Source organism: Salmo trutta, chromosome 14 (assembly GCF_901001165.1).
Source record: "Salmo trutta chromosome 14, fSalTru1.1, whole genome shotgun sequence".
In the NCBI taxonomy this organism is placed as follows: Eukaryota; Metazoa; Chordata; class Actinopteri; order Salmoniformes; family Salmonidae; genus Salmo; species Salmo trutta.
In genome coordinates this window covers 16230066-16374244 of record NC_042970.1, presented here as the reverse complement: position 1 = coordinate 16374244, position 144179 = coordinate 16230066, and the positions used below count along the sequence as shown (strand labels likewise).

Sequence of the window (144179 nt, the reverse complement as noted above, 5' to 3'; positions counted from 1 at the left end):
GCTCCAGAGTGCTCTGGACCTCAGACTGGGGTGAAGGTTCACCTTCCAACAGGACAACGACCCTAAGCACAAAGCCAAGATAACGCAGAAGTGACTTAGGGACAAGTCTCTCAATGTCCTTGAGTGGCCCAGCCAGAGCCCGGACTTGAACCCGATCGAACATCTCTGGAGAGACCTGAAAATAGCTGTAAAGTGATGCTCCCAATCCAACCTGACAGAGCTTAAGAGGATCTGCAGAGAATAATAGGAGTAACTCCCCAAATACAGGTGCGCTAAGCCTGTAGCGACATACCCAAGAAGACTTGAGGCTGTAATCGCTGCCAAAGGTGCTTCAACAAAGTACTGAGTAAAGGGTCTGAATACTTATGTTAGTGTGATATTTCAGTTATTGTATTTTTAATACATTAGAAAAAAATTCTATAAACCTGTTTTTGCTTTGTCATTATGGGGTATTGTGTATACATTTAATCAGTTTTAGCATCAGGCTGTAACGTAACAAAATCTGGAAAAAGTCAAGGGGGCTGAATATTTTCCCGAAGGCACTGTATACATAAGAATTCAGAATACTTTCCGAATGCACTGCAGGAAGCTTGGCCCCAATGATGTACTGGGCCATACGCACTACCCTCTGTAGCGCCTTATGATCGGATGCCTAGTAGTTGCCACTCCAGGCGGTGATGCAACCAGTCAGGATGCTCTTGATGGTGCAGCTGTAGAACTTTTTGAAGGTCTGAGGACCCATGCCTAATTTTTTCAGTCTCCTGTGGAGGAAAAGGCGTTGTCGTGCCATCTTCACAACTTTCTTGCTGTGTTTGGACCATGACAGTTTGTTAGTGATGTGGACACCAAGGAACTTAACTCTCGACCCGCTCCACCACAGCCCCATCAATGTGAATGGGGGTGTGTTCGGCCCTCCTTTTCCTGTAGTCCACAATCATCTCCTTTGTCTTGATCACATTGAGAGAGAGGTTGTTGTCCTGGCACCACACTGCCAGGTCTCTGACCTCCTCCCTATAGGCGGTCTTATCGTTGTCAGTAATCAGGCCTACCACTGTTGTGTCGTCAGCACACTTAATGATGGTGTATTAGTCATGAACAGGGTGTGCAGGAGGGGACTAAGCATGAACCCTTGAGGGGCCCCCGTGTTGAGGATCAGTGTGTTGCCTACCTTTACCACCTGGGGGCGGTCCATCAGGAAGTCCAGGATCCATTTGCAGAGGGAGGTGTTTAGTCCCAGGGTCCTTAGCTTAGTGATGAGCTTTATGGGCACTATGGTGTTGAATACTGAGCTGTAGTTTATGGACAGCATTCTCACATCGGTGTTCCTTTTGTCCAGGTGGGAAAGGGCAGTGTGGAGTGCAATTGAGATTGCATCATCTGTGGATCTGTTGGGGTGATATTCAAATTGGAGTGGGTCTAGGGCTTCAGGTATGATGGTGTTGATGTGAGCCATGACCACCCTTTCAAAGCACTTCATGGCTTCCGACGTGAGTGAGTGCTATGGGGCTGTAGTAATTTAGGCAGGTTACCTTCGCTTTCTTGGACACAGGAACTATGGTGGTCTGCTTAAAACATGTAGGTTTTACAGACTCGGTCAGGGACAGTTTGAAAATGTCAGTGAAGACACTTGCCAGTTGGTCCACGTATGCTCTGAGTACACGTCCTGGTAATTCGTCTGGCCCACGGCCTTGTGAATGTTGACCTGTTTAAATTTCTTGCTCACATCGGCTACGGAGAGCGTGATCACAAAGTTGTCAGGAACAGCTGGTGCTCTTATGCATGCTTCAATGCTGCTTGCCTCAAAGCAAGCATAAAAGTAATTTAGCCTGTCTGCTAAGGTTGCATCACTGGGTAGCTCGCGGCTGGGTTTCCCTTTGTAGTCCATAATAGTTTTCAAGCCATGCCACATCCGACGAGCGTCAGAGCCGGTGTAGTAGGATTCAATCGTAGTCCTGTATTGACGTTTTGCTTGTTTTATGGTTCCTCTGAGGGCATAGCGGGATTTCTTATAAGCGTCCGGAATAGTGTCCCGCTCCTTGAAAGCGGCAGCTGTGGCCTTTAGCTCAGTGCGGATGTTGCCTGTAATCCATGGCTAATGGTTGGGGTATGTACGTACGGTCACTGTGGGGATGACGTCGTCGATGCACTTATCTATGAAGCCAATGACTGAGGTGGTATACTCCTCAATGCCATTGGATGAATCCCGGAACATATTTCAGTCTGTGCTAACAAAACAGTCCTGTAGCGTAGCATCCGCGTCATCTGACCACTTCCGTATTGAGTGAGTCACTGGTACTTCCTGCTTTAGTTTTTGCTTCTAAGCAGAAATCAGGAGGATAGAGTTAGGGTCAGATTTGCCAAATGGAGGGCGAGGGAGAGCTTTGTACGCGTGTGTGGAGTAAAAGTGGTCTAGCGTTTTTTTACCCATGTGACATGCTGGTAGAAATTAGGTTAAACGGAGTTAAGTTTGCCTGCATTAAAGTCACTGGCCACTAGTAGCGCCGCTTCTGGATGAGCATTTTCTTGTTTGCTTATGGCCATATAGAGCTCGTTGAGTGTGGTCTTACTGCCAGCGTCAGTTTGTGGTGGTAAATAGAAGGCTACGAAAAATATAGATAGTGTGGTTTACAGCTTATCATGAGGTACTCTACCTCAGGCGAGCAATACCTCGAGACTACCTTAATATTAGACATCACGCACCAGCTGTTATTGACAAATAGACACCCCCCCACCCCTCGTCTTACCGGATGTAGCTGTTCTGTCCTGCCGATGCACGGAAATCCCAGCCAACTGTAATGCGATGCTACTGGCGGCAGAGAAGTCAGGCGCAGGAGAGCGGAAACTGATTTACAATGGTTGTGTTTAATAACCATAAACCACCGTCAACAGAATAATACAATAAATGGGTCAAACAAAACCCAGTAACTACCAGCATACCGTGCACAAGCACTACAACAAACAATTACGGACAAGGACATGGGGGGGGGAACAGAGGGTTAAATACACAACATGTTAATGGAATTGGAACCAGGTGTGATGGAAGACAAGACAAAACCAATGGAAAATGGATCGGCGATGGCTTTTGCATGAGTTTTGCTACCACATTCCCCAGCTCTGTTCCTCACTGCTGCATTGATTGTTGTTTGTCATTGTGTATCTGTGGGCTGATGCTGTTTCTGTCTTGCTCTTTGTCTGTTCCTAATTAAATGTAAACTCCCCTACCTACTTCTCGTCTCCAGGGTCGGTCCGTACAGAATGCAGCAGCCATTATACGAAGCATCGGGGAGTGCTGACGTCCCGGTTGGGGGATGACGTCGGGTCCGGGGCCCGACACTAATGAAACCGGGGGTACCTAAGCCCGCTTGTCGGGCTGTCACACCCTAGCTGGCTCGAGACGTTTCTTCACCCGGTTGGCTCGGAAGGCGCCCATCCCACGTCAGACCTCAACCGGATCGTCAGGTTTTTACACCTCCGCCAGATCATCGGGCTCCCACGCCTCAGTGGGATCGACAGGCCTTCATGCCTCAGCCGGATCGTTGGGCTCCTATGCCTCAGCCGGCACGCCAGGCTCTCACGCCTCTGCCGGTTTGTCGGGGTTTCACGCCCAGCCGGCTTGTCCAACGCCCGTTAGGCTCGCCCAGGTGGGATGCCGGGTGGTGCCCCTAGGGGGGGGTACTGTCACGCCTGCTTCCGCACTTCCCCCTGGCGCTCGAGGGCGCCAGGCTCCCCAGCATTGCGCACTCCTGCCACTATCATTACGCACACCTGCCTTCCCCCCGTCATGCGCATCAGCGATTATTGGACTCAAATGGACTCAGTCACCTGTTTATTACCTCCCATATACTTGTCAGTTCCCTAGCTCTGTTCCTCACTGCTGCATTGATTGTCGTTTGTCATTGTGTATCCGTGGGCTGACGGTGTTTCTGTCTTGCTCTTTGTCTGTTCCTAATTAAATGTCAACTCCCCGTACCTGCTTCTCGTCTCCGGCGTCGGTCCTTACACATATACTGTTAGAGAAAAACATGATTCAACTTTCCAGTGTAAGGGTTCTTTGTTGATATTTTGAGAAACTTAAATGATGGACTAAATTAAACTGCTTTTCCCCCTTCCTGTTTTATCATGTGCATTTTCTCTCTGTAAACAAGAAGCAATTGATTGGTTACAGATTATTAGTAATACATACTGGTACCCTGTGTATACAGCCAAGTTATCGTTATTCATTGTGTATTTATTTGTCAGTAACTATATTATGATTTATATGGAATTATTAGAGTTGCCTACACAGGAAAAATAATGTTGATTGACGCTCCAAGGAAATCCCTGTCCTCTCCCCACTGATGTTCAACCAAATCGCTTGAACGTTTGCTACGTTGAGGAACGGTTTGTATTGAACGACACCTTTCCCCAAAACGTTCTTGTACTTTCTTGAACAGACTTTGCTCCCGTTTGGTGGGTGTGCCGGGGTGGGGTTGAAGCAATGAGTGACGTATTTAAAGGACAGCTGTGCATTTTGAACCCACAACCCAACCCCACCCCGTTTTTCAATTTGTTGTCCAATAGAGCACCATTTCCGTCCAATTGAACATTACCTAAAGTTTTTATGTACTGCACGCAGCCCAGCAGAATCAACTTTGATAGTTTCCGGTTAAAAATCATCATCAAAAAAGCTTTCTAACCAACCAAGTACAGTCAAGATCACAATTCTTTCTATATGCAATCATATAGATAACAACATAACATGGTAAACATTTAAAACATTTGTTTGGCATTTGAATCGCACATAGGTTGAATGTATAAAGATAGATAGAACAAAAGGACTCATCTTTGTATCTGTGCTATTATAGCGTCTGTGACAGCCTGGGCAGCCCCATTGAGGTAATCTCCATTTTGAAGTAGTACATTTTATTTTTCACGATCATCTGATCCCTCCTGATGACCTGGTTGGACATGACTCCGCCAGGTTCACCAGAAGGGATCTGGCAATGAACTTGGAAGTGGTGGAAGCCCTCAATGGCACTGTCCATGCTAATACGGCCTTTTAGTCACTAGAGGCCTCTATCATTCTCTATGGTTGCATCTATGGTTCTGTACCTCCTACAGAAAACAATTTAGTGCTAAGGTGCGTTCAGAGCGCTTGAACGTTTGCTACATTGCGGAACGGTTTGTACTGAATGATACCTTTTCCCTGAAACCTTCTTGTACATTCTTGAACAGACTTTGAGCTGCATTTTCTCCCGTTTGGTGGGTGTGGCTTGAAGCAATGAGTGACGTATTTAAAGGGTAGTGGCCATGCCGACAATGAGGAAGTTCTATTACGCTGGCGCAGGTTGAACTGGGCAATGGCCCGTCATGTCATCAGGCAAAAGCGGGGAGGGGGGAGCTCCTTCCTCAAATAAAACAGTAATTATGTTGTCAACAAGGCAGCATGGTGCATCGTCCAAAAATATATCTCTTTTCCATAAAATGTTTCAAACTAGTTTTAATTGGGAAGGATAAAGCTTTTTTTATTAAAAGCTTTCACTAGTTCATGTGAAAACACAGAATCTGTCACGACAAGAAGTCGGTCCCTCTCCTTGTTCGGCAGTGTTTGGCGGTCGACGTCACCGACCTTCTAGCCATCACTGATCCATTTTTAATTTTCCATTGGTTTTGTCTTGTCTTCCTTCACACCTGGTTTCAATCCCATCAATTACATGTTGTGTATTTAACCCTCTGTTTCCCCTCATGTCCTTGTTGGAGATTGTTTGATTTATTATTTTGTAATTTTGGTTTTGGAGTTTTGTGAAGCACTGATTAAACAACTCCATTTATACCAAGTTCGATTCTCCTGCGCCTGACTTCCCTGCCACCAACACGCACCCAGAATCCTCCTAACTCCACGTGCTTATTTACGTCACTTTTGTTTTGAGCCAACTTGGTTGTCGACCAGGCCGGGGGCACCTGGCTCACACTTCGGAGGCAGCCCGGTTCCAAAATGAACATAATTTATTACATTTTTACATTTTTATTTCACCTTTATTTAACCAGGTAAGCTAGTTGAGAACAAGTTCTCATTTACAACTGCGACTTGGCCAAGATAAAGCAAAGCAGTGCGACACAAACAACAGCACAGAGTTACACATGGAATAAACAAGCGTACTGTCAATAACACAACAGAAAAAAAGAAAGTCTATATACAGTGTGTGCAAATGGCGTGAGGAGGTAAGACAATAAATAGGCCATAATAATGAAGCAATTACACCTTAGCAAATTAACACTGGAGTGATATATTGTGCAGATGATGATGTGCAAGCAGAAACACTGCTGTGCAAAAGAGCAGAAAAGTAAATAAAAACAAAATGGGGATAAGGTAGGTAGATTAGATGGGCTATTTACAGATGGGCAATGTACAGATGCAGCGATTGGCTAGCTGCTCAGATAGCTGATGTTTAAAGTTAGTGAGGGAAATATAAGTCTCCAGCTACAGCGATTTCTGCAATTCGTTCCAGTCATTGGCAGCAGAGAACTGGAAGGAAAGGCGGCCAAAGGAGGTGTTGGCTTTGAGATATACCTGCTGGAGCGCGTGCTACGGGTGGGTGTTGTTATCGTGACCAGTGAGCTGAGATAAGGCGGAGCTTTGACTAGCATAGACTTATAGATGACCTGGAGCCAGTGGGTCTGGCGATGAATAGGTAGCGAGGGCCAGCCGACGAGAGCATATAGGTCGCAGTGGTGGGTGGCATATGGGGCTTTGGTGACAAAAAGGATGGCACTGTGATAGACTGCATCCAGTTTGCTAAGTAGAGTGTTGGAGGCTATTTTGTAAATGACATCGCCAAAGTCGAGGATCAGTAGGATAGTCAGTTTTACGAGGGTATGTTTAGCGGCATGAGTTAAGGAGGCTCTGGAAGGAGAGTTTACAGTCTAGCCAGACACCTAGGTATTTGTAGTTGTCTACATATTCTAAGTCAGAACCGTCCAGAGTAGTGATGCTAGTTGGGCGGGCGGGTGCGGGCAGCGAACGGTTGAAAAGCATGCATTTGGTTTTACTAGCATTTAAGAGCAGTTGGAGGCCACAGAAGGAGTGTTGTATGGCATTGAAGCTCGTTTGGAGGTTTGTTAACACAGTGTCCAAAGAAGGGCCAGATGTATACAGAATGGTGTCGTCTGAGTAGAGGTGGATCAGGGAATCTCCCTCAGCAAGAGCGACATCGTTGATATATACAGAGAAAAGAGTCGGCCCGAGAATTTAACCTTGTGGTACCCCCATAGAGACTGTCAGAGACAATAGGCCCTCTGATTTGACACACTGAACTCTGTCTGAGAAGTAGTTGGTGAACCAGGCGAGGCAGTCATTTGAGAAACCAAGGCTGTTGAGTCTGCCGATAAGAATACGGTGATTGACACAGTCGAAAGCCATGGCCAGGTCGATGAAGATGGCTGCGCAGTACTGTCTTTTATTGATGGTGGTTATGATATCGTTTAGTACCTTGAGCATGGCTGAGGTGCACCCGTGACTAGCTCGGAAACCGGATTGCACAGCGGAGAAGTTACGATGGGATTCGAAATGGTCAGTGATCTGTTTATTAACTTGGCTTTCGAAGACTTTAGAAGGGCAGGGCAGGATGGATATAGGTCTATAACAGTTTGGGTCTAGAGTGTCACCCCCTTTGAAGAGGGGGATGACCGCGGCAGCTTTCCAATCTTTAGGGATCTCGGATGATACGAAAGAGAGGTTGAACAGACTGGTAATAGGGGTTGCAACAATGGCGGCGGATCATTTTAGAAAGAGAAGGTTCAGGTTGTCTATCCCAGCTGATTTGTACGGGTCCAGGTTTTGCAGCTCTTTCAGAACATCTGCTATCTGGATTTGGGTGAAGGAAAAACTGGGGAGGCTTGGGCAAATAGCTGCAGGGGGTGCGGAGCTGTTGGCGTGAGTTGGGGTAGCCAGGAGGAAAGCATGGCCAGCCGTAGAGAAATGCTTATTGAAATTCTCGATTATCGTGGATTTATCGGTGGTGACAGTGTTTCTTAGCCTCAGTGCAGTGGGCAGCTGGGAGGAGGTGCTCTTATTCTCCATGGACTTTACAGTGTCCCAAAACCTTTTGGAGTTAGAGGTACAGGATGCAAATTTCTGTTTGAAAAAGCTAGCCTTTGCTTTCCTGACTGACTGCATGTATTGGTTCCTGACTTCCCTGAACAGTTGCATATCGCGGGGACTATTCGATGCTAGTGCAGTCCGCCACAGGATGTTTTTGTGCTGGTTGAGGGCAGTCAGGTCTGGAGTGAATTAGTTCTACATTTTTTGAATGGGGCATGCTTATTTAAGATGGTGAGGAAATTACTTTTAAAGAACGACCAGGCATCCTCGACTGACGGGATGAGGTCAATATCCTTCCAGGATACCTGGCCCAGGTTGATTAGAAAGGCCTGCTCGCAGAAGTGTTTTAGGGAGCGTTAGACAGTGATGAGGGGTGATCGTTTGACCGCGGACCCATAGCGGATGCAGGCAGTGATCGCTGAGATCCTGATTGAAAACAGCAGAGGTGTATTTGGAGGGCAAGTTGGTCAGGATAATATCTATGAGGGTGCCCATGTTTACGGGTTTAGGGTTGTACCTGGTGGTTTCCTTGATAATTTGTGTGAGATTGAAGGCATCTAGCTTAGATTGTAGGACTGCTGGGGTGTTAAGCATATCCCAGTTTAGGTCACCTAACATAACAAAATCTGATGATAGATGGGGGGCAATCAATTCACATATGGTGTCCAGGGCACAGCTGGGAGCTGAGGGAGGTCTATGACAGGCGGCAACAGTGAGAGACTTATTTCTGGAGAGATTCATTTTTTAGATTAGAAGCTTGAACTGTTTGGGCATAGACCTGGAAAGTATGACAGAACTTTGCAGGATATCTCTGCAGTAGATTGCCACTCCTCCCCCTTGACGGAAAATGTTGTAGTTGGGGATGGAAATCTCTAAATTTTTGGCGGCCTTCCTAAGCCAGGATTCAGACACGGCAAGGACATCAGGGTTGGCGGAATGTGCTAAAGCAGTGAGTAAAACAAACTTAGGGAGGAGGCTTCTGATGTTAACATGCATGAAACCAAGGCTTTTTCGGTTACAGAAGTCAACAAATGAGAGTGCCTGGGGACACGCAGGGCCTGGGTTAACTTCCACATCACCCGATGAACAGAGGAGGAGTTGGATGAGGGTACGGCTAAAGGCTATCAAAACTGGTTGTCTAGTGCGTTGGGGAAAGTTATTGTTGTTGTTGTTGTCTTACCCGTTGTTGTCTTAGCTAGCTCTTCCAATCAACACCTGTGATTGACATTTGAGAGAGACATAAAGCGAGGCAGAAAGCAATCACAGGTGTTGATTGGTAGAGCTAGCTAAGACAACAACGGGTAAGACAACAACAGCTAATCAGCTAAGGAGCAGATTTCTGGGCGTGGTAGAATAGATTCAGGGCATAATGTACAGACAGGGGTATGGTGGGGTGCGTTTACAGTGGAGGAAAACCCAGTCACTGGGTTGACTATGATATATGATGAACAGAGAGTAGCAGTGGCGTAAAAGCGGGGTTGGCGGGTGGTGGGTGGCGGGACACAATGCAGATAGTCCGGCTAGCCAATGTGCGGGAGCACTGGTTGGTCAGCCCAATTGAGGTAGTATGTACATGAATGTATAGTTAAAGTGACTATGCATATGTGATAAACAGAGAGTAGCAGCAGCGTAAAAAGAGGGGTTGGGGGGTTGAGGGGGGCACACAATGCAAATAGTTCGGGTAGCCATTTGATTACCTGTTCAGGAGTCTTATGGCTTGTGGGTTGAGAAGACTTTTTGTCCTAGACTTGGTACTCCGGTACCGCTTGCCATGCGGTAGTAGAGAGAACAGTCTATGACTGGGGTGGCTGGGGTCTTTGACAATTAGGGCCCTCCTCTGACACCGCCTGGTGTAGAGGCCCTAGATGGCAGGCAACTTAGCCCCAGTGATGTACTGGTCCGTACGCACTACCCTCTGTAGTGCCTTGCGGTCAGAGGCCGAGCAATTGCCGTACTAGGCAGTGATGCAACCAGTCAGGATGCTCTCAATGTTGCAGCTGTAGAACCTTTTGAGGATCTGAGGACCCATGCCAAATCTTTTTAGTTTCCTGAGGGGGAATAGGCTTTGTCGTGCCCTCTTCACGACTGTCTTGGTGTGTTTGGACCATTCTAGTTTGTTGTTGATGTGGACACCAAGGAACTTGAAGCTCTCAACCTACTCCACTACAGCCCCGTTGATGAGAATGGGGGTGTGCTCGGTCCTCCTTTTCCTGTAGTCCACAATCATCTCCTTATTCTTGGTTACGTTGAGGGATAGGTTGTTATTCTGGCACCACCCGGCCAGGTCTCTGACCTCCTCCCTATAGGCTGTCTCGTCATTGTCGGTGATCAGGCCTACCACTGTTGTGTCGTCTGCAAACTTAAGGATGGTGCTGGAGTCGTGCCTGGCCATGCAGTCGTGGGTGAACAGGGAGTACAGGAGGGGACTGAGCACGCACCCCTGAGGAGCTCCAGTGTTGAGGATCAGCGTGGCAGATGTGTTGCTACCTACCCTCACCACCTGGGGGCGGCCCGTCAGGAAGTCCAGGATCCAGTTGCAGAGGGAGGTGTTTAGTCCCAGGATCCTTAGCTTAGTGATGAGCTTTGAGGGTACTATGGTGTTGAACGCTGAGCTGTAGTCAATGAATAGCATTCTCACTTGAATAGCATTCTCACCTTTTGTCCAGGTGGGAAAGGGCAGTTAGGAGTGCATTAGAGATTGCATCATCTGTGGATCTGTTTGGGCGATATGCAAATTGGAGTGGGTCTAGGGTTTCTGGAATAATGGTGTTGATGTGAGCCATTACCAACCTTTCAAAGCACTTCATGGCTACGGACGTGAGTGCTAAGAGTCTGTAGTCATTTAGGCAGGTTGCCTTTGTGTTCTTGGGCACAGGGACTATGGTGGTCTGCTTGAAACATGTTGGTATTACAGACTCAATCAGGGACATGTTGAAAATGTCAGTGAAGACACCTGCCAGTTGGTCAGCACATGCCCGGAGCACACGTCCTGGTAATCTGTCTGGCCCCGCAGCCTTGTGTATGTTGACCTGTTTGAAAGTCTTACTCACGTCGGCTATGGAGAGCGTGATCACACAGTCTTCCGGAACAGCTGATGCTCTCATGCATGCCTCAGTGTTGCTTTCCTCGAAGCGAGCATAGAAGTGATTTAGCTCGTCTGGTAGGCTCGTGTCACTGGGCAGTTCGCAGCTGTGCTTCCCTTTGTTGTCTGTAATAGTTTGCAAGCCCTGCCACATAAGATGAGCGTCGGTGCCGGTGTAGTATGATTCAATCTTAGTCCTGTGTTGAAGCTTTGCCTGTTTGTTGGTTCGTCGCAGGGCATAGCAGGATTTCTTGTAAGATTCTGGGTTAGAGTCTCGCACCTTGAAAGCGGGAGCTCTACCCTTTAGCTCAGTGCGAATGTTGCCTGTAATCCATGGCTTCTGGTTGGGGTATGTACATACAGTAACTGTGGGGACGACGTCCTCGATACACTTATTGATGAAGCCAGTGACTGATGTGGTGTACTCCTCAATGCCATCGGAAGAATCCCGGAACATGTTCCAGTCTGTGATAGCAAAACAGTCCTGTAGTTTAGCATCTGCTTCATCTGACCACTGTTTTATAGACCGAGTCACTGGTGCTCCCTGCTTTAATTTCTTCTTGTAAGCAGGAATCAGGAGGATAGAGTTGTGGTCGGATTTACCAAATGGAGGGCGAGGGAGAGCTTTGTATGCGTCTCTGTGTGTGGAGTACAGGTGATATAGAATTTTCTTCCCTCTGGTTGCACATTTAACATGTTGATAGAAATTTGGTAGGACTGATTTAAGTTTCCCTGCATTAAAGTCACTGGCCGCTAGGAGCGCCGCATCAGGGTGAGTGGTTTCCCGTTTGCTTATTTCTTTATACAGCTGACTGAGTGCGGTTTTAGTTGCCAGCATCTGTCTGTGATGGTAAATAAACAGTCACGAAAAGTATAGCTGAAAACTCTCTAGGCAAGTAGTGTTGCCTGCAATTTATCACAATATAGTCTACTTTAGGCGAGCAAAGTCTAGAGACTTCCTTAGATTTCGTGCACCAGCTGTTGTTTACAAGTATGCACAGACCGCCCCCCTCCCCCCGTCTTACCGGAGTGTGATGTTCTATCTTGCCAGTGCAGCGTATATCCCGCTAGCTGAATATCCATGTCGTCATTCAGCCACGATTCTGTGAAACATAGGATATTACAGGATATTTCATGTGTGCATTCCTGCATCTGCTGGAACACCCCCCCCCCCGAACATTCCATTGGTTCCTGTGTGGTGATACTGATGGTTTGCCGGGACTGATGGTTTGTTGACAACTGTAACGTTTTTGCTAAGACTAACCCAGCTACAGACAGAAGTGACTTCACGTAGCAGGTTAGAAAAAACTAATACAGTAGGTTAGGAGAATTAACATAGCAGGTTAGAAGCCTGAGGTTAATGTTAGAAAAAGAGCTAAAATGCTACAGGTGTCAACAACTGTTATTCCTGACACGACAACTGGATGGAGATGTGGGGGAAGTAAGTAGAAAAACTGCGGGTGCAAGATGGCGGATGTTTTGTTTGAAACTGTTGGCGCATCGAGTGGAGATGAGTGAGGATTGGACTGCAATGGCGAACAAGAAGGAACATAAGTAAAGTGGTCATGGAATCTGGCAAACGCCAAGCCTTGCTATTACTTTTTGTTGTTGGAGTGAGGTTTTTAGACCGATGGCAATATCTGGGAGATCCGTTTGACGTCCCGATGAATATCATAGATGTGTTGGATAAGGTTGCGTCAGTGAAGATAAGTGGGCTTATTTATTTATTTTTTGTGTTTACGAGGAGCAGAGGGAGAGTGCAATGCAACCGAAAAGGATATCGGATTGGAATGTGTTGCGTGTGGATCTGCGTAGCAAAGCGCCTATCAAGGTGGTTGTCTTTGGAGTTCCGCTAAGTGAGTGCAAAGGATGTAACTGAAGAAGTATGATGAACAAAAATATAAACGCAACATGTAAAGTGCTGGTCCCATGTTTCATGAGCACGAAAAGCTTATTTCTCTCAAATTTTGTGCAAAAATTTGTTTACATCTCTGTTAGTGAGCATTTTATCATTTGTCAAGACAATCCAGCCACCTGACAGGTGTGGCATATCAAGAAGCTGATTAAACATCATGATCATTACACAGGTGCACCTTGTGCTAGGGACAATGAAAGGCCACTCTAAAGTGTGCTGTTTTGTCATGGTGCCTGTAACGGCTGTTGGGTGAGAGAGTAGACCAAGGCGCAGCGGAGTTAGTGTTCATCATGATTTTAATTTAATAAAGAACACTACACAAAACGAGAAAACTGACAGCCAAACAGTCCTGTCAGGTGCAAAACACTCAACAGAAACAATTACCCACAAAACCCAAAGGAAAAACATGCTCCTTATGTGTGACTCCCAATCAGCAACAACGAACTTCAGCTGTGCCTGATTGGGAGCCACACACGGCCCAAAACAAAGAAATACAAAAACAGAAAAAGGAACATGGTTAGGCCCACCCAATGTAACACCCTGGCCTAACCAAAATAAAGAACAAAAACCCCTCTCTATGGCCAGGGCGTTACAGTACCCCCCCCCCCCCCCCAAGGTGCGGACTCTGACTCTGAAGGGGAGGGTCCGGGTGGGCCTTCTTACGGCGGCGGCTCAGGTGCGGGACGTGGCCTCTGCTCCACCCTCGGCGTCGTCTCTTAGGTGGTGCACCTGGCTGCGCCGAAGGTCTGGTAGGCAACCCTGGTTGCGCCCGGCTGGCGGGCGGTGATGGTTGCGCCCAGCTGGCGGGCGACCCTGGTTGCGCCCGGCTGGCGGGCGGCGAGGGTTGCGCCCGGCTGGCGGGCGGCGATGGCTCGACGCACCGGGCTCTCCACGCGTACCGGGGACACCGTGCGCTTTACTGCATAACACGGTGCCTGACCATTACTACATTGCCTCCTGTAAGCACGGGGAGCTGGCTCAGGTCTCCAACCTGACTCTGCCACACTCCCCGTGTGCCCCCCCAACATTTTTTTGGGGGGGCTGCCTCTCGGGCTCTACCTGCCTCCCAGACAGGTTGTCACAGTGGTCCAGCAATTGCTCCCATGTCCAGTCAATCCTTGACTCCAACACCTCCAGCGACCAGGATGCCATCTCCTCCCGAGCGCGCTGCTTCCTATAGTCCTCCTTGACTTCCATCTGCCCTCTTCTCCGCTGCTTGGTCTTTTTGTGCTGGGTAATTCTGTAACGGCTGTCGGGAGAGAGAGTAGACCAAGGCGCAGCGGAGTTAGTGTTCATCATGATTTTAATTTAATAAAGAACACTACACAAAACAAAACGAGAAAACTGACAGCCAAACAGTCCTGTCAGGTGCAAAACACTCAACAGAAACAATTACCCACAAAACATGCTCCTTATGTGTGACTCCCAATCAGCAACAACAAACTTCAGCTGTGCCTGATTGGGAGCCACACACGGCCCAAAACAAAGAAATACAAAAACATAGAAAAAGGAACATAGAACGCCCACCCAATGTAACACCCTGGCCTAACCAAAATAAAGAACAAAAACCCCTTTCTATGGCCAGGGCGTTACAGTGCCAAAGATGTGTCAAGTTTTGAGGGAGCGTGCAATTGACATGCTGACTGCAGGAATGTCCACCAGAGGTGTTGCCAGAGAAATGAATGTTAATTTTTCTACCATAAGCCACCTCCAACCTCATTTTAGAGAATTTGTCAGTACATCCAACCGGCCTCACAACTGCAGACCACTTGTAGCCATGCAGGCCAAGGACCTCCACATCCAGCTTCTTCACCTGCGGGATCGTCTGAGACCAGCCACCCGGAAGGCTGATGAAACTGTGGGTTTGCACAACCAAAGAATTTCTGCACAAACTTTCAGAAACCGTCTCAGGGAATCTCATCTGTGCGCTCGTCGTCCTCACCAGGGTCTTGACCTTCGATTGCCACTGGCACACTGGATAAGTGTGCTCTTTACGGATCAATCCCGGTTTCAACTGTACTGGTCAGATGGCAGAAAGCATGTATGGTGTTGTGTGGACGAGCAGTTTGCTGATGTCAACGTTGTGAACAGAGTGCCCCATGGTGGCAGTGGGGTTATGGTATGGGCAGGCATAAGCTATGGACAAAAAACACAATTGCATTTTATAGATGGCAATTTGAATGCACAGAGATGCCATGATGAGATCCTGAGGCCCATTGTCGTGCCATTCATCCACTGCCATCACCTCATGTTTCAGCATGATAACGCACAACCCCATGTCTCAAGAAGCTGTATACAATTCCTGGAAGCTGAAAATGTTCTTCCATGGCCTTCATGGCCTCCATGGCCTTCATACTCACCAGACATGTCCCCCATTGAGCATGTTTGGGATGCTCTGGATCGATGTGTACGACAGCGTGTTCCAGTTCCCGCCAATATCCAGCAACTTCGCACAACCATTGAAGAGCAGTGGGACAACAATCCACAGGCCACAATCAACAGCCTGATCAACGAAGGAGATGTGTTGCGCTGTGTGATGCAAATGGTGGTCAGATACTGACTGGTTTTCTGATCCACGCCCCTACCTTTTTTTTAAGGTATCTGTGACCAACAGATGCATATCTGTATTCCCAGTCATGTGAAATCCATAGTTTAGGGCCTAATGCATTTATTTCAATTGACTGATTCCTTATATGAACTGTAACTCTTTGAAATTGTTTCATGTTGTGTTTTTATTTTTGTTCAGTGTAGCTAGCTAGCTAGCTAGCACACAGTGTCCTTCACTCCCGCCTGTTGAACACCGGCCTTCGCCGCAATTAACAAAACTGTGGGAAAGCAGTGCTCGACAAGAGGGGGCGAAGGACAGTCTACTAGCTAGCTAGGTAGCTACCAATCCCGCCTGCTGTGTACCGGAGTCCTTGCTAGCTAGCACCTAGTGTCTTTTGCTAATACCTGCCGAACACCTGCCCTTCTTCTTCTGTGGGGTTTATCGGCAATTGGCATCCTACGTTATAGTGCATCCTATGCGGCCCAACCTCCTGGCTGTGTACATTTACATTTACATTTAAGTCATTTAGCAGACGCTCTTATCCAGAGCGACTTACAAATTGGTGCATTCACCTTATGATATCCAGTGGAACAACCACTTTACAATAGTGCATCTAAATCTTTTAAGGGGGGGGGGTTAGAAGGATTACTTTATGCTATCCTAGGTATTCCGTAAAGAGGTGGGGTTTCAGGTGTCTCCGGAAGGTGGTGATTGACTCCGCTGTCCTGGCGTCGTGAGGGAGCTTGTTCCAACATTGGGGTGCCAGAGCAGCGAACAGTTTTGACTGGGCTGAGCGGGAACTGTGCTTCCTCAGAGGTAGGGAGGCGAGCAGGCCAGAGGTGGATGAACGCAGTGCCCTCGTTTGGGTGTAGGGCCTGATCAGAGCCTGAAGGTACGGAGGTGCCGTTCCCCTCACAGCTCCGTAGGCAAGCACCATGGTCTTGTAGCGGATGCGATCTTCAACTGGAAGCCAGTGGAGAGAGCGGAGGAGCGGGGTGACGTGAGAGAACTTGGGAAGGTTGAACACCAGACGGGCTGCGGCGTTCTGGATGAGTTGTAGGGGTTTAATGGCACAGGCAGGGAGCCCAGCCAACAGCGAGTTGCAGTAATCCAGGCGGGAGATGACAAGTGCCTGGATTAGGACCTGCGCCACTTCCTGTGTGAGGCAGGGTCGTACTCTGCGAATGTTGTAGAGCATGAACCTACAGGATCGGGTCACCTCCTTGATGTTAGTGGAGAACGACAGGGTGTTGTCCAGGGTCACGCCAAGGTTCTTAGCACTCTGGGAGGAGGACACAATGGAGTTGTGTACCGGAGTCGTAGCTTAAAAATGTACCAATAGAAGTATAAAGACGGGTTCCTTTGTGCCGCAATTGCACCCTTCTCTGCTGACAGCAACCCACACCCTTAGCAGTGTTTGAAAAAAGCGGATGTTTCTGGTTTACACCGATACAGTATTTTAAACCTAACTTCCGTTTTCCCCTGAAAAACGGAAGTCGGGACTCCCCTTAGGCATCTTTCTACTCCGCTAGGGAAACACTCTTTTCACGCCACTTTGATACCGAAGTGACTTTTTCATAGCAGGTTAGGAGAATTAATGTAGCATGGTTGGGAGACTGAAGTTAAGGATAGGAAAAGAGTTAGGGTTAGCGAAAATGCTCTGCTAACCTTTCTTGATATCAAGTAAAAACCTATTAATGCTCGCCAGTGGTCCGTAGCCATTTATTTTGCATCGGGGACAACAGTTGTTGACAACTGTAGCATTGTAGTTAAGCCTAACCCTTTCCCTAACCTTAACCTCAGTCTCTTAACCTGCCACACTAATTCACCTAACCTGCCACGCTAATTCACCTAACTTTCTACGTTAATTATTCTAACCTGCCACAATAGTTATTCTAACCTGCTATGTAAACAAGTAATCTGTGTCGAGAGACCCTCAGTCTCATAACACCGGAACTGACCAATGGCAGGTAACAATGGCTGTTCCCTGATAACAGTGATGGGAGAAAAGTGAGGATGGGTCAACAACATTGTAGCTAATTCGACAGAGTGAAAAGACTGTACAGAATAAAAAATATTCCAAAACATCCATCCTGTTTGCATAAGGCAGTAAAGTAGAACTGCAAAATATATGGCCAATAAATTAACTCTTTGTCCTGAATACAAAGCGTTGTTTGGGGAAAATCCAACACAACACATCACTAAGTACCACTCTTCATATTTTCAAGCATGGGGGTGACTGCATCATGTTATGGGTATGCTTGTCATCAGCAAGGACTAGGGAGTTTTTAGAATACAAAAATTGGATAGAGCTAAGCACATGCAAAATCCTAGAGGAAAGCCTGGTTCAGACACTGGGAGACAAATTCATCTTTCAGCAGGACAATAGCCAAAAAACAAGGCCAAATATACACTGGAGTTGCTTACCAAGGCGACATTGAATGTTCCTGAGTGGCCTAGTTACAGTTTTGACTCAAATCAGCTTGAAAATCTATAGCAAGACTTGAAAATGGCTGCCTAGCAATGATCAACAACCAATTTGACAGAGGTTGAAGAATTTTTTAAAGAATAATGTGCAAATATTGTTCAATCCAGGTGTGCAAAACTCTTGGAGACTTAACCAGAAAGACTCACATTTGTAATCTCTGCCAAAGGTGCTTCTATAAAGTATTGACTCGGGGGTGTGAATACTTATGTTAAATTAGATATTTCTGTATTTTATTTTCAATAAATAAAAAATGTCAAAAAACATGTTTTCACTTTGTCATTATGTGTTAAAAAATATATTCAATCCATTTTGAATTAAGGCAACAAAAAAATGTGGAATAAGTCAGGGGGCGTGAATACTTTCTGAAGACACAAACATTAGTTTGGGTTAGGTTGCTTGCTACCTAGCAAGCTTGCTAGCTAGCTAACTGTCTATGTGTTGAGTGCCTTATACAGTGACTGTTAGCTAGCTAGAGCTGTCTAGCTAACATTAGGGATTACATTACCTTCAATAATGCCTGGGTATAAAAGTAATGTTTAACCAGACTAAAAATTAAATGGTCCAGCTAACGTTACCTAGCTAGCTAACTTGCACGATATTGAGGACAGTTTTGAAGTAGGCTAACATTATGTGGTGCAGTGAGTTTGTCCTTGGGAAAATTGTAGGTTGGAAATTAACGTTAATTACTAAGAGGCACAAAACATTAGCTGCTAGCTAACCTGTAGGTACACATTTTAATTAAGCCAGATGCAGATTTATGTAACATTATAGGGACCAAAGATAACAAAATTAGTAGCTAATACATAAAAGACAATAAATACAAATGCATGCATTATGGCCCGGGGGATAACGCTCCACAAGGAGCCAACTAGTGACTGGCTATGACTTGGCCTCAATCGAATCCCAGAGCTGACAAGGTAAAAATCTGTTGTTCTGCCCCTGAACAAGGCAGTTAACCCACTGTTCCTAGGCAGTCATTGAAAATAAGAATTTGTTCTTAACTGACTTGCCTAGTTAAATAAAGGTAAAAAATAAACCTTTTTTAAAATGTATTATTAATGTAAAAAATGACTGGCCTGAAAGATTATGGTCTTGTTTAGTTTGAACCTGATAGTTTTGTGGATTTTGTTGTTACTCTATGTCATTTGGCGATGTGGTGCTTCCTGAGTTTGGAGTAGATGTCGGTGGTGAGTGTGATGATTAGTGTGTAATGGTGGTTGTCAATGCCAAGTTGTGTTTCAGTAATGTGTTGCTTTAACATAAAGATGATGGGAGCGGCAAGTAGCTTAGCGCTTAGAGCATTGGGCAAGTAATCAAAAGTTCACTGGTTCGAATCCCCGAGCTGACTAGGGGATAAATCTGCTGATGTGCCCTTGAACAAGGCACCTATTAGCGCGTTCATCTGTGGTGGTGGCGACAGTGACCAGGCCACGCTCGTTGGTAAAGGGAGACTCTACTTCCTTGTCCCGAGCGGCTGGTGTCATTGCTCTATCGGAGGCCACACGGACGAAGTCCGTGGAGTCCTGGCCGACTACATTGTCTGTTATCTTTGCCTTCACCACACCTTGCGAGAAGGCGGTGGAATGCAGCCTGGAACTGCCCTGTGTTCGGGTTGTTTTTCCAGCCTCCTGTAAAGACAGATGGTGGTGTCACCCTGAGACAAGCCAAGGTAGTTCAAAACTTACCGGATCTCCTCACTGCATTGAAGAACAGCTCCAGATGGTCTTGGCTGAATGTATATGTGAGGACATACTTCTGTAGTTGCAGGAGAGCAGGGAGGAGCCTGATGAGGGAATCTATGTGGACCACCCATTCGGTGACTGCAGTGTGTCTGGGAAAAATTGTAACGAAACTGTGGAATTTTAGTTCAAGGTTAAATACAGTTGTAGTTTGGATTCTGTGGTATGGGTCTGCACTTCATTCATAAAGAAATAACTAGGTTTTTGTTTCTAACCCTATCTGATAACAGGACTTCAGAGGAGGCATCAATGGACGCATGCTGAGAAACAGCTTCAGGTATTGTGCATTTTAAGTCATGATTTTGTTGTGCATTAAACAATAATATCAGATCACCCTTTTCCTGCCGTATAGAGTCTTGTACCCTGTGTTTTAAGTTGAGCAGGTACCTCCATGCTTCTATCAGGATGCAACAGTTTGATGCAGATTGTCAGCCTTTGAGCCGAGGCCTCTGGAGCTCCTTGTGTTGAAGACGTCAAACAGCTTGTCTATGATCTGTAACATAACAAGAAATAGCTTGGTTTGCATTTCAGATGTCATTCCCTGAGATAAATGTGTGAGATAAGATATACGAATGTGAAATTATTACCTCACAGATGTGTACAGTAGAGTGTGTCTATGGAGTGCTTACAGGGTATGCATTTCCTGTGGAAGTTGATGGTATGGGAGTTGGAATAGGGTTTTGCAGGTCAAGGGTAGGATCTTGCAAGTCGAACAAAACAAACAAAAAGAGACCTATAAGCAGTTGTTACAACAACAATAAAATAGTTTCAAGTGTTTTGCCCAAATACTCGTGGATTCTACTAATAAATGAATGAACGACCTGACCAGAGAGGTCCAGGACCTGAAGAACAGTTTGCGGTTCTCCCAGGGGCAGCTCAACGAGTTGAAACAGGAGAACGGCAAGATGACAGCATTCTGTAAGTCATTGAGAGAGGACATCAGTTCTGTGTGTGAATCCATGATAACAATGACAGATTAATCAGACTATCTCGAGGGACAATCAAGGTGAAACAACATGGTTGTGGACGGAATTGCAGGATCTCCGCATGAGACCTGGATGGAGTCTGAGGACAAAGTGAGGGAAATGATCTCTGAGAAATTGAAGTTGGACCACAGGAAGATTGAGGTGGAGTGGCCCACAGGCTTGAAAACCCCACCACCGGCCCAGGTGACAGGCCCAGGCCGATAGTGGTCAAGTTCTATTGATTAATGGACTGCTGAATGTATATTTTTTTCTCTTGCTTTGTCTGCTCTTTTCAATATTATGTCTAGCTCTGATAATCTACCCAGGAAAGGGCTGAAAATAGCCCATATTAATGTATGTAGCCTTAGAAATAAGGTTCACGAAATCAATAACTTGCTAACATCAGATAGAATTCATATATTAGCCATTTCTGAGACTCGCTTAGATAATTCATTTGATGATACATCAGTAGCAATACAAGGATATAGCATTTATAGAAGAGACAGAAATGCTTATGGGGGAGGTATGGCTGTATATATTCAGAGCCATATCCCTGTAATGCTTAGAGAAGATCTTATGTCAAGTGTTATTGAAGTGTTGTGGTTGCAGGTTCACTTGGCACATCTAAAGCCTTTTCTTTTGGGGTGTTGCTATAGGCCACCAAGTGCTAACAGTCAGAATCTAAATAATATGTGTGAAATGCTTTATAGTGTATGTGATGTAAACAGAGAGGTCTACTTTCTTGGGGACCTGAATATTGACTGGTTTTCATCAAGCTGCCTCAAGAAGAAGCTTCTCACTGTAACCGTGCCTGTAATCTGGTTCAGGTTATTAATCAACCTACCAGGGTGTTTACAAACGCTACAGGAACTATATCATCCACATGTATCGATCACATGTTTACTAATGCTGTCAAACTTTGTTCTAAAGCTATATCCATACCCATTGGATGCAGTGATCAAAATATAGTGGCTATATCCCGGAAAGCCAAAGTTCCAACAGCTGGGCCTAAAATAGTGTATAAGAGATCATACAAAAGATTTTGCTGTGACTCTTATGTGGATGATGTTAAAAATATTTGTTGGTCTGATGTGATTAATGAGGAGCATCCAGATGCTGCACTTGATGAATTTATGAAATTGCTTTTTCCTATTATTGATAAACATGCACCTGTTAAGAAACTGACTGTTAGAACTGTTAAGGCTTCATGGATTGATGAGGAATTGAAAAACTGTATGGTTGAAAGAGATGGGGCAAAAGGAGTGGCTAATAAGTCTGGCTGCACATCTGACTGTCTGACTTACTGCAAATTGAGAAATGATGTGACTAAACTCAACAAAAAGAAGAAGAAACTTTATTATGAAGCCAAGATAAATGACATAAAGAATGACGGAAAAAAACTTGAGTACTTTAAATGAAATGATGGGCAGAAAGACAAATTCAACTCCATCTTTCATCGAATCAGATGGCTTATTCATCACAAAATCATTTGATTTCGCTAATTATTTTAATGATTATTCCATTGGCAAAGTGGGCAAACTTAGGCAGGAAATGCCCATGACAAACAGTGAGCAATTATATGAATATATAAAAATACAAATAATGAAAGAAAAGCAGTGCAAGTTTGAATTTTGTAAAGTTAGTGTGGGAGAGGTGGAAAAATGATTGTTAACAATCAATAATGACAAACCTCCTGGCATTGACAACTTAGATGGAAAGCTACTGAGGATGGTAGCTGACTCCATAGCCACTCCTATCTGTCATATCTTTAATCTGAGCCTAGATGTCCTCCGGCCAGGAGGGAAGCCAAGGTAATTCCGCTACCCAAGAGTGGTAAAGCGGCCTTTACTGGTTCTAACAGCAGACCTATCAGCTTGCTGCCAGCTCTTAGCAAACTGTTGGAAAAAATTGTGTGTGACCAAATACAATGCTATTTCTCTGTAAACAAATTAACAACAGACTTTCAGGATGCTTATAGAGAAGGGCACTCAACATGTACTGCACTGACACAAATAACTGATGATTGGTTGAAATAAATTGATAAGAAGAAGATTGTGGGAGCTGTACTGTTAGATTTCAGTGCAGCCTTTGATATTAATGACCATATCCTGTTGTTGAAAAAACAGTGCTATGGCTTATCAACCTCTGCCATATCGTAGATTCAGAGCTATCTTTCTAATAGTTTCATGCATGTTAACATCAGAAGCCTCCTCCCTAAGTTTGTTTTACTCACTGCTTTAGCACACTCCGCCAACCCTGATGTCCTTGCCGTGTCTGAATCCTGGTTTAGGAAGGCCACCAAAAATTCAGAGATTTCCATACCCAACTACAACATTTTCCGTCAAGATAGAACTGCCAAAGGGGGAGGAGTTGCAATCTACTGCAGAGATAGCCTGCAAAGTTCTGTCATACTTTCCAGGTCTATACCCAAACAGTTTGAACTTCTAATTTTAAAAATGAATCTCTCCAGAAATAAGTCTCTCACTGTTGCCGCCTGTTATAAACCCCCCTCAGCTCCCAGCTCTGCCCTGGACACCATATGTGAATTGATTGCCCCCCATCTATCATCAGAGTTTGTTATGTTAGGTGACCTAAACTGGGATATGCTTAACACCCCAGCAGTCCTACAATATAAGCTAGATGCCCTCAATCTCACACAAATTATCAAGGAAACCACCAGGTACAACCCTAAACCCGTAAACATGGGCACCCTCATAGATATTATCCTGACCAACTTGCCCTCCAAATACACCTCTGCTGTTTTCAATCAGGATCTCAGCGATCACTGCCTCATTGCCTGCATCCGCTATGGGTCCGCGGTCAAACGACCACCCCTCATCACTGTCAAACGCTCCCTAAAACACTTCTGCGAGCAAAACAGATAAAGCAACACCTCGCGGCACAACGCCTCTCGCCTTTTTGAACTAGATAGTTTGTGTGAATGCATTGATATGTAGGCTACGTGTGCCTTTTTAAAAACTGTATGTAGTTCTGTCCTTGAGCTGTTCTTGTCTAATGATGTACTGTGTTATGTCATTCTGTGTAACATTTGAAGCCGGAAGTTAACATACACTTAGGTTGGAGTCATTAAAACTCATTTTTCAACCACTCCACAAATTTCTTGTTAACAATCTATAGTTTTGGAAAGTCAGTTAAGACATCTACTTTGTGCATGACACAAGCAATTTTTCCAACAATTGTTTACAGACAGATTATTTCACTAATAATTCACTGTATCATAATTCCAGTGGGTCAGAAATTTACATACACTAAGTTGACTGTGCCTTTAAACAGCTTGGAAAATTTCTGAAAATTATGTCATGGCTTTAGAAGCTTCTGATAGGCTAATTGACAAAATGTGAGTCAATTGGAGGTGTACCTATGGATGTATTTCAAGCCCTACCTTCAAACTCAGTGCCTCTTTGCTTGACATTATGGGAAAATCAATAGAAATCAGCAAAGACCTCGACAAAAAATTGTTGACCTCCACAAGTCTGGTTCATCCTTGGAGCAATTTCCAAACGCCTGAAGGTACCACGTTCATCCATACAAACAATAGTACGCAAGTATAAACACCATGGGACCACACAGCCATCATACCGCTCAGGAAGGAGACGCGTTCTGTCTCCTAGAGATGAACGTACTTTGGTGCGAATGGTGCAAATCAATCCCAGAACAACAGCAAAGGACCTTGTGAAGATGCTGGAGGAAACAGGTGCAAAAGTATCTATATCCACAGTAAAACGAGTCCTATATCGACATAACCTGAGAGGCCGCTCAGCAAGGAAGAAACCACTGCTCCAAAACCACCATAAAAAAGCCAGACTACGGTTTACAACTGCACATGTAACAGTACTCTTCTTGCATTGTGTACAATCAATCATCGACACGAACTCCAACTTGTAACACCAGTCATGGAGATTTATTCTGATAGGAACAGCACAAAATTGCACGTCATGCAATGCACGGCTCACCATCCAACTCTGCACTCAGGCACTGTACAAAATATACAACCCCCCCCCACCAGACACAGTAAGTAGCTAGCTAATATTAGCTGGAATTCTCTACAACAAAATGCACAACCAATATTCACCAAAAACCGCTGCATCTTATGTGTGATGTTCGAACAACATTTCCAAACAAATTGATATAAATTGTACATTTATATTATCACTTGGGAGTATAAAAATCACTCTTGACGTACAGTGCGTTGCAACCAACAACTTAACGCTGGTTTGGTGCTTGTTCACTGGGAAGATTCTAACTGAAACATCCTCCCTCGTAAGCAAGCTACGCAAACCAGCCAATAAGTGTCACGTCCTGACCAGTAATAGGGGTTATTTGTTATTATAGTTTGGTCAGGACGTGGCAGGGGGTGTTTGTTTCATGTTGTTTGGGCTATGTATTTAGGTAGAGGGGTGTTTGGTTTATGTGGTCCGGGGTTTGTTAGTCTATGTTCTATGTTAGTATTTTTCTATGTTCTATCTAGTCTATTGTAGTTCTTTGTTTAGTTAATTGGGGTTGGACCTTCAATTGGAGGCAGCTGGTTATTGTTGCCTCTGATTGAGGGTCCTATAATTAGGAGTTTGTTTTCATGGTTTTTTTTGTGGGAGATTGTGCTGTGTATAGCTTTGTGCCTTACCGGCCTGTTATTTGTCGTTGTGTTTTGTATACGTTTTTTTTTTCCCTTCTTTGTCTGTAATAAAGAAGATGAGTGTACATATTCCCGCTGCGTTTTGGTCTTTACCCTACGACAACCGTGACAATAAGATGCCATGTTGAGTAGGTGAAGGCAAGACAAAAATAAAACCAAAACCCCATTGGCTTAACAATAAAGTGGTAAGGGGAATCACCAATATAACCCTGTTACACACATGGGGACAAATATCATACTTTTTGGAGAAATGTCCTCTGGTCTGATGAAACAAAAATAGAACTGTTTGGCCATAATGACCATCATTATGTTTGGAGGAAAAAGGGGGAGGCTTGCAAGCCGAAGAACACCATCCCAACCTTGAAGCACAGGGGTGGCAGCATCATGTTGTGGGGGTGCTTTGTGTGGCTATATTGAAGGAACATCTCAAGACATCAGTCAGGAAGTTAAAGCTTGGTCGCAAATGTGTCTTCCAAATGGACAATGACCCCAAGCAAACTTCCAAACTTATTGTGGGAAGCTTGTGGAAGGCTACCTGAAACGTTTTACCCAAGTTCAACAATTTAAAGGTAATGCTACCAAACACTAATTGAGTGTATGTAAACTTCTGACCCACTGGGAATGTAATGAAAGAAATAAAAGCTGAAATAAATCATTCTCTCTACTATTATTCTGACATTTCACATTCTTAAAATAAATTGGTGGTCCTAACTGACCTAAGACAGGGAATTTTTACTAGGATTAAATGTCAGGAGTTGTGAAAAACTGAGTTTAAATGTATTTGGCTAAGGTGTATGTAAACTTCCGACTTCAACTGTATGTTTCATGTTTTGTGTGGACCACAGGAAGAGTAGATGCTGCTTTTGCAACAGCTAATGGTGATCCTAATAAAATACCAAATAAGTAGTGACACTGCCTTGGAATATAAGTCAAAGCTGTTCTCCATTTCTCATTACAGGTGGGATCCTTTGGGAACCTAAAACATCTTTCATAATAGACACATTTCATTTGAATGCGCCTTCAGTTTTGATTAGGAATGTATGTGTTACTCATATAAATAGAATTTCGTTGCGTTTCTTCACCCTTTATTATTACTATCCTCATGAAGAAATCATTGTTATATATAGATTAATAGTTATTAGATAATGAATTGCATGCATCTGGCATACATCGCCTATAATCAATGCCATATTTTACCAATAAAGAGCGCTCTAATACAACCAGTTCCAAACTTGATTTCTTTTTTTTACTCTACATGAAAAACACAGACAGACTTTTTGTCCTGTCACTGTCCGAAAGATTTACAAAAATGCAGAAGACTGACGAAAATATCCTTTAGCAAGTTTAGCTAGTTAATGTTAACATTGTCAAGGTAAGTAAATATTTACAGATTGCATGGTAATGATTTATTTAACCATGCTGGCTATCTTACCTACTCAGCTAGCTATGTTTTTAGCATTTAGCTTGGTAATTCAATGTTAGCTAGCTACAGTATCTTCATAGTCTAACCAAAGATATTTATAACTAACCCCAAGATAATGAATCTGTGTTGTTTACAGTGGGAGTAAGAAATAGGGGTAGGGTTGTAGAGAATCGAAGGACCATGAAAGTAATAAGAAACCTTAGGTGCTGACTTAAGGCCGGTAACAACCATTACAGAATGCCCGGTCAGAACAAGGATGAGGCGGATGTCCAGGTTAAGGGGAGTTTAAAACCTCTCTGGGCTAGGTGGGACGCTTACGTCCCACCTACTCAACAGCCAGTTGAATCCCGTGGCGCGTTATTCAAATACCTTAGAAATGCTATTACTTCAATTTCTCAAACATATGACTATTTTACAGCATTTTAAAGACAAGACTCTCGTTAATCTAACCACACTGTCCGATTTCAAAAAGGCTTTACAACGAAAGCAAAACATTAGATTATGTCAGCAGAGTACCCAGCCAGAAATAATCAGACACCCATTTTTCAAGCTAGCATATAATGTCACATAAACCCAAACCACAGCTAAATGCAGCACTAACCTTTGATGATCTTCATCAGATGACAATCTTAGGACATTATGTTATACAATACATGCATGTCTGTTCAATCAAGTTCAAAAAAATGTGACAAAAAAATGTTAAATATTCCATTACCGTACAACGAAGCATGTCAACCGCTGTTTAAAATCAATTTTTATGCCACTTTTCTCGTAAAAAAGCGATAATATTCCGACTGGCAAAGCCTGTTCACATTCAACGAGAGAAAAAGTAAAAGCATGCTATCCCCTCATGCACGAGCCTCGTCTAATGGCCGTCTGATAGAGCACATGCCAAACGCGTTAGTGTGTTTCAGCCTGGGCATTGAATTACGTCATTCAGCTTTTTCCCGGGTTCTGAGAGCCTATGGGAGCCGTAGGAAGTGTCACGTTACAGCAAAGATCCTCAGTCTTCAATAAACAGAGGCAAGAAGAACAACCACTTGTCAGACAGGCCACTTCCTGGTTAGAATCTTCTCAGGTTTTTGCCTGCCATATGAGTTCTGTTATACTCACAGACACCATTCAAACAGTTTTAGAAACTTTAGGGTGTTTTCTATCCAAAGCCAATAATTATATGCATATTCTAGTTACTGGGCAGGAGTAGTAACCAGATTAAATCAGGTACGTTTTTTATCCGGCCGTGTAAATACTGCCCCTTATCCCCAACAGGTTTTAATGGAAGAAGATGTTCACATGCACACACACATCTGACCACTCATGTTTCAGATAACTGAGAATCATGTCCAGTGAGAACTGACAATAACTATGTTGTCATTTAGATGAACGCACATTTAAACATTATACAGGGATTCAGTCCACAGGAGGAAAAGTTCAGCAGGAGGGCAGTGCACGTGTGCACAAACTCAATTCGACCTTGCACTCCTTCTAAACAACAATTTTTTGTTTTACTTTTTCAAAGCATCAAGTCTATAGAACTTAGTGCGTTGTATTTGTAACTTATTCTAGTTTTGGGAACAGAAACATTTATTGAGATCAGATGTTTCATCGATAAGAACATTAGCAGAATGTCGGCCCAGTTTCATCCTCTCCCACTACATGCGACTAGACTTTCTCTCACTACCATATTTGGTGGTGAGAAAACGTTCTAGACGGATGCTTCAGCTTTATAGCCTCTGTGATGTGTCTGGCTTAACCCTTCTGTCTGTTGTCTAACGGTCGTATTTTTATGAAATTCGGTGGTCTTCAATTTATGTTGAAGTGCAACTATTCTCCAGCAAAATTAGCCACCAAACTGTCCAAATTTCATGAACAAGCCCCTTTAGCCTGGAAACTATGTTATGTCCACAATTTCTCCCCACACAAAACACTTCTGTGGAACAACAGAGATGTTGTTAAAAACAAGTCTTCATTCTTCCCTAAGAAATTTGAAAGAAATATTATATTTGTGCTAGATTTATTAGATAAGGAAATATACTCTCCTATAGAAAGTTATTCTAAACATATAACTTCCCAATACATTAGAATAATTTAATTATATTGGCAAAGCAATACCTTCAGACTTAAAATCTCATTTGTGTTTTGGAGAGCATGTCAAGACAGATGCACAATCTATGTTAGAAGGTTGCCCCCTGCTGGATAAGAAATGTAATAATACATTCTTAAGATATCTCTTTCACTCTAAGAACAAGATCTCCCTTAGAGGGAAATTATGTATATATACTGCTCAAAAAAATTAAGGGAACACTTAAACAACACATCCTAGATCTGAATGAAAGAAATAATCTTATTAAATACTTTTTTCCTAACATAGTTGAATGTGCTGACAACAAAATCACACAAAAATAATCAATGGAAATCCAATTTATCAACCCATGGAGGTCTGGATTTGGAGTCACACTCAAAATTAAAGTGGAAAACCACACTACAGGCTGATCCAACTTTGATGTAATGTCCTTAAAACAAGTCAAAATGAGGCTCAGTAGTGTGTGTGGCCTCCACGTGCCTGTATGACCTCCCTACAACGCCTGGGCATGATCCTGATGAGGTGGCAGATGGTCTCCTGAGGGATCTCCTCCCAGACCTGGACTAAAACATCCGCCAACTCCTGGACAGTCTGTGGTGCAACGTGGCGTTGGTGGATGGAGTGAGACATGATGTCCCAGATGTGCTCAATTGGATTCAGGTCTGGGGAACGGGCGGGCCAGTCCATAGCATCAATGCCTTCCTCTTGCAGGAACTGCTGACACACTCCAGCCACATGAGGTCTAGCATTCTCTTGCATTAGGAGGAACCCAGGGCCAACCGCCCTAGCATATGGTCTCACAAGGGGTCTGAGGATCTCATCTCGGTACCTAATGGCAGTCAGGCTCCCTCTGGCGAGCACATGGAGGGCTGTGCGGCCCCCCAAAGAAATGCCACCCCACACCATGACTGACCCACCGCCAAACCGGTCATGCTGGAGGATGTTGCAGGCAGCAGAACGTTCTCCACGGCGTCTCCAGACTGTGTCACGTCTGTCACGTGCTCAGTGTGAACCTGCTTTCATCTGTGAAGAGCACAGGGCGCCAGTGGCGAATTTGCCAATCTTGGTGTTCTCTGGCAAATGCCAAATGTCCTGCACGGTGTTGGGCTGTAAGCACAACCCCCACCTGTGGACGTCGAACTCTCATACCACCCTCATGGAGTCTGTTTCTGACCGTTTGAGCAGACACATGCACATTTGTGGCCTGCTGGAGGTCATTTTGCAGGGCTCTGGCAGTGCTTCTCCTGCTCCTCCTTGCACAAAGGCGGAGGTAGCGGTCCTGCTGCTGGGTTGTTGCCCTCCTACGGCCTCCTCCATGTCTCCTGATGTACTGGCCTGTCTCCTGGTAGCGCCTCCATGCTCTGGACACTACGCTGACAGACACAGCAAACCTTCTTGCCACAGTTCGCATTGATGTGCCATCCTGGATGAGCTGCACTACCTGAGCCACTTGTGTGGGTTGTAGACTCCGTCTCATGCTACCACTAGAGTGAAAGCACCGCCAGCATTCAAATGTGACCAAAACATCAACCAGGAAGCATAGGAACTGAGAAGTGGTCTGTGGTCCCCACCTGCAGAACCACTCCTTTATTGGGGGTGTCTTGCTAATTGCCTATAATTTCCATCTGTTGTCTATTCTATTTGCACATCATGTGAAATGTATTGTCAATCAGTGTTGCTTCCTAAGTGGACAGTTTGATTTCACAGAAGTGTGATTGACTTGGAGTTACATTGTGTTGTTTAAGTGTTCCCTTTATTTTTTTGAGCAGTGTATATATATTACTGAAAGATATTACACAAATGTTTTATATAAAATAAAGTAAAAGAAATTCACTTTAAAAACTATGCACAAAATATACCCCTTGCAATATCTTGTTGGACTGAGAGGACATATGCCTTTTCTGGGATAAATAAGGGGAAGCTATTATACACATTTTTTTAAGTGTGACTCTGAGAAGTTATTTTGGAGTGAGTTAAGTAATTACATTTAGAATTTAATTAATAAGACCCATCTATTTACAATGAAAGATGCAATATGTTATTTTCTAAACAAAAACAAAACTAATGAATTAGTCGTTAATTTCTTAATTCTCTCTGGTAAATTGTATATACACAAAAACAAATATTTGAAATCTGTCCCCAAATGCAATATATATTCTACATGAAAACCAATATTTAATTAAATCTTTAGAATTTGTCAATAACAAAATAGAAAATATACATGTAGTGATGTCCTATGTTTTTTGTTGTTATTGTATTCTAATTTGAGTCTAACTGTCGTCTGGTGCCAAACTGAGCATGTGCAGGCCGTCAAATCAAAGGCACTCCTTCAGTATAAAGTTGTTTTTGACAAAAAATGAGTCAGTCACTTTCACAGAGTAATTGTAGTAATAAAATGTTGACATTGGCTCTTCTTCAATGAGGTTTAATGGCGGTTGGCATCCAATAAATGTTGCATTTCCGCCACCTACTAGACTGGAGTATAAATCCCTTATACTTTGCAAAAAAAAAAAAGAATAATAATATCCTACCATCTAACACTAAACTCTCAAAAAGTAAATAAAATACCCTACTCCACTATTTAAATATATTTAGTCCTACTTCAGGCCAACAGCCTGAAAGGATGGAACACCACCACTTAACACACCCTGTAACTCTTCTGACGTCAAGTCTCACACACTCAAATACCTCTGCAGCTGCCACCACAACCTCAATTTCTGCGACTTAAGTTCCATCCCTGCAGTACAGTTGATAACCATTGCTATATATGCTAAAAATCCAATCTTACTGAAACATATATCACTTGTTGGTTTATCCTTCTGTACTGGTGCAGAGCTACTACTCACACACACCACTCCTCTCAGGATCCCTCCCCCTTGGCCCATCTTCCACTACTTTATTCACTGCTTCAGCATATGACAACTTCTGCACTACTCTAACACTGGAAACCTCAACCTGCCTCTCTCGCACGGGACATTTCTGATCCCCAGCCCCCTGGGCTCCCCTACAATTAACACATATCACTACTTTCCCCAATGCTACACATTCCTTTGTGTCATGACTGTCTGCACACTTCTCACACCTAGGAACCTCCCCCCTATACACTGCTGCCAAATGCCCATAAGTTTGACACCTGTAACAACGTAATCTATTCGGCACAAAAGCTTGTACAGGATAACTTATATATCCTAACATCACTTTGTTCGGCAAAGACTTAACATCAAAACTCAAAAGAACAGACAACGACTCTTCTGTTTCACCACTCATGCCACCCTGTCTGTGTCACACCAAACGACGAGCATCACAAACACCAGGAATCTTTCCCTTCAGTTGGTCCACTTATACATTTAGTGCTACCCCAGTAATCACTCATTTCAATGGCGCCCTTTTCTTGAGAGTAAAACAATTCACATTTCTTGCCCCCCATTCTTTTAACGTGGAGCGCCTGCTCGCTCTGACTAGCAGAAACACAAACAATTATCACAAGATCACTTCTGGTTACCCTCACCAATTCCACAGCACCAAACTCTGTTTTCCCTCACCATGAAACCACAAATGGATCAGCCAAAAAGCAAGGCTCCACTTTTTCCAAAAACTTCACTCCTACTGTCACAGACTCATCTTTATCCTGACCCTCGGTCCAAGCCTCAGGCTCAGAGAACTTCACCACACCTACCACCTCTGATACTTTGCCCTCATTCACTTCAATTTCTCCTCCTGTCTTCAGCTCACTCTGCTTACACTTTCTAGCATTCTTCTTTAACAAACCATCTCCCTTTTTCCGCCATTTTTAACCGACTCAAGCTCACTCAAGCTCACTCTGTGCCAAATACAACAGGTGTACACCTTACAGTGAAATGCTTACTTACAAGCCCTTAACCAACAATGCAGTTTTAAGAAAAATATGTGTTAAGTAATAAATAGATAAGTGAAAAATAAAAAATAAAAATAAGTAAAGAGCAGCAGTAAAATAACAGTAGCGAGGATATATACAGGGGGTACGGATACATGTGCGGGGGCACAGGTTAGTCGAGGTAATTGAGGTAATATGTACATGTAGGTAGAATTAAAGTGATAATAAACAGAGAGTACCGGCAGCTTAAGGGGGGGGGGGGGGGGCAATGCAAAGAGTCTGGGTAGCCATTTGATTAGCTGTTCAGGAGTCTTATGGCTTGGGGGTAGAAGCTGTTAAGAAGCCTTTTGGACTTAGACTTGGCGCTCCGGTACCGCTTGCCGTGCAGTAGCAGAGAGAAAAGTCTATGACTAGGTTGGCTGGAGTCTTTGACAATTTTTAGGGCCTTCCTCTGACACCACCTGGTATAGAGGTCCTGGATGGCAGAAAGCTTGGCCCCAGTGATGTACTGGGCCATACGCACTGTCCTCTGTAGTGCTTTGCGGTCGGAGGCCGAGCAGTTGCCGTACCAGGCAGTGATACAACCAGTCAGGATGCTCTCAATGGTGCAGCTGTATAACTTTTTGAGGATCTGAGGACCCATGCCAAATCTTTTTAGTCTTCCTCCCTCTCTCTCTTAGACCTCCTCTGCCTTTGTTTTCCCCTCCATTCCTCCTCCCTATTCCAAGTATACATCTCCTTATGAATATGTTGCACTTCTCATGACATACATCTTGTTCTTGCATTCTCCAGGGACACCATTTAACTGGCTGTCACAATCAAAGTACAATCAGCACAAACCCCTCGGCAGACATTGGCTCGAATCTAGGATGTGCCTTTAGATTTCTAGAAAATGAAGCACTAAGGAAGAATCGTTCATTTCTCTCATTGCCTTCTCAAACCCCAGCCTTGTCTGCTTGGTCTGTTTCGTAAGCGTTCCCGGAAGTCTCGCAATGTTGCGCCTCTGCGTTTAGAAACTCTGTGACTTTACTGTCTTTGACGTTAGTGCTGCTGCGCTAGCGGAACTAATCTTTGTCTTTCAGCTGAGCGCGTGGAAGTTTGCGCGATTCCATTCGTTTATAGGGGTACAACATTTATCTCCAGTAGTAGCCAATGTTTTTCCTCCGTCTATGTACTTGTATGTACGTAATCATTTATGAGTTTTACATTTTAACTCGAGCAAATAACATGTGTATGTGAATCCGCAACCACAGATTGAACGAAGAGTTGTGATGTGTCAGTGTCACACCCATAGTTCGCGCAGGTGGAGGCGTTGGTTTGTTTCTATTGCAGTGTATCGTTCCTTTCTGAAGGAGAGTGAGATCGACTGAGCAGCAGTGGATGTCAGTTTGGGTGCCGTGAATGCGTGTGAGTGAGGTTGTCTGAAATTATTAACGTGATCTGGTGCGGTTTTCTTTGATTATTTTGGAAAATATCAGACAGGGTTGCGTTTAAAGCACAATCATTTAAAGTAACATTATTTAAGGAGATTTGCTATGGTAAGTTGATCACCTTCTCTTTCCTATGGAGGAGGCAGATAGCTATGTTTAAGTCCAGCTGGCCAGCAAGGCAACTAACGTTAGCTAGCTATCGAATTAGACAGCTAACGTTGTCAGTTTTGCAATTGAAAATATTAGCTGACAAGCGAAACAAAATGCAGAAATAGACAGGTAACAAACGTGAGTTAAATATTTTGTATGGCAAATGAAGGGAGCTTGTTATCTCACTTATTTTTTAATATATTTTTTTATAGATGTCGATTCTTAGCCGGGGGGTCATTATTGGACATATAAGTTAGCTAACTACAAAGCGTAGCTAGCTAACGTGCTAGCTTATGACATTAATTCGGCCAGTGTCCAAAGGAGGACAGGTCAAAATACCGCAGTTGCTGTGTTGAGCGACTCCATCGTCGTAGAAGACAATGAGAATGTAACCATGCTGTTAAAAAAACAAAGCTCAATCTTTTTGCTTTACCACGTATGCTATTCAAAAGCCATAGAATTGACGGTGGTTCAAATTTCCTAGCTAACAAGTGGTAAAATCATAACTTCCAGCGACCACAGCCTATACTTGCTGGCTATTGTTTACCAAGAGATGAATGCCAAAGATGGCTGGTTTACTGCTTAAACCCTTTATCAGATTTACTTTGATGTATATATTTTTGCATAACGTTACCCACGTGTGAATTTCTGCTTTCTGTGTATTAGATTGCTCCACAGTGGCTATGTCTGTGTTTTGTATTGCAGAAAGATCAAAGAATACTCGCCAAGATTCTGAAGTGGGTGTCATTGAACTGACAGTCAAGAACCAAACCCGGACGTGATCTCTCAGGCCAGAACACTGTATTGAAAAATATAACCAGGTGCATTCTGCTCCCAAGCAGTGTGCAGTCAGATGCATCTCAACCTCTATGTTTGCAAATGGCTTGCTGTCTGAAGGACGAGCTTTTGTGTTCCATTTGCCTGAGTATCTACCAGGACCCTGTCAGTTTTGGCTGTGAGCACTATTTCTGCCGTAAGTGTATAACTGAGCACTGGAGCAGGCAGGAGCCCCACGGTGCCCGAGACTGTCCTGAGTGTAGGAGGACCTTCGCAGACCCTCTTCTCTCCCCAAGCCTCAAGCTGTCCAACATCGTGGAGCGCTACTCAGCCTTCCCGCTGGACGCCATCCTCAACGCGCAGAGGAGCTCCTATCCCTGCAAGGACCATGAGAAGGTCAAGCTCTTCTGCCTTAGCGACAAGAGCCTGGTATGCTTCTTCTGTGACGAGCCAGCCTTACACGAGCAACACCAGGTCACCACTATTGACGAGGCCTACGAGGAGATACAGGTCAGTTCCACTGGACGTCCTTTCTCCTCGTCTAGTACCCTGGGGTGTCCAGAATTTTAAGTGTTAGCCATAGCCAGGGCTCGGGTTGAATTAGGGGGGAATGAAAGCCTTTTGAAACTGAGCTCCATTTTTAAATTTTTTTATATACTTTCATCTTTATTTAACCAGGTAAGCCAGTTGAGAACAAGTTCTCATTTACAACTGTGACCTGGCCAAGATAAAGCAAAGCAGTGCGACACAAACAACACAGTTACACATGGAATAAACAGACACGCAGTCAATAATACAATAGAGAAAGTCTATATACAGTGTGTGCAAATGAGGTAGGATAAGGGGGGTGAGGCAATAAATAGGCCATAGTGGCAATTATTACAGTATGGCAAATTAAACACTGGGGTGATAGATGTGCAGAAGATGAGTGTGCAAGTAGAGATACTGGGGTGCAAAGGAGCAAAATAAATAACAATATGGTGATGAGGTTTGTTCCAGTCATTGGCAGCAGAGAACTGGAAGGAAAGGCGGCCAAAGGAGGAATTGGCTTTGGGGGTGACCAGTGAAATATACCTGCTGGTGCGTGTGCTACAGGTGGGTGCTGCTATGGTGACCAGTGAGCTGAGATAAGGCGGGGCTTTACCTAGCAATGACTTCTAGATGACCTGGAGCCAGAGGGTTTGGCGACGGATATGAAGCGAGGGCCAGCCAACGAGAGCATACAGGTCGCAGTGGTGGGTAGTATATGGGGCTTTGGTGACAAAACAGATGGCACTGTGATAGACTGCATCCAATTTGCTGAGTAGAGTGTTGGAGGCTACTTTGTAAATGACATCGCTGAAGTCAAGGATCGGTAGGATAGTCGGTTAACAACCTGACTATTGATCTCTGTTCCCTTTTCTGAGAGGGGATCTTGTTGATGTATTGTCCTTGATGTTTACCTCAAAAGATTAACAACACCAGAGGAACGCTATTGTCAGTCAAGACAATTTTTTTGAACTATAATTTAGGCTAAACAAACGTCTTCTGCCAAGGGGTGGAGGACCAACCGTTGAGTCGCAAATTAACATCTTCTTTGCCCCTCTGGCAGAGTAAACAGAGGTTGAATAAGCACATATGAGGTTTTTATACGTGGTGGTTTATTTTCTATCAATGTTGTATCAGGCACTATGAAATCCGATCAAGCTGTTTCCCCCACCCTTTTGGGCTGACTTTCCCCCACCCTTTTGGGCTGACTTTCCCCCACCCTTTTGGGCTGACTTTCCCCCACCCTTTTGGGCTGACTTTCCCCCGCCCTTTTGGGCTGACTTTCCCCCACCCTTTTGGGCTGACTTTCCCCCACCCTTTTGGGCTGACTTTCCCCCACCCTTTTGGGCTGACTTTCCCCCACCCTTTTGGGCTGACTTTCCCCCACCCTTTTGGGCTGACTTTCCCCCACCCTTTTGGGCTGACTTTCCCCACCCTTTTGGGCTGACTTTCCCCCCCCCTTTTGGGCTGACTTTCCCCCACCCTTTTGGGCTGACTTTCCCCCACCCTTTTGGGCTGACTTTCCCCCACCCTTTTGGGCTGACTTTCCCCCACCCTTTTGGGCTGACTTTCCCCCACCCTTTTGGGCTGACTTTCCCCCACCCTTTTGGGCTGACTTTCCCCCACCCTTTTGGGCTGACTTTCCCCTACCCTTTTGGGCTGACTTTCCCCTACCCTTTTGGGCTGACTTTCCCCTACCCTTTTGGGCTGACTTTCCCCTACCCTTTTGGGCTGACTTTCCCCTACCCTTTTGGGCTGACTTTCCCCTACCCTTTTGGGCTGACTTTCCCCTACCCTTTTGGGCTGACTTTCCCCTACCCTTTTGGGCTGACTTTCCCCTACCCTTTTGGGCTGACTTTCCCCTACCCTTTTGGGCTGACTTTCCCCTACCCTTTTGGGCTGACTTTCCCCTACCCTTTTGGGCTGACTTTTTCCCCTACCCTTATGGGCTGACTTTTTCCCCTACCCTTATGGGCTGACTTTTTCCCCTACCCTTATGGGCTGACTTTTTCCCCTACCCTTATGGGCTGACTTTTTCCCCTACCCTTATGGGCTGACTTTTTCCCCTACCCTTATGGGCTGACTTTTTCCCCTACCCTTATGGGCTGACTTTTTCCCCTACCCTTATGGGCTGACTTTTTTCCCTACCCTTATGGGCTGACTTTTTTGCCCTACCCTTATGGGCTGACTTTTTTGCCCTACCCTTATGGGCTGACTTTTTTGCCCTACCCTTATGGGCTGACTTTTTTGCCCTACCCTTATGGGCTGACTTTTTTGCCCTACCCTTATGGGCTGACTTTTTTGCCCTACCCTTATGGGCTGACTTTTTTGCCCTACCCTTATGGGCTGACTTTTTTGCCCTACCCTTATGGGCTGACTTTTTTGCCCTACCCTTATGGGCTGACTTTTTTTCCCTACCCTTATGGGCTGACTTTTTTGCCCTACCCTTATGGGCTGACTTTTTTGCCCTACCCTTATGGGCTGACTTTTTTGCCCTACCCTTATGGGCTGACTTTTTTGCCCTACCCTTATGGGCTGACTTTTTTGCCCTACCCTTATGGGCTGACTTTTTCCCCTACCCTTATGGGCTGACTTTTTTGCCCTACCCTTATGGGCTGACTTTTTTGCCCTACCCTTATGGGCTGACTTTTTTGCCCTACCCTTATGGGCTGACTTTTTTGCCCTACCCTTATGGGCTGACTTTTTTGCCCTACCCTTATGGGCTGACTTTTTTCCCCTACCCTTATGGGCTGACTTTTTTCCCCTACCCTTATGGGCTGACTTTTTCCCCTACCCTTATGGGCTGACTTTCCCCCCACCCTTATGGGCTGACTTTCCATGACATTTCCATCGCTACAATTGTCCTTCATTTGGACTCACAAAGAATAACGATTCAGCTGATTTAGTTACATCATGGCATTACACATGTAGTCTGAAATAATGAATAGCATCTCTGTATAGACTAATGCTAGAGTATGTAGAGCAACAATCGAATTCAATATATTTCCCTTTGATATTCCCAATATTACCACAAACTCAGTCAATGAATATCGTTAGCCTTTTCTTCCATACTTTGATTAGTCCTACAGAGACACAATCCCATAACTCTGGCATTGTAGCTAATCCTGTTCTCTTCTCTTTGCACTCCATTGTTACAGTATGTGTAACAGTCCAATCCCATTTGTTTTGTGTATTAAACCCTTAAATCCGTCAACACTCAAGGCAGCTATAGATGCACTCTCTGTCCCGAGCCACTGTTGGACCAGAGGTGTGATACTGGAGCACTTGTTTAACGCTGTGGTTGGTCAACACCAGGGAGGGAGCTCTGAAAAAGGCCAGACTTGTGCCCTTTGAAATTATTTCCTCAATCCCTCTTCTGTCCAACAGGCATTAGGCTAGGCTGTCTGTGGGATGGCTGCAGGCTCTGAATGTTCCTTATGTTATCCCCTCATTGCATACTGAACTTATGTTTTCCTTGACTCAGGAGGAGAGAGAACCTCTCTTTTAATGTTTTAAAGTACCTGACAATCAAAGGCTTAGTAGACTATTTCACATGTCCTTCCCTCCAGTTCAATTGGGTCTACTTGATGCTGAGCTCTAGGAGCCTTGAAACTGTCTGTCTTGGTGCATCTAGACTGCCTTGGAGCATTCAAAGGTCAGGGCAGTGTAATCTCAATAGATAATTCATTAGTACAACATGCTGTTCTTCTTGGACAGTTTCTCTCTCTCTCTCTCCTTGGAGCCTTTTCCAATGGGATCTGTTGTGACATTTTAGTATTAACTTTACAGCAGGAGGTTAAACAGCTGCGCCGATCTACAGGACCCCGAGAGAAGAGACGGAAACAAACATGTCCCCTATAAGTGTGACTTCAAATACAAGTCATTGTATTTTCTGAGAGTCGTCATTTTAAGTCATTTCTTGTTTAGCTCAGTGAAATGATGGGAACAGAAATGTTGCTCTTTGAGGATGTTATTGGCCAACATGTTGGGTCTTTCAGTTCCATAAAATAAATGTTAAATGCTTTTAGCAGACAAACACCAGGTGGGCGGTTTAAAGAAATGTATTGTGCGTAGAAGTTCCCTTTGAACAGCATGCCCTGGTAATGCTGAGTTAAGTGTCATGGTGTGATGAACAAAGGTGTCTAAAAGCAATGTTCAACTCAGAAGACCGTGTTCAGAGGGCACTCGTGGTGCCAGGTGGGACGTCTCTGTTGAATGGGATCATCTTGGGTTTTGTCAGGTGAGACTGAGGGGTATTTGTTGCTGGGTGGGATGGAATTTGGTGGACACACACATCTTTCTCCCTTTTGTTCTCGCTCTGGCTGTAATGACACTGCAGCTCCCCAAGGAGGTTCTCAGTCAGACGGAGGAGGAGGAGAAAATGTCTCTAGGCTGACTGACTCCTCCACCAGGTCTACTGCCCTGGGTTAAAACATTGCTTTTCAATTCACATCTCAATGCAGTAGTTTGTCCAAGGAAGCTTGCTTTTCGGTTACAGCATACTGTAGCTGTATTGCCCATTCACCTAATGGAAGACTGGGGAGATGGAGCAAAATGTCTCTGGTCACCTTGCTGTTTACGAATAAACAGTTTGCTTTTGTATTGAGTGCCTTATAGATGATGATAATTCCCTGGCTGTTGCCACATGTTGAGCAGGATAAGGGATGTGGTTGACAGTGTTGACCTGGCTCTGCCCACAGATGAACCCAGCGAGGGCTTTAGTTGTCGTGTGGCTGCCAGGCAGGACAGGAGCTACTCTTTGGGCTGAGAGTGAGAGAAGGTGTAATCTCCTTAGCTTGGCATGTCACTCCTCTGCTCTGACCACAGGCATGCAGGTTGTTGATGTCAGGGGCTTTTGCTCCTGCCGACTGTCATCCTTACCCCTGTGGATCCATGCTGCAGTCAAATCTATAATGCGCTAGCTAGCATGTCCTCCACTTCAGCTCAGTGACACGCTGCTGTCCGCACGTACACACACCGTCTGCGCACATGCTTATCAATGTGAAGGATATTAAGGTGGTATAGGGAAAGATTTGTTGGCAGCTCTGCCATTTGCTTGAGGAAACAGAGATTCAGAGGGAAAAAGGCTCCTGCACTCTGCCTAGGAGGGCTGTATGCCTCTGTTCATAAAGGCTGGCATGGACAGCACAACCCCTGTACACAAATGGAAATAATGTTTAGTTGGTTATTGGTTTAGCCTTATTTAAACATTAATTTGATTTGCTTGCCTATTAGTCTGAAGTGTTATGGGTAAATGGACAGCTTTGTTTGATGCAATAATGGTGACCTCTCTGGTTTTGTTTTCCATGTTGTCATCTTAAAACAGGCTGGGAGATTGCTGTTTCAACGGCATCTTTCACCACACAGCTTATCAGACCTGTACGGACGCTGTGAATGTGTGCTTTATTCTCAGCATATTTAGCTTTGCTCCATATAGACAAATTGGAGTCACTAAGGCCAGTCCCTTAATTGTAATGTGGTCTGTCAGTGTGCAGAGCAGCATGGGGACTGGGACAGGAGTATATGGGGTTAGAGAGAGCCTTTGCCTGCTTTCCAGTGGCCCCAGGGACATGTACCTCTTTCTGCTCTGCTTGTCATCAGACAGCAGTGATGGGAAACCCAGACAAGAGGAGAAGGGTTCTGTAGCCCTGGTTATCCATGCATACAGGGATTTGGGGACTGAGCTTCAGATACTTTGTTTAGAGGGATAGGCTGGAGGCTGTGGTAGGGGTGCAGCACATCTGTTTGCTTTAGCAAAGTCTCCAACGGCCCCCCGATTTGCTCTACTGCTATGAGGTCTATGGGAGCACTGTAGTGTTGAACCTCTCCAAGGTCTTTCAGTTAAAGGAAGCTCCTTTACACCATTCTCCATAAGACCTCCCCAGTTATTATTTCATCCTTATCTGGTCCAGAACACAGAGGTTAAGGATGAGGTGTTAACATTTTCCCCTTACCTGCTCCACTGTAACACTGGTATTTGAAGCAGGGGAAAGAGAGGAGCGTATGGGCCTTTGAAGTGTCCCTTCAGGGGTTAACCAGGGCTCTCTCTCACCTTCGCTCACTCTCTCACACTCACACAGCTCTCTCTGAGCCCCCCTTCCACATGCATGGCCATTGCTGCAGTAATGAGTCAGGCAATTTCAAGGGCACCCATGGCTCTCTCCTGAGGCCTGTCCCAGTCTGCTCCAGCTCCCCCTCTCTCTTCTCACTCTCGTTTACTTTCTTGTTCTCTCTATCCGTCCTTAATCTTCCTCCTCATTCCTTATTCTTCTGAGAGAGGTGGTTCCCAGAACCTGGCAGAGTGAAAAAATAGTTAAATTACTTGCTAATGTTTGAACAGTTCAGCGGTCAGTCAGGGTGGCATTGCAGAGAGAAAGAGAGACAGCGTTTGCATTCGTGCAGAAACCGAGTCATGGGGAAAGTCAGAACAGGCATGTTCTGTTAGACGTGTCCAGACATAATGTCCTCAGACATGAAGATGCATTAGCTACTTCACTTGTTACTGCGGCTACCACTGAAGCTGCTTGCCGCTGCGGCCACCACTGAAGCTGCTTGCCGCTGCGGCCACCACTGAAGCTGCTTGCCGCTGCGGCCACCACTGACGCTGCTTGCCGCTGCGGCCACCACTGAAGCTGCTTGCCGCTGCGGCCACCACTGAAGCTGCTTGCCGCTGCGGCCACCACTGACGCTGCTTGCCGCTGCGGCCACCACTGACGCTGCTTGCCGCTGCGGCCACCACTGACGCTGCTTGCCGCTGCGGCCACCACTGACGCTGCTTGCCGCTGCGGCCACCACTGACGCTGCTTGCCGCTGCGGCCACCACTGACGCTGCTTGCCGCTGCGGCCACCACTGACGCTGCTTGCCGCTGCGGCCACCACTGACGCTGCTTGCCGCTGCGGCCACCACTGACGCTGCTTGCTGAGCAGTGAGACAATGCGTTTTTTAAACAGACATTTTAAAAACCTACGTCGAAAGTGCAAGTGTTACAACCTTGTTATGGGTTTATTATCTGACAAATCAGATAAGCACAAGACCTCAGACTGTAGTTACCCACACACCCCCTACATCTGCTGCCCTGTATTGTTTGAATAGAGGAGTTTCTGTATGTTTACAATGGGCAAGTCGGATGTTGTGAATTAGACTTCTCGGTTCCCATGGGAATATGCCAAGCTCACCCTCATCCTCTCAATCTTCATTTTACTGCATGTTTGTCTTTTTTACCACTGTCATTGAAGAACTGAACAGGAAAAAAAAAAAAAATGTATGAAATTGTATGAAATGTATGCATTCCCTACTGTAAGTCGCTCTGGATAAGAGCGTCTGCTAAATGACTAAATGTAAATCTAAATGTAGAATACATCGACTGTTGTTGCTGGTTTTGCATTCTCTTGGTCAGAGACTATAATTTATTACACTGAAGGACTGGTCGCTCCACTGTTCAGATTTGGATTAGTCTCCACTGTTTATCGATGGATTGACCAGCATTCCGTTTATCTTGAGGCCAGTCTTTGGTCTCCACATCTGTTTTATTACAGTCCCAACTCTCTGTAGAAAAGGGTTCTACAGCTGGTGATCCCTGAAACACAAAGCGCTGAACAATCAGCAGATGAATGCTATATCCACATTCGGTGCGATAGGTGCGAGGCTTGAGAAATAGGCCAGCGTAATTGGGTTTATATAGGCCCATTTCTGCTAGTTCACCTAGTTGATACTGTAGAACAGATCAGCATGGAAATCTTTTACATGGATATCATTTTGTCCTTGCGACAACCTCATCTGAGTATTAAAAGTTCATATTAAATGGTAGTCTAGTGGGGTATGTAGACTGTAGTAGCCCATACACCACCCTCCTTTAGTTCTCCTTAGAGCAGAATGTCCGCATTGTAATTATTGTGCTGTGTGGACGACAGCCTCAGACCCCGTGCCAAGCCCTAAGGCTCTGAGCTGTGCGCTCCTGATTATCTTTGGATTTAGCATCCCAGATTACAGGCTATTGTTTAGGGGCCAGGGCTAGTGTGGGCCATAATCTCCTGTGATTCCTTCCCTGTGTCTGATTTAGCTCCAGATGATTTAATTAGGTGTACTGTTGATGGGAGTCCTCATTACTGCTCCATCAGTGATCCTCACAGCACAACCCCTCCACACCTCACAGCCCAACCCCTTCACTCTAATGGTGCTCCAGGAGTGGGGAAGCCTGTCTGGTTGACGTCGTTTACCCTTCCTGTGTTTCCTCTGTGTTATGAATGTAGGTTAGGCCTATCTCTGTTTATCCAGTTACTCTGTCGTCTCCCCCTTCTCAGTCAAGGTGCAATGGGATGAGAGATGGAAATTCCATGGTAACAGAATGATGCTGAGACTCTGATTTTTCACTTTTGAAACGGATGCCAAACAAAAACCAGTGGGAATTGTTAAAAGTAGTCCTAACTTTGCAATCAAATTTTATTAGTCACATGCAATTAGTCTGGGTAGCCGTTTGAGTAGATGTTCAGGAGTCTTGTGGCTTGGCGGTAGAAGCTGTTTTGAAGCCTCTTGGACCTAGACTTGGCGCTCCTCTACCGCTTTCCGTGCGGTAACAGAGAGAACAGTGTATCACTAGGGTGGCTGGAGTCTTTGATAATTCTTAGGGCCTTCCTCTGACACCGCCTGGTATATAGGTCCTGGATGGCAGGAAGCTTGGCCCCAGTGATGTACTGGGCTGTTTGCACTACCCTCTGTCGCGCCTTGCAGTCAGAAGCCGAGCAGTTGTCATACCAGGCAGTGATGCAACCAGTCAGGATGCTCTCGATGGTGCAGCTGTAGAACCTTTTGAGGATCTGAGGACCCATGCCAAATCTTTTCAGTCTCCTTTCTGACCTCCTCCCTATAGGCTGTCTCGTCGTTTGTCGGTGATCAGGCCTACCACTGTTGTGTCATCAGCAAATTTAATGATGGTGTTGGAGTCGTGCCTGACTGTGCAGTCATGCGTGAACAGGGAGTACAGGATGGGGCTGAGCACGCACCCCTGTGTTGAGGATCAGCGTGGCGGATGTGTTAACTACAGTTGAAGTCAGAAGTTTACATACACCTTAGCCAAATACATTTAAATTCCTAACATTTAATCCTAGTAAAAATTCCCTGCCTTAGGTCAGTTAGGATCACCAATTTATTTTAAGAATGTGAAATGTCAGAATGATTTATTTCAGCTTGTATTTCTTTCATCACATTCCCAGTGGGTCAGAAGTTTACATCAATCAATCAATCAATCAATCAAATGTATTTATAAAGCCCTTCTTACATCAGCTGATGTCAAAGTGCTGTAAAGAAACCCAGCCTAAAACCCCAAACAGCAAGCAATGCAGGTGTAGAAGCACAGTGGCTAGGAAAAACTCCCTAGAAAGGCCAGAACCTAGGAAGAAACCTAGAGAGGAACCAGGCTATGAGGGGTGGCCAATCCTCTTCTGGCTGTGCCGGGTGGAGATTATAACAGAACATGGCCAAGATGTTCATAGATGACCAGCAGGGTCAAATAATAATCACTGGTTGCAACAGGTCAGCACCTCAGGAGTAAATGTCAGTTGGCTTTTCATAGCCGATCATTCAGAGTATCTCTACCGCTCCTGCTGTCTCTAGAGAGTTGAAAACAACAGGTCTGGGACAGGTAGCACGTCCGGTGAACAGGTCAGGGTTCCATAGACGCAGGCAGAACAGTTGAAACTGGAGCAGCAGCACAGCCAGGTGGACTGGGGACCGCAAGGAGTCATCATGCCAGGTAGTCCTGAGGCATGTCGTAGGGCTCAGGTCCTCCGAGAGAGCGAGAAACAGAGAGAGAATTAGAGAGAGCGTACTTAAATTCACACAGGACACCGGATAAGACAGGATAAATACTATAGATTAGAGGTCGACGAATTATGATTTTTCAACGGCGATACCGGTTTTTGGAGGATCAAAAAAAGCCGATACCGATTAATCAGCCGATTTATTTGTTTATTTATTTTTTTGACTTTTTTTGTATATATATTTGTAATAATGACAATTGCAACAATACTGAATGAAGACTTATTTTAACTTAATACATCAATAAAATCTATTTGGTCTCAAATAAATGTTAAATTTGATTTAAATAATGCAAAAACAAAGTGTTGGAGGAGAAAGTAAAAGTGCAATATTTGCCATGTAAAAAAGCTAACGTTTAAGTTCATTGCTCAGAACATGAGAACATATAAAAGCTGGTTATTCCTTTTAACATGAGTCTTCAATATTCCCAGGTAAGAAGTTTTAGGTTGTAGTTATTATAGGAATTATAGGACTATTTCTCTCTATACCATTTGTTTCATATACCTTTGACTATTGGATGTTCTTATAGGCACTATCGTATTGCCAGCCTAATCTCGGGAGTTGATAGGCTTGAAGTCATGGACAGCGCAATGCTTGAAGCACAGCGAAGAGATGCTGGCAAATGCAGGAAAGTGCTGTTTGAATGAATGCTTACGAGCCTGCTGGTGCCTACCACCACTCAGTCAGACTGCTCTATTAAATATCAAATCATAGACTTAATTATAATATAACACAGAAATACGAGCCTTAGTTTCCAGAGTTTACCATATTAATGACCTATCATTTCGAAAACAAAACGTTTATTCTTTCAGTGAAATACGGAACCTTTCCGTATTTTATCTAAGTCTAAATATTGCTGTTACATTGCACAACCTTCAACGTTATGTCATAATTATGTACAATTCCGGCAAATTAATTACGGTCTTTGTTAGGAAGAAATGGTCTTCACACACTTCGCTACGAGCCAGGCAGCCCAAACTGCTGCATATACCCTGACTCTGCTTCTACAGAACGCAAGAGAAGTGACACAATTTCCCTAGTTAAAAGAAATTCATGTTAGCTGGCAATATTAACTAAATATGCAGGTTTAAAAATATATACATGCGTATTGATTTTAAGAAAGGCATTGATGTTTATGGTTAGGTACACATTGGTGCAATGACATCACTCGTTTTGCATGCAATGACAGGATGTTCTCCATGGAGATTTGTGTGTCTTACACATTCTGCATGCATCTACTTTTTTTTTTACTTAACACTTATTTTTGCTTGACTTCTTAAAGCATTGTTGGTTAAGGGCTTGTAAGAACCTCAGCTTGTCCTCTTCATAAATCAAATTTTATTGGTCACATACACATTATGCATTTGTTTTGTGTAATTCTTTTTGCGTGGGTGGGTGGAACAGAACACACATTTATCTGAGTCACTATTAGTAACTGATTTATGAGCACCACTTATGCATTTCAGTTATGTCATGTCTAAAGTACAAAGCTAATTTGCGCTACACTATATAGTTTTTTTTTCTCTGCCTTTATCAGCGCAAGAGATGATATATTGGCCAATGTCAAATCAATCCCCAGCCCGAGATGTCTTGATGCCCCCTCCCCCGCACCTCTCTGATTCAGAGGGGTTGGGTGAAATGCGGAAGACACATTTCGGTTCAATGCATTCAGTTGTGAAACTGACTAGGTATCCCTTTTCCCATTCTTGTAGATCTGTAAGACCTGTTTAGGTATGATAACAGAAGTCTCACTAGCTGAGTCTGTGGAACAACTGACTAGAATGTGGATATGGGTAAAGGTGGCGACTGAGGGAACACAGCAGTGGTCAGTTGTAAATAGCCGGTGGGGTGTTGTCTGCTGACGTACAGAACATTGGTCCACAGACACACAGTATGTAGGTTACAGTACATCAGGGTAAGTAATGGCTTCTACACATGGCCTGGATAACACAGGGACAATTGACGCAGTCCACCCCACCAGCTAGCTAGCAGGCTGGAATTGACGCAGTCCACCCCACCAGCTAGCTAGCAGGCTGGAATTGACGCAGTCCACCCCACCAGCTAGCTAGCAGGCTGGAATTGACGCAGTCCACCCCACCAGCTAGCTAGCAGGCTGGAATTGACGCAGTCCACCCCACCAGCTAGCTAGCAGGCTGGAATTGACGCAGTCCACCCCACCAGCTAGCTAGCAGGCTGGAATTGACGCAGTCCACCCACCAGCTAGCTAGCAGGCTGGAATTGACGCAGTCCACCCCACCAGCTAGCTAGCAGGCTGGAATTGACGCAGTCCACCCCACCAGCTAGCTAGCAGGCTGGAATTGACGCAGTCCACCCCACCAGCTAGCTAGCAGGCTGGAATTGACGCAGTCCACCCCACCAGCTAGCTAGCAGGCTGGAATTGACGCAGTCCACCCCACCAGCTAGCTAGCAGGCTGGAATTGACGCAGTCCACTCCACCAGCTAGCTAGCAGGCTGGAATTGACGCAGTCCACCCCACCAGCTAGCTAGCAGGCTGGAATTGACGCAGTCCACCCCACCAGCTAGCTAGCAGGCTGGAATTGACGCAGTCCACCCCACCAGCTAGCTAGCAGGCTGGAATTGACGCAGTCCACCCCACCAGCTAGCTAGCAGGCTGGAATTGACGCAGTCCACCCCACCAGCTAGCTAGCAGGCTGGAATTGACGCAGTCCACCCCACCAGCTAGCTAGCAGGCTGGAATTGCCATGTCTTCATGGAGCACGACCCTTCTACTGATCCCAACACAAGCACAAATAGGGCTGTGATGATGTTTTTAACATTTTTCCATGACTAAAATTAAAACACAAAGCAGACCATACTTTTTGGTCATTTTAAAACCTGCTGTACTTACAATATTGTGTGCTATAGTTTGGAGAATGAATGAATATGACCCTGGATGACATAATGTTTGTTAGGGTTGTTTTCCTAAAGAAGATAAATCCACTTTGTGTTTTGTTTCCTTGCCACGATACTAATGAGTATTGCGATACTGGTATCGTCCTGGCCCCAATGACAAAGGAAGCCCAGCCCTGACAAGACTTGAGGAGGAGACCATTCCATCAGTTTCACAACCAGTCAGTCACATTCTTGTGATATGAGCTCCATTTTTCCATGACTCTAAGGAAAGGAATGCTTTTTTATTTTCTTAATTCATGAATGATTATTTTAAGTAACAGTCAAGGAGGCTAGCTGCATGCAGTCCAATCCTCCACACTGATTGGAATGCAGTCCAGTCAGTGTGGGGGGGAAACATTTTAATAACAAGCTAGCCAAACCAATAACAAGCTAGCCAAACCAATACTAATAAAAATAGTAAATCTAATACCAGGAAACAATAGTGGTGTTAATCAACTACACTGATCTTAGCAGCCTCATGCCAACAGTGCCTTGGTTGTGTGTCTGTCTGGCTGCTGCTAATACACTGCCACTGGGGTAAGCAGCATCTCAAACAACTCTCAGCAACAGAAATGCTGCGTCAGACCACAGCGTTTTTCACAAACATCCAAATGTGCTCAAGCTGTACCTTAAATCCCAGCTACTCATTTTCGACTCACCTCAGCAGAGCCTGCATCCTCTCTGGGGGAGGCCCTGTCCCTGCAGTGTGAACAGCACCAGCAGGCTACAGCAGCCAGCAGACTGTGCAGACCAAGGAGACAGCCTGGAGGTAACATCCACCCCATGTAACCTACTCTTTGATGAACATACAGCCAGCCGTGTCTGTCATTGTATACGACTGTGACTAGGCAATGCTGTGATGGCGATAGCGACTGTATCACACACGCAGACACTGGACATTCCTCCTCCCCTCTGACCTCATCCTCACAGACGGTACAAAGAAGGTGGGGGGCCCAGTGAGTGGTCTGACAATTGCTAGCAGACCGATGGGAGATTGGAGAGAGAGCCAGGCTGACTGTGTCTGAGGAGTCATTCTGTGGCTGCTGTGACAGGCTGCCTGGCCCTGGTTGCCCAGCTCTTGTTACTAGATTATAGGCCCTCTAACGAGATTACCACCAGACAATGGAGCTCCAACACAAGTGGCTTGCCGAACAACACACACACACACCTGCCTACCCGACCTTGGCCAATTACACAAAAGCTGGTCTAACTCCTTGGGAACTTTGGGTGTTTTCACATATGAAATTTGGTACTCTGGTTCGGTTTCCTGGAGCATTTTGTGAGGATTGTAGAAAATGCGTTTTGCATTCACAAGACCTGGAAATAAGAGTTTCAGGGTGCGATTAGCAAGACGTGCATTCTACATGACGTTAGCTTGTTTATAATGGGCAGAAAAAGTTCCGCGCGACTCACCGTGTCCCATTACCTGGTACTCTGGTCCTGGATCTTGGACCATGAACTCACGCAGGTCCAGGATTCATTTCAGCCAGGGTTCCTTTGCGTATCACACATGCTTTATAGGGTGGATCAGGGTACCAAACGTTTCCGGATCAAAAGGGAATATGTGAAAGCACCCTTTTGAAAGTTGTGGCTATGTAGAGTTAAAAGGAAAAGAGGAAGCTGTGATACTTGCTTTCTCCAGTGGTTAGAATGTAGGTCAAGTCATGTGAATGATGAATGTTCCCAGCCTGCTCTACTTGAGTGAGCTGAGACCGAGGAGAGCATGCACATCTATCCTACCTCCTCCAACTAGAAGAAACACATGAGGGTAGTTTAGAACCTTACCAGGGATTCGCACAAGATTTCCGTTTTCAGAAACTAACTCATAATTCTGAATTGGCTAATGTACATCTTGATGGAAAGAGAACAGTGTTGAAAGGCTTATTGTTTGAACAGGGGAGGAGTTCAGAGATGCAGTGTGAGGACAGTGAAGTTTAAAGAGGGCTATTAGTGAGGTCTCCAGGAATCAGTGTTATAGAGCTGTATATTAATGATCACAGAGTGTGACATGGTAGGGCAAGGCAGTGGGGAACCGGTCTTCTTGGCAGAGGGCTGGAGAATAGATCTGGGGTGTTGGCAAACCTTGAGTGGCCTGCTGCTTCAGCAGAGAGCTGCCAGACAGTCCAGCCAGCCGTGTCAATGATATACAGCCTCTTTCCCCAACAACGGGCTAAAACTTACTGCCTAAACTGATCAAAACGATAGTTTAAACTATCAATGTAGACTCTATTCAAATGCAATCAAATCAGGGTTATGATCCTACAACGGCAGTGTACAAAAATTGTCATTTTTCTGTCACTTAGATTGTGGCATCATTTCCAGAGGTGTGAGACGAGGTGCAGAAATCAATCGTTTTCAGTCTGACACACTTTCTGTCTTCCTGTGTACAAACCCTCTTTCACGGTGGAAGCAGCCATCTTCCTTTTTGGAAGATCTAAGCTGATAACCCATGACTCGTTTGTCATCACCCCTGTGACTCACCTGTTCTAGGTATCTATATACAGTGCCTTCAGAAAGTATTCATACCCCTTGGCATATTCCACATTTTGTTGTGTTACAGCCTGAATTCAAGTTTGGGCTTTGGTTAGGCAAAGCCTAAACTTGAATTCTGTGCAAGACTTGAAGATTCCCTGTCTAACTTAACAGAGCTTGAGAAAAAATATTTCAGGAAGAAAAGGAGAGAATCCCCAAAGCTGTTATGGACATACCCAAGACGACTCAAAGCTGTAATCGCTGCCAAAGGTGCTTCTACAAAGTATTGACACGGGAGTGAATACTTATGTAAATGAGATATTTCTGCGTTTCATTTTCAATACATTTGCAAACATTTCTAAAAACATGTTTTCACTTTGATTATATTTAATCCATTTTGAATTCTGGCTGTAACACAACAAAATGTGGAATAAGTCAAGGGGTGTGAATAATTCCTGAGGCACTGTATGTGTCTGCCTGTGTAACTGGGTCTGAGAGCAGACTCGGTGTAGACTAGGCGGCAGGTTTGTGTTCTTGTTCACACTGATTTACACACCACGGCCCATGCCGTAGACCGCTGTACCGGCTACCAGTTCAGAGCAGTGTGTTCAGCCTTCATGTCTGCTGCCTGACAGAATTAGGACCCAGGCTTGAGCAAGTTTTTTTTGGCTTTGCTTTAGTGAATGTGAATGGAATCAGAACAAACCAGCTTTTAGTTTTCTTTAGTGTATGGAATCAGAAGTGTGTGTATAAAAATATGTGTGTATGAATATATATGTGTATATACGTGTATGTGTGTATATGTATATAAAAATGTGTGTGTATGAACATATACATACAGTCGTGGCCAAAAGTTTTGAGAATGACACAAATATGAATTTTCACAAAGTTTGCTGCTTCAGTGTCTTTAGATATTTTTGATGGCAGCCCATTCATGCATAATCAATGCTTGGAGTTTGTCAGAATTTGTGGGTTTTTGTTTGTCCACCCGCCTCTTGAGGATTAACCACAAGTTCTCAATGGGATTAAGGTCTGGGGAGTTTCCTGGCCATGGACCCAAAATATTGATGTTTTGTTCCCCGAGCCACTTAGTTATCACTTTCGCCTTATGGCAAGGTGCTCCATCATGCTGGAAAAGGCATTGTTCGTCACCAAACTGTTCCTGGATGGTTGGGAGAAGTTGCTCTCGGAGGATGTGTTGGTACCATTCATTATTCATGGCTGTGTTCTTAGGCAAAATTGTGAGTGAGCCCACACCCTTGGCTGAGAAGCAACCCCACACATGAATGGTCTCAGGATGCTTTACTGTTGGCATGACACAGGACTGATGGTAGCGCTCACCTTGTTTTCTCCGGACAAGCTTTTTTCCGGATGCCCCAAACAATCGGAAAGGGGATTCATCAGAGAAAATGACTTTACCCCAGTCCTCATTAGTCCAATCCCTGTACCTTTTGCAGAATATCAGTCTGTCCCTGATGTTTTTCCTGGAGAGAAGTGGCTTCTTTGCTGCCCTTCTTGACACCAGGCCATCCTCAAAGTCTTCGCCTCACTGTGCGTGCAGATGCACTCACACCTGCCTGCTACCATTCCTGAGCAAGCTCTGTACTGGTGGTGCTCCGATCCCGCAGCTGAATCAACTTTAGGAGACGGCCCTGGCGCTTCCTGGGCTTTCTTGGGCGCCCTGAAGCCTTCTTCACAACAATTGAACCGCTCTCCTTGAAGTTAGCTTTTTTTTCCCTTAATAAATAAATTCATCACTTAACTGCATTTTGTGTTAACCCAAGTAATATTTTTATTTGTTTGATCTGAAATATTTAAGTGTGACATATGTGCAAAAAAATAAGATATCAGGAAGGGGCAAATACTTTTTCACAGCACTGTATATACGTGTGTGTGTGTGTGTGTGTGTGTGTGTGTGTGTGTGTGTGTGTATATATATATATATATATATATATATATATATATATATATATATATATATATATATATATATATATATATATATATATATATACGTTTGTGTGTATACAGTTGAAGTTGGAAGTTTACATACACTTAGGTTGGAGTTATTAAAACTTATTTTTCAAACGCTCCACAAATTTCTTGTTAACAAACTATAGTTTTGGCAAGTCTGTTAGGACATCTACTTTGTGCAGACAGATTATTTAACTTATAATTCACTGTATCACAATTCCAGTGGGTCAGAGGTTTACATACACTAAGTTGACTGTGCCTTAAACAGCTTGGAAAATTCCAGAAAATGATGTCATGGCTTTAGAAGCTTCTGATAGGCTAATTGAGTCAATTAGAGGTGTACCTGTGGATGTATTTCAAGGCCTACCTTCAAACTCAGTGCCTCTTTGCTTGACATCATGGGAAAATCAAAAGAAATCAGCCAAGACCTCAGAAAAACAATTGTAGACCTCCACAAGTCCGGTTCATCATTGGGAGCAATTTCCAAATGCCTGAAGGTACCACGTTCATCTGTACAAACAATAGTACGCAAGTATAAACACCATTGGACCACGTAGCCGTCATACCGCTCAGGAAGGAGATGCGTTCTGTCTCCTAGAGATGAACGTACTTTGGATGCGAAAAGTGCAAATCAATCCCAGAACAACAGCAAAGGACCTTGTGAAGATGCTTGAGGAAACCGGTACAAAAGTATCTATATCCACAGTAAAACGAGTCCTATATCGGCATAACCTGAAAGGCCGGTCAGCAAGGAAGAAGCCACTGCTCCAAAACCGCCATTAAAAAAAGCCAGACTACGGTTTGCAACTGCACATGGGGACAAAGATTGTACTTTTTGGAGAAATGTCCTCTGGTCTGATGAAACAATAATATAACTGTTTGGCCATAATGACCATCATTATGTTTGGAGGAAAAAGGGGGAGGCTTGCAAGACGAAGAAAACCATCCCAACCGTGAAGAACGGGGGTGGCAGCATCATGTAGTGGACGTGCTTTGCTGCAGGAGGGACTGGTGCACTTCACAAAATAGATCTCATCATGAGGAAGAAAAATTATGTGGATATATTGAAGCAACATGTCAGGAAGTTACAGCTTGGTTGCAAATGGGTCTTCCAAATGGACAATGACCCCAAGCAAACTTCCAAAGTTGAGGCAAAATGGCTTAAGGACAACAAATTCAAGGCATTGGGAGTGGCCATCACAAAGCCCTGACCTCAATCCCAGAGGAAATTTTTGGGCAGAACTGAAAAGGCGTGTGCGAGCAAGGAGGCCTTCAAACCTGACTCAGTTACACCAGCTCTGTCAGGAGGAAGGGGCCACAATTCACCCAACTTATTGTGGGAAGCTTTTGGAAGGCTACACGAAACGTTTGACTGAAGTTTAACAATTTAACGGCAATGCTACCAAATACTAATTGAGTGTATGTAAACTTCTGACCCACTGGGAATGTGGTGAAATAAATAAAAGCTGAAATAAATCCTTCTCTCTACTATTATTCTGACATTTCACATTCTTAAAATAAAGTGGTGATCCTAACTGACCTAAGACAGGGAATTTTTACTAGGACTGAATGTCAGGAATTGTGAAAAACTGAGTGTAAATCTATTTAGCTAAGGTGTATGTAAACTTTCGACTTCAACTGTACGTATGCATGCAAAACCCAGACAAAATATAAGTATATATATATATATATATATATATATATATATATATATATATATATATATATATATTGAGCACCTGTTCAACTCCAGACATCCTGTGTGATGCTCATTCACGCTGGGACTGGGGCTGTTTTGTTCCTGTCTTCCTCAGAGCAGGCAGCCTGTTTGAAGCCAGTAACCCTCTTTAGCTCCTAAGCAAGTTGCTGTATTAGTAAGGCCTGCAGCTGGCAGGAACGTTTGGGGAAAATATTAGGCCCCTGTGCGTGTTTAGGAAATATGAGGCAGTGATCTCATTTTCTAAGATATAGCCTGGAGCTGTTAATGTGAGAGAAAAGGAGGAGGTGTGTGAGAAATTAGTTAGGTTTATAATCAGCCAACCAACCGTGACCCTGTTCCCTGCCGCTCGGCATCCTGGGGGAAATATCATATCAGACTTTGGTCCGCCTGCTGAGATGGTCAGGGGGAGGAGTCTAGGACTGCCTTTTTAGCTTTGTTTTCATTAGAGTGCTTTTTATTCCGTTTTTATTGTTATTCTTTTTTTTATCCCCTTATGTTTTGTTTTGTAGTAAATATTGAAGTTTTATGTGAAGCACATTGTGTTGCATTCTGTCTGAAATGTGCTGTATAAATACAGCTTGATTTGATTTGACTCCATAAAGCAGACAGACTGAAGTTTCAAATGGCATGGGGCAGTGTTGCCACTCTCTCGGTTAGAATCTTGGATCAAGATTATTCTTAATTTTTCGATGCTATAGGGCAATACAATGATCTGCTTACTATTGCATACAACAACCAGTCAGACAACAGAGTGAGGTCCCTGGCAGTGCAGAGGCCCTTGTAAACGGCGCTCCTCTCTTCGGATTGGTCCATAGCCTGTAAGAGGAGAGTGCCCTTTGACCTATTGCAGGCTGGAGCTGGCCCTGAGAGAAATAGAACCCGCTGATCCTACTGCAGTCTTCCTATCATTAAAATGTAAAGCCACGTTCCATCTCAGCACTGGGAGATTGTTTTACTTAGTCCATGTCCTTGAAAAGGCTCATTCAAAGCTGTATAGAAAGAAACTCCCCACATGTGTCTTTTCCACATCTATTTTGTAGCCAATATTATAACCAATGAAATGGGCTTCTTCCGTCAGCACATCGTAAACCAAAGTACATTGAACGTCTGCCTGGCCTTTTTCTGTGCCAAAGAGCTGAATTTGAAGACTGTTGGCTTGAATATTTGATAGTCAACAGGAAGAAATGTTCTATTGCTGCATTGATATTCCTCTCAGTACTTTCCGCAGCAGCTAAATGACTGACCGCTGTTGTAATGACCCCTTCTGTCCTTCTTTACTGACAGTCCCATTTAGACTTCTGTTATCCCTCTGGACTATTGGAACTGGAGGAGAGCTTAGCAATGATCTTCGCTGGCAGCATGACATTGAACACATTCTCAAGCCCTGCACCTGCAGTTCCCCTGCTCCACTTCTGACACTTAGAGGCACAGGCTCATATGACTGGAAATGCTAAGAGGATTATGTTGCTTTTAGAATTCAAGTCACTGTGTGTGCAGCACATTGGGCTCGGGGGACCTCTGTCTAGACTGGGCCCGGGGGACCTCTGTTGGTGACAGCAGCACAGAGACCCACTTTCTCTCTGATGGAACCCTCTCTGGAAACCTCCGTTCCTCAGACCCAGTACCCAGTCCATTTTGGCTCTCTTTTGCGCTCGCTCGCTAATATATTGTCTGATATGTTCTGTTGCAGAGGGAGATGAAGGAGCAGCTGGCCACTCTGCAGGACAGTGAGAAGGGACACACAGAGGCCCTGCAGCTACTGCAGAGACTACTCACTGAGACCAAGGTAGCACACTAAGCACTACTCACTGAGACCAAGGTAGCACACTAAGCACTACTCACTGAGACCAAGGTAGCACACTAAGCACTACTCACTGAGACCAAGGTAGCACACTAAGCACTACTCACTGAGAACAAGGTAGCACACTAAGCACTACTCACTGAGACCAAGGTAGGACACTAAGCACTACTCACTGAGACCAAGGTAGAACACTAAGCACTACTCACTGAGACCAAGGTAACACACTAAGCACTACTCACTGAGACCAAGGTAGCACACTAAGCACTACTCACTGAGACCAAGGTAGGACACTAAGCACTACTCACTTAGACCAAGGTAACTTAGAGAGCCTTTTTACCCATTAGAGACCAAGTTAATGGTCGAGTGGTTTCTGTCTGTCTCTCATCCTATCTCTGTCACCCTCCACCTGTCTGTACTGAACTGATTGGTTTATTGAGCATCTCTTTAATCTATACACCTTGTTTTAATCAGAGGAGTAAGAGCAGCCACTCAATACAACAGATATTCCTCAGTCACCTTTTCTGTCTCATCTCTTCCCCCTTTGATGACTTCACAAAGGCAGGGCTGTCTGACAGAGAGTGGAAGGGTGTCGTTCTTTCTGCTGTTTACATGCTGGCTGTTCCCTGGCACGCCAGCCCAGCCAGCACCCTCCCGTCTTCCTGTCCTGTCCGCAGGACTTTACTTTAACCTGGCTCTGGCCCAGAGAGGCAGACCTGCCATCACTTTCAGCTGACTGCCTGTTGGAGCTCTTCTAGCCCCTCCATTAGAAATCAGCCCATCTCATTAGGTTTGCATCCATTTGTCCGAAGAGATGTGCGTTGCCTGGAAAAGGCCCATAGGGGAACTAAATCGATCTCCCTGCCTCTCCAATACATTTAGGTTGATGACAATGAAATGCTCTGTTTTCTTGCTCTTCCTGTTTGACCACACACAGAAACCAAAGAAGAATTGATTTGTAGGATCTGATCAAAGCACCCACAAATGATGTTATGTAATCCTGAAACGCGAGACTGCCCACCTCAAACACCCATAATCCTCTCTACCCCTCTCTCCCAGGCAACATGAAGGTGTTGAAACTGAAACTTTGAGCAGGGTGGTGTGAGGCTGCCATTACCCTTGTTTTGGTATGACTTAAATGTCCCCTAACACTGCTGTTTGTCACTTAATTGGTTTATATTGGTTCTGGTGCTCTAGTTTAGTTCCAGTCCTGGGCCCATGTGTTTAGGGGCATCCCCTTCCCTGTCTGAAGAGCAGACATGGTGTCTGATTCTCTGGCCATGGGGGTTTGTCTGATTTAACGTGCTGCTTCTCTGAGACCCAGCCTCCTCTTCCTGTAGGCTTTAAATATCCACCTTGCCATAGCCATAACACCCTGCTGGAGAAGACTGGCACATGGTTACTGCATTGCTGCAGGCCTCATCAGTCCTGTCCTCCTCTCACTGTCACACTCACATCCCACTCCTGCCCTGCTCTGTATTGGAGATAAATGATCTTAATAGGCTTAAAGTTCCCAGCAGCGCAGAGAGAATGCTACGAGGTTCCTACAGGAACAGGCATGCTGCTGGAGGGAAATTGATTTATGGCAGGCAGTAGCAATAAAACCCAGATTCTGATGCTGCTACCCCTGCTTCCTGGTGCTCCCTGGTGTTCCCCTGTGATGGAGAGGAGTAGAAACTACTAGAACAGAGTGAATGTTTCCTTTGTACAGACAGACAGAAGCCCAGCGTGAGAAGCTGCTCCCTCCAGTTGTTACTGGACTGAGCCTCTTGGATCTCCTCTTTGTTCTGTGTCTCTGCTGCTACTGTTGCTGTTAGCATTGGAGATGATTCATTTCCTCTTCAAGTCCAGCGCCCTCCTTGATTTCCCCACGACTACAAATCAATTCACCCCACTCTCTCCTCTCCTCAGCTTCCGCTCCTTTTCCCCTCATCAACAGCACTGCTCTTCCCATAATAGCATCCTTTTCACTGACTATCTGCTGGCCTTGTAAATGTTGCCTTCTGTCCCCAGCCGACCCCACAGCATCAGCCTTTTAAACATGCTCTCTATCTCACAAGCAGTACCACTATTAAAACAGCACAATGTGACTAACTGTGCTCTAGGGCCTCTTCCACTGTCCCAACCTTCCAGTGAGGCTGAGCTTTGCCCTATTCTACTCCTAATGCTCTCTATATAGGCCGTTCTTATGATAGCACATTTTGTATTGATTTAATGTTGGATGATCTATAACAGCAGATGGGGATTGTCCCTAGAAGCCCTGCCTTTGACTGTTAGACAGATTTTTTTCAGTCAATGAATTTACATAGTGGTTAGGTGCTAAAAAGGTTTTTATAAACCAAGTGGTTCGAGCCCTGAATGCTAATTGGCTGAAGGCTGTGGTATATCAGACTGTATACCACAGGTATGACAAAAAAAATGTTTTACTGTTCTAATTACCATGGTTACCAGTTTATAATAACAATAAGGCACCTCAGGGGTTTCTAGTGTATGACCAATATACAACGGCTAAGGGCTGTATCCAGGTACTCTGCGTTGCGTCGTACTTAAGAACAGTCCACAGCCGTGGTATATTAGCCATATACCACCCCTTCTTGTGCCTTATTGTTTAAGTAAGCCATGGGGTGACTGACTCTTGTCAAGTGGCAGGCAGTAGCTTAAGAGTGCAGAGGCAGAGTGACAGAGGCACTTGATTAGACATACGTTTTCTATTTAAGCAATAAGGCCCGAGGGGGTGTGGTATATGGCCAATAAACCACATCTAAGGGCTGTTCTTCAGCACGACGCAACGTGGAGTGCCTGGATACAGCCCTTAGCTGTAGTATATTGGCCATATACCACCAACCCCCGAGGTGCCTTATTGATATTATAAACTGGTTACCAATGTAATTAGAGCAGTAATAATAAATACAAATATACCACAGCTGTCAGCCAATCAGCATTCAGGGCTCAAACCCCCCCAGTTAAGATGGCGCCAAAGATGATGGCTGCCGTTGTACATGCACGTAACCAGTTGTGCAATTTCTTTTTTTCCTTTTTTTAAAAACCTATTTTGTACATAATGTTGCTGCTACCGTCTCTTATGACCGAAAATAACTTCTGGACATCAGAACTGGGATTACTCACCACAAACTGGAAGACGCTTTTCCTTTAACGAGTCCGATGAGAAAGATATACTGCTCTCCCGGGAACAGGCCCAGATCCACGTCATTTGCGTGAAGAAAAGACGGAGGAAAAGAGGACGCAGATCAGGCTGCCTTTTGAGAATCCGTAGGAGAGACAGTAAACTCCCATTGCCATCAATTCTACTTGCTAACATGCAATCATTGAAAAATAAAATTGGTCAAGGCTCACATCAACAGCATCCTCCCGGACACCCTAGACCCACTCCAATTTGCATACTGCCCCAACAGATCCACAGATGACGCAGTCTCTATTGCACTCCACACTGCCCTTTCCCACCTGGACAAAATGATCACCTATGTGAGAATGCTGTTCATTGACTACAGCTCAGTGTTCAACACCATAGTGCCCACGAAGCTCATCACTAAGCTAAGGACCCTGGGACTAAACAACTCCCTCTGCAACTGGATCCTAGACTTCCTGACAGGCTGCCCCAGGTGGTAAGGGTAGGCAACAACACGTCTTCCATGTTGATCCTAAACACTGGGGCCCCTCAAGGGTGTGTACTTAGTTCCCTCTTGTACTCGCTGTTCACCCACGACTGTGTGGCCAAACACGACTCCAACACCATTAAGTTTGCTGACGACACAACAGTCTGATCACCGACAACGATTTGACAGCCTATAAGGAGGAGGTCAGAGAACTGGCAGTGTGGTGCCAGGAAACCACCTCTCCCTCAATGTGAGCAAGACAAAGGAGTTGATCGTGGACTACAGGAAAAGGCGGGCCAAACAGGCCCCCATTAACATCAACGGGGCTGTAGTTGAACAGGTCGAGAGTTTCAAGTTTCTTGGTGTCCACGTCACCAACAATCTATCGTGGTCCAAACACACCAAGGCAGTCGTGAAGAGGGCACGACAAAACCTTTTCCCTCAGAAGACTGAAAAGATTTGGCAAGGGTCCCCAGTTCCTAAAAAGGTTCTACAGCTGCATCATCGAGAGCATCCTGATCGATTGCATCACCGCGTGGTATGGCAACTGCTCGGTATCTGACCGTAAGGCGCGACAGAGGGTAGTGCGAACGGCCCAGTACATCACTGGGGCCAAGCTTCCTGCCATCCAGGACCTATATAATAGGCCGTGTCAGAGGAAAGCCCAGTCACACAAGACTCCAGTCACACAAGTCATAGACTGTTTTTTCTGCTACCGCATGGCAAGTGGTACCAGAGCGCCAAGTCTACGACCAAAAGGCTCATTAAAAGCTTCTACCCCCCCCCAAGCCATAAGACTGCTGAACAATGAATGGCCACCGGACTTTTACATTGACCCCCCCCCCCCCCCCCACATTTGTTTTGTACACTGCTGCTACTTGCTGTTTATTATCTATGCATAGTCACTTCACCCCGACCTACATGTACAAATGACCTCTAACCTGTATCCCCGCACACTGACTCGGTACTGGTACCCCTGTATATAGCCTTGTTATTGTGTTTTATTATTTTTACTTTTGTTTATTTGGTAAATATTTTCTTAACCAACACTTCAAGAAGAGTTAAGGGCTTGTAAGTAAGCATTTCACGGTGAGGTCTACACTTTTATTCGGCGCATGTGACAAATAGTTAGATTTGATTTTTGATTTGCTAATGTTTAATGGTTGTAGCATAACCTGCACTTTCATTGTAAATAAATAACCTCTCATCCCCCTCTTCTCTTTCTCATCTCTCTCTTGTCCCCGTCTCCTCTCGCCCTCTCTCTCTCGTTCCAGTCGTCGGCCAAGGGCCTTCGTGCGACCATCGGCGAGGTGTTTGAGCATCTGCAGCGGTTTCTGCGCGAGCGCCAGAAGGCCATGTTGGAGGAGCTGGAGACTGACACGGCGCGCACGCTCTCCGACATCGAGCACAAGATCCAGCGCTTCAGCCAGCAGCTGCGTGACGTCAAGGAGGGCATCGGCATCCTGCAGGAGCGCCTAAACGAGCCGGGACACCATGACTTCCTGGAGGGCGTTGCCCTCACCTCCGAGAGGTGCTCTGCTTACTGTCTGACTGACCATGGATCAGCTGTTCTTCCAAACAGCCACAGTCCTAAACTTTTGTAAGATAGTACGCTGTCTGAGGTTATGTTATACTACCCTCCTAACATAACACCATCCCCTGAATGTAATCCATTCTGCTCATCGTCAGGATAGTGATATTGATATCTTGGAGTGAAAGTGCAGAGTTAGGCAATGAGGCTTATCCCGGGTCAGGCCAGATATACAGGGCTCATTATTTGAAATCTGTGAAAGAGTGGGCTCCGGGGATAGAGTTGAAGTATTTAAGATCTTAGAGGGATTGATAAGGTGGACTGAGGAAGTTGTTGCATCAGTAGGCGTTCTAACAACCAGTCCAGAGGGCATTGACAGGAATGAGTGAAGAATGAACTGATGTACAGGTTCGCCATCTCACATTTTCCAATACTTCTTTGTGAGAACAGGATTGACAAGGTTGTGGTTTCTCCTCAGGCTAACAGTCACTTAAATGCACAGCAGGTGAATGGTTAGCCTTGCCTCACCGAACACCCTGTTCTTTTTTTTTCTTTTTTCAATGTTCCTCAAGATGATCAGTGTTTAGCTGTGCAGCCCTAGCTTTCCCAGGCAGGGTTGAGAAGGGCTTCAAAGTGGTGAAAATAGGAAGGTAAAGATTCACAGATGCACTTGTATCTTAAACATGTGTATCCGTCCGCGGACCCCAATCCAAATTTAGTATGCGTCAGTCAGAAAATCTACAGTTGAAGTCGGAAGTTTACATAAACTTAGGTTGGAGTTATTAAAACTCGTTTTTCAACCACTCCACAAATTTCTTGTTAACAAACTATAGTTTTGGCAAGTTGGTTAGGACATCTACTTTGTGCATGACACAAGTAATTTTTCCAACAATTGTTTAGACAGATTATTTCACTAATAATTCACTGTATCACAATTCCAGTGGGTCAGAAGTTTACATACACTAAGTTGACTGTGCTTTTAAAAAGCTTGGAAAAGAAAATTCCATAAAATGATGTCATGGCTTTAGAAGCTTCTGATAGGCTAATTTACATAATTTGAGTCAATTGGAGGTGTACCTGTGGATGTATTTCAAGGCCTACCTTCAAACTCAGTGCGTCTTTGCTTCACATTACGGAAAAATCAAAAGAAATCAGCCAAGACCAATTGTAGACCTCCACAAGTCTGGTTCATCCTTGGGAGCAATTTCCAAACGCCTGAAGGTACCACGTTCATCTGTACAAACAATAGTACGCAAGTATAAACACCATGGGACCACCCAGCTGTCATACCGCTCAGGAAGGAGATGCGTTTTGTCTCTTAGAGATTAATGTACTTTGGTGCGAAAAGTGCAAATCAATCCCAGAACAACAGCAAAGGACCTTGTGAAGATGCTGGAGGAAACCGGTACAAAAGTATCTATATCCACAGTAAAACGAGTCCTATATCGACATAGCCTGAAAGACCGCTCAGCAAGGAAGATGCCAAACTGCCATAAAAAAGCCAGACTACGGTTTGCAACTGCACATGGGGACAAAGATTGTACTTTTTGGAGAAATGTCCTCTGGTCTGATGAAACAAAAATAGAACTGTTAGGCCATAATGACCATCGTTATGTTTGGAGGAAAAATGGGAATGCTTGCAAGCCAAAGAATACCATCCCAACCGTGAAGCACGGGGGTGGCAGCATCATGTTGTGGGGGTGCTTTGCTGCAGGAGGGACTGGTGCACTTCGCAAAATAGACGGCATCATGAGGAAGAAAAAGTATGTGGATATATTGAAGCGACATCTCAAGACATCAGTCAGGAAGTTAAAGCTTGGTCGCAAATGGGTCTTCCAAATGGACAATGACCCCAAGCATACTTCCAAAGTTGTGGCAAAATGGCTCAAGGACAACAAAGTCAAGGTATTGGAGTGGCCATCACAAAGCCCTGACCTCAATCCCATAGACAATTTGTGGGCAGAACTGAAAAGTGTATGCAAGCAAGGAGGCCTACAAACCTGACTCAGTTACACCAGTTCTGTCAGGAGGAATGGGCCACAATTCACCCAACTTATTGTGGGAAGCTTGTGGAAGGCTACCCGAAACGTTTGACCCAGATTAACAATTTAAAGGCAATGCTACCAAATACTAATTGAGTGACCCACTGGGAATGTGGTGAAATAAATAAAAGCTGAAATAAATCCTTCTTTCTACTATTATTCTGACATTTCACATTCTTAAAATAAAGTGGTGATCCTAACTGACCTAAAACAGGGATTTTCACTGAGATTAAATGTCAGGAATTGTGAAAAACTGAGTTTAAATGTATTTGGCTAAGGTGTATTTAAACTTCCGACTTCAACTGTATATAGTACACAGTACATACATACACACACGTCAGCTCCTACAGATCCAGTTCAGGGAAAACCAGCTCATGAGCTCCATCAGCAGCAGATTTTAATTTACAATGGAAAATTGTGTTAATGCAACATATGTTAGTGCTTTGAATCACATTGAACTGAATCGCATTGATTCGTAATCTAATCAGACTGAAAGCTATTGTTCCTGTATCGGAGCCCAGGCATCTAGATGCATATCGAATCTTATTGAAAGGGAATGATGCACATCCCTAGTGGGAAAACCACCTCTTCCTGCCTGAGGCCAAGGTTACATGTGGGAGTGATGAGAATGACTAATGTGGGGGTTGACACAGTAATAGCATTACAGCTGACCCCCCCCACCCATGTCAATCTACACTGCTGTAGAACATTAAGCGTTGGGGAATCCAGAGTCTGACGGATACTTTTAACAGAGAAAATGGTGCAGTTACTAGAGACGTCTCAGAGGGCGCATAGACGGTTACTGGAGACGTCTCACAGAGGGCGCATAGACGCTTACTGGAGACGTCTCACAGAGGGCGCATAGACGCTTACTGGAGACGTCTCACAGAGGGCGCATAGACGGTTACTGGAGACGTCTCACAGAGGGCGCATAGACGCTTACTGGAGACGTCTCACAGAGGGCGCATAGACGCTTACTGGAGACGTCTCACAGAGGGCGCATAGACGCTTACTGGAGACGTCTCACAGAGGGCGCATAGACGCTTACTGGAGACGTCTCACAGAGGGCGCATAGACGGTTACTGGAGACGTCTCACAGAGGGCGCATAGACGGTTACTGGAGACGTCTCACAGAGGGCGCATAGACGGTTACTGGAGACGTCTCAGAGGGCGCATAGACGCTTACTGGAGACGTCTCACAGAGGGCGCATAGACGCTTACTGGAGACGTCTCACAGAGGGCGCATAGACGCTTACTGGAGACGTCTCACAGAGGGCGCATAGACGCTTACTGGAGACGTCTCACAGAGGGCGCATAGACGCTTACTGGAGACGTCTCACAGAGGGCGCATAGACGCTTACTGGAGACGTCTCACAGAGGGCGCATAGACGCTTACTGGAGACGTCTCACAGAGGGCGCATAGACGCTTACTGGAGACGTCTCACAGAGGGCGCATAGACGCTTACTGGAGACGTCTCACAGAGGGCGCATAGACGCTTACTGGAGACGTCTCACAGAGGGCGCAAAGACGCTTACTGGAGACGTCTCACAGAGGGCGCAAAGACGCTTACTGGAGACGTCTCACAGAGGGCGCATAGACGCTTACTGGAGACGTCTCACAGAGGGCGCATAGACGCTTACTGGAGACGTCTCACAGAGGGCGCAAAGAGATGTGAATGTCAGAGTAGATTATTGACAATGACATTGATCGTCCTTCTCCCCCCACAGGATAAAAGGAAAGATACATGAGACCAATTTAACATATGAAGATTTCCCGACCTCCAAGTACATGGGGCCCCTGCAGTACACAATATGGAAGTCTCTATTTCAGGATATTTCACCAGGTATGCACCACCTATGGTTACCGTTAACCCTCACCCAATTCAACTGTGTAACAGCATGGGCTTCAACAGGAGCCTCTTATGAATTGTTAGATACTCCCGAATACCTCAACACGTCAATCAGTAATGATACAAATTGTTGTCGTCCACCATGGAAGGGTAGCATAGATTGAGGTTTAAATTGGGCTTTAAATTGATGCCTTATACGGAACAAGGAAATAATAGTAACCTTGGGAACAGACTCACACAGTGGGAGCTAATCCTGCATTAAAATAGATGGAATGTTTGAGCTTTAGGAACTGCGTGATGAGAAAATGGTGGCTGGAGGGTTGAGATGCCCTTCTCTGTTAGGAGAGCTGATGATGAGCTATTCTCTCTTCTCTTCTCCCACTCTCCTCATATTCTCCCTAAGCCCCCAGCCATCACTCACTCTTAGAGAAGGTTATTTAAAATAATGCACCAAGGAATATTTCACTCCTTCAATAGATTCACCCATTTTGGCCTGTAGCTGGTGAGAAGGCAGGGTGGTTTCTTGGCCTCCCTTGACTGCGTGCCAAATGGAACAATCGGTTCCAATCCATCACCACTGGCTGCCACAGTGACAGCACAACGCCTTTCGATCCCATCAGATGATAGTTTAGGGGAATAATAAGTCTCTCTTCTCTCAAACCCGTGCCTTTTTTAAATCGATGTTCCCAATTAGAAAATAGCATGTGTGTGTCTGAGTGTGTGAGAGAGGGGGTATGAATGCATTTGTTTGTATGTGTGCAAGAGAGAGTGGCATTGTAATGGATTGATTGAAACACACTGCCTGACAATGTCATTGTGTAGTAAAGACATTGTCCTGCCTGCTGGCTACTGGCCAGACCTCCTGTTTATACTGTAAGATATAACTACTGAGGAACAAGGGGGAGATTTGGCAAATTCCCCTCTGTCTGTTTTATTCTAAACCACCTCTATGTATGGGAGTGAGTGAGGAGAACAAGCCGCCATTGTTCCTCTAGTTCAGTTTTCCATAATGACTGAACAAAAAAACTCAAGGTGGTGGAGCAGGCAGGAGTGGAGTGCTACAACCAAACTCCCTCCGTAACCCACAGTTAACCCACAGTTAACCCACAGTTAACCCACAGTTAACCCACAGTTAACCCACAGTTAACCCACAGAACTACATGTAGCTGGCAGCCTCCAGCCATGCCAGGCCAACACAGAGTTGTAGACTCTAAGGTCTATCTGTATGACCACCTCCCACCACAGCTCTATTTCCATACCTTTGCATGACACTGAGTATAGCATCAAACAGTGGTGGCCAAGGTACTTTGAATGTAGGTTAACATGGGGTAAGACCCTCCCCCCCATTAAGATAAATGTCTAACTGCTGACACAGAAAAGCTGAGCTTGGAGAACATTTTTTTAGGTGGATGATGGCCATGCTTATGGTAACAAACTTTAAAGGAAAATAAATGGCTACAGTTTACCTTTTTTTTTAAATTTTTTATTTAATGTGTTTTTTAGGAAAGGGGCATTTTGATTTTGGAACCTCGAACAACCTTTTTCAGTGGCGCCACAGCTTTCTCCAGTGTCACTGGGTTTTCCAGTGTCACCGGGCGGGTTTTCCAGTGTCACCGGTCGGGTTTTCCAGTGTCACCGGGCAGGTTTTCCAGTGTCAGGTTTTTTTTCTCCCTTTGCTTTCTTCCTTCTCTCTTAGTTTTTTGACTTGTCCTCCAGGACTGTAGCCGACTCAGCCTTTCTTTGCCTAGGCCTCGCCTCCTGTATCCTTGGCCTGGGGGACGACTCCAATATGACCTTTGCTGCAGTTTGTTGTTGTAGAACTAGTACTTTAAACAAAAACAAACAAACAACTCATGAGTATTGGTTCAGTCAACACTTATTTCTAATCTCACTATATGCTACTTTATATTTCCTAAAATCGGTGCTGACGTTCAGAGCAAGGTCACTGGAGACCTGTGGGTGCTGGGTAGGCTTTGTGGTGGTGGATGTGACAGAGGTTGATGTTGTGGGATACGGATGGATAATTCTGTGTGCTGCTTCATGAAACCATAAAACCAGTCTATGCCTGCCAGTCTAACCCTGGCCCTTATTCTAACTTTGACCCCTAATCCTGCTAACTGGGGGTTAGCAGACATTGGCTTATGCTAACGAGCTGCTAAGCGTTTATTTCACCTCAGACTTTCGGCTAGTGAGGTTGCTAGTTAGCTAACTGGGCTAGCCAGTGCCTAAATTACAGCTAGAAACAAATGATCAATCATAAAGGGACGAGATGCCCATCTCCCCCCAACATACTAACATATTACTACTTTACTCAAAAACAATCAATATTTTTCTCTCTAAACAAGTGGATGATTTATCTTAAGGTTTCCCTTCATGTATATAAAATAAAAAAAATTATTGGATCTAAATCACCAACAAAACGTATGAAACAGGAAATTTGTAGTTGATCAAGACTTGTGGCAGCCAGAGGAATTGTTGAGAAATTTGTGACATCTTGTGGTTTTTGTGAGAATTACAGGGGGATTTTCACTTTTTAGCATTGTCAGTGTGTGTGAACCAACAGTCCCAAACATGGCTGATGTAAATACTTTTTCATGATTTCTTCATTTCCTGAAATATGATAACAGTAGATGTAGGGTGTATTACAACCATGTCATCCCAACACCAATGAGTAAGTCGCTCTGGATAAGAGCGTCTGCTAAATGACTTAAATGTAAATGTAAAAATGGCAGTCCCTTATTCTGTTCCTGATAGGGTCCTTCAGCTGCATCAGCTCATTTTTGCTAGAGCAGAAACGGCAGCTTGAAGCTACAGTGACCACTGCAGACAGACTGCCATTGACACAGCTCAGCTCCTCCTTCCAAACGAAATGTCCTTGGTCCTCTCCCATCCATCTGGTGTATAACTTTTTAAATAGAACGTTTTGGAGATCAATTTGTATCCACTTGACGTCAGGACCCCTCTCCAGTTCAGGGACTGGCTGAAATGGGATGCCAGGATATTTTCACTGCCTCAGCATAGAACTCACAGTACAGTGTTGATGGTGAAAATGGAGTGCACCAAATGACACAGCAGTTCTGGAGTGTCTGTCAGAGAGGGAGCGTCCTCATAACATATTTTATACGTGTTTCTCTCTTGGCAAACAGTATTTCAAGAAGATGTCTATCTGTAACTGTCTTTATCTGGGCTAGCCCTGTCTGCTTGTCTCTGGTGTCTCCACGTTAACCCTGTATCTCCATACATAATGTGTCCCTTCTCTCTCTCCGTAGTGCCAGCAGCTTTGACCTTGGACCCCGTCACAGCGCACCAGAGACTCATCCTATCAGATGACTGCACCATCGTAGCCTATGGTAACCTGCACCCCCAGCCGCTGCAGGACTCCCCGCGGCGCTTCGACGTGGAGGTGTCTGTGCTGGGGGCCGAGGGCTTCGGCTCCGGGGTGCACTATTGGGAGGTGATGGTGTCAGAGAAGACACAGTGGATGATCGGCGTGGCCAACGAGACAGTCAGCCGCAAGGGCAGCATCCAGATCCAGCCCAGCCGTGGCTTCTACTGCGTCGTCATGCACGACGGCAACCAGTACAGCGCCTGCACCGAGCCCTGGACCCGCCTCAACGTCAAGAGCAAACTGGAGAAGGTGGGCGTGTACCTGGACTACCCCAAGGGCCTGCTGGTGTTCTACAATGCTGACGACATGTCCTGGCTGTACACCTACAGGGAGAAGACGTTCCCGGCTAAGCTCTGCCCCTACTTTAGCCCCGGGCAGAGCCACGCCAACGGCAAGAATGTCCAGCCGCTGAGAATCAACACCGTGCGTCTATAAGAGCTACACAGTGTCACTAGACAGATCACTCACCTCAACCCTAACCTGACAATAGGATGATGATGATGATGATATAACTAAGATCCTAAAAACAGCTAGTTTTAAAATGACGGAATATGAGAAAAAGAACAGGGTGTATGACTATGGAATGTTTATTTCTGTCTGGTTTGCGCGTCCTGCTCTTTTTGCCTGTCGGTGTGGGTCCTCACTATTCTCACCTGGGAAAGACTATTGGAACGCTGCTCCAACTGGAGCCCTGGTTCGCTTCTTCACTGGTGTAAGGAGAGACTGTCTGCATAGATGTCATACCACAATGCTTTAGTGGGGGGGGATCTGTGTGCTGTTGCTGTCTGAGGACCACCTTGCACAAGCCCAAGGGCTCTGCTCTCTTTACAAGTACCCAGACTGACAGATGGCTGCTCTCTCTCTCAGCAGCCAGACATTTGACTCTGGTCACTTTTCTTCCTCTGTGCAGTTGGCTTAACTGTGTTTGTGGAATGTGTCTGACACCCCTATGGTCCTTTTTTCTTTGGCATAGTTAGCAGTTGTGAGTGAACGCCCGTCGTGGTGGCAGTGAGTACTGTTCCATGTACCCTTTACTGATGAAAATGATGTCGCAGCTCTTGATTATTTTCCCTCAGGTCACGTGCACTTTTCCATCGTTGACTCAGTCAGTCAGTCCAAGACGTGTTGGAACGGCAGAATCATGGTCTGTGTGGTCTAGTGATGGTCACTGTAGTAGTGTTTGCTGTCCTCACCGCTCCCTCCTTTCCCCACCGAGTCATGCTTTGTTGGTTTATTCACCTCCAGCACGCTAGCGCTCTACTCTAGCTGTCCTGTACCTGTGGTTATTTATTCACTTAGTGTTAGCACTCGTACATTCCTGATTCCATCTCCCTGCCTCCTCCCTCCCATGGCATCTCATCATTGCATTGTAGGTATCAGAGGTCAATCTAAATAAATGAATCTTGACATCTGCTGATTTACACTTGGCCTATGGGGCAGAGACCACTTACGACTCGAGCAGCATGACGCTGCAATTAATGAGCTCTAGAATGTTTTTAATCAGTCATTCTGTCTCATTTTCTTCTTCAAATATGTTGAAACTAGTAAATGCTATGGACACAATGTTTTTTAATATATTTATAGATTGTCTAAATACTTTAAGGATATACAAATGGCCAAGGAGAACAATATTACAGTACATTATTATACTGCCCTGGCCTGTTGGCATTCTTCTAACATCCATTTAGTTCCATAAGGCTGTTGCAGCATGAACAGAATACACTGATATGTTCTGAGGCTCAGTTCATGTTAGCTCCTGCCCCAAATGAATCAAGTGCTCTTGTGATCCCCTTGTTTAAGGCCAGTCCTCCAGATTGTATAATAAAAAGCTCTTGTCCCTTAACCAAGTCCAGCACGGAGAGCGCCAGGAGTGTGTGTGTGTGTGTGTGTGTGTGTGTGTGTGTGTGTGTGTGTGTGTGTTTACGTCTGTATGTTAGTGTGTGCGCATGTTGGTGGTAAATCTATGTTCTGGCCTCCTCGTCTGTGAGGTGAAGTGATAAAATATCACATCTGTACCCCCTAAATCCCTGCCGTGTGTGTGTGTGTGTGTGTGTGTGTCTTCACTTTGAAGAGCTGGGGCAGTTCCCTACTTTGTTGGTATGTTCTGAAGAGTGCAGTATGATGCAGAACCCTGTGGGGTGTATTTGAAGCAAGACTGCTGTCCTGTGATATGGACACCAAGCAGGAGCTGATTATTGTGGGGTGGTGGTGGGTAACTGGTGGGGGTCATCATAAGGACCATTATGTGAACACTTTTTAATGAGGATTGTGTCTTTTGGATGATGGCCGCTGTGCACCCATCATTGTGCAAACATACTCTGGTGTGCTTCTGCTGCTAGAGGTCCATAACAAAGGTTTTCATGTACAATTAAAGATGGGTAAAACCAACGTCTCATTGACTTTGTCCTTTTAGAAACACACTGACACATACTGGTACATTAACAAGAAGCTCTAATACATTTGTTGAGTCCTTTGACAATATGCAAGTGAAATGCTTACACAGAATGTCTAACAGAACTCCAGGAGAGAGCAGCTACAAGATATCAGTATGAGAGAAATTGCCTGTGCAAGCCAATGCTTGTTAGCATACATTGTGTGAAGGTGCATATTTCAGCTGAGATGTGCCAACTCCCAGCCCTGTGAAAGCCTCGCCGGCACGGCAAGCCAGAGACGTTGTTCTCTGTTCCTCTCGTTCACATGCTGAGGCATTTCTCAACTAGATGAATAGAAATCTGTGAGTAACCCCGTGATGGATCACACTGTCTAATCTGAACACAATACAACCTCACCGCACGGAAGAGCCTTACTGTTGTCTGCCGGGAATTATCCCTCCCGCACTGTCTCGCCGTCTGTCCCCTGTATCTGGGGAGAACGCCTGGAGATCTCAGAATGCCTTCTAAAAAAAGGGAGATTTGATTTATAATTTTGATGAAACTGTTTAAAGTGAACATCGGAAGTAAGACGCAACAGCTAGCCAGATATTTGACATCAATGCTGTTGTTGGAGGCCACTTTATCATGGCAGAGCTGCTTGTAGTTTGACAGCCTCATGCATAATTATTCATGCTATTTTGGGGCAGATTGATACCAGTCACATTATTACAGGGGAACTGTGGACCTGGCCACAGAGCAGTCAACAACAGAGCAGGCAACAGAGCAGTCAACAACAGAGAGCCTTTGTTCGTGTCAGTCAGTCAGACCACCAGGACATCTCAGTAGCATTTTCTTCTACGTTTCTGTTTTCTACCTTCAGTTACACTCCTGTAATGAATCTAACTTCACCTCAGGGGAAGTTGTCCATTTAAACTGAAAGATCTTTGCCCAGGGGGAGATCCTCGTTAGGAAACCCTCACCATATAGGTAACGTGGCTCAGGTGGGAGTGTTGTGTGAGTTGTCTTCACTGTCCCCTACTAAGGAATGGGGAGCTAATGGTAAAGTTGGGCTGTTCTCTCACAGGTACCATAACTAGTTACTCTGAGCTGGAGAGAGCACCTTCACTCAAAATCAAATTATGCCATAGACATTATTAGTAGACCAGATAGTGTTGACCAGAGTTTAGATCAGGGAGTATATGAATACAAGTAAACACAGTGACCTTGAGAAAGATGACAAATGGAACTCTGCTCACAAGGATAATGTTTTGTTGAGCATAATCAGCATGCTCTTATAGTTTGAACAAAGGCCCGGTCTGAACAGAAGCTAATTATTCAGATGATTATTGGAATAAACGTAGCCTCTGAAGGGCATTTTCAGTCCTTTTGCAGCAGCAATGTTTGTGAGATGTTTTCCGTGGGAGTGATTCTGCCTTGGAGGGGAACATTTGAGAAGGCAGTGTATTGAGGATGAACCACCCAGAGAAGTATATGTCAATAACATCCCTAATAGCAGTGTTGTGCATTTCCACATTATCATGGAAGTTGGCGTACTGTCAAATGAAAGCTGCATTTCCCACCTGTAATACCTTACTTCATTCTGTGAACTTCATTGTCCATATAAGCTTTTTGATTTGACATTCCTTTCAATACGTAATTTATGACACAGTATTGATATTCTGTTCGGCTAGTGTAGAAAGGAAAATAATCACTGAATTCTTGAGTCAAACTGCCCTGTGTTAACAGTAGCTCCTCTGTTCTTCACAGTATGTCAGAGCCACACACAAGTACATTATACAGTATAATATTTATGTATTATATTACACACACAGTAGCAGTCAAAAGTTTGGACACACCTACTCATTCAAGGGTTTTTCTTTATTTTTACTATTTTCTACATTGTAGATTCTTCAAAGTAGCCACCCTTTGCCTTCACAGCTTTGCACACTCTTGGCATTCTCTCAACCAGCTTCATGAGGTAGTCACCTGGAATACATTTCAATTAACAGGTGTGCCTTGTTAAAAGTTCATTTGTTGAATTTCTTTCCTTAATGTGTTTGAGCCAATCAGTTGTGTTGTGACAAGGTAGGGTTGGTATACAGAAGATGGTATTTTACCAAATAGGGCTAAGTCCATATTATGGCAAGAACAGCTCAAATAAGCAAAGATAAACCACAGTCCATCATTACTTTAAGACATGAAGGTCAGTCAATCCAAAACTATGAAATAATGTTTGGAATACTCTGTGTATATTCAGTCAGTGTATATAATATTGAGTTGCCATTCCCAAGCCACACCTCAGTATCTAACACTATCACCATCCAGGTTTATTGTCCAGTACACTGACTTTCTGCCGGTGTTACGTTGACTGAGAGACCCCTCTGTTTGGCTTCTTTGGGTGCAGCCAGTTCAATCGAGGACAGGCTAACTGAATGAACAACAGAGACAAAGTGCAATATGAAAATGTGTTAAAATAGTTTTGGGGATAGTCTCGCCAGATGATATGATGGCAGGTTGTCAGCCCTGTGGGGGAGCAACTGGCATCGAGACCCTCCTGCTGGGAGAAAATAGTTTGAAAATAGCTACCAACTATCCCATAGAGAAGAAACAATATGATATATTATGCTTAGTGGATGATGATAAAGTAAGCAAGCCTTTCAGACCTCCTTAATGATTGAATTTACATTATCAACTACATTAAGATCTTCAAACTCCACTCCAGCATTGTCTCTGTGTGCCTGATTAGTAGGATGTTCACACTGAGGTTTATAGGTAACACACAGACAGTGAGCAGACACATTAACCCTGTCATTATATTCACCCCCAGGCAGGGAAATCGCCCGAGCCCATGCTGGCTCCTGTCTGTGTGTTCCTCCACAATACCAGTGAGAGGTATGTCTCCTAGTCCTTTTTTCTCTTTGTGTCCCTCTAGTCTGTCTGCTGACAAAAACTCCAGGGATAAGAGGACAGCATTTCCATGGTGACCCAGTGACAGCTGCATGTTGTTCCCAGAACATGGGCTGTAAACGGAGCATCTGGACCATGTTGTCTCTGTGTCAACAAACCGTGGGGCTGACGCCACTGACATCACAGGTTTCATAGCCTTGCGTGGTGCAGGGAGTGTTTGAACGGGCAGTTGAATGTCAGTACCATGTTCCTCCTTGTGTGGTTGTGGGTGTGTGTGTGGGTCCGTCTCTGTGTGGGCCAGGGGTCGTCTGAGAAAGCCCCAGCCCACCGTCAGCACCAGCAGGAGAGCCAAGGTCACAGTGGCCAGGCCCCAGCTGGGCTCACCCAGAGCAAGCAGGACGGTGTTGGGGAGGCTAGGGAGACACAGAGTGAGGGAGCTGGTCCTCTCCAGGCAGACCTCGACCCACAGCACCTCCAGTCTCCAGCCCTGACCCCCACAGATGCCACAGACGGCCCACACCAGCAGACAGCAGAAGAAGCCAAGGATATGGGACAGACAACTTCCCTGGTCCTGGTCCCATCTCCCTTCTCTCTGGGTGTCTGTGTCCCTGCTCTGCCAGTTCTCTACCTCCAGTGTCACACCGCCGTGAGCTGCAGGATTGTCCATGTCTCCGTCCACTACTCCGCCACCACAGACTTGAGGCAAATGCAACCTAATGGCGGTCTCCACAGCAATCAGAGGTGTGGTCATCAGCAGCACTGCCCAGTAGATGTAGCTGAGGAAGAGCAGGAAGCGCAGGGCGATGACATCAGTGGACATGGAAAATGGAGGTAGCCAGGGCTCTGTAAACCAGAGGACAACCACGAAGGCTGGGGGACAACAAAGACCAATCAATCAAATGGAGAAATGTGGAGGATGGGACTGGCAGCATTAGGACACTGAAATAGCCTATAGATATTTTACATTTAAGTAATTTAGCAGACACTCTTACCCTGAGCACCTTACAGTAGTGAGTGCATACATTTTCATATGTTTTCGTACTGATCCCCTGTGGGAAGTGAACCCACGACCCTGGCGTTGCAAGCACCATGCTCTACCAACTGAGTCACACAGGACACTATAGGAGTGTAATGGGGAAATGTAAGATCAAAAGTTCATATTTAGTTTAGAGTGATTAACAGAATGTTTAGCATGTTAATATATTTGCCCTTTCTGTAATACATGACTTCCAGTGTTTGTGACACTCAAGGTGCTGGTTGTGGGCCACTAGACTTCATCCTGAATCTTATGGATTCATATCTGTTGATAGCAGTTGACCCCAGGCTGGATGTACAAGGACCGAGGACACTGATTATTCACTGTTGAATTGATGACATCCTGTGAACACTGTGATTCTGTAACAACTGACAAGGTCACTCACTGCCTTTTGTTTTCACTTCCTACAAAGGGCCTATTTCCAATGGCATTTTCTCTGCTTCTGTGCTGGGTACGCAGGGTGCTTCTGTGCTGGGTACGCAGGGTGCTTCTGTGCTGGGTACGCAGGGTGCTTCTGTGCTGGGTACGCAGGGTGCTTCTGTGCCCTGTTGCAACTTGTAATATACCAGCTTGGTGCCATTTAAGTAACAGGGTTGAGGTTTTCATCTTAAATCAGCCATCAATCCCCTTGACAGGGAGAATTGAAGCTTGTTGTGTGCAACAGATGGAGAAATTGAATGCAAGCTTCACCCCAAAAAATGATTGTTAAAATATTTCTAGCCTGTCTATCTATGGATAACAGGGTTGACGTGTTATGGTCGACCCACTCAGTTTTCCACCAGAAAAGAGCCAAAAAGACAAGAACCAGCTCACCTGCTTTTACACTATCTGATCAATGTTTCTTTAAAAACGATATTTTCAAAAGGAACAACTTCACCATATTAAAACGAGAGTTGACGTTAGAATGAGGGACATAAATGTATCACTTCTCACATAAATTAAATAATGATCTTTAGAAATGACTTTGTAAAAGCAATAACATAACTAGGGCTTTACAATGATAGTGAAAACTTTGACATTTTGGGGTTAAGTGGGTTAAAACCTTTCTAGAAGTCAGAAAAACATGAGGGGCATGTCAAAATACTGATTCTAGCAAGTTTTTATTGATATTTAATCTGATTTATTGAATGTTCCATGTGGTCTATATTAAAGGGCACCTCATTTAATATAACAGGCTTTTAAAATGCAATATTGGTGCACAATTTCTACTTAAAATATCAAAGGGACACAAAATGTACTCTTCATGGACGACCTATTGATTTTTGATTGACACAAAGTCTGCTCTCCTTCAACTGGAAATTCAAGGATTAACAGGTAGTTGTAGCTCTGATGTACACAGCAAAAATAGGGTTAGAGATGGACACTTACTTGTGACTACGAGGTCTGTGAAGAGCAGCAGGCAGTTGCAGCAGAAGCTGACTGCACTGAGAGAAGCAGTGACCATGGGCAGGAAGAGAAGACTGCAGGCCAGTTTACACACACACACACACACCACAGCTGCTCCCTCTAACACACCATCCATGGCTAAGACAAAACAACACAGACAGAGGACTATATTACAAACCATTATTGGATTATGAATGGATTATTACTCTGACTCTTGGAACATACAGTTGAAGTCAGAAGTTTACATACACCTTAGCCAAATACATTTAAACTCAGTTTTTCACAATTCCTGACATTTAATCCTAGTAAAAATTCCCTGTCTTAGGTCAGTTAGGATCACCACTTTATTTTAAGAATGTGAAATGTCAGAATAATAGTAGAGAGTGATTTATTTCAGCTTTTATTTCTTTCATCACATTCCCAGTGGGTCAGAAGTTTACATACACTTGGGTCAAACGTTTCGGGTAGCCTTCCACAAGCTTCCCACAATAAGTTGGGGGAAATTTTGGCCCATTCCTCCTGACAGAGCTGGTGTAACTGAGTCAGGTTTGTAGGCCTTGCTCGCATATGCTTTTTCAGTTCTGCCCACAAATTTTCTATGGGATTGAGGTCAGGGCTTTGTGATGGCCACTCCAATACCTTGACTTTGTTGTCCTTAAGCCATTTTGCCAATATGTTGGAAGTATGCTTGGGGGCATTGTCCATTTGGAAGACCCATTTGCGACCAAGCTTTCTGACTGATTGCAGCTGTTTTTATCGCAATATTAAATCATATCTGGGTAACAATTTAGTACTTAAGTTAGTTTTCCATTAAAATGGTCAAAAATAAACAAAACATTTTTTTTGCAAAAAACTATTTCTCAAGCAAGAATTTAGACAGGTGCAATTTTCCCTCAAAATGTTTATAACTGGGCAAATTTTGAGTTCTGCTGAGCGCAAACTTGAACATTTAAGTTACAGTTTTAACAGTGGCCATGTAGGCTACTGTGGCTATTTGATCATAATGTAGTAGGCATACCATCAATAACAATTGACAAAATACATCCCATAACATTTTAACATGGACATACAGCGGCTGTTCTATCATTCAGCCTACAGTAGCAGCCAATGTGTAGTGTTCAATGTATGCCTCCTGTACATTCCATGAGACTTTTGAGAGAAAAAAAACACACGCAGGGCTTGACATTAACCTGTTTATCCACTTGACTGAAAATGTGACTGAAAATGTTGTTGTTTGATGCAAGAAACCACTTTACAAAATTAAATCCATTGTTACTGAGAATCAGACAAATTATGCTACCCTCTGCCTGTTGGCTATTTAGATTATTCAAGCCTGTCTCAAAATATAACACTGCCCCTTTAAGACAAAAAAAGCTTTTCACCTGACTCGCTTTTAAAAGATGTCTAGAAGTGTACACATGTTGTGCTCTTGTAGGAAGCAATTACTCCCCTATTGCTGGCTACAAATTATCTATAACTGGTCTAATAACTCACTAACTAGCAAAAGATATGAACAAAATGTGCTCACGTGACTACATGCAGCTCTCGCTTTGATCTCAAAACAAGCGCATCTACTCATGACCGCTCATACTGTAAAAAAAAAAAGTCAAGTTCAAAGTAAATGTCACAGATCCATATATGGCAATAGTTTATTTGCATATAAGCCTACTGCAGCTCTGATTGGTTATGCCGCACCAGTTTGTCTAGAGTATGGGCTGATTAGTGTGTCAATCACAGGAGGTTGGTGGCACCTTAATTGGGGAGGATGGGCTCGTGGTAATGGCTGGAGCAGTACTTGTGGAATGGTATCAAATACATCAAACCCTTGTTTGATGCAAATTCCATTTGCTACGTTCCAGCCATTATTATGAGCCGTCCTCCCCTCAGCAGCCTCCACTGGTGTCAATGCAATAGAATCATACTCCGATGCGTTCTTCCTACAACAACATCTCTTGAATAGTTTGTTTTGTTTCGGTATGTTGCCTGCTACGTTACTGCAGGCACAGTCGTCTGAGCAATGCGATTGGCCATCCGTAACCCTATAGTGCACTTGATTTGCTCTCTGGGCCCGCCGGGAAGGCATTTTTGTAACTTCAGACACATGAAACGGTTCAAAATAGCAACAGTTCGTCTACCCGGCGCGCACCGCAACTGAATCGGGTGCACCTACCACCAACAGCCCGAAACGAATACAAATAAATAGGAACACAATGCTTTATCGCTGAGTTTTTTACAGAAATGTTTGAGGATCGACTAGGAATGCCTTCGAGATCACCAGTGATCGACCGGTTGGTGACCACTCCTCTAGAAAGTTGAGTGAAGTTCAATCTCGAGCTTCTCTCTGTGGGCTAATATTTCTGAGCCACAGTCCCGGAGAGGCTGCGCGGCAGTATCGAGGGGAGGGGAGAGGAAAACTGAAAACTAGCTTTCATTGGCAGAGGTTTGGAACTTTCTTTGTTATTGGTCTATTAAAACTCATACTACCTGGTGATGCAACCAGGCAAGCCAAAACTCCACCCATGCAAAACCTGCTGATTAGTAGATTGTATTTTTCAACGAGCAACTATCAGAAAATAATACTAATCCATTTTTTCACACTTTTACAGTGTTAGTTTCATCAGCTGTTGTACTACAATATGATACAAAACACAGGAAATTTGAATTTTGACTGCAATGGGCCTTTAAACTAACTCAAGGCCCATCATATGAAATACTGTAGCAGATATGCTGTATTATGCAAGCAATACTTTTAAAATAGTAATATATCTAAATGATGTTTATCAATCTCTTTGTGTACATTAGCATTGGACCATGGCATTCTCACTGGAATGTCAATAGAGAGAAATTAGATCAGTGTATGATTTTTGGCGTATTTTGTTAGCCTTTCAACTTTTGAGAAACATAAACTTAAAGCATTATCATCCACCATGCAAATGTCATGACAACTCTTGCACACCAACTGGCGCTCCTCTCTCATGTCTGACTTGTTTGGAGTTATGCTTCACTGCCAGTTTCTGTCTTCATGCAAACTAACACTCAAGCCTCCACCGCCCTACTGTAAATCCTGATAACAACAGAACAGATCTAATTTACAGCCCACGGCATTGCATAGAGGTGGTTGGTCAATGAGACCATTTCAATCAAGGAGTGAGTTTATGTTAAAAAGTTGTGAAGTTTGAGGTTTGAGTTAGCGTCTTACCTGTGCACACAAGAGCCTCCAGCAGTACAGCACGTCAGTGTGAGCCAAACAGCTCTCATCCTTCCTGTACACCTCCCCGCCCCCTCCCCCCATGGGATGTTTTCAGGCACTCTCTCCTCATCTGGCCTGGGTAAGTTTGGGGGCATGTGTGCATTTAGATAGAGGGTGTGGCAATGTTTGCACAGACAACAGGGAGGGGGGGGGTCTTTATTTCTGTGCATCTGTGTGTGTTTGTGTCTCTGTATCTGTTTGTCTAGTGTCAACTGGCATCCTTTATAGATGGATGTGTTCTGTTTGGAAATGACAACTTGTTGTTGGGCAACATTGCCATTGATAGTAGGCTACTGTCTGTATCAGAAGTTCATCACTCAGATACTCTTATCTAATAGTGCAGTGCTGCCATCTCTTACTGAAGCATGCACAGAGGATTCAGGTTACCCTACATCTCTATAGCCCCCAGTGTTAGTTGGAAAATATAGTTTTAAGAGTTAGTCTACCATATCTTGTGCTTGACCAGCTTTAGGGAGTTTATGGAATGAAAAATGGCTAAATGTATGGTTGACCAGAAAAAGTGATTACAGCACAGAAATTAATAGTAATATCATGGTATAATACTTATATTATATATTTAGGCCTGTTCAACATTTTAAAAATACATTATCATGGTATAATTATTATTGTTTCAGGGTAAAACACTAAATAGGCTACTCTGTGCTATAGGGGTAATATGAACAGTATAACAGAGACCCCATTTTCAACCCTTATCCTCAAATCCTTTACATTTGACAAGTAGCCTATTGATGAGAGATAAAAAAAAAACACTGTGAGCGTCAAGCAATGAGGATGTTTGCTACCTGAAACCTCCAATGACTGATTTTGATTTCCAGTCACAAAGACCAATACGATATGCGAACCCCCTGACGCGTGCCTTCAAAGAGCGGACCTGTACAATTTACAATGTATACATCTGCGAGAATTCAGAGCATGATGGGCATTGTTTGTTGAGAATTATTTAATTGTATCCATTAAATGCCGCTTCTTTCTTTCCACTCCTGATCACATACTGTAAATCTGTGCCTTGAAATTATGGTACAGACAGTTGACTTCCTGCCACACCAAAGGCTTGTCAATTATGTCACTACAATTACGCATAATCTGCTGAACCACTTTTATATCGCGTAAATATTCAAAATTAACATATCTATATTTGTACTTTTGTAGGCCTATTTCTGAAAATCTGCTTAAAACGGACCGCTTCAGTGAAAGCAATTCCTAGCTTGCAGCACCCAGAAGTGAACAGATGACGACCCGGAAGGTCTGAAGTAACTCCGACTGAAGGCAAGCAAAAATAACCTTTTATCAAATATAATAAAATCTACAATCGAGGTGTCAGGTTTGTATACATTTGTTTCCCGATTATATTCTGCGTGGCATTCTAAAAACGTTCGGCTGCCTCAATGCTGTTTTGAAAGCAGTTATTGCTACCATTTGAGTCGTCAAAAAGTTACAAAAATAAATAATACTAGTGTATTACCAATCCATTTTTGAAAATGGCAACATTCTGGTTCAATTGTGAATGTAGCACAAATGCGACAGATGAAATGCAGTTATGCTTGTTACTTCGGGAATAAATAGTGGATTTGGATAGGGAGCAGTTACCATAACGCATTGCATTTTGCAATGCATGCTTTGTGGGAAGTGTCTTATTTTTTTTATTCCTCGAGCCGGGCTTTTCAAACCTGTACATCTAAGTAAACAATCATTCGAACACTTAATACAAATAAACGGATGACAAATTTGCATGCATCGAGACTCGTCTCGTTTTTAAATGTGGGATCTGTAAATGTGGGATCTGTAAATGTGGGATCTGCAGAATATGGCGTCCCGACCTTACAAAAATAAGACAGGCTGCCATTTTTGTTTTCCTTTTGTCTGAAATGTTTTAATAAAACTGTCTGAGAATGTGGGAGAGGCATTGGAGCGAGGCACCAGCTAGGGGGGATTGGAGTTGCTCTGCAGTCATTGGAGCGAGGCACCAGCTAGGGGGGATTGGAGTTGCTCTGCAGTCATTGGAGCGAGGCACCAGCTAGGGGGGATTGGAGTTGCTCTGCAGTCATTGGAGCGAGGCACCAGCTAGGGGGGATTGGAGTTGCTCTGCAGTCATTGGAGCGAGGCACCAGCTAGGGGGGATTGGAGTTGCTCTGCAGTCATTGGAGCGAGGCACCAGCTAGGGGGGATTGGAGTTGCTCTGCAGGCATTGGAGCGAGGCACCAGCTAGGGGGGATTGGAGTTGCTCTGCAGGCATTGGAGCGAGGCACCAGCTAGGGGGGATTGGAGTTGCTCTGCAGGCATTGGAGCGAGGCACCAGCTAGGGGGGATTGGAGTTGCTCTGCAGTCATTGGAGCGAGGCACCAGCTAGGGGGGATTGGAGTTGCTCTGCAGTCATTGGAGCGAGGCACCAGCTAGGGGGGATTGGAGTTGCTCTGCAGGCATTGGAGCGAGGCACCAGCTAGGGGGGATTGGAGTTGCTCTGCAGTCATTGGAGCGAGGCACCAGCTAGGGGGGATTGGAGTTGCTCTGCAGTCATTGGAGCGAGGCACCAGCTAGGGGGGATTGGAGTTGCTCTGCAGTCATTGGAGCGAGGCACCAGCTAGGGGGGATTGGAGTTGCTCTGCAGTCATTGGAGCGAGGCACCAGCTAGGGGGGATTGGAGTTGCTCTGCAGGCATTGGAGCGAGGCACCAGCTAGGGGGGATTGGAGTTGCTCTGCAGTCATTGGAGCGAGGCACCAGCTAGGGGGGATTGGAGTTGCTCTGCAGGCATTGGAGCGAGGCACCAGCTAGGGGGGATTGGAGTTGCTCTGCAGTCATTGGAGCGAGGCACCAGCTAGGGGGGATTGGAGTTGCTCTGCAGGCATTGGAGCGAGGCACCAGCTAGGGGGGATTGGAGTTGCTCTGCAGTCATTGGAGCGAGGCACCAGCTAGGGGGGATTGGAGTTGCTCTGCAGGCATTGGAGCGAGGCACCAGCTAGGGGGGATTGGAGTTGCTCTGCAGTCATTGGAGCGAGGCACCAGCTAGGGGGGATTGGAGTTGCTCTGCAGTCATTGGAGCGAGGCACCAGCTAGGGGGGATTGGAGTTGCTCTGCAGTCATTGGAGCGAGGCACCAGCTAGGGGGGATTGGAGTTGCTCTGCAGTCATTGGAGCGAGGCACCAGCTAGGGGGGATTGGAGTTGCTCTGCAGGCATTGGAGCGAGGCACCAGCTAGGGGGGATTGGAGTTGCTCTGCAGTCATTGGAGCGAGGCACCAGCTAGGGGGGATTGGAGTTGCTCTGCAGTCATTGGAGCGAGGCACCAGCTAGGGGGGATTGGAGTTGCTCTGCAGTCATTGGAGCGAGGCACCAGCTAGGGGGGATTGGAGTTGCTCTGCAGTCATTGGAGCGAGGCACCAGCTAGGGGGGATTGGAGTTGCTCTGCAGTCATTGGAGCGAGGCACCAGCTAGGGGGGATTGGAGTTGCTCTGCAGTCATTGGAGCGAGGCACCAGCTAGGGGGGATTGGAGTTGCTCTGCAGTCATTGGAGCGAGGCACCAGCTAGGGGGGATTGGAGTTGCTCTGCAGTCATTGGAGCGAGGCACCAGCTAGGGGGGATTGGAGTTGCTCTGCAGGCATTGGAGCGAGGCACCAGCTAGGGGGGATTGGAGTTGCTCTGCAGTCATTGGAGCGAGGCACCAGCTAGGGGGGATTGGAGTTGCTCTGCAGTCATTGGAGCGAGGCACCAGCTAGGGGGGATTGGAGTTGCTCTGCAGGCATTGGAGCGAGGCACCAGCTAGGGGGGATTGGAGTTGCTCTGCAGTCATTGGAGCGAGGCACCAGCTAGGGGGGATTGGAGTTGCTCTGCAGGCATTGGAGCGAGGCACCAGCTAGGGGGGATTGGAGTTGCTCTGCAGTCATTGGAGCGAGGCACCAGCTAGGGGGGATTGGAGTTGCTCTGCAGGCATTGGAGCGAGGCACCAGCTAGGGGGGATTGGAGTTGCTCTGCAGTCATTGGAGCGAGGCACCAGCTAGGGGGGATTGGAGTTGCTCTGCAGGCATTGGAGCGAGGCACCAGCTAGGGGGGATCGGAGTTGCTCTGCAGTCATTGGAGCGAGGCACAAGCTAGGGGGGATCGGAGTTGCTCTGCAGGCATTGGAGCGAGGCACCAGCTAGGGGGGATCGGAGTTGCTCTGCAGTCATTGGAGCGAGGCACCAGCTAGGGGGGATCGGAGTTGCTCTGCAGTCATTGGAGCGAGGCACCAGCTAGGGGGGATTGGAGTTGCTCTGCAGTCATTGGAGCGAGGCACCAGCTAGGGGGGATTGGAGTTGCTCTGCAGTCATTGGAGCGAGGCACCAGCTAGGGGGGATTGGAGTTGCTCTGCAGTCATTGGAGCGAGGCACCAGCTAGGGGGGATTGGAGTTGCTCTGCAGTCATTGGAGCGAGGCACCAGCTAGGGGGGATTGGAGTTGCTCTGCAGGCATTGGAGCGAGGCACCAGCTAGGGGGGATTGGAGTTGCTCTGCAGTCATTGGAGCGAGGCACCAGCTAGGGGGGATTGGAGTTGCTCTGCAGGCATTGGAGCGAGGCACCAGCTAGGGGGGATTGGAGTTGCTCTGCAGGCATTGGAGCGAGGCACCAGCTAGGGGGGATTGGAGTTGCTCTGCAGGCATTGGAGCGAGGCACCAGCTAGGGGGGATTGGAGTTGCTCTGCAGGCATTGGAGCGAGGCACCAGCTAGGGGGGATTGGAGTTGCTCTGCAGGCATTGGAGCGAGGCACCAGCTAGGGGGGATTGGAGTTGCTCTGCAGGCATTGGAGCGAGGCACCAGCTAGGGGGGATTGGAGTTGCTCTGCAGGCATTGGAGCGAGGCACCAGCTAGGGGGGATTGGAGTTGCTCTGCAGGCATTGGAGCGAGGCACCAGCTAGGGGGGATTGGAGTTGCTCTGCAGGCATTGGAGCGAGGCACCAGCTAGGGGGGATTGGAGTTGCTCTGCAGGCATTGGAGCGAGGCACCAGCTAGGGGGGATTGGAGTTGCTCTGCAGGCATTGGAGCGAGGCACCAGCTAGGGGGGATTGGAGTTGCTCTGCAGGCATTGGAGCGAGGCACCAGCTAGGGGGGATTGGAGTTGCTCTGCAGGCATTGGAGCGAGGCACCAGCTAGGGGGGATTGGAGTTGCTCTGCAGGCATTGGAGCGAGGCACCAGCTAGGGGGGATTGGAGTTGCTCTGCAGTCATTGGAGCGAGGCACCAGCTAGGGGGGATTGGAGTTGCTCTGCAGGCATTGGAGCGAGGCACCAGCTAGGGGGGATTGGAGTTGCTCTGCAGTCATTGGAGCGAGGCACCAGCTAGGGGGGATTGGAGTTGCTCTGCAGGCATTGGAGCGAGGCACCAGCTAGGGGGCATTGGAGTTGCTCTGCAGTCATTGGAGCGAGGCACCAGCTAGGGGGGATTGGAGTTGCTCTGCAGGCATTGGAGCGAGGCACCAGCTAGGGGGGATTGGAGTTGCTCTGCAGTCATTGGAGCGAGGCACCAGCTAGGGGGGATTGGAGTTGCTCTGCAGGCATTGGAGCGAGGCACCAGCTAGGGGGGATTGGAGTTGCTCTGCAGTCATTGGAGCGAGGCACCAGCTAGGGGGGATTGGAGTTGCTCTGCAGTCATTGGAGCGAGGCACCAGCTAGGGGGGATTGGAGTTGCTCTGCAGGCATTGGAGCGAGGCACCAGCTAGGGGGGATTGGAGTTGCTCTGCAGTCATTGGAGCGAGGCACCAGCTAGGGGGGATTGGAGTTGCTCTGCAGGCATTGGAGCGAGGCACCAGCTAGGGGGGATTGGAGTTGCTCTGCAGTCATTGGAGCGAGGCACCAGCTAAGGGGGATTGGAGTTGCTCTGCAGTCATTGGAGCGAGGCACCAGCTAGGGGGGATTGGAGTTGCTCTGCAGTCATTGGAGCGAGGCACCAGCTAGGGGGGATTGGAGTTGCTCTGCAGTCATTGGAGCGAGGCACCAGCTAGGGGGGATCGGAGTTGCTCTGCAGTCATTGGAGCGAGGCACCAGCTAGGGGGGATCGGAGTTGCTCTGCAGTCATTGGAGCGAGGCACCAGCTAGGGGGGATCGGAGTTGCTCTGCAGTCATTGGAGCGAGGCACCAGCTAGGGGGGATCGGAGTTGCTCTGCAGTCATTGGAGCGAGGCACCAGCTAGGGGGGATCGGAGTTGCTCTGCAGTCATTGGAGCGAGGCACCAGCTAGGGGGGATCGGAGTTGCTCTGCAGTCATTGGAGCGAGGCACCAGCTAGGGGGGATCGGAGTTGCTCTGCAGTCATTGGAGCGAGGCACCAGCTAGGGGGGATCGGAGTTGCTCTGCAGTCATTGGAGCGAGGCACCAGCTAGGGGGGATCGGAGTTGCTCTGCAGTCATTGGAGCGAGGCACCAGCTAGGGGGGATTGGAGTTGCTCTGCAGTCATTGGAGCGAGGCACCAGCTAGGGGGGATTGGAGTTGCTCTGCAGTCATTGGAGCGAGGCACCAGCTAGGGGGGATTGGAGTTGCTCTGCAGTCAAAATGCACCTTATTGGATGTTTTTATGTGTTTGCATCTTAGGTTCTAAAGGTATTTTTTTTATCTGGAAATAAACGCTGATTTACCGATAGAATAAAGGACAAGTTAAGTAACTTTTGTTTTAGTCTACAAGTCTGGACCATCCTCAAGTGATTTGTCATCCCTTGTTATATCCTAATAATAGATCACTTTGTTTTTGAGAAAATTATTTATAGAGCAAATAATAGCCTATATTATTTTACTGCAAATGTGACGTTGGGCTAATGTTGCACGATTTATTTACTAATTTGCCGCTAATTGCCTTAAGATTAATAGCCTGCAGCCTATTCTTTTTAATGTCCTTAAAAACACGACCAGCCCTATACGTTTATATAGGCTACAGTGGTCGAATTGTTTTCTTAGTTCATCTGACTGTCTAGACAGCAATAGACAAAATGTTGAGTGCGAAACAGGAGTATTTGCGGTTTTACTGCGTCACACAACGATACATTCAGATTGATTTCATCAGTGTTGCGGGTTTATTATAGACACATTTATTTGACGGCGTTTTTCAATCTCACCAGATGTTTTCAGCATGCAGCCATTTCTGCTATGACTAATAGTTTATAAACTGATCCACCGTGGCTATTTCACCTATGCAAAATGTTGTAATGTTTCAATGGAAGACATTGCTTCCTCAATACAATTGAAATGTTTCAACATTGCATACTGTAAAAATGTTTTTTGAACCACGGTCTGTATGATTAGTTAGACTTAGAACAAAAGAAAAAGTACTATTGCTCTATTTTAATGGCAATTTAAGCACTACTTATACATAATAGAAATCAAGTGATATTTGCATGTGAGAAGGTTATGGGATACATTTGCTCCATTGTTGTTAACATTTTGTTGTTCCACACCTTGATGATAGGCATATCTTCAAGTGGCTCAGTCAATAACAGGAGTGAAGTGTGTTTAATTTCCCAACATTGATCCTGGGTTCCCACAGTATGGGGCTATGTTGGATTTTACTCCAGCTGAGTATCAATTAGAAGCATAGTATATCAGATTGGCAACCTACCATCTGAAAAACACTCGTAATCACCTCTCTGCAGGTTTAGTTACCTGGAATAGTTAAGATAATCAATTGGATGAAATCTTACTGTCTTGCTAATGGTAATTGGTTTGAACTTTAGATTGCATACACAGTAGGTCCCCAGGACATTCTAGGGACTGACTACTTTTTATAGATCTTGCATCTGGATTAGATTCAGGGCTCAGTTCTCCACCATGTCCCTGTTATCCCTGAAATCACCTCAGAAAGTCAGTTTAGTGTGCAATGACAGGATCAACCATCATACTGTACATAAGAGGAACTGATATAGACAAAGTCAAGTTACAATATGTTGGTAATACCATGATAATACAGTATACAGTCTTCAAGGGGTAGCAATGGCAAAGACCGATTTTTTTCCAGTCTGATCAGATAGTTGAATATAGCAGTTATGCCTGTTGTAGGCTGGATGTCCATTGAGCCAATGGTTTACAAAAGAATGGCTGAGAAGAATCCCAATACAGTCACCATCAGGCAGGATGCTCTACACTTTGTGTATTTGAAATGGACAAAGGACTCTCTACTTTAATATAGTTTGACACTACTCTCTGTCGCCGAAGAAGATGGCTGGTTGTCATCACCAACGTCAAACATGGCATATCAAAGACTGAGCTGTCATATGGTGGAGATAATCAACTCAAGTTTATATTCAGCTGATGCCCAGGAGACTCAGAGTAACTCCAGGAAGTGAAATGGACACCCATCGGCATCATTAGGGAAATATTTTCTTGGTTTAGGTTCATACGCTTGGACATATCATTTGTTTCTTTTGGCTCATGCAAAAGAACTGTGCAACGCTGCTGCTAAGTCAAACAGACATCAGAATGGTGGTCTGTGCCAAAGCACGCAATATGTGATGAAAGAATTCATAAGGCTTGAAAAAAGAAGCAATGGAAAGAAAGACCTCCACAGATCTCAGACAGCTATGAGTGAGCAGCAGGCTCTACCATTGGACAAAGAGAAGGAATGCTCTTTCCCCCAAATAGTTCCAAATTGGACTTTTGCATATACAGTGGGGAGAACAAGTATTTGATACACTGCCGATTTTGCAGGTTTTCCTACTTACAAAGCATGTGGAGGTCTGTAATTTTTATCATAGGTAAACTTCAACTGTGAGAGACGGAATCTAAAACAAAAATCCAGAAAATCACATTGTATGATTTTTAAGTAATTAATATGCATTTTATTGCATGACATAAGTATTTGATCACCTACCAACCAGTAAGAATTCCGGCTCTCACAGACCTGTTAGTTTTTCTTTAAGAAGCCCTCCTGTTCTCCACTCATTACCTGTATTAACTGCACCTGTTTGAACTCGTTACCTGTATAAAAGACACCTGTCCACACACTCAATCAAACAGACTCCAACCTCTCCACAATGGCCAAGACCAGAGAGCTGTGTAAGGACATCAGGGATAAAATTGTAGACCTGCACAAGGCTGGGATGAGCTACAGGACAATAGGCAAGCAGCTTGGTGAGAAGGCAACAACTGTTGGCGCAATTATTAGAAAATGGAAGAAGTTCAAGATGACGATCAATCACCCTCGGTCTGGAGCTCCATGCAAGATCTCACCTCGTGGGGCATCAATGATCATGAGGAAGGTGAGGGATCAGCCCAGAACTACACGGCAGGACCTGGTCAATGACCTGAAGAGAGCTGGGACCACAGTCTCAAAGAAAACCATTAGTAACACACTACGCCGTCATGGATTAAAATCCTGCAGCGCACGCAAGGTCCCCCTGCTCAAGCCAGCGCATGTCCAGGCCCATCTGAAGTTTGCCAATGACCATCTGGATGATCCAGAGGAGGAATGGGAGAAGGTCATGTGGTCTGATGAGACAAAAATAGAGCTTTTTGGTCTAAACTCCACTCGGCGTGTTTGGAGGAAGAAGAAGGATGAGTACAACCCCAAGAACACCATCCCAACCGTGAAGCACGGAGGTGGAAACATCATTCTTTGGGGATGCTTTTCTGCAAAGGGGACAGGACGACTGCACCGTATTGAGGGGAGGATGGGGCCATGTATCGCGAGATCTTGGCCAACAACCTCCTTCCCTCAGTAAGAGCATTGAAGATGGGTTGTGGCTGGGTCTTCTAGCATGACAACGACCCGAAACACACAGCCAGGGCAACTAAGGAGTGGCTCCGTAAGAAGCATCTCAAGGTCCTGGAGTGGCCTAGCCAGTCTCCAGACCTGAACCCAATAGAAAATCTTTGGAGGGAGCTGAAAGTCCGTATTGCCCAGCGACAGCCCCGAAACCTGAAGGATCTGGAGAAGGTCTGTATGGAGGAGTGGGCCAAAATCCCTGCTGCAGTGTGTGCAAACCTGGTCAAGAACTACAGGAAATGTATGATCTCTGTAATTGCAAACAAAGGTTTCTGTACCAAATATTAAGTTCTGCTTTTCTGATGTATTAAATACTTATGTATTACTTAAAAATCATACAATGTGATTTTCTGGATTTTTATTTTAGATTCCGTCTCTCATAGTTGAAGTGTACCTATGATAAAAATTACAGACCTCTACATGCTTTGTAAGTAGGAAAACCTGCAAAATCAGCAGTGTATCAAATACTTGTTCTCCCCACTGTAGAGATATTGGAATGAAAATCAATGACAGACTCTAAATGGAACATCAGGAAGCGGGGATGGGGGATATTTTGCCCCCTGTGAAAATATCGACATTCTCATAGACACTAGGCTACAGAAAGACCATATCTTTTTCAAACACCTCAACTATTTATGCAATTCTATCTTCAATCACAAAATGTTATAGGAAACTGCCAATATGCCTCTATATAGTTTTTGGACTAGCTCATATAAGACTGTATGAAAAACATATTATGCAACCTGTCTGACTCCATCTAGACTCGGGCCTCCCATCACGTATGCTGGCTGTCATAAAGCAAACTCATTTCTTTGGCTGACCTGTCATCATTTCAGATATCATTCATGTCCTGTTCGTGATGTATTTGGAGGAGAGAGACAAAGTGCTTATCCTGTTCCCCATGAGCTAGCTGATGACCCATGGTTGGGTTGACAGAGGTGGATGGACAGTAGAAGTTCAGCTCTGAGCTGCTTACTGTCTCTGTATTTTAATAAACATTTCTGCTTTCTCAGATAGCAGCTTTCAAGTGTTCCTTAACAAGCTATAGCCTATCTTGTTATGTGATTGTGTTTTCTTTGGGGAGATGCTCATCATTCAGTGTGGTGGTTAAAGACCCTGCTGACGAGCTGACAGAGGGAGAATAAAGGCCTCCTGGGTATTTCCATTCCTAGGAGACGATCCCTGTGACTCACAAGCTTTCTCTTTGAATAATTTCTTGCTGAATTGAATCCTCTGCAACTTTTCAGCTGTCTGTGGGCAACTTTAGAAAGTTGTGACTCAGAACAGTGTGAGGAGGAAGTTCTATACTTAGCTACAGTGCATGTGGAAACAAACTTTTGTCATGGATATGGTGAAGGAAGAGAATGGGAGGAAGTTAGAAAGTAGTTCCATTTACTTTGAAATCGTGAGGCTAGAATACAATACAATTACAAACATAAGCTCAGTATTTGGCATGTGGCTAAATGGCAAGCATTAACTATAAATCTATTGGAGATTTATAAACTATTTATAAACTCATAAATGCTGAAAACATTTGCATTAATTGTATGATGCTGAATAAACTATGTTGTTGCAGAGTGGCAGGTAGCTTGGCGGCAGGTAGCTTAGCGGCAGGCTAGCGGCAAGTAGCCCAGTGGCAGGTAGCTTAGCGGCAGGCTAGCGGCAGGTATCCTAGCGGCAAGCTAGTGGCAGGTAGTCTAGTGGCAGGTAGCTTAGCGGCAGGCTAGCGGCAGGTATCCTAGCGGCAGGCTAGTGGCAGGTAGTCTAGTGGCAGGAAGCTTAGCGGCAGGTAGCCTTGCGGTTAGAGCGTTGGGCCAATAAACGAAAGGTCGCTGGTTTGAATACCCGAGCGGACAAATTGAAAAATCTGTCGGTGCCCTTGAGCAAGGCACTTAGCCCTAATTTGCTCTAGGGGCGCCGTACTACTACGACTGACCTTGTAAAACCACACATTTCACTGCACAATAAAAACATTTCATGTTTTTGTGCAGAATATAATTTTTTATTTGGTTTGTTTTTCATAGAATGGCTGAACCTCGTTTTAATAATCCCTACTTCTGGCCTCCACCCCCCACCATGCCTGGGCAGGTGAGTACTTACTGTAGACTTTACCCTCTAACATTCAACAACAGGATTGTTAGTATACAAGAGGATGAAGAAGATGACAGTGGGCAGTAGATTGGGAAGATTTTAAATTATTATTCTAGGCAGTGTAACATTGAGACCCATGAGCAATGAGAGGTATTTTGCCTGCTTGATTGTCATGCACATTTCCATGTAAAGTACACACTATTTTTACAGATCACCAGAAGAGAGTACATAAATTATTGTAAATGTACTTAGGTTACATTGTTTGAGTTATTTCCCTTTGAGTCCATTGGAGGGAGCCAAAGCAGCACAATTGTAAGCCCACTCAAAGATGTTAGAGGAACTGAACCGAAAAACCAACTTCTCTGGTTGTGAACGGCCTTTGTGGCCGTAGCAGTCATAAACATCAATTATAGTCCCAAAATTGACTGGCAAGCATAAGTAGGATAACTTTGGTCACAGTCAGTATTTTCCAAAATGAGAATGTCTGAGATTTAACTGACTGTCCTCTTGTCTCTGTGTTGTCTACCTGCTGTCAGATGGATAATATTGTGTTGATCAACAAGATCAAGGAACAGCTGATGGCTGAGAAGATCAGACCACCCCACCTGCCACCTTCCACAGTTCCCTCCCAACGGCAACTACTGGGGAATCCTACCCAGACAGGTGGGCAGCAAGTCCAGATGTCAGTTCAGAAACTGCAGCAGATGCAACAATGTCTCCATGTCCACAGCTCGTCCCAGCCAGACATTGCCCTGCACACCCGGACGGCCTCCAGCTCAGTCGCAGGTACCCTGACTGCACCAACCTCTCCAGGCCAGACTCCATTGTCATTGACCACCATTGACTACCACCTCTCACTCAGTTAGAGATGTGCAAGAAATTCACCCATTCTCAGAGGTGGTTCACATCAGAATGCATCTCTACTGCATGTCATGCGATCACTCTCCCTCCCATCCTCCTCAGTCTCATCAAATGATTGGCACACATCCCGTCACTTTTTGTAAATTGTCTCTTGTAATACTTATATTTTTCTATCCTCGATGGATCGATTGATAAGGAAAATTGTTATTGAGTCTTATGAGCCAAGGCTTTATATTTCCTGTAAAAGCATTTCTGGTAAATTCTGTGCATTTTCTGCACATCTCTAACAGGACGTATTCTTGGTGATGAAAATGTGAATCTGGACGATAAGACGGCTCTAAAAGCAAGAGGATTGTGGGAAGACTGGCATTTGCGTCAAATCATTGACCAACCCTCTAGAACGAATCACCTATCAGGTAATGACATTGTTTTGACATTTGTGCTTCCTGGCACATACACGGAAAGAGAGGCAGACTTCCACAGCCTTTTTCCAGAATCCTGTACTGTTGGCCTGTAGACTAATCCAGGCCTCTCAAAATGTGACATGACTTTTGGCATATCGGTGTGATTTCAAACTACTTCAGCCAAGGAGTAGGCACAAAGAGTAGTCCTATGTTGAGCGACTAACTAAAAGGGAACATGTCAATAAATAATTTTCAGCATTGTCTCTGAAAAAGTCTGTGTAATTAAAAAGGTATTTGGACACCTGCTGGTCGAACGTTCTAGAATCATGGGCATTAATATGGAGTTGGTCCCCCTTTGCTGCTATAAAACAGCCTCCACTCCTCTGGGAAGGCTTTCCAAATTATGTTGGAACATTTCTGCGGGGACTTCTTTCCATTCAGCCAAAAGAGCATTAGTGAGGTTGGGCACTGATGTTGGGTGATTAGGCCTGGCTCGCAGCCAGTGTTCCAATTCATCCTAAAGGTGTTCGATGGGGTTGAGGTCAGGACTCTGTGCAGGTCAGTCAGTTTTTCCCACACCGATCTCGACAAACCATTTCTGTATGGGCCGCACTTTGTGCACGGGGGCATTGACATGCTGAAACACGAAAGAGCCTTCCCCAAACTGTTGCCACAAAGTTGGAAGCACAGAATCATCTACTATGTCATTGTTATTTATTTAACCAGGTAGGCCAGTTGAGAACAAGTTCTCATTTACAACTGCGACCTGGCCAAGATAAAGCAAAGCTGTGCAACAAAACACAGAGTTACACGTGGGATAAACAAAAGTACAGTCTATAACACAATATAAAACTCTATATACAGTGTGTGCAAATGGAGTAAAGAGGTAAGGCAATAAATAGGCCATAGTAGCAAAGTAATTACAATTTAGCAAATGAACACTGGAGTGATAGATGTGCAAGTGGAAATACTGGTGTGCAAAAATAGTAAAAAACAATATGGGGATGAGGTAGGTAGTTGGGTGGGCTATTTACAGATGCAGCAATTGGTAAGCTGCTCAGATAGCTGATGCTTAAAGTTAGTGAGGGAGATATAAGTCTCCAACTTCAGCGATTTTTGCAATTCGTTCCAGTCATTGGCAGCAGAGAACTGGAAGGAAAGGCAGCCAAAGTGGGTGTTGGCTTTGGGGATGGCCAGTGCGATATACCTGCTGGAGCTTGTGCTACGGGTGGGTGTTGTTATGGTGACCAGTGAGCTGAGATAAAGGTGGAGCTTTACCTAGCAGAGACTTGTAGATAACCTGAAGCCAGTGGGTTTGGCGACAAGTATGAAGCGAGGGCCAGCCGACGAAAGCATACAGGTCGCAGTGGTGGGTGATATATGGGGCTTTGGTGACAAAACGGATGGCACTGTGATAAACTGCATCCAGTTTGCTGAGTAGAGTGTTGGAGGCTATTTTGTAAATGATATCGCCGAAGTCGAGGATCGGTAGGATAGTCTCTTTTACGAGGTTATGTTTGGCAGCATGAGTGAAGGAGGCTTTGTTGCGAAATAGGAAGCCGATTCTAGATTTCATTTTGGATTGGAGATGCTTAATGAGTTTGGAAGGAGAGTTTACAGTCTAGCCAGACACCTAGGCATTTTTAGTTGTCCACATATTCTAAGTCAGAACCATCCAGAGTAGTGATGCTGGACAGGCGGGCGGGTGCGGGCAGCGATCGGTTGAAGAGCATGCATTTAGTTTTACTAGCATTTAAGAGCAGTTGGAGGCCACAGAAGGAGTGTTGTATGGCATTGAAGCTCGTTTGGAGGTTTGTTAACAGTGTCCAAAGAAGGGCCAGATGTATACAGAATGGTGTCGTCTGCGTAGAGTTGGATCAAGGAATCACCCGCAGCAAGAGCGACATCGTTGATATATACAGAGAAATGAGTCGGCCCGAGAATTAAACTCTGTGGTACCCCCGTAGAGACTGCCAGAGGTCCGGACAACAGGCCCTCCGATTTGACACACTAAACTCTGAGAAGTAGTTGGTGAACCAGGCGAGGCAGTCATTTGAGAAACCAAGGCTGTTGAGTCTGCCGATAAGAATGCAGTGATTGACAGAGTCGAAAGCCTTGGCCAACCAGGTCGATGAAGACGGCTGCACAATACTGTCTTTTATCGATGGCGGTTATGATATCGTTTAGTACCTTGAGTGTGGCTGATGTGCACCCGTGACCAGCTCGGAAACCGGATTGCACAGCGGAGAAGGTATGGTGGGATTCAAAATGGTCAGTGATCTGTTTGTTAACTTGGCCATTGTATGCTGTAGCATTAAGATTTCCCTTCACTGGAACTAAGGGGCCTAGCCCAAACCATGAAAACAGCCCCAGACCATTATTGCTCCTCCACCAAACTTTACAGTTGGCACTTTGCATTGGGGCAGGTAGCGTACTCCTGGCATCCGCCAAACCCAGATTCGTCCGTCCGACTGCCAGATGGTGAAGCGTGATTCATCACTCCAGAGAATGCATTTACACTGCTCCAGAGTCCAATGGCGGCGAGCATAACACCACTCCAGCCGACGCTTGGCATTGCGCATTGTTGATCTTAGGCTTGTGTGCAGCTGCTCTGCCATGGAAACCCATTACATGAAGCTCCCAACGAACAGTTCTTGTGCTGACATTGCTTCCAGAGGCAGTTTGGAACTCGGTAGTGAGTGTTGGAACCGAGGACAGACAATTGATATGCACTTCAGCACTCGGCAGTTCCCTTCTGTGAGCTTGTGTAGCTTACCACTTCGCGGCTGAGCTGTTGTTGCTGTTAGACGTTTCCACTTCACAATAACAGCACTTACAGTTGATAGAGGCAGCTCTAGCAGGGCAGAAATTTGACAAACTGACTTGTTGGAAAGGTGGCATCCTATGACGGTGCCCCATTGAAAGTCACTGAGCTCTTCAGTAAGGCCAACATACTTCCAATGTTTGTCCATGGAGATAGCATGGCTGTGTGCTCAATTTTATATACCTGTCAGCAACTGGTGTGGCTGAAATAGCTGAATATACTAATATGAAGGGGTGTCCGCATACCTTTGTGTATATATAGTTTATATATTCAGTCTTGCATTACAGTTCTGTTAAATCTAGTTTGTAAGTCATTTTCACCTCTTGACTTGCCAGGTCTGGCACTTTCCTCTCGAACTGGCAACCATAACACCTCCGTCACTCTGACCACACCCACCTCCAACAGCCAGAGCCGGCTAGGCGGAGCCCTCTCGTCTCATCATGTCCTCTCCAGCTTGGCCAGTGGCCCTGGGATGGAGCAAATCAAAAGTAACGGGGGCCTTGCTGGACTGCTGGGGCGAGGGCGTAAGAAGATAAAAGCCGAGAACAGTGGTGGCCCTCTGTTGGTGGTGCCTTACCCAATCCTCGCTTCAGGCAACAACCAATCCTGCCACACCATCATCCCCAAAGAGGGAAAATGCTACAGGCATGAGCACACATTACACTTTTATAGACTGCTACATGTTGATTTCACTCCAAATGTCTTACTGTCATATTGATTGCTTACCGTGTCTTTTGTGTGTGTTTGCACAGGTGTAAATTGTGCCCACTGACCTTCTTCTCCAAGTCAGACATGCAGATCCACTCCAAGTCCCACACAGAGGTCAAGCCACATAAGTGTCCCCACTGCTCCAAATCTTTCGCCAACGCATCCTACCTGGGCCAGCACCTCCGCATACACCTGGGCATCAAACCTTATCACTGCTCTTACTGCGAGAAATGCTTCCGCCAGCTCTCCCACCTGCAGCAGCACACCAGGTCAAATCTATGGACTTATTTGATCACAAGTTTGATAGTGTTTTCATGTACCCTATAAAGATCTTTATAGGTGCTCTACCAGGAACACCAAAAAGGAAAATAAGTCGTATAGTGTGGTGATGTATCTTTCCCAGAACCCTAACGCTTGAATGGATAGATTCTATCTACCTGCAGTTGTTTTGGCGGTGTCGGAGGTGGAACTGTGTTAGAGCTGTCATGCACTGAGTCGCATGAAGATAAATCCTATGCAGTCTTGATTATAAGATGGCACAGGAATGTGAGTTGTAATCTACACCTATAAGGCTGATAGAAACCATAATTGTTTTCTTTAATGATTTTCAATTGGAACATCATTATTTCTATATTGCCTACTATTTCTCATTCTGAACAAACGTGAGTGGGACTCACCGATTTGACAGCTCCGACACTGTTACACCTCCGACACGCCAAATCATCAGCTATGGCCGGTTAATGGCTTGATCTGATTGAATCTAGTCCTACGTTTATTTACCCTAGTGTTATTTGCCTTTATAGATTATATCAAAAAGGAAGTGATGTATCTGTTATGTATTTACCCTGGTGTTAATGACTTACCTTTATAGATGATGCCTTTTTTCTATATTTCTTGAGAGAGAGAGAGATTCAAATCCGGCCTACTGCCCTATGTCGACATGTGTGCCGGATGCTGCAGCCTCATTTACTATATATACACACACACTATATCTTTTACAGAATTCACACTGGGGATCGGCCCTATAAATGTGCCCATCCAGGTTGTGAAAAAGCCTTCACCCAGCTCTCCAATCTGCAGGTATTTTCAGTTAAACTCATGCTCAGGTTCTAGTTTTGAAGCATTGATGCTGGGTTCTTTACCGCTGTGGTTGGCATAAAATGTCTCCTATAGTACAAGTTTCAACTTTGTCACAATTGGTTTAACAGTAGAGGAGCACATAACATATCAAATCCACAGTCAAAGACAACAATGCTATTCATTCCTCATATTTCACACACATGCTATTATACCTGAAATTATTGACAACCTTTGTAAATAATTGTATTTTTACTGTAGTATGTTTTAGATTTTGAACATTACATATTCAGCACGATTTTCCTCCATTTTGGTCAGATGATGGCCTGGTTTGACAGGAAGTGTTTCCCCACCCTGAATGTCTAGACAAATACAGTACCAGTCAAACGTTTGGATACCTACTCATTCCAGGGTTTTTCTTTATTTTGACTATTTTATACATTGTAGAATACTAGTGAAGATGTCAAAACTATGAAATAACACGTAGTATGTAGTAACCAAAAAAGTGTTAAACAAATCAAAATCTATTTTATATTTATAATTGCTCAGGTTAAGACACAGATGCAGACAAGAGGCAGATAGTACTAGTCTCAGAACTTATTATAAACTCAGCAAAAAAAGAAACATCCCTTTTTCCAGGACCCTGTCTTTTAAAGATAATTCGTAAAAATCCCAAAAACTTCGCAGATCTCAATTGTAAAGGGTTTAAACACTGTTTCCTATGCTTGTTCAATGAACAGTTAATGAACATGCACCTGTGGAGCGGTCGTTAAGACACAAACAGCTTACAGACGGTAGGCAATTAAGGTCACAGTTATGAAAACTTAGGACACAAAGAGGCCTTTCTACTGACTCTGAAAAACACCAAAAGAAAGATTCCCAGCATCCCTGCTCATCTGCGTGAACATGCCTTAGGCATGCTGCAAGGAGGCATGAGGACTGTAGATGTGACCAAGGCAATAAATTGCCATGTCCGTACTGTGAGATGCCTAAGACAACGCTACAGGGAGACAGGACGGACAGCCGATCGTCCTCGCAGTGGCAGACCACATGTAACAACACCTGCACAGGATCGGTACATTCGAACATCACACCTGCGGGACAGGTACAGGATGGCAACAACAACTGCCCGAGTTACATCAGGAATGCACAATCCCTCCATCAGTGCTCAGACTGTCTGCAATAGGCTGAGAGAGGCTGGACTGAGGGCTTGTAGGCCTGTTGTAAGGCAGGTCCTCACCAGACATCACCGGCAACAACGTCGCCTATGGGCACAAACCCACCGTCGCTGGACCAGACAGGACTGGCAAAAAGTGCTCTTCACTGACGAGTCGCGGTTTTGTCTCACCAGGGGTGTTGGCCGGATTCGTGTTTATCGTCGAAGGAATGAGTGTTACACCGAGGCCTGTACTCTGGAGTGGGATCGATTTGGAGATGGAGGGTCCGTCGTGGTCTGGGGCAGTGTGTCACAGCATCATCGGACGGAGCTTGGCGCCATTGCAGGCAATCTGAATGCTGTGCGTTACAGGGAAGACATCCTCCTCCCTCATGTGATACCCTTCCTGCAGGCTCATCCTGACATGACCCTCCAGCATGACAATGCCACCAGCCATACTGCTCATTCTGTGCGTGATTTCCTGCAAGACAGGAATGTCAGTGTTCTGCCATGGCCAGCGAAGAGCCTGGATCTCAATCCCATTGAGCACGTCTGGGACCTGTTGGATCGGAGGGGGAGGGCTAGGGCCATTCCCCCTAGAAATGTCCGGGAACTTGCAGGTGTCTTGGTGGAAGAGTGGAGTAACATCTCACAGCAAGAACTCGCAAATCTGGTGCAGTCCATGAGGAGGAGATGCACTGCAGTATTTAATGCAGCTGGTGGCCACACCAGATACTGACTGTTACTTTTGATTTTGACCCCCCACCCCTTGTTCAGGGACACATTATTCCATTTCTGTTCGTCACATGTCTGTGCAACTTGTTCAGTTCATGTCTCAGTTGTTGAATCTTGTTATGTTCATACAAATATTTACACATGTTAAGGTTGCTGAAAATAAACGCAGTTGACAGTGCGAGGACGTTTCTTGTTTTGCTGAGTTTAGTTCAAGGTGCATGCAAAAGGTAAGTCAAGGCAGGCAAAGGGTCGTAATACAAATCAGAGTCAGGCAGGTACAGGACGGTGGGCAAGATCAGGGTCAGGACAGGCAGAAAGGTCAGAACTGGGAAGACTAAGAAAAACTAGAGCACAGGAAACATGGGAACACGCTGGTAGGACTTGACGGGACAAGATGAATTGGCAACAGACAAAACAGAAAATGCAGGTATAAATACACAGGTGATAATGAGGGGAGATGGGAGACATCTGGTGCGGCGTGGAGACGAGCACAAAGACAGGTGAAACAGATCAGGGTGTGACAATATGAGATTCTTCAAAGTAGCCATTCTTTGCCTTGATGACAGCTTTGCACACTCTTGGCATTCTCTCAACCAGCTTCATGAAGTAGTCACCTGGAATGCATTTCAATTAACAGGTATGCCTTGTTAAAAGTACATTTGTGGAATTCTTTCCTTAATGCGTTTGAGCCAATCAGTTATGCTGTGACAAGGTAGGGGTGGTGTGCAGAAGATAGCCCTATTTGGTAAAAGACCCAAGTTCATATTATGGCACTTTGAAGAAGCTAAAATCTAAAATATATTTTGATTTGTTCAACACTTTTTTGGTTACTACATGATTATTTCATAGTTATTTCATAGTTTTGATGTCTTCATTATTATTCTACAGTGTAGAAAATAGTAAAAAATAAAGAAAACCCCTTGAATGGACACACCTACTCAAACTTTTGACTGGTACTGTAGGTCTGTGAATAATTGTATAAGGTAATCTCTGTGTCCGTCTCTTTCCCTGCCCCAGTCTCACCAGAGACAGCACAACAAAGACAAGCCCTACAAGTGTCCAAACTGCTACCGTGCCTACTCGGACTCAGCCTCATTGCAGATTCACTTGTCTGTGCATGCCATCAAAAACGCCAAGGCCTACTGCTGCAGCATGTGTGGCAGAGCCTACACCTCAGTGAGTAGGCTATAGTGCAGCATGTGTGGCAGAGCCTACACCTCAGTGAGTAGGCTATAGTGCAGCATGTGTGGCAGAGCCTACACCTCAGTGAGTAGGCTATAGTGCAGCATGTGTGGCAGAGCCTACACCTCAGTGAGTAGGCTATAGTGCAGCATGTGTGGCAGAGCCTACACCTCAGTGAGTAGGCTATAGTGCAGCATGTGTGGCAGAGCCTACACCTCAGTGAGTAGGCTATAGTGCAGCATGTGTGGCAGAGCCTACACCTCAGTGAGTAGGCTATAGTGCAGCATGTGTGGCAGAGCCTACACCTCAGTGAGTCGGCTATAGTGCAGCATGTGTGGCAGAGCCTACACCTCAGTGAGTCGGCTATAGTGCAGCATGTGTGGCAGAGCCTACACCTCAGTGAGTAGGCTATAGTGCAGCATGTGCGGCAGAGCCTACACCTCAGTGAGTAGCCTATAGTGCAGCATGTGTGGCAGAGCCTACACCTCAGTGAGTCGGCTATAGTGCAGCATGAGCTGATGTTTTCACAGGATGTGAGAAACCATGCAACGCTGTTTGCAATTGACCGTTTTTTTGTTTCCTCGTTCTCAGGCAATAAGAACAAATGTTGTCAGATCATCACTCACGTGTCACTTTAGTGAAGCATGTATACCTCTTTGTCTACTGAGCCTCGGTGTTGACTGAACCCTTCTTTGTTTGTCTTCAGGAGACCTACCTTATGAAGCACATGTCTAAACACACGGTGGTGGAACACCTGGTGAGCCATCACTCTCCACAGAGGACAGAGTCTCCCAATGTCCCCATACAGATCTCCCTCATCTGAGCACTTTCAGGCCTCATGGTGGAGTAAAAACCTTTTTGGCCTATGCTAAGACAATAAAAAGCATTGCTCCAGGCAGCTAAAAACATTTACCCTAGGTGTTATAAAGCATTAAATGACCATTTTTATATTGTTATTCTCCTTTTACTCTTAGCAAAAGTATATTTGCAATGAGAACTTTGTCTTCCTTTTAGTTAGGCCAAGAAGATGAATAGCTAAATCATTTATTCAAGCATTTCTTGTACCACTCCTAATGTCAATGTTTGCATCATTTTGTTACTTAAAAAGAAAATGTTCTCAAGTTAGCTTTATCACATTTAAGTATGTCTTTTAGACAACAATGCACATAAAATACTTTCCAATTGGAGGGTCAATACCTATGTTTTATTGTTGTAGTTGTATTTTTTTATCTTGTTATTGTCCATGGTATTAAAAAGTAAACTGTTCAAGGCTATCCTGAAGAGCACTAAAATATATTTTCAATCTGATGCTGGTATTTGTATTAACTTCAATATTTTGGTTTGCTGAATTAATAAGCACTGCCATGTATTGAAGAAATGAAATAGTCCACTATGGAACTGACACAGTGTATTCAGACCCCCTCCCCTTTTCCACATTTTGTTACATTACAGCCTTTTCTAAAATGGATTAAATAAAATCTACACACAATACCCCATAATGACAAAGCGGAAAAAGGCTTTTAGAAATTTTAGCAACTGTATAACAAATAAAAATTATTCAGACTCTTTGCTATGAGACTCGAAATTGAGCTCAGGTGCATCCTGTTTCCATTGATCATCCTTGATGTTTCTACAACTTGATTGGAGTCCACCTGTGGTAAATTCAATTGATTGGACATGATTTGGAAAGGCACACACACCTGTCTATATAAGGTCACACAGTTGACATTGCATGTTAGAGCAATAACCAAGCCATGAGGTCGAAGGAATTGTCCATAGAGCGTCGAGACAGGATTGTGTTGAGGCACAGATCTGGAAAAGAGTACCAAAAAATGTCTGCAGCATTGAAGATCCCCAAGAACCAAGTTGCCTTCATCATTGTTAAATGGACGGAGTTTGGAACCACCAAGACTCTTCCTAGAGCTGGCTGCCCAGCCAAACTGAGCAATCGGGGGATAAGGGCCTTGTTCAGGGAGGTGAACAAGAACCCGATGGTCAATCTGACAGAGCTCCAGAGTTCCTCTGTGGAAATGGGAGAACCTTCCAGAAGGACAACCATCTCTGCAGCACTTCACCAATCAGGCCTTCATGGTAGAGTCGCCAGACAGAAGCCACTCCTCAGTAAAAGGCACATGACAGCCCGCTTAGAGTTAGACTCAGACCATGAGAAACAAGATTCTCTGGTCTAATGAAACCAAGATTTAACTATTTGGCCTGAATGCCAAGCGTCACGTCTGGAGGAAACCAGGCACCATCCCTACAGTGAAGCATGGTGGTGGCAGCATCATGCTGTTGGGATGTTTTTCAGCAGCATGGATTGGGAGACTAGTCAGGATCAAGAGAAAGATGAACAGCGCAAAGTACAGAAACATCCTTGATGAAAACCTGCTCCAGAGTGCTCAGGACCTCAGACTGGGGTGAAGGTTCACCTTCCAACAGGACAACGACCCTAAACACACATTCAAGACAACGCAGGACTGGCTTCTGAATGTCCTTCAGTGGCCCAGCCAGTGCCCGGACTTGAACCCGATTGAACATCTCTGGAGAGACCTGAAAATAGCTGTGCAGCAACGCTTCCATCCAACCTGACAAAGCTTGAGAGGCTCTGCAGAGAAGAATGGGAGAAACTCCCCAAGTACAGGTGTGCCAAGCTTGCAGCGCCATACCCAAGAAGACTTGAGGCTGTAATCGCTGCCAAAGGTGCTTCAACAAAGTACTGAGTAAAGAGTGAATTCTTATGTAAATGTAATATTTCAGTTTTATTTTTTATTACATTTGCACACATTTCTAAACGTTTAACTTTGTCATTATGGGGTATTGTGTGTAGATTGATGAGGGGAAAAAAATACTTCATCAATTTTAGAATAAGGCTGAAACGTAACAAAATGTGGTAAAAAAAATCATGGGCTCTAAATACTTTCCGAATGCACTGAACATATTTGTTGGTTCAAGCCATTCCAGTAACTGAGAGACTTTTAACAAGATTTTAAATGAAGCAGACAAACTCATTTTAAAAATGGAAATTTACAAAATATCTTCTATCACACATTCCATTATATGCAACATTTCAACCTCTTTACCATTTGGAATGCTGTGGTAAAGTACATGCATGAGCTCTTCCTGTGTGCTACATAGATTTGTTTACTTACATTGATGAGGGAAGGGGTATCCTCATATTCCCTTCTATCTTACCTATGAAGTAGAGATGAAAAGGCCAAATCCAAGAATGCACAGGTTTGCAACCAAATAATTGTAATCCTTAACTGTTTGAATTAGAATATTTTTTCACTGTCTTCTAGTGATGGATATGGTATGCTATCTGGTTGAAAATGGCAGAGAAATAGCAAGGCACATTACAAAATGTGATACCTCCTGGCCTTTCATAGGTTTACAACTGTGAAACTCTGCCAAGAGCAACATGTGCTGCCTCCTCACTAGCTACTGTGTTGTTGCACCTCAAAAAGCACAAGAGAGGATTTTGACACCGACCATCTGAGATTGTTCTGAAATTGTTTCTGTAATTAGTAACAGATAGGATTATCATTCCTGAAACATTATTTTGTTTAAATATCATTTAATCTCTGAGAAATGTAGCTAATTGATTGCACTCCAACTGGACATTTTAATTTGTAGGATTCAGATATTCAATAAATATAGTACCCAACATCCAATTTGGACCAAACTTCTTCCTACCAATGAGTAAGACATGAGGAATCCCCCCCAAAATGGTAAAAAGCCACCCACAGATCCCCATACCAATCCCACCCCAACAACCAGTATACAGTATCATTTTCTTTGTTTGACAGTAGTATGAAGCTGTGGCTTGGAGTATTGCTTCTCCATACTATCTAATGTATACCTTGTGACTCTGGTTATGTTTTTTTCTCCCTGCTCAGAGAAATGTGTAATTGAAGTCGCATTATTTACCCAAAAGTACTGTGAAAGTACCATGTTTTGACCGCTAGATGCCGCTGCCGCACACATCTATTTTGCTGTTCTCTTGTGTTTATTAAATAGATTGCAACTTTGGGTTCTTTACCAATAGATTTTATCAAAATAAATTCCTCCATAAAAGCAATTCAGTTTGTCCTTCTCTTAGTAACCTAATGCTTCAACTAAACTCTCCTTGAATAGTCCAACAAGTGGCCACTCTCTGAGAGGTCTATCCTTATGCAATTCTTATATGAAGACTTTTCCTACAAGCCCAAATCTTTGATGGAGAAATGGGCTAGGGACTAAAATGTTGTGACAACCCTAATAATATAATGAATTGCATGGCAGTCTTATGTTTTTCAATAACATTATCAGGAAACAGCTCTGTATGTATTCTGATATTTACCATTAAACTCAACACAACCAACACCAATTGCAAAACACTACACAGTTTGTATGTGGGACTTTGAAGACCATTAGAGACCATAACATTGAAACCATTAGAATTGCTGTAGCCTAATAATTTGATTGTTAACCAGAAATGGTCTAACAGTAACTAATCCATATATTTTTGAACGTAATGAACAACACAAAGAGGCCATTTCCTGGACACAGATTAAGAGTAAAAGAAGGACAAACTGATTTGTTTTCCTGGAGGACTTTTCCTTGAATTGTGAGGATGACCAATTTATTTTCATCCTGAGCCAAATAGCAATTTTGGGTAGAAAACCAATCTAAGGAAATGTTGTGATCTATTTAATAGACACAAGAGACCAGCAACATTGATAAGAGTGTGGAGGTGTAGTAAGAACAGCAGCCTCTAGTAGTCAAAACCTGGTACTTTCACTCTACTTTATTGTAAATAATGCAAGCAACTTCCATCACTAATTTCTCTAACATTTCACTAACATTCACAGATAATAAATGACATTGTCACAGCTTCATACTACTTGCCGAATAAAGAACTGATACTGTTTGTTGGGGTGGGATTGGCATGGGGTTTCTGTGGGTGACTTTAGATTTTGTATTCCTCATGTCTTACTCATTGGTAGGAAGAAGTTTGGTCCAAATTGGATGTTGGGTACTATATTTACTGAAATTAAAATGGCCAATTTGGATGCCATCAATTGGCTTAACTTCTCTAAGATTAAATTAAATCAAGAAAATAATGCTTCAGGAATGCCAATAGTATCTGTTTCTAACTACAGAAACAATTTCAAAACAATCTGAGATGGTGGGTGTCATTTCTTGCTGAAATGACATGGAACAGATTTTCTACTGAGTGATTATTTTGTACATTTATTTTGCAGCTATGTCCTGCAGGATATTATATACCCTTTAATGTATACATAGAAAATGAGTAAATTCCTGTTTTGGGTGTCCACATGAAATATGTGTAGATTTCCTTATGTACAGAAATACCTCCTTGTATCTTGTAATCCTTTTGTTCTCATGTCTAAATATTAATGATTAACATTTTGTTAAAACGCATTTAAGCCTTAACTTTATTGTAATTGTATCATCACATTGTATTTGTCCCATATTGATGCTTCTCTTATGCATTTGATTTTATAGCATGGAATAATATACTGTAAACTATATTAACCGTTAACCCCTTTTCTATAGTAAATTATTATATAGGTCTGGCTATTACTACAACAACAATAAATTCCTTTGTCCTGCAATGACTTCCCTAGTTAAATATTTTTTTAAATTGTGGTACCATATACAAGGTTACATTGGCTGAATTACACACAGTCAAGACTAAGAGAGAATGGACTGTGTAAGAATGAGCAAAAAGTATGAAAATGTTCCAATAGTTTTGGATTATTTTTATTGGCCAATAGGTGCTTACATAATAATGTATAAATCGCCATCACACTGCACACTGCCCTATCCCATCTGGACAAAAGGAATACCTATGTAAGAATGCTCTTCATTAACTAAAGCTCAGCATTCAACACCATAGTACCCTCCATGCTCATCATCAAGCTGGAGGCCCTGGGTCTCAACCCCACCCTGTGTAATTGGGTCCTGGACTTTCTGACGGGCCACCCCCAGGTGGTGAAGGTAGGAAACAAGATCTCCACATCGCTGACCCTCAACACTGGGGCCCCACAAGGGTGCGTGCTCAGCCCCCTCCTGTACTCCCTGTTCACCCACGACTGCGTGGCCATGCACGCATCCAACTCAATCATCAAGTTTGCAGACAACACAACAGTAGTGGGCTTGATTACCAACAACGACGAGACAGCATACAGGGATGAGGTGAGGGCCCTCGGAGTGTGGTGTCAGGAAAACAACCTCTCACTCAACATCAACAAAACAAAGGATGATCATGGACTCCAGGAAACAGCAGAGGGAGCACCCCCCTATCCATATCAAAGGGACAGCAGTAGAGAAGGTGGAAAGTTTTAAGTTCCTCGGCGAACATATCACAGACAAACTAAAATGGTCCACTCACACAGACGAAGGCGGCGCAACAGTGCCTCTTCAACTGCAGGAGCATGAAGAAATTTAGCTTGTCACCCAAAACCCTAACGAACCTTTACAGATGCACAATTGAGAGCATCCTGTCGGGCTGTATCACAGACTTGTACGGCAACTGCACCGCCCTCAACTGCAAGGCTCTCCAAACTACCTGCCCTCCATGACACCTACAGCACCCGATGTCACATGAAGGCCAAAAACATCATCAAGGACATCAACCACCCGAGCCACTGCCTGTTCACACCGCTACCATCCAGAAGGAGAGAGCTGGGACAGAGAGACTGAAAAACAGCTTCTATCTCAAGGCCATCAGACTGCTGAATAGCAATCACTAACTCAGAGAGGCTGCTGCCTACATTGAGACCCAATCACTGGCCACTTTTACAAATGGATCATTAGTCACTTTATATAATGCACTCTAAATAATAACACTTTAATAATGTTTACATATCTCACATTACTCATATCACATGTATATACTGTATTTTATACCATCTATTGCACCTTGCCTATGCCACTTGGCCATCGCTCATCCATATACTTACATGTACATATTATCATTCACCCCTTTAGATTTGTGTGTATTAGGTAGTTGGGGAATTGTTAGATATTACTGCACTGGTGGAAATAGAAGCACAAGCATTTTGCTACACTTGCATTAACATCTGCTAACCATGTGCATGTGACAAATAAAATGTGCTTTGATTTGATTTGATTAAAGATCAAAACCTGTAGAGGCTCTTGTTATCAACTGTTATTCCTTGGCAAACACACTTATTTCAAATAGGCATATGATGCTAGCGATAGCATACTTTTCAGTTACCTGTGGAAAGTTTTAACTGCAGTAAGGTGTGGTCACCTCATACCTGAATACCACCACACCCGAATGAAAATATTCCCAAATGTCTGTTCATGCCCCAAACGGACTGGTATAACACCATTCTTTGACCTTTTGATGACAATAAGTATTTGAAATTGGTCTACGATACACACCTGGCGATGTTCAGCACAGTGCTTTGGTATTTTTATATCTCACAATCAGGTTTTGCATGTTGTTGTTTATTTTCCTTTTCTGCTCTGCATACAGCGTCAGAACCTCGAAAGGTAGTCTCGCAAATCAACGTTTATTGTCACGAGTCTTGTCCAGGAGGCAGAACTGAGCGCTCTCCACTTTAGATTGGCCAGCTACAAGGTCAAAGTTGGCTATATTGTTCATGAAAACAAAATAGCTTTTAGGTTTTTAATTACATATTAGGGTTAGCATTGTGGTTAAGTTTAAAATGTGATTTTATGACTTCGTGGCTGTGTCGGATAGTAACCACTCTGCAGTGCTGCCCCCAGAACAAGATTAATGGCGAAAAACGCTAACAGGTAAAATGAGTTCATAACAAACCGACGCATGATCAGATGGTGGTGGTGTTGGGTTGATTCTCTCCTTCCATGTTTTGGGTGTAAAAAATTCCCCCCTCGCAATATACAGGAAATTACTTGTCTTGAGATGAAGTGTTTTATAGACGCATCAACAAGCTAGGTGTTCTAATAAGCAAAGCAGGTAGGCGACAACATTTCCATCTACACCTGATGACATTGTTACTGTTTTTCATTTGTGTAAACGCTGTCTAATTTATATGTTCATGATATTAGTGCCTTACAGACAGTTTGTATTTAGGCTACTGTAGAATCACTGATGTATGATACATTTAGGCTATTCAATGAAGTACATTTTATTACCCTAAATTCAAGAAAATAATTATCTGTATGATGAGCTGTACATCATTGTCAGAATCCGTTTGGTATTCACCTTAACAATGTACATTTAATTGCCTCAGCATATTCGTTTCACTCAGTTTCACCATCTGAAACAGACTTCTGGAAAAAAGTCCCAGGCACGCAATGAGGTATGGCTTCTGTGATGATGCAATGTCATCAATGTTAATAGACTCATTTTAACATCAAGGAAATTACCAGTTATTTATATTTATTTATTTTGACTTCATTTTGGGGTATTCAAAAAAGATAAAACACCTTGACTGGAACCATGCTAATCCAAACTCATATATTAGACCTAAATGTTAACAAACATGTTTTATGAAGTTTATTTTCTATACACTGCTCAAAAACATAAAGGGAACACTTAAACAACACAATGTAACTCCAAGTCAATCACACTTCTGTGAAATCAAACTGTCCACTTAGGAAGCAACACTGATTGACAATAAATGTCACATGCTGTTGTGCAAATGGAATAGACAACAGGTGGAAATTATAGGCAAATAGCAAGACACCCCCAATAAAGGAGTGGTTCTGCAGGTGGTGACCACAGACCACTTCTCAGTTCCTATGCTTCCTGGCTGATGTTTTGGTCACTTTTGAATGCTGGCGGTGCTTTCACTCTAGTGGTAGCATGAGACGGAATCTACAACCCACACAAGTGGCTCAGGTAGTGCAGTTCATCCAGGATGGCACATCAATGCGAGCTGTGGCAAGAAGGTTTGCTGTGTCTGTCAGCGTAGTGTCCAGAGCATGGAGGCGCTACCAGGAGACAGGCCAGTACATCAGGAGACGTGGAGGAGGCCGTAGGAGGACAACAACCCAGCAGCAGGACCGCTACCTCCGCCTTTGTGCAAGGAGGAGCAGGAGAAGCACTGCCAGAGCAAAATGACCTCCAGCAGGCCACAAATGTGCATGTGTCTGCTCAAACGGTCAGAAACAGATTCCATGAGGGTGGTATGAGGCCCCGACGTCCACAGGTGGGGGTTGTGCTTACAGCCCAACACCGTGCAGGACGTTTGGCATTTGCCAGAGAACACCAAGATTGGCAAATTCACCACTGGCGCCCTGTGCTCTTCACAGATGAAAGCAGGTTCACACTGAGCACGTGACAGACGTGACAGAGTTTGGAGACGCCGTGGAGAACGTTCTGCTGCCTGCAACATCCTCCAGCATGACCGGTTTGGCGGTGGGTCAGTCATGGTGTGGGGTGGCATTTCTTTGGGGGGGGCGCACAGCCCTCCATGTGCTCGCCAGAGGTAGCCTGACTGCCATTAGGTACCGAGATGAGATCCTCAGACCCCCTGTGAGACCATATGCTGGTGCGGTTGGCCCTGGGTTCCTCCTAATGCAAGAGAATGCTAGACCTCATGTGGCTGGAGTGTGTCAGCAGTTCCTGCAAGAGGAAGGCATTGATGCTATGGACTGGCCCGCCCGTTCCCCAGACCTGAATCCAATTGAGCACATCTGGGACATCATGTCTCGCTCCATCCACCAACGCCACGTTGCACCACAGACTGTCCAGGAGTTGGCGGATGCTTTAGTCCAGGTCTGGGAGGAGATCCCTCAGGAGACCATCCGCCACCTCATCAGGAGCATGCCCAGGCGTTGTAGGGAGGTCATACAGGCACTTGGAGGCCACACACACTACTGAGCCTCATTTTGACTTGTTTTAAGGACATTACATCAAAGTTGGATCAGCCTGTAGTGTGGTTTTCCACTTTAATTTTGAGTGTGACTCCAAATCCAGACCTCCATGGGTTGATAAATTGGATTTCCATTGATTATTTTTGTGATTTTGTTGTCATCACATTCAACTATGTAAAGAAAAGTATTTAATAAGATGATTTCTTTCATTCAGATCTAGGATGTGTTGTTTAAATTTTTTTTTTGTAAAGTCCCTCTCATAACCCATTAACGACAATAAATTAAACATTCACAATATTCGGGTCAATGATTTCATAGTCAGAAAAGACTGTTGAAAAGAGAACGAAAAACATCCTGGTCTTTTATGATGTTTTTTCAGGTGAAAATGGAACTATAGGCCTTACAGTGTTTGCATTGACTTCCTATCACACCTTTTGACGGAATCTTTTTGTCTATTATCCCGCAGAGTATTTTACAAGGCAAAGCTGGTATTAACATGTGCAGGGTGTGCCTCTGTGCTGCTCTTCGTAGCCTACTTCACACCTACATCAATAAGGTGTGTATTTCCCTTTCCTCTGCTGTTCCCCTACTCCAATTGTTTTCTTCTTATTGTGCAGCATAAGTTTAGGAAGAAGGACCATAGGGTTGTTCTATATGAATTCAGTCACTTGAAACTATCCATACATTTAAGATAGAAACAGAAAGAGTTGTATAAGTTTTGACCCAGCATGTTGTTGTGTTGTAGGTACTTGGAGGGCTTAATCCCTATGAACCGATGTTATCTAGCCCCTGGAGAGAAGCTGAAGCTGGGGAATAGTATAGATGCTTCCCTAGACCTTTGGTAGGACATTTTGTTTTTATATCAATCATGTTCAGAGCATGCCATTACTTTTATTGTGTTCATTACTTTTATTTATATTGTGTTGGAGTCTGACAATGAAATCTAAAGATCGTTTTAATGGCTTTTTTATTGGTCACCACAGTTCCTCACCATGAATACTTCCACGAGGTTCCATAGAGCATGATAGAGGTCTCTAGTGACCAAAATGCCATATTAGACTGGGCATTGGCATTGAGGGCTTCCACCATTTTAATGTAGTCAACTGGGCAGAACTTCCAACTTCATTGGCTGATCCTCTTGGTGACCCTGTTGGAGTCCTGTCCAACCGGGTCATCAGGAGGGATCAACTAATCGTTAAGAAAATTGACTACTTCAAAATGGAGGTTGCCTCAATGGCGCTGCCTATCTTTTTGCAGCCACCTGATCTCCAACTGGTTTGACATTGGGAATTTTCTCAAATAGTTCAGAAAATGATTAAACAACATTCTTCTGTAGGAATTTCAGTACTTCAGCATACATTTTCCTATAGGTTTCCATTTAAAGTCATGTTACCACATTTTTCCGAGAACGTTAAGAAAACATCCCATAAACTTTATTAACTGTCAGAGAACGTTCTAAGATTTTTATTTAAAACTTATACATTCCGTTCTCAGCATCACCAAACCACTCTCTATCCTCTATCTAACTTAAAACTCAACTCTGGACCTCAAAGCCAGTTCCTTTTTTTCATTAATCCCCTCCAACCAGGGACTGATTTAGACCTGGGACACCAGGTGTCAGCAAGCGCTGGACCTCGTAGGTTAACAGTTGAATAACTCTGCGCGATCTTGTTAAGTGTGTGTATGTGTTTAGGTGTGTTGGCCACTCCCACTAATTGGCCCCACCTGATGTTAATGAGTTCTTGTTTTCTTTGAAATGTGGTCAGTTTGAATAGACTAAAATGAACAGCTTTATATGCATAAAAATGTAATTAGTATGTTCATCCTGGTGGCGCAGTGGACTAATTCCATGGATAGAGAACGGAAGATTATAGGTTCAAATCTCACTGATGCTGTGTCACAATACAAAAATACATGCATGGTTAATGCCTAAAGAAATGCATTTCTCTGGCTGTGTTTACACAAGAAGCTCAATTATTATTTTTTATTTTTTTTACTAATTGGTATTTTCAGCAATCAGATCAGCTCTGAAAAAGATCTGATGTGATTGGTCTAAAGACCACATAGTAAAAAAAAATTGAGAATCGGGCTGCTTGTCGAAACGCAGCCCATGTGTCTTATCTGTGCTTGAGGTTCAAAAAAGGGAACCCAAAATTAGCTCGCAGCAGCTAGGTTTCCATCCAATTGGTTAACAGATTTTCATTTCAATATTCTAGAATCCTCATATAGGAAATAGAATCGCTAGAGCGCAATGAGCCAAATAAAGGCCCCCCGGCCAAACCCTCCCCTAACCCTGACAACGCTGGGCCAATTGTGCGCCACTCTATGGGACTCCTGATCACGTCTGGTTGTGACACAGCCTTGGATCGAACCCGGGTTTGTAACCCGGGTTTGTGCCTCAAGCACTGTGATGTAGTGCCTTAGACCGCTGCGCCACTCAGGAGGCACTCAGTGAAAGTTAAGGACAAACTTCCAAATGACATATAATTTCCGTTCTCAGAGCATTAATAAAACCTCCCAGGAAAACGATCAAATCAATTGTTATTTGTCAGATACACATGTTTACCAGATGTTATTGCAGGTGTAGCGAAATGCTTGTGTTTCTAGCTTCAACAGTGCAGTAATATCTAACAATACACAACCTAAAAGTAAACTAATGGAATTAAGGAATATATAAATATTAGGATAAGCAATGTCGGAGTAGCATTGACTAAATACAGTAGAATAGAATACAGTATATTCAGTTGAAGTCGGAAGTTTACATACACTTAGGTTGGAGTCATTAAAACTTGTTTTTTAACCACTCCACAAATTTCTTGTTAACAAACTACTGTATAGTTTTGGCAAGTCAGTTAGGACATCTACGTTGTGCATGACACACTACATTTTTCCAACAATAGTTTACAGAAAGATTATTTGACTTATAATTCACAGTAACACAATTCCAGTGGGTCAGAAGTTTACATACACTAAGTTGACTGTGCCTTTAAACAGCTTAGAACATTCCAGAAAATGATGTCATGGCTTTAGAAGCTTCTGATAGGCTAATTGACATCATTTGAGTCAATTGGAGGTGTACCTGTGAATGTATTTCAAGGCCTAACTTCAAACTTAGTGCCTCAGTGCTTGACATCATGGGAAAATCAAAATAAATCAGCCAAGACCTCAGAAAAAAATTGTAGACCTCCACAAGTCTGGCTCATCCTTGGGAGAAATTTCCAAATGCCTGAAGGTACCACGTTCATCCGTACAAACAATAGTATGCAAGTATAAACACCATGGGACCACGCAGCCGTCATACCACTCAGGAAGGAGACGTGTTCTTTCTCCTAAAGATGAACGTACTTTGGTGTGAAAAGTGCAAATCAATCCCAGAACAACAGCAAAGGACCTTGTGAAGATGGTGGAGGAAACGGGTAGAAAAGTATCTATATCCACAGTAAAATAAGTCCAATATCAGCATAACCTGAAAGGCCGCTCAGCAAGGAAGATGCCACTGCTCCAAAACCACCATTAAAAAAAGCCAGACTACGGTTTGCAACTGCACATATGGACAAAGACTTTTTGGAGAAATGTCCTCTGGTCTGATGAAACAAAAATAGAACTGTTTGGCCATAATGACCACCGACGAAGAACACCATCCCAACCGTGAAGCAGCATCATGTTGTGAGGGTGCTTTGCTGCAGTTGGGACTGGTGCACTTCACAAAATAGATGGCATCATGAGGAAAGAAAATGATGTGGTATATTGGAGCAACATCTCAAGACATTAGTCAGAAAGTTAAAGCCTGGTCGCAAATGGGTCTTCCAAATGGACAATGACCCCAAGCATACTTCCAAAGTTGTGGAAAAATGGCTTAAGGACAACAAAGTCAAGGTATTGTAGTGGCCAACACAAAGCCCTGACCTCAATCCCATAAAAAATTTGTGGGCAGAACTGAAAAAGTGTGTGCGAGCAAGGAAGCCTACAAACCTGACTCAGTTACACCAGCTCTGTGAGGAGGGATGGGCCAAAATTCACCCAACTTATTGTGGGAAGCTAGTGGAAGGCTACCCAAACTGTTTGACCCAAGTTTAACAATTTAAAGGCAACGCTACCAAATACTAATTGAGTGTATGTAAACTTCTGACCCACTGGAAATGTGATGAAAGAAATAAAAGCTGAAATAAATTATTCTCTCTACTATTATTCTGACATTTCACATTCATAAAATAAAGTGGTGATCCTAACTGACCTAAGGCGGAATTTTTACTAGGATTAAAATGTCAGAAATTGTGAAAAACTGAGTTTAAATGTATGTGGCTAAGGTGTATGTAAAATTCTGACTTCAACTGTACATATGAGATGAGTAAAGCAAAAATATGTAAACATTATTAAAGTGACTATGGTTCCATTATTAAGTGGCCAGTGATTTCAAGTCTATGTATATGGGACAGCCGTCTCTAAGGTGCAGGGTTACATAACTGTGTGGAAGCTGCCTTCTGATGGCTATTTAACAGTCTGATAGCCTTGAGATAGAAGCTGTTTTCAGTCTCTCTGTCCCGCTTTGATGCACCTGTACTGATCTCGCCTTCTTGATGATCGCGGGGTGAACAGGCAGTGGCTCGGGTGGTTGTTGTCCTTGATTATCTTTTTGGCCTTCCTGTGACATCGGGTGCTGCAGGTGTCCTGGAGGGCAGGTAGTTGTCCCCACGATGATGCATGGGAAGTCCGCACCACCCTCTGGAGAGCCCTGCAGTTGCAGGTGGTGCAGTTGCCGTACCAGGCGGTGATACAGCCTGACCGGATGCTCTTGATTGTGCATCTGTAAAGGTTTGAGGGTTTTAGGTGCCAAGACACATTTCTTCAGCTTCCTGAGGTTGAAGAGGCGCTGTTGTGCCTTCTTCACCACACTGTCTGTGTGGGTGGACAATTTCAGACCGTCAGTGACATCTACGCAGAGGAACTTGAAGCTTTCCACCTGCTCCACTGTGGTCCCGTTGATGTGGATAGGGGTGTGCTCGCTCTGCTGTTTCCTGAAGACCACGATCAGCTCTTTTGTTTTGTCAACATTGACTGAGAGGTTATATTCCTGGCACCACACTCCCAGGGCCCTCACCAACAAAATAACATACAGAAATTCAAGTTATCACACCATGAGGGGTTAATCATGAATGGATGGTGTGCGCGCCTCCTGAGTCGGACTAGAAGTTCACTCCAAATACCTCATCTCTGCCGGCAGTGTCTTGGATAAGCCTCTGGAATCAGCTCAATTACCCTGGGGGGTACGAACAAAGGATCCAATTCGGGAAAGTCGTATTCCCGGTCGTAATGCTGGTGAGTTACCGCCACTCTGATAACCAAAAGTTATTTCCGGGATTGAATGTAATATCACAAAAAATGTCCTGGGCTAATAATGTAAGAAATAACACACAAAAAAACTAAATACTGCAAAGTTGCTTAGGTGCTAGAAGCAGAGCTGCCCTATCTGTTGGCACCATCTTGTCAAGGAACCAAAGTAAAATGTTCTCAGAATCTCCCTGAAACCTAAAAATGTTCTCAGAACATTAAAAAACAAAGTTGTGTTTTACCTGTTAGGAAACATATGGCTTCATTCCCACAAACAATTGGAAAAGAAAAACTTACATTATCAGTCAAAAGTTTGGACTCACCTACTCATTCAAGAGTTTTTCTTAGTAAGTACGCCTTCCCTGTGGCTCAGTTGGTAGAGCATGGTGTTTGCAACGCCAGCATGATGTGTGCAGCGCCAGGGTTGTGGGTTCGATTCCCACGGGGGGCCAGTACAAAAATAAAAATAAAAAATGCATGAAATGAAAATTAAATGCATGTATTCACTACTGTAAGATGCGCTGGATAAGAGCGTCTGCTAAATGACTAAAATGTTAAAAAATATATTTTCTACATTGTAGAATAATAGTGAAGACATCAAAACTATGAAATAACACATGGAATCATGTAGTAACCAAAAGAGTTAAACAAATGAAAATATATTTTAGACTTTAGATTCTTGAAAGTAGCCACCCTTTGAGATTCTTCAAAGTTGCCTTTGCCTTGATGACAGCTTTGCACACACTTGGCATTCTCTCAACCAGCTTCACCTGGAATGTTTTTCCAACAGTCTTGAAGGAGTTCCCACATATGCCGAGCACTTGTTGGCTGCTTTTCCTTCACTCTGCGGTCCAACTCATCCCAAACCATCTTGAGGGGGCTCTTGAGTGGCGCAGCGGTCTATGGCACTGCATCTCAATGCAAGATGAGTCACTGCAGTTCCTGGTTCGAATCCAGACTGCATCACATCCGACCGTAATTGGGAGTCCCATAAGGCGGCGCACATTTGGCCCAGAGTCGTCGGGGTTTGGCCGGGGTAGGCCGTCATTGTAAATAAGAATTTGTTCTTAACTGACTAGCCTAGTTAAATAAAGGTCAAATAATTGTGGAGGCCAGGTCATCTGATGCAGCACTCCATCACTCTCCTTCTTGGTCAAATAGCCCTTACACAGCCTGGAGGTGTGTTGGGTCATTGTCCTGTTGAAAATCAAATGATAGTCCCACTAAGCGCAAACCAGATGGGATGGCATATTGCTGCAGAATGCTGTGGTAGCCATGCTGGTTAAGTGAGCCTTGAATTCTAAATAAATCATTGACAATGTCACCAGCAAAGCACCATCACACCTCCTCCTCCATGCTTCACAGTGAGAACTACACATGCAGAGATTCTCCGTTCACCAACTCTGCGTCTCACAAAGACACGGCGGTTGGAACCAAAAATCTCAGACCAAAAGACAGATTTCCACTGGTCTAATGTCCATTGCTCGTGTTTCTTGGGCAAAGCAAGTCTCTTCTTCTTATTGGTATCCTTTTAGTAGTGGTTTCTTTGCAGCAATTCAACCATGAATGATTGATGTTTAGATGTGTCTGTTACTTTAACTCGGAAGCATTTATTTGGGTTGCAATTTCTGAGGCTGATGAACTTATCCTCTGCAGCAGAGGTAATTCTGGGTCTTCCATTCCTGTGGCGGTCTTCATGAGAGCAAGTGTCATCATAGCGGTTGATGGTTTTTGCGACTGTACTTGAAGAAACTTTCAAAGTTCTTCAAATTTTCCAGATTGACTGACCTTCATGTCTTAAAGTAATGATGGACTGTCATTTCTCTTTGCTTATTTGAGCTGTTTTTGCCATAATGTGGACTTGGTCTTTTACCAAATAGGGCTTCTGTATACCACCCGTACCTTGTCACAACACAACTGATTGTCTGAAACGCATTAAGAAGGAAAGAAATTCCACAAATGAACTTAATAAGGCACACCTATTAATTGAAATGCATTCCAGGTAAATACCTCATGAAGCTGGTTGAGAGAATACCAAGCGTGTGCAAAGCTGTCATCAAGGCAAAGGCAACTTTGAAGAATCTCATATAAAATATACTTTGATTTATTTAATACTTTTTTGGTTGCTACATGATTCCATATGTGTTATTTCATAGATTTGATGGATTTAATATTATTCTACAATTTAGAACATTTTTTAAATAAAGAAAAACCCTGGAATGAGTAGGTGTGTCCAAACGTTTGACTCGAACTGTACATTCCCACCACTTCCAAGGAACCAAATGTGCTAGCTGCGATGTCTGTTTTTCAGACCTGAGACTACAAAACTTTAAGGACACATGCTCTTTCCATGACAGACTGACCAGGTGTATCCAGGTGAAAGCTGTGATCCCTTAATGATGTCACTTGCTAAATTCACTTCAATTAGTGAAGATGAAGGGCAGGAGACAGGTTAAAGAAGGATTTTTAAGCCTTGAAACAATTGAGACATGGATTGTGTGTGTGCAATTCAAAGGGTGAATGGGCAAGACAAAATATTTAAGTACCTTTGAACGGGGTATGGTAGTAGGTGCCAGGCATGCCAATTTGTGTCAAGAACTGCAGCGCTGCTGGGTTTTTCACACTCGACAGTTTCCCGTGTGTATCAAGAATGGTCTTCCACCCAATGACATCCAGCCAACTTGACGCAACTGTGGGAAGGATTGGGGTCAACATTGGCCAGCATCCCTGTGGAACGCTTGACACCTTGTCGAGTCCATGCCCGACAAATTGAGGCTGTTTTGAGGGCAAAAGGGGGGTGCAACTCAGTATTAGGAAGGTGTTCCTAATGTTTTGTATACTCAGTGTATGTACAGTGCATTTGGAAAGTATTCAGACCCCTTGACTTTTTCCACTTTGTTAGCCTTTTCCTAAAATGTATTAAATATTTGTTTTCCTCATCAATCTACACACAGCACTCCATAATGACAGCAGAAACTGTTATTTTATTATTATTATTATTTTTTTATTTTTTATTGTTGCAAATCTTTAAAAAAAAGACTAAAGGGGTCTGAATACTTTCCGAATGCACTGTATGTAGCTCAAAGGGAAGAATTTAGCCAGTCAGCCAGCAGTCAAATCAGTTGTTCGTGCTTTGTGTATACAAGTCCAGCATTATTCAAATGCACTGAAAAAGGCCTTGAGCATTGGCAGCATGTTAACCCTGCTTCATCTCTTCCACTGTCTCTCTTCCGCTGTCTGTAGAAAAAGGGGTTAATTACCCTATTATTCTTATACCCCCCTTTTTGTCTCCCTGAACTCTCTGATTTCATATACTACACGCGTGTTTGTTCAGAAACCCAGAGCTCTCCCAGCTAGCTTTGTTTCTTAGGTTTCCACAACTTCTAACTGGTAAAACTTGTAAATGTTCTGAGAACAGAGGTGAACATCACATTTAATTTGTCACATACACATGGTTAGCAGATGTTAATGTGAGTGTAGTGAAATGCTAGTTCCGACAGTAATATCTAACAGCTACCTAATACACACAAATCTAAAGGGGTGAATGAGAATATGTACATGTAAGTATTTGGATGAGTGATGGCCGAGTGGCATAGACAAGGTGCAATAGATGGTATAAAATACAGTATATACATGTGATATGAGTAATGTAAGATATTTAAACATTATTAAAGTATCATTATTTAGAGTGCATTATATAAAGTGACTAATGATCCATTTATTGAAGAGTCCAGTGATTGGGTGTCAATGTAGGCAGCAGCCTCTCTGAGTTAGTGATGGCTGTTTAGCAGTCTGATGGCCTTGAGATAGAAGCTGTTTTTCAGTCTCTCGGTCCCAGCTTTGATGCACCTGTACTGACCTCACCTTCTGGATGGTAGCAGTGTGAACAGGCAGTGGCTTGGGTGGTTCATGTCCTTGATGATCTTTTTGGCCTTCCTGTGACATCGGGTGCTGTAGGTGTCCTGGAGAGCCTTCCGGTTGTGGGCGGAGCAGTTGCCATACCAGGCTGATACAGCCCGACAGGATGCTCTCGATTGTGCATCTGTGAAAGTTTGTCAAGGTTTTGGGTGACAAGACGCATTTATTCAGGCTCCTGAGGTTGAAGAGGCACTGTTGCGCCTTCTTCACCACACTGTCTGTGTGAGTGGACCATTTCAGTTTGTCTGTGACGTGTACGCCGAGGAACTTAACTTTCCATCTTCTCTACTGCTGTCCCTTTGATATGGATGGGGGGGTGCTCCCTCTGCTGTTTCCTGAAGTCCACGATCATCTCCTTTGTTTTGTTGACGTTGAGTGAGAGGTTGTTTTCCTGACACCACACTCCGAGTGCCCTCACCTCCTCCCTGTAGGCCGTCTCGTCATTGTTGGTAATCAAGCCTACCACTGTTGTGTCGTCTGCATATTTAGGTTGCAGAGAGGTTCTGATCATTTTACTGTGGTTCCCTGAAAGTTTACCTGGGAGGTTTTATTAACGTTCTGAGAACTGAAATTATAGGTTATTTGAAGGTAATTAAATAACATTCTGAGAACATTCTCTAAATGTTACACATGTTTTGAATGAAATGTGAAGGTTATTTGGAGGTTTGAAAATCTTCCTTTAAACATATATAAAAAAAGTTTTTACTTAGGCATTAATCATGCAAACATGATTTTTGTGGCATGGCGTCAGTGAGATTCAAACATATGATCTTCTGTTCCATGGAATTAGTCCACTGTGCCACCTGGATGGAGATGGTGTGGCATGTTTCTTTTTTAAACTCATATAAAGCTGTTAATTTTAGTCTATTCAAACAGACCCCATTTCAAAGGAAACAAGCACTCATTAAGATCAGGTGTGACCAATTAGTGGGCGCGGAAAACACCTGAAACATTTAACAAGATTGAGGATAGAGTTTTGTTGACAGAACGGAATGTATATTTTTAACAGTCTTAGAACATACTTTGAACATTACTAATGTTTTGTTGTTTTTATGGAAAGTTCAATGTTCTGAGAACATGGCTTTAAATAGAACCTTGAGGAAACCTTCAGAAAACATTATGCTGAATACTAAAATGCCCACAGAAGAACGTTGTTTCTGAACATTCTCAGAACAATATGTAAACATGACTTTAAATAGAACAGTAATTAAAACTGTAGGAAACGTTATGCTGAAGTATTGACATTCCCACAGAATCACCTTGTTTCTTAACATTCTCTGAACTATTTGAGAACATTCCCAATGTATGCAAAATAACCATAGGTCAACCACGCTCTCACCCAGCTCTAAGAAACATTATGTGCTAGCTGGGCTCTCTGTTCCTACCAGGTCCAGAGGTGATGTTCAGACCTGCACTGACTGGGGAGCCCCTGTGATCTGGGATGGGATGTTTGACCCAGATCATTACGACCAGGAGCACAGGAGGAACCACTCCTCTGTCTCTCTCACTGTATTCGCTGTGGGCAGGTCGGTTTTTCATCTCGGTGACCAATTTTTTTTCTTTTCTAGCAACTTATTAATTCTTATGAAACACTTCTGTCACTTACTGTAAGCAGCATATTTGGAGATGCTATTCTTAAACTTGAGGTTTTACTCCTTCCCATCCCAAGGTATCTAGATGCCTACCTGGAGGCATTCCTTCTCTCTGCTGAGCGTCACTTTATGGTGGCTTTACCTGTGACATACTATGTGTTCACGGATGTTCCCCAGAGGGTACCAAACATCCAGCTTGGTCCTGGGCGGAGCCTGAAAGTTGTGAGGGTGCAGAGACACTCTCGCTGGCAGGACATCTCCATGATGCGGATGAGGGCCATTGCAGACGCCATTGAGTCACAGATTCGTCGATACAGCCGCTACGTCTTCTGCTTTGACGTGGACCAGGTGTTTGTTGGTCGGTTTGGCTCCGAGGCTCTGGGAGACTCTGTGGCTCTGCTCCACGCCTACTACTACCACCAACCACAGAGCCTCTACACCTACGACCGCAACCCCAGGTCCAGGGCCTACATGGAGACTGGGGACTTCTACTATCATGCTGCCGTGTTTGGAGGCTCGTGGCAGACAGTGAAAAATATGACGGAGACCTGTTACCAGACCATCATGGAGGACAAGGAGAACCAGGTGGAGGCTCTGTGGCATGACGAGAGTCACCTCAACAAGTACCTGTGGCTCCATAAGCCCAGTAGAGTGCTGTCTCCTGAGTACTGCTGGAGCAGTGACATTGGTTACCGTAGTGACATGCATGTGACCCGCCTGCTCTGGGCAAAGAAAAGATATGACACACTCCGGATTACAGAGTGAGCAATCAGAACCTGTATGCAATAATCTAATGAGCAAAAGCCCCTGAAGCTTCAAACAGTTCACAGTGCAGCGCAATAAATAGCCCATTATGTTATATCAGCCTATTGCACTGTGGAGTATTTGGCTTGCGTGTTAAACCCGAAATGATCAAGTAGTTAATTTCCTGGTTCTCATTTGTCACTGGCAGGAATTTTCCCTTAACCTTGTGGTGATTTATTAAGAATCTAACCTACTACCCTGGTGTTGCAAGTCAATGCTCAACTAATGTTGGTATCTATAGAAATTATTCAACATATTTTTTTTGTATGGTTTGTGTTTTTGGATTATGAAGTAAAATGTGTTTTATAAAGTTGTATTGGGAATTGGTTTTATATATAAATAAAAAATCCTGAGTAAAGAACTTGATCCACCCATAGCAACCACACTCTAAGGACTAGAACTCAGCCGTACCGCGGAAGATCCACCTTATAGCGTTATTTTCATTACTTAAAGGTCCTTTTAGATTTAGCCGTCATATGCGGCATTTACTGTGACTGCATTCTCCGCTAACGCGGGAATATTGCATTTAAATTTCAATTGCGCTATAGTCTGGATCTTTGGTGCTACGGATTGAATCTAGGCCAAACTGTTTAAAAATGTTAACATGTCAGTTTGGGGATATTGCATGTCTCCAATGCCACCATACTATTCTGCCCTCTTTTAACAAGTCATTGCTGGTTTGGTAAGATAGTTTCACAGTGGAAACAACGCCCGTGCCAGTTATTTGGAATTACCAGATAACATCTACCGCCGCAAATCCACATAAACCCCCAGGGTGATCCCATACCATAGTTTAGAGCAAGATGGGTCACTCTAGTAATAAATATGAGACATCCACTAAATGTCACCCATAGGGTGTACTAAAATTTTGCCTGCGCTCTTCTTCTTCAGGGAGGTAGCCTGCATAAAATCTACAATGCACTGTTACACCCACAGCCAAAGAGCCATTGTTACAGATACATAATGGTGGAACATGTTCTTCCTTTAGATTCTCTAAAATTGGTTCAGCCACAGTGGTCCCCAGGTTTTCACTCCAACCATACATCGTTGGGTGAGTACACATAAGCCTTTTCCTAACTATCTTCCAATTATCGTCATCCCGGGGATTATGCCGTGGCCAAAACCCACAAGTTACAGTCCCTATTTCATCCACAGCTTCTGGATTCCCATTTGTCAAACACCCTCCCCAGATCTTGTATCCCCCAGTCCCTTTCGATACGTTCTTATTACCCTGATCAATTATCTCATGCCCATAAAAGAGTCCAAGGGTACAATTTCGCTGGCTCTGCTTGTCTTTTGCCCTCCTCATAAATACAAAAAATTAACACCGCAGTCCCGTTTGGGGACACTTTTCTACCTGTCTTGAATAAACTTTACCCACGTGTTGACAGAGCCGGCTTCACCCACACAAACAAGTAGTGTGGATAGAGCCAACACAGTCAACCACCAACGACCACATGCTGTCGTCTACCCTCTCTTATACCCCCTAAGGGTTTGTTTATTTACAACATAACCTTGCTGATCATGTAAAACAGTTGGTTCTTCAGGGCTTTGGTTTTGCCCTTCATCTTTTTCAGGTCTTTGGTCTCGACTCACATCTGCTTCTGCCTCTTGCTTCAGTGTCTGGCTCCATCATCTCCTGTGGGCTGAACACCTTCTGGCAGTGGGACAGGTGGTGCCAGCCGGACCGTTCCTGAACTCTGACCACCATTGACGTTGCCATGGTTACCTTGAATGGCCCCATCCATCTTGGCTGGTTCCATTTTCTCTTGTGGACCCGGATTTTGACCCAGTCTCCAACCTCCACAGGCAGGTAGTCAGGGTCCTCACCTGGTACCTCCTCATGAGCTTTCCTAGTGTGAGAGTGGAGAGATCTGACAATAGTAGTTAGCTCTTTCATGTACTCCAAGTGTTCTACTTCAGCTAGAGTGAGGTCTATTTGTCTGTCAGTCATGGGTCTGTGTGCGGGAACATTCATGGGTCTTCCTGTCAACATTTCATGTGGTGTACACCCCAGGCCTTTATTAACCTCCCTGGGCAAGGTGGGACGTTTGCGTCACACCTAGTCAACAGCCAGTGGAATCGCGTGGCGTGAAATACAAATACCTCAAAAATGCTTTAAACCTTATTTCCCTCTATGATAGATGTACTGGTTTCAACCCTTAGCCTCCTCGAAATTGAGGTAAGCTCGGTCTGGTCTCAAGCCTTGGCCCTCTCGTTATCGAGGTAAGCTGGTCTGGTGATTGAAAACCCAGGTGGGGGTTTTATTCGGAACATCGAAAAGGGCTGTCTCATGACGCCAAGTCCTGTCTGTGCCCCTGGGGGCGTGCCAAAGACTTAGTGAAACTTTAAACAGAAATACAATTCTCTCACATTAACATCATTACATAGCATCTGTCATTTCACAAATAGTATCATCTTTATTCATTCATTTTGTACAACAATTAGATGTAAGCCTCATAACTGAGGCTATTGTATAAACAGCGTTATGGTAATGTGGCCGTATTGTCTCTCATGAGTTTCACAAAATTGTACCAAATGGACCAGTTCGTAGCTGGATTCTTCACCGATCTTTAATACATTCTCCAGATCATAAATATTGTTCGGACCTCCAGTTCTGTGAGGTGGAAGAAATTATTTTGTTCTCTCTATGAAAACGCACTCTCTCTCTCTATACTGTGGCCATGAGGAGATGGTCTCCTCCAGGAATTTACAACCTCTGACCACAGCAGCCTGGGTGTAGGAGACAGAGGAGATGGTGCAGAGGTAGGGGGATGGTGCTCGCTGTGTCCAAAGAGGGCAAGGTCATGACAAAGTTCATATTTATATCCAAAAATCTCAGTTTACCTCCAAAACATCCGGTGAATTTGCAGAGAGCCACATCAATTTACAGAAATACTCATCATAAACTTTGATGAAAGGATTAAAGACATAGGATTAAAGATAAACTTCTCCTTAATGCATCCGCTGTGTCAGATTTCCAGAAAAGCTTTACGGCAAAAGCACACCATGTGATAATCTGAGTACAGCGCTCAGCCACGAAAACAAGCCATACAGATACCCGCCAAGTTGTGGAGTCAACAAAAGTCAGAAATAGCATTATAAATATTCACTTACCTTTTGATCTTCATTGGAATGCACTCCCAGGATTCCCAGATCCACAATAAATGTTTGTTTTGTTCGATAAAGTTCATCTTTATGTCCAAATACCTCCTTTTTGTTCACGTTTTAGTTCACTAATCCAAATGCACAAAGCGCGGTCACTAAGTCCAGACGAAAAGTCAAAGTTCCATTAAAGTTCATAGAAACATATCAAATGATGTATATAATCAATCTTTAGGAAGTTTTTATCATAAATCTTCAATAATATTCCAACCGGACAATTGCGTTGTCATTAGAAAGGAAAGGGAACGGAGCTTGCGCCCCACGGCTGTGTGCGATAAACAACTCATGGCTTTCAGCCTGACCCCTTCTCTGAGTGCTCTTATTCTCTCCCTTCACAATAGAAGCCCGAAACAACTTTCTAAAGACTGTTGACATCTAGTGGAAGCCTTAGGAAGTGCAATCTGACCCCATTTACACTGGATATTGGATAGGCAATCACTTGAAAAACTACAAACCTCAGATTTCCCACTTCCTGGTTGGATTTTTCTCAGGTTTTCGCCTGCCATATGAGTTCTGTTATACTCACAGACATCATTCAAACAGTTTTAGAAACTTCAGAGTGTTTTCTATCCAAATCTACTAATTATATGCATATCCTATCCTTCTGGGCCTGAGTAGCAGGCAGTTTACTCTGGGCATGCTTTTCATCTGGACGTGAAAATACTGCCCCCTATCACAAAGAAGTTAAAGACTTGTTGTCTTTATACCAGTCAAGATTTATTTCAGTACATAGAAATTCTTTAATTGACTAGCATATATTCATTCACTGTTATCAAATACACTCAACTCATATACAATTGTCCCACACCAAATCTATAATCCCACCAATTACACATATATCAAAACAAAACCAATGTCTTCCCTCAGGTAAGAACACCATACATAAATCCAGTGTCTTCCCTCAGGCAAGGTCACCATACATAAAACCAGTGTCTTCCCTCAGGCAAGGTCACCATACATAAATCCAGTGTCTTCTCTCAGGCAAGATCACCCATTACCTCAGTACTGACTTGGTTCATCCTAATCTATAACCAAGTTCCTCACACAAGGATCCATTAGACCCTCAGGAATTTCTAACTATTACACCTGGGGTTCTGGATCATTTATCACATATACATCGTATATGGGCTTGTACATACATTTAGGTATCGACTGTTCCTGTAATTATCAACCCCACGAGTGAGGTGCCACTTACATACTGGAATGAGTCATCAACCACACAGTGCTTTTTCTAATTTCAGACTTTGATGCACTGCACAGTGGGATGAAGACCATCCAGACGCAGCGGTCACTCCTAGCAAGCTCGCCAAATGTTGGGTGGTCCTTTACATGGGGTGATGTAAGTTTCCTTCAACAATCAGTCTTCCAGATAGATGACACAGGAACCTTGGTATAAAACTCTAGTAATAAAATGCAATTGCAGACAGAGATTCATACAGAATACCACAGTAGTCTATAGTAAAGATCTGTGTGGCGAAACGGGAGACAACATTCTTTATACTAGTTGGTGTGGACAACCTACATCAAATGCATAAGTCAATCATACCTTAACATTGTTGCACTGGATGAGATACAAAGCCACCAACTACACATGCGCTTTGCTACTTTCGGGAACATCTTGGCTTTGAAGCTGAGTGACTATCAGCAGGTGCAGGCAGTTCTCAGCCTGAGAACTAAAGCAATACATCTCCATTACCCATTACTTTTCCATCATTGCGCATTGCAAGCATACGAAGGTTATCACATACGTACAGTAATCATGGCATTGGTTTCCACGTTATTTATTACAAGATTTAGTTGAGTTTAAGGGTTTAGTGAGTGTTTTGTTCCAAATACAGTGCTTTTAGTTTTAGAAATATTTAGAGCTAACTTATTCCTTGCCACCCACTCTGAAACTAACTGCACCTCTTTGTTGTGTGTTGCAGTCATTTCAGTCGCTGTAGTAGCTGATGTGTATAGTGTTGAGTCATCCGCATACATAGACACTTTGGCTTTACTCAAAGTAGGTGGCATGTCAGTAAAAATTGAAAAAAGCAAGGGGCCTAAATAGCTACCCTGGGGAATTCCTGATTCTAACGGGATTATATTTGAGGCTTCCATTAAAGAACACCCTCTGTGTTCTGTTAGACAAGTAACTCTTTATCCACATTATAGCAGGGGGTGTAAAGCCATAACACATTCGTTTTTGTTGAGTGTCCTTCCCTATAAGCATGCTGAAATTCTGTTGTCAATTTGTTTACTGTAAAATATCATTGTATCTGGTCAAACACAATTTTTTCCAGAGGTTTACTAAGGGTTGGTAACAGGCTGATTGGTTGACTATTTGAGCCAGTAAAGGGGGCTTTACTATTCTTGGGTAGCGGAATGACTTTAGCTTCCCTCCAGGTCTGAGGGCACACTCTCTCTAGTAGGCTTAAATTGAAGATGTGGCAAATAGGAGTGGTAATATGATCTGCTATTATCCTCGGTAATTTTCCATCCAGATTGTCAGACCCTGGTGGCTTGTCATTGTTGATAGACAACAATACATTTTTCACCTCTTCCACACTGACTTTACGGAATTCAAAAGTACAATGCTTGTCTTTCATAATTTGGTCCGATATATTTGGATGTGTAGTGTCAGTGTTTGTTGCTGGCATGTCATCCCTAAGTTTGCTTATCTTGCCAATGAAAAAGTAATTAAAGTAGTTTGCAATATCAGTGGGCTTTGTGATGAATGAGCCATCTGATTCAATGAATGAAGGAGCCGAGTTGGCTTTTTTCCCAAAATTTCATTTAAGATGCCCCAAAGCTTTTTACTATCATTCTTTATATAATTTATCTTTGTTTCATAGTGTATTTAAAAAAAAATAAAAAAAATATATATATATATGTAACAGTGTAGGTTCCGTCCCTCTCTTCGCCCCAACCCGGGCTCGAACCAGGGACCCTTGCACACATCAACAACTGACACCCCACGAAGCATCGTTACCCATCGCGCCACAAAAGCCGCGGCTCTTGCAACGCAAGGGGAAACCCTACTTCAAGTCTCAGAGCGAGTGACGTCACTGATTGAAACGCTATTAGCGCGCACCACCGCTAACTAATTAGCCATTTCACATCGGTTACATATATATATATATATTTAGTTTACTCACATGATTTCTTAATTTGCCAATCAGTTGGGCTGCCAGACTTAATTGCCGTACTTTTTTGCCTCATTCCTCTCAACCATACAATTTTTCAATTCCTCATCAATCCAAGGGGATTTATCCGTTTTTACAGTCCTTTTGTTAATGGGTGCGTGCTTATTAGTAACTGGAATAAGTAGGAATAACATAACATACATAGGCATTTAATCATTAAGACCTTTAGGGATTGGCAGCCCTAGCTAACTATTTGGGAGACAGAGATACTATTGAATATCCACCAGCAAACTTTGTTCTAAAGCTGGCTGAATATATGTTTTGACGTGTAACTATTTCCTTCTCTCAAACAGAGAATCAGTGAACATAAAAGTTCAATCAGGAGAAACGACAGGGATTATCCAATCGCAGTACATTTTAATGACCTAAAGCATGACATGTCTATCTTTTAGAGTTTGTGGCATAGAGAAAGTTAAGATATCAGACAGGGGAGGTGATATAAATAATACTCTGAGTAAAAGAGAATGTTTTGGGATTTTCACCCTCCAGACATTATTTCCTAAAGGTCTTAATGATGAAATGCCTATGTATGTTATGTTGTGAATTTGAACATAAATTATGCCCCTATTTAAGATTACTCTGATGTTCTTCGTACGATGTACCCAATGATTAATGAAAACTTGCTCAGTAGGTCTCTGTCCTCATTGTGGTTTTACAGACAATATGATGAGTAAAAAAAAACCTTGCAACCTCATACAATGGCCTGCACTTTAAACCACATCCTGCACCCCGAGCTAACATTCTCCAGCCACAACTTTATCCATCTTCATACACACACACAATCAATTATTGTCTCTTTCTCTCTGTGCTTTGTTTCAGGTCTTAGATTAAATCATACAACAAATTCCATTTACCAAGAATGCATGCAGGATAAGTCTGGGCTCTAAGGGATACTATTTGCGGAAATGTGAAAATGTGGAAAACATGACTGCAGCTGTTTCTTGACTACTTTACCCAGTTTTGAAATTGCTAGCGACTCCTTTTCAGGCTGTCAGAGGGTTTTAATAGCATTAATAAGCAACTTTTTGCAAATGAGAGTGGGAGAAGCTGCTTGCACAACAGAAGTCACAGAAAATGTCACAGAAAATGTCACACACATGCAGAGATGCGGAAGGGGTGAGTGACGGAAGAGGAGAGGGAAACCACAGTGATATGTAGACTATTTCAGAATAGCATACTCTCAGTTGTCCTTATGTTAGGTACTGACCTGTTAATGCCAAATTGCTGTGGGCTACTAGTTCATTTAGCAGACAAGATTAGCTTAGAATTCCGTGGCATTATTTTATAGTATGAAGAATACAATTGAACAAAGCTCAATAAAATAGAAAGGATACTTTGTCCAAATGATTTGAGGGACTGCGCACATGCGGTTATTTTATCATGATGATAACAAAAAAATATGTACTCCTATATGCTTAATTTAGAGTTTACATTTACATTTTAGTCATTTAGCAGACGCTCTTATCCAGAGCGACTTACAGTAGTGAATACATACATTTCATTCATTTTTTTTTTTTTTTTGTACTGGTCCCCCGTGGGAATCGAACCCACAACCCTGGCGTTGCACATACCATGCTGGCATTGCAAACACCATGCTCTACCAACTGAGCCACAGGGAAGACAAATGTAATAATGAATAAATTGGTAATTCTGTGAATGGTCTGGAGTTAAATTTACACTACCTGTTAGCAAAGGCGTTAACTAGAGTTGACGTGGAGCAGCTTGCAGGGATTTGTAGTCTTGCATGATGTCTACTTTGACGCTAATTTGCATTTGAGTCAGTAAATAGCACAAAATATATTTAAGTCACTTGGCCTGAAAGCAATTTAGATGGTTAACAAAACGCCACGCCAGGGTAAGCCCTCATGACACACCCCTTAACTGTTTCTAAAATCCTCCATGAGAAAAATGAATGGTGGGAAAACAATTGGAACCATTTCCCTGTTTGACCTCTAGACTTTATGGGTATTATGACACCACTGTGCGGCAATTAATTTTTTTTACAATTGTGTAGGATTGCCAAGATGGGTGCGCGGTGGCTTCTACACAGTCATCAAGTGCATTCGTAAAATATTTAGACCCCTTGACTTTTTACACATTTTTACGCTATAGCCTTATTCTAAAATGTATAAAATATTTTTTTCCTCTCAATCTACACACAATACCCCATAATGACAAAGCAAACAGGTTTGATTTTTTTCCTAATTTAAAAAGAAAACATACCTTATTTACATAAGTATTCAGACCCTTTGGTATGAGACTTGAAATTGAGCTCAGGTACATCCTGTTTCCATTGATCATCCTTGATGAGTCCACCTGTGGTAAATTTAAGTGATTGGATGTGATTTGGAAAGGCACACACATGTCTATATAAAGGTCCCACAGTTGACAGTGCATGTCAGAGTCTAAAAACCAAGCCATGGAGTCAAGGGATTGTCTGTAGAGCTCAGAGACAGGATTATGTCAAGGCACAGATCTGCGGAAGGGGACCAAAAAAAATGTCTGCAGCATTAAAGAAACCCAAGAACAAAGTGGCCTCCATTCTTAAATGGAAGAAGTTTGGAACAAAAGACTCTTCCTAGAGCTGGCCGCCGGCCGAACTCCGCAATCGGGGGACAAGGGCCTTGGTCAGGGAGGTGACCAAGAACATGACGGTCCCTCTGACAGAGCTTCAGAGTTCCTCTGTGGAGATGACTGTCCTTCTGGAAGGTTCTCCCATCTCTGCAGCACTCCACCAATCAGGCCTTTATGGTAGAGCGCTCAGACAGAAGCCACTCTTCAAGAAAAGGCACCCAATGGCCCGCTTGGAGTTTGCCAAAAAGTACCTTAAGATTCTCTGGACTGATGAAACCAAGATTGAACTCATTGGCCTGAGTTATCAATGTAACTTTAGTTTTACTAACGTTGGGCTATATGTTTCGATTTTTTATACATGGTAAGGCTCCACGATGCGACTCTAATGATGATTTGAAAAAAGTCGCTTGAAAGGCATGAGCTCTGCTTAGTTTTTTTGTGCAGGCTGTACACACCGTCGGTCTCTCATTCACAATTTGAGAAGCACTTGATAATGCCTTGAATTTCCTGGCGGTATCCCCTTTGTGTGGCCATAACGCACCCTAAAAAATCTGCCATCTGCAGCCCTTCTACCTAAATGCTGCCCACTCCAAAGCACCTCTCATCTTATTCATAGGGCTCTCCATCACGTGATTGGGTCTTTCTCACAGCCTACAAGTGAAGACAGACACATCAGGGACGCAACTGCGCTCGTCCTTATCCAATTCCAAGGTTCATATTGAAGATATTTGAAGAACTGTCCACATTTACTTTTCGTCAGCCAACAAGATGAGTACGCCTAACGAACATCAAAAGCACTAGCCTACAGTGGGGCAAAAAAGTATTTAGTCAGCCACCAATTGTGCAAGTTCTCCCACTTAAAAAGATGAGAGAGGCCTGTAATTTTCATCATAGGTACACTTCAACTATGACAGACAAAATGAGAAAAAAATCCAGAAAATCACATTGTAGGATTTTTTATGAATTTATTTGCAAATTATGGTGGAAAATAAGTATTTGGTCAATAACAAAAGTTTATCTCAATACTTTGTTATATACCCTTTGGCAATGACACAGGTCAAACGTTTTCTGTAAGTCTTCACAAGGTTTTCACACACTGTTGCTGGTATTTTGGCCCATTCCTCCATGCAGATCTCCTCTAGAGCAGTGATGTTTTGGGGCTGTCGCTGGGCAACACGGACTTTCAACTCCCTCCACAGATTTTCTATGGGGTTGAGATCTGGAGACTGGCTAGGCCACTCCAGGACCTTGAAATGCTTCTTACGAAGCCACTCCTTCGTTGCCCGGGCGGTGTGTTTGGGATCATTGTCATGCTGAAAGACCCAACCACGTTTCATCTTCAATGCCCTTGCTGATGGAAGGAGGTTTTCACTCAAAATCTCACGATACATGGCCCCATTAATTCTTTCTTTTACACGGATCAGTCGTCCTGGTCCCTTTGCAGAAAAACAGCCCCAAAGCATGATGTTTCCACCCCCATGCTTCACAGTAGGTATGGTGTTCTTTGGATGCAACTCAGCATTCTTTGTCCTCCAAACACAACGAGTTGAGTTTTTACCAAAAATGTATATTTTGGTTTCATCTGTCCATATGACATTCTCCCAATCGTCTTCTGGATCATCCAAATGCTCTCTAGCAAACTTCAGACGGGCCTGGACATGTACTGGCTTAAGCAGGGGGACACGTCTGGCACTGCAGGATTTGAGTCCCTGGCGGCGTAGTGTGTTACTGATGGTAGGCTTTGTTACTTTGGTCCCAGCTCTCTGCAGGTCATTCACTAGGTCCCCCCGTGGGGTTCTGGGATTTTTTCTCACCATTCTTGTGATCATTTTTACCCCACGGGGTGAGATCTTGCGTGGAGCCCCAGATCGAGGGAGATTATCAGTGGTCTTGTATGTCTTCCATTTCCTAATAATTGCTCCCACAGTTGATTTCTTCAAACCAAGCTGCTTACCTATTGCAGATTCAGTCTTCCCAGCCTGGTGCAGGTCTACAATTTTGTTTCTGGTGTCCTTTGGCAGCTCTTTGGTCTTGGCCATAGTGGAGTTTGGAGTGTGACTGTTTGAGGTTGTGGACAGGTGTCTTTTATACTGATAACAAGTTCAAACAGGTGCCATTAATACAGGTAACGAGTGGAGGACAGAGGAGCCTCTTAAAGAAGAAGTTACAGGTCTGTGAGAGCCAGAAATCTTGCTTGTTTGTAGGTGACCAAATACTTATTTTCCACCATAATTTGCAAATAAATTCATAAAAAATCATACAATGTGATTTTCTGGATTTTTTTTCTCATTTTGTCTCTCATAGTTGACATGTACCTATGATGAAAATTACAGGCCTCTCTCATCTTTTTAAGTGGGAGAACTTGCACAATTGGTGGCTGACTAAATACTTTTCTGCCCCACTGTATGTCAATCTACTATCCCCCATAGTACAAAAGTTTACCTATTCTGAGCGAGAAATAAATATTCAAAGATAGTCTGGGACAGTTGTGGAATGCAATAGATACCACATTAATACAACCACTAGCATCAAAAATACTTTTTTAAGCAATAAGGCTGACGCAACAGATCCGAACATTTAACTTAAAATGTTGATAAACTAATAGGCTATTTCTTCACATTATACAAACCTAATTAAAACATATAGGCCTATCGAAAAAGTTACAAAAAAGGCATTGTTTGTTATGCTGGGCATCATTCTTAAGTGATAATATACTGCTCAAAAAAATAAAGGGAACACTTAAACAACACAATGTAACTCCAAGTCAATCACACTTCTGTGAAATCAAACTGTCCACTTAGGAAGAAACACTGATTGACAATAAATTTCACATGCTGTTGTGCAAATGGAATAGACAACAGGTGTAAATTATAGGCAATAAGCAAGACACCCCCAATAAAGGAGTGGTTCTGCAGGTGGAGACCACAGACCACTTCTCAGTTCCTATGCTTCCTGGCTGATGTTTTGGTCACTTTTGAATGCTGGCGGTGCTTTCACTCTAGTGGTAGCATGAGACGGAGTCTACAACCCACACAAGTGGCTCAGGTAGTGCAGCTCATCCAGGATGGGACATCAATGCGAGCTGTGGCAAGAAGGTTTGCTGTGTCTGTCAGCGTAGTGTCCAGAGCATGGAGGCGCTACCAGGAGACAGGCCAGTACATCAGGAGACGTGGAGGAGGCCGTAGGAGGGCAATAACCCAGCAGCAGGACCGCTACCTCCACCTTTGTGCAAGGAGGAGCAGGAGGAGCACTGCCAGAGCCCTGCAAAATTACCTCCAGCAGGCCACAAATGTGCATGTGTCTGCTCAAACAGTCAGAAACAGACTCCATATGAGGGTGGCATGAGGGCCGACGTCCACAGGTGGGGGTTGTGCTTACAGCCCAACACCGTGCAGGACGTTTGGCATTTGCCAGAGAACACCAAGATTGGCAAATTCGCCACTGGCGCCCTGTGCTCTTCACAGATGAAAGCAGGTTCACACTGAGCACGTGACAGACGTGACAGAGTTTGGAGACGCCGTGGAGAACGTTCTGCTGCCTGCAACATCCTCCAGCATGACCGGTTTGGCGGTGGGTCAGTCATGGTGTGGGGTGGCATTCTTTGGGGGGCCGCACAGCCCTCCATGTGCTCGCCAGAGGTAGCCTGACTGCCATTAGGTATCGAGATGAGATCCTCAGACCCCTTGTGAGACCATATGCTGGTGCGGTTGGCCCTGGGTTCCTCCTAATGCAAGACAATGCTAGACCTCATGTGGCTGGAGTGTGTCAGCAGTTCCTGCAAGAGGAAGGCATTGATGCTATGGACTGGCCCGCCCGTTCCCCAGACCTGAATCCAATTGAACACATCTGGGACATCATGTCTCGCTCCATCCACCAACGCCACGTTGCACCACAGACTGTCCAGGAGTTGGCGGATGCTTTAGTCCAGGTCTGGGAGGAGATCCCTCAGGAGACCATCCGCCACCTCATCAGGGGCATGCCCAGGCGTTGTAGGGAGGTCATACAGGCACGTGGAGGCCACACACACTACTGAGCCTCATTTTGACTTGTTTTAAGGACATTACATCAAAGTTGGATCAGCCTGTAGTGTGGTTTTCCACTTTAATTTTGAGTGTGACTCCAAATCCAGACCTCCATGGGTTGATAAATTGGATTTCCATTGATTATTTTTGTGTGATTTTGTTGTCAGCACATTCAACTATGTAAAGAAAAAAGTATTTAATAAGATTATTTCATTCATTCAGATCTAGGATGTGTTGTTTAAGTGTTCCCTTTATTTTTTTGAGCAGTGTATATAAATCCCAAGTGATAGGCTAATATTGTCACCCATCAGACTTTTCTTGATTTAATCTTGTCTTTACATACACTACTGTTCAAAAGTTTGGGGTCACTTAGAAATGTCCTTGTTTTCCATGAAAACTTACACGAAATTAGTTGCAAAAGGAAATATAGTCAAGACGTTGACAAAGTTATAAATAAAGATTTTTTTATTAATAATAATTGTGTCCTTCAAACTTTGATTTCGTCAAAGAATCCTTCATTTACAGCCTTGCAGACCTTTGGCATTCCAGTTGTCAATTTGTTGAGGTAATCTGAAGAGATTTCACCCCATGCTTCCTGAAGCACCTCCCACAAATTGGATTGGCTTGATGGGCACTTCTTAAGTACCATATGGTCAAGCTGCTCCCACAACAGCTCAATAGGGTTGAGATCTGGTGGCCACTCCATTAGACAGAATACCAGCTGACTGCTTCTTCCCTAAATAGTTATTGCGTAGTTTGGAGCTGTGCTTTGGGTCATTGTCCTGTTGTAGGAGGAAATTGGCTCCAATTAAGCTCCGTTCACAGGGTATGGTGTGGCGTTGCAAAATGGAGTGATGGCCTTTCTTCAAGATCCCTTTTACCCTGTACAAATCTCCCACTTTACCACCACCATAGCACCCACAGACCATCACATTGCCTCCACCATGCTTGACAGATTGTATCAAGCTTTCCTCCAGCATCTTTTAATTTTTTCGGCATCTTTGTGAGCAGAACACCTCAAACTTAGATTCGTCTGTCCATTTTTTCCAATCTTCCTCTGTCCAGTGTCTTTGTTCTTTTGCCCATGTTAATTTTTTACATTTTATTGGCCAGTCTGAGATATGGCTTTTTCTTTGCAACTCTGCCTAGAAGGCCAGCATCCCAGAGTCACCTCTTCACTGTTGACGTTTAGACTGGTGTTTTACGAGTACTATTTAATGAAGCTGCCAGTTGAGGACTTGTGAGGCATATGTTTCTCATAATAGACCCTCTAATGTACTTGTCCTCTTGCTCAGTTGTGCGCCGGGGCCTCCCACTCCTCTTTCAATTCTGGTTAGAACCAGTTTGCACTGTTCTGTGAAGGGAGTAGTACACAGCGTTATACGAGATCTTCAGTTTCTTGGCAATTTTTCGCATGGAATAGCCTTAGTTTCTCAGAAGAAGAATAGACTCGTAAGTTATTTGTTTTTACCCATTTTGAGCCTATAATCAAACCCACAATTGCTGATGCTCCAGATACTCTACTTGTCTATAGAAGGCTAGTTTTATTGCTTCTTTTAATGAGCACAACTGTTTTTAGCTGTGCTAACATAATTGCACAAGGGTTTTCTAATGATCAATTAGCCTTTTAAAATCATAAACTTGGATAAGCTAACACAACGTGCCATTGGAACACAGGAGTGATGGTTGCTGATAATGGGCCTCTGTACGCCTATGTAGATATTCCATTAAAAATCAGCGGTTACCAGCTACACTAGTCATTTACAACATTAACAATGTCTACACTGTATTTCTGATAAATGTTATGTTATTTTAATGTGACCCCAAACTTTTGAACGGTAGTGTATAGTAAATAATATATGTGTGAAATTTGCTTTAAATCAGAAAGGACCATTATCATACACCTGTGTCAAAACAGGGGCAGCAGGAAAAATACATGTCATCTATGCACTTAAATAGCAAATGGAGGACACTTTTCCCCGTGGTTTATTTTCATGCCATCCAGGTAGGCTATACTCCCGTTGAAAAATAAATATAGTAGGCCTAGCCTATAGGTAGCTAATCCTTCTCTTTTCAGCAGAGGCCATCACTCTTTTTTCTCACACAATTGCAAAGCCTATTGAAATGTTGGGCATCTACCTAATGCCATGGAAATGGCTGAGTACATGTTCCAACAGGTGTTTTGTCTGTATGGGGTCCCAGAAGACATTGTTTTGGATCGGGGACCCCAGACTGGGGGTCTCCATCAGCCTATCCTCCGGATACCATCCCCAAACCAACGGGCAGACAGAACGCCTGAATCAGGAAATAGGGAAGTACCTTGCCAACACTGCACCCACCAACCACACGAGTGGAGTCGCTATCTAGCCTGGGCCGAATACGCACAGAACTCCCTGGTGCATTCCTCACTCCATCTCACTCCTTTTCAGTGTGTCCTCAGATACCAACCCCCCGTGTTCCCATGGGAGACAGAACCCGGAACTGTGCCTGCCGTCAATGAGTGGTTTCGACAGAGCGAGCAGGTTTGGGAGACTGCACATCGGTACCTCCATCAAGCTTCTCTCTCCCAGAAACGGTTTGCTGACCGGCACCCCTGACCTACTCCACTCTTCCACGCTGGGCAACGTGTGTGCCTCTCTATCCGGGACATCCGGCTTCGTGACCCCTGCAAAAAGTTCAGTCTCCGGTTCATTGGTCCCTTCAAAATAACACACCACATCAATCCTGTCACCTACCGTCTCCAGTTGCCCCACCATTACCGGTTCTCCTCATCCTTCCATGTGTCCCTTCTCAAGCCTATGAGGTACAGCCCTCTCCATTCTCCTGTGGCGCACCCTTCTGACGTCGGCGGTGCACCAGCTTATTCCGTCCAAGCCCTCCTTGACTCCAAGTGCTTGGGTGGTCGCATACACTATCTGGTGGATTGGGAGGGGTACCGACCCGAAGAACGGTATACAATATACATAAAAATACACAGATCAGCAGAATAAACTTGATAAATAGCATTTAGGTATCATGGTGACATGTAATGTAGAAAATGTGAGACATTTTGGTGCATTTAGTTACTTCCTATTGCACAGTAACGCTTACAAAAATGGATGCTTTGGGGTATAAAACTGATAGAAATTTTGTAATTGGATGTAGGAAAATATACATAAACATTCACAGTGCAGCCATATCATCTACAAAAAAGGTCTGAAGGGGAAATCTGTGTATTTGAGGAAAACTGTATTCCAACCAGAACTTTTGTCAAATTCAACAACAAACCCTGGTTCACTGCTGAACTCAGAGCTCTGCGCTCAGCCAAAGAGGTGGCACATAGGAGCAACAACAAAGAGGCCTATAGAACTGCTAAACAGCTGCTCAACAAGGAGATTGAAGTGGCTAAAAGTTGTAAAAAGGAGCGGCTAGAACAGCATTTCACCACTGACTGCTTTCCTGTCTGGAAGGGTCTCCAGCATATCACAAACTACAAACAAAGACCCCCCAAGGCACCAGACGACTCACTACTGCCAAACCAGCTGAACGAGTTCTACTGTCGTTTTGAATCACAGAGACCTCAGCCATCAAGTCTCCTCAGCCATCTTGCCCCTCAGCTGACAACACGCTCCGCCATCAGGATTCTACCCCCCTTCAACCCCCCCATTACCCTGCCCCGATCCCATCTACTTCCACCCTCCCCCAACCCCTCTCCTGACTAGTCTCTTCCATGTCACCCCCTCCTTCCCTCTCCCAACCTTCCCCTCTGTCCAGCCTTCCCCAAGCTGGACACAGAACAGGAAGTGAACAAGCTCTTCAAGGGTCTCCTCAACCACACTAAAGCACTGCGCTGACCAGCTTTCCCCGGTTTTCACTGACATTCAATCAGTCTCTGGAACTATGCACTGTAGCTGCCTGTTTCAAATCCTCCACCATCATCCCTGTTCCGAAGAAACAAAAGGTGACTGGCCTGAACGACTACAGACCTGTAGCGTTTACCTTGGTCATCATGAAAACCTTTGAGCACCTTGTCCAACTCAAACCATCTCAAAACCACCACCAACGCCCTCCTCAACCCCATGCAGAGCCAGCCAATAGGTCTGTGCACAATGCCGTCAACATGGGCCTTAACTACATCCTCCAACACCTCAGCAACTCAAGGACGTACAGTACCAGTTAAAAGTTTGAACACACCTACTCATTCAAGGGTTTTTCTTTATTTTGATTATTTTCTACATTGTAGAATAATAGTGAAGACATCAAAACTATGAAATAACACATATTGAATCATGTTGTAACCAATATATTATATTTTAGATTCTTCAAAGTAACCACCCTTTGCCTTGATGAGAGCTTTGCACACTCTTGGCATTCTCTCAACCAGCTTCACCTGGAATGCTTTTCCAACAGTCTTGAAGGAGTTCCCACGTATGCTGAGCACTTGTTAACGGCTTTCCCTTCACTCTGCGGTCCAACTCATCCCAAACCATCTCAATTGGGTTGAGGTTGGGGGATTGTGGAGGCCAGGTCATCTGATGCAGCACTCCATCGCTCTCCATCTTGGTAAAATAGCCATTACACTGCCTGAAGGTGTGTTGGGTCATTGTCCTGTTGAAAAACAAATGATAGTCCCACTAAGCGCAAACCAGATGGGATGGCGTATCGCTGCAGAATGCTGTGGTAGCCATGCTGGTTAAGTGTGCCTTGAATTCTAAATAAATCACAGACGGTGTCACCAGCACAGCACTCTCACACCTCCTCCTCCATGCTTCATGGTGGGAACCACACATGCGGAGATCATCCGTTCACCTACCCTGCGTCTCACAAAGACATGGCGGTTGGAACTCATGTTTCTTCGCCCAAGAAAGTCTCTTCTTATTATTGGTGTCCTTTAGTAGGGGTTTCTTTGCAGCAATTCAACCACGAAGGCCTGATTCACACAGTCTCCTCTGAACAGTTGATGTTGAGATGTTTCTGTTACTTGAACTCTCTGAAGCATTTTTTTGAGCTGCAATTTCTGAGGCTGATGAACTTATCCTCTGCAGCAGAGGTAACTCTGGGTCTTCCTTTCCTGTGGCGGTCCTCATGAGAGACAGTTTTATCATAGCGCTTGATGGTTTTTGCGACTGCACTTGAAGAAACTGTGAAAGTTCTTGACATGTTCCGCATTGACTGACCTTCATGTAATGATGGACTGTCGTTTCTCTTTGCTTATTTGAGCTGTGCTTGCCATAATATGGACTTGGTTTTTTACCAAATTAGGGCTATATTCTGTATACAACCCCTACCTTGTCACAACACAACTGATTGGCTCAAACACATTATGAAGGAAAGAAATTCCACAAAAGTACTTTTAACAAGGCACACCTATTAATTGAAATGCATTCCAGGTGACTACCTCATGAAGCTGGTTGAGAGAATGCCAAGAGTGTGCAAAGCTGTCATCAAGGCAAAGGTTGGCTATTTTGATTTGTTTAACACCTTTTTTGGTTACTACATGATTTCGAATTTGTTATTTCATAGTTTTGATGTCTTCACTATTTTTCGACAATGTAGAACATTGAAAATATAAAGAAAAACCCTTCAATGGGTGTCCAAACTTTTGACTAGTACTGTATATCCATTGATTCTTGAAGAATATAACTTATAAATGCCTCATGAGCTTAGTTCAACAGTCACACTCCATGAGAACCCAAAATATAAGCTTGTTTTTCTCCAATGTTTGTTAACATTGTAAATAAACACTGTATAGCTTCATAACATGGTTAAAACAATCATTTTGATATCATGGATGGTCTGTCCTTGCATCCATAGCTCTGTGTATTAGAAGCACAAGCATTTCGCTACACTTGCATTAACACCTGCTAACCATGTGTATGTGACAAATAAATTTGATTTGATTTTGATTTGATTATTAATCTGAGAGTGGTTACATTTCTCCAGGCCCATCCCACAGCTTTTTAACAAAACAGAGGCGGGGTGGACTTTTTGTTATTGTTTCATCTGTGCATTTGCCCTTTAAACAGCTGCATATTATTAAGATATCAAAGTGTCACCAACAAAAAGGTAAACAATAGGCCTATAGCAAATGCAGCATATTGCATTCATTTTTCACATATAAATAGCCCTTTTCAGTAGTGCTCAAAGCATGCCATTTATTTTTCAACTCGAATCAATGAGCCCAATCAGTCCTCAATGACAACAGAGTAGGGCGGGCTAATAAGTCCGTTGTTTTGGGGTCCTGCTCAGGTAAAGAAGATCAAGGGGTATAACATGTATTAGAATGACTGAAATTCTGATACACTTTGGTTTTTAATGTAAATAAATCATTTAATCGTATTATTATATGTAGTAGAAAGTGATGGGTTAGAAGAAGCCTACATAACCAACCCATAAAGTCAAATGTAACATCCATATATGGCCAGCTATGTAAAAATTAACATTGATTTATCCTGCAATAGATGTTGTTCAATTGGTAACATACATTTTTGTCTTCTTCTAATGCCTCTTAAGGGGAAAGTAATCTAAAAGTAACTGAATGTAATCAGATTACGTTACTGAGTTTGGGTAATCCAAAAGTTATGTTACTGATTACAACTTTGGACAGGTAACTAGTAACTCTAACGGAGTACATTTAAAAAGTAACCTACCCAACCCTGCCTAAAACACATGATGTCCATTGACCATCAACACTTGCCTGACGACTCAAACTGAATTCTTCCGCTGGTCTATGTTCGCTACATACTTCAGTCTGAGACTGAAGTTGTTTGCTGTGACATCAGATGAGGGGTGTTGTACAAAACAAATAATCAGCAATTGGATGATCTTTAACCAATCAGAGTATCAAATGTATCAAAAATAACATTTTCAAAACAATGCTTTACCCACGTGTGTTCTGGCCTAACCCATCGGTTTCGGGGACCAATCAGTACAGTTAGAATTAGTCTACCTCCCAGACAATTTCTAGAATGTAATCAGATCCAGACTCATTGCGGAGAAGAAACTAACGTCTGTGGGTGTGGCGGAGCGTTTGGCCGGAGCAAGGAGTTTGGGTACACAGGCAACATCAACAGCAGGCCTGTGCCCACAGCAACATAATGCACATCAACACTGTCTGTGGCACACATTGTGGCTGACATTAAGTAAAGGCAGTGCAACCCAGCTGCTGTGTAAAATAAACACCCGCTGAAGGCATGAAAAACACAGCACAAACCATTAACATCAGCTGCTTTCAATAAGTCATTGTGCGGGATGTACACAGTACAAATAGAACTGGGTCACTCCAGCAGCTCTTAGGAAATGTAGTCAGAAAAGAGGATTATCATTTTAAGGTGATTTTTCAAATGAATTGTAAGGTGGGTTTTAATCAATTTGTTGTGAGATCGGTCTATATTATGTTACTATTCTATCAAACTTGAATGTTCATTCCATTAACAAGTAAGAGGAATATTGGCATTGACAGTAGACTAGGTCCTAACCCATTCACACTAATTCTGTAGCCCCTCCTAGTGGCTACAGTCTAGTACTACATCATGAGACTGATCGCAGTCGTCCTCATCTTAAAGAGCAATTCTACAACGGGTTGGTCAAACAAGCATTGTGATTGGTTGAGACACATCCTAAGCCATATTAAAACACTTGTTTATCACGGTTAAGCCTATGATGCAAAGATGGGCATCTTGTTTTCTGTTCCATCTGAGAAATCCGCATCCAGTCAATAATTCTCCAGCCAGCCAATTCCTTAACTTGATCCCAATTCATTAACTTGTATGCCACAGATCAGTGCACAGATGGTCTCACTCACTTTCAAACATAGAAATTGCAACACAATTCATGTCATGTGTTGTTGTAAATGTGTTGAACATGCAACATCAGTTCCACATCACATTTTCTTCATATTTTTGATGTTGACATTTTAGCATATTCTCACTGTTTAATCAACATCTGTTTTCCTCCTATATTCAATATACTGTATATTGGGTGGTTGAAATTATGTTGAATTTCATATTTGATTAGACATTTTATTTGACCTTGTTTCAATGTTGATAGTAAAATGGTATGTTTGAATCAACGTGATTGTTTCAACGTCATGACATCAACTTAAATAAAGAGATACCTATGTTGAAATCAAATCTGAAGCCACAGTCCAACAATACCAGCCTAAACAGTGACTCCTGTTATAGGAGGGGTAATGTACTTCAGTGAGAACGAGTCTACCGTTCAGATGCCTACCTCTATGTACCCTGCTTAGTTTTAGAAACAAGCTGTGTTTGTTTCTGCTGAGCTATCATGTCAACACATATGGATACTGTTCAGCATCCTTACTCATTTGTACTAGTTATGCTCTACCTGTATAACATTGAGTAGTTGTAACTAACTCCTCTAACTTGTTTTACACAAGCTATGTGAAAGTACATTTGGAGTGAGGTTGGGTTTATGTAGGCTACATTCAATGAATTGTATACTATCATTCATTCATTCATTCATTCATTCATTCATTCATTCATTCATTCATGATTGAGTTTAGAACTAGTTACCATTAGCCCTATAAATAAGATGCCATATTCATGATATTAATAATACACTTTTACCTTTGGAAAGTGTTTTATAAATATGTTATTCATAGTATATATGGATAAGACAATATCCAAATGTAAAGGTTTTTATATTAATTTCATGAATTTGACTTTTTATTTATAGGGCTAGGGTGCCAAATTATGTTTTGTGATTTACATTGCAAGAAGTGTTGCCAAACTAGTGAAAAACATATCTTGTCAACCCGTTCGAGACGTCGTCTAACAGCTTCACCAGATTGACCTGATTGCCTTATTAGTATGGGTAGCCTACGATAATTAACACAGAGCACAACCACTTTCAAGTTTATCAAGCCATGTGAAGACAATCGCTGAAGAGGTAGTAAGACAATCATTTAGTCACCTATGAATGCTAATGGGACTTAGTTTCATTGTTTGTTGGACTACTGTAATTTAGCTATGGCTTATCATAAACTGTGGTGTAAACTCCATGTGGATGTTTTAGCTCTGGCAAAGTTTAGCGAACATCTGACATTTCTATTGAAACTAGTGTAGAGGGTAACTTGAGTGACAACACCCCCAGTGTTACAACAAGTGATCGTACTGAAAGGTTGTTTGGTAGTGATGAGATTGAGAGGTCGTCTGATACTGTTGGTTAAGTCAGGCGGCTTAGTCTACTATTTTTCA

The 144179-nt window shown here is 44.1% G+C and overlaps 4 protein-coding genes across 16 annotated transcripts; 3 read left to right on the top strand and 1 right to left on the bottom strand.

Annotated features, from left to right (window-relative positions):
• Positions 1–33880: 33880 nt before the first annotated feature.
• On the top strand, positions 33881–71219 carry LOC115207514 (E3 ubiquitin-protein ligase TRIM62). 3 transcript variants are annotated; one of them, XM_029774640.1, is made up of 6 exons: positions 33881–34237; positions 35116–35697; positions 56299–56394; positions 61295–61620; positions 65322–65437; positions 68713–71219. In XM_029774640.1, the coding sequence occupies exons 2-6, from the start codon at positions 35290–35292 to the stop codon at positions 69264–69266; spliced, it is 1500 nt and encodes a 499-aa protein (XP_029630500.1). In that variant the 5' UTR covers positions 33881–34237; positions 35116–35289; the 3' UTR covers positions 69267–71219. The 3 variants fall into 3 exon arrangements, with proteins under 3 accessions (XP_029630500.1, XP_029630501.1, XP_029630499.1); XM_029774641.1 differs by having other exon boundaries at positions 33882–34368; positions 61295–61551; XM_029774639.1 differs by having other exon boundaries at positions 33882–34368.
• A 2147-nt stretch (positions 71220–73366) lies between these two features.
• On the bottom strand, positions 73367–80276 carry LOC115207513 (uncharacterized). The gene is made up of 3 exons (XM_029774638.1): positions 79732–80276; positions 76515–76670; positions 73367–74980 (listed from the first exon to the last, which is right to left on the bottom strand). The coding sequence occupies exons 2-3, from the start codon at positions 76666–76668 to the stop codon at positions 73896–73898; spliced, it is 1239 nt and encodes a 412-aa protein (XP_029630498.1). The 5' UTR covers positions 76669–76670; positions 79732–80276; the 3' UTR covers positions 73367–73895.
• Positions 78824–101825, top strand: LOC115207512 (zinc finger protein 362). 8 transcript variants are annotated; one of them, XM_029774632.1, is made up of 10 exons: positions 78824–78972; positions 80953–81069; positions 91538–91601; positions 92141–92390; positions 92756–92881; positions 96029–96338; positions 96446–96670; positions 97403–97481; positions 100387–100545; positions 101258–101825. In XM_029774632.1, exons 3-10 carry the CDS (start codon positions 91539–91541, stop codon positions 101372–101374), a joined length of 1329 nt encoding a protein of 442 aa, XP_029630492.1. In that variant the 5' UTR covers positions 78824–78972; positions 80953–81069; position 91538; the 3' UTR covers positions 101375–101825. The 8 variants fall into 8 exon arrangements, with proteins under 8 accessions (XP_029630492.1, XP_029630490.1, XP_029630494.1 ...); XM_029774630.1 differs by lacking the exon at positions 78824–78972 and adding an exon at positions 79779–79861; XM_029774634.1 differs by lacking the exon at positions 78824–78972 and having other exon boundaries at positions 80540–81069; positions 92141–92267.
• A 6133-nt stretch (positions 101826–107958) lies between these two features.
• Positions 107959–122394, top strand: LOC115207511 (alpha-1,3-galactosyltransferase 2). 4 transcript variants are annotated; one of them, XM_029774625.1, is made up of 7 exons: positions 107999–108345; positions 108455–108526; positions 108804–108872; positions 110858–110947; positions 111137–111232; positions 121026–121163; positions 121307–122394. In XM_029774625.1, exons 3-7 carry the CDS (start codon positions 108868–108870, stop codon positions 121992–121994), a joined length of 1017 nt encoding a protein of 338 aa, XP_029630485.1. In that variant the 5' UTR covers positions 107999–108345; positions 108455–108526; positions 108804–108867; the 3' UTR covers positions 121995–122394. The 4 variants fall into 4 exon arrangements, with proteins under 4 accessions (XP_029630486.1, XP_029630485.1, XP_029630488.1 ...); XM_029774626.1 differs by lacking the exon at positions 108455–108526 and having other exon boundaries at positions 107959–108345; XM_029774628.1 differs by lacking the exon at positions 107999–108345 and having other exon boundaries at positions 108366–108526; positions 108822–108872.
• The last annotated feature ends 21785 nt before the right edge of the window (positions 122395–144179 follow it).

Coding starts and splice junctions, on each gene's coding strand:
- LOC115207513 (XM_029774638.1), bottom strand. CDS start 76,668: ATGGATGGTGTGTTAGAGGGAGCAGCTGTGGTGTGTGTGTGTGTGTGT. Junction 74,981..76,514: donor CACAGACCTCGTAGTCACAA/GTAAGTGTCCAT, acceptor GTTGTCCCCCAG/CCTTCGTGGTTGTCCTCTGG.
- LOC115207512 (XM_029774632.1), top strand. CDS start 91,539: ATGGCTGAACCTCGTTTTAATAATCCCTACTTCTGGCCTCCACCCCCC. Junction 92,391..92,755: donor GGCCTCCAGCTCAGTCGCAG/GTACCCTGACTG, acceptor CATCTCTAACAG/GACGTATTCTTGGTGATGAA. Junction 96,339..96,445: donor AAAGAGGGAAAATGCTACAG/GCATGAGCACAC, acceptor GTGTTTGCACAG/GTGTAAATTGTGCCCACTGA.
- LOC115207511 (XM_029774626.1), top strand. Junction 111,233..121,025: donor GATGCTTCCCTAGACCTTTG/GTAGGACATTTT, acceptor TGTTCCTACCAG/GTCCAGAGGTGATGTTCAGA. Junction 121,164..121,306: donor ACTGTATTCGCTGTGGGCAG/GTCGGTTTTTCA, acceptor TCCCATCCCAAG/GTATCTAGATGCCTACCTGG.
- LOC115207514 (XM_029774640.1), top strand. CDS start 35,290: ATGGCTTGCTGTCTGAAGGACGAGCTTTTGTGTTCCATTTGCCTGAGT. Junction 56,395..61,294: donor GACTACTCACTGAGACCAAG/GTAGCACACTAA, acceptor CTCTCGTTCCAG/TCGTCGGCCAAGGGCCTTCG. Junction 61,621..65,321: donor AGCCACAGTCCTAAACTTTT/GTAAGATAGTAC, acceptor CTCCCCCCACAG/GATAAAAGGAAAGATACATG.